We start from the raw sequence: 128,743 nt of genomic DNA, 5'->3' as shown, positions 1-128,743 counted from the left end.
CGCTTTAACTTCATCTTTTTATATATAAACACAAATCTTTGCCATAATAGTATGCTTTAGCAATTTAAGCAGCAGATAAAAATACGACTCCACTTTGCTACTAATTAAGCTACTCGTTAAAGGTAATTTAGAAGGTAGTGAGCATTGGGGTGAGTGGAAGGCAAAACTCAAGCGGATGCTCTCAGGTTATAGGCGCACTGCTGCCTCCCTCTGGCTAAACTGTTGTAAACGAGGAAATAAACTGTGAGCCAGCACCTTGGGATCCAAAATTCTCACTTATGAGACAGGTCAGGCCTTTGTGTAAGAGTGCCATCCAGTATGGATTAAGAGCACATGTTAATAGTGGTATAAATTGTTTTGGCACACACACTATTCACAAAAGGTTAAGGGATTTCAACTTTCTCGTTGAATCTCAAATGCAGTGTAATCTTTACAAGTGAAATGACTTGACCTTTTCTAAACTTTGGAATGTGGTAAGTGGTAAATGTTTTTGCACAACTTGGGTCAATAGGGAGGTGACTAGCAAAAGTCACCACAGGTCTGTGATAAAGGAATGGAAAGATTTCTACTTCTATGCCTTTCTGTGACATTTCCAATCTCTCTGTATCCCTATTGCTTGCGACCGATTGATGACAATCTGTGACATCTTAAGCCCAGCAGCTTCCCTCTTGGAACATCCCGAAAAAAAAATAAAGTTTAAAGGACCGAGAGAATGTGAAGACCAAAGCCAGCATGGAGCAGATACCATATATACACCAAGAAGCTCATCAATGACGCTGGGTCCTGTTTTTGTACGGGGGTGGGGGGATAGCATCATCATCTGTCGATACTGCATTTCCTGATTCTCACAAGCGGCATATGGTAAGAGGTGGTCACATCCTTAATTGCCCAGCAGACTGTCACGTTATTTTCTTCCATAACTTGAGAACCCACACAAGGAGAACATGCACTTCCTGTCCCCAGCCTGCTAGTTCAAACCTTGCCGCTAAGCGACCGTGCACAAACCACTGTAACAGTATCCCCACTTGTGAGAGGATACTAAATAATTTAAACAAACTACTTCTGTCGATTTTCACGGTGAAAGAAGAAAGAAATAACTTGAAACGAAAATATGTGATTCTCCCTGGCCACATTTTACTTTAGTGTACACCATGCGTGTGTTTTATCTTCTATCCAGCAAGTTAGTGGTGCCTTTCCAGACAATCCAGACAAACGATGAAAGGACACAAACCTGACTTCGAAAAATATGACCTCAATTTATCCCAGATGCGCCTTCCCTATCAAACCATAATCCTCGGTCCGTGTGGATTATTCATGTAATCTTCTGTGCAAACACCGCACAGATGAAAAGCTATTCATCTAGACTGTATTGAAAAAAAAGTATGTATTAAATGACCTCAATGGGACATTGTTTATGCCTGGGCTTAAACTAGACTGTATTCAACCCCATGGCTGTTGGGAGTCAAAACGGACGATCGATAAATTACATCACACAAACACAAAACATCATAGTCGTTTCAAGTGAGCCACCACATGTGTTCATTTACCTGTGAAGACACCAAAACTAGGTTGTGATTCACTTTTAACACCGGATGATCGCTCTGTTGTTTCCTCAATTACATATTCTGTTTTAACCAAGGACAGGCAAGCATCACAAGCTCAGCAGGGGAGCGTCTCTTTGTTTTAACTTTTGTAAAATCTAGTCACAGGAGAAGGGGTTTGTGCAACCACGCAGCCTTGCTTGCTAGTTGTCATTCGTCAGATGCATTTACCGTGATGGCTTGCCTGCCTGCCTGCTGGATATTGACCAGATGTGTTTTGATCTTGATTTAATGCGTTTGAGCAAAAATATTGGGACAACAGGGGGTTACGGTACCTGAGATAGGAGTCTCCCCTTTGCAGTTTTGACTATTTTTGAACACCATCTCTGCAACGTTGTTGGATGTCATTTTATGTGGCCCATTAAAGATCTTCTCGCTTGTGCTTCAATGGGATCCTCGAGTTAAATGTCAAGGAAATTTTCCCTTCGGCAGACCATGTCCACTTTTTGTTGGAGGTGATGTACCTTTTAAATTTGACTCCAGGGAAACTGCTTTCCTTCATAAAAGGGGAGAGGAAGAGGTCAATAGTGGTGAGATGTGAGCACTGAGGGAGCCACAGACAAGAAAGAATGTTAAACTTATCAGCATAATGTATTTGTTACCTCCCAATGAATTTCATGTAATCTGATTTAGAGATGAATGAGATCATTTGTACAATCTGCTCGGACTCACCGACATTTGTGAGCAGGTGTTCCCTACAAGAATCTTTGGACAGATCGGAAAATTATGTGTACAGAATAGTGCAGTTCATATGGTTGCACTTGCAGCTTCTTATATTTAAAACAGTATTTAATAGTTACTATGGAACTATCAACATTATATTGATTTCGCGTCATGTGCATGTTCTTGAATACATCAGTCAAATATATATATATATTTTTTGTATATGCATGGACTGGCTTGGAGTGTTGATACGAAACAAATGTTGGATATTATTAAAATTCTCTTGCCATGTTTAATCTAAATGAAAACCCCTGTCTTACACAGAAACAGAGATCGCAGCCACAAGTGACAAAATTACGCATTGTGATCTGTGATATGAATGTAAGATGGAAATGTAGGTCACCTCTCCATCACGATGCCACAGTCAGGTGTAGCACAGAGGATTAGAGGAGAGCACTTTCAATAGGGTGCTCTGTCTCGCGCTTATTTCATTCTCTCTCTTGCCCGGCGGCAGCACTGCATCGAATGAGGGCTCGGGGAATAATGCGGGAGTTTACCTGTCCTCCCAATGCTTGGGTGTTTTGTTTTTGTTTTTTAGGGTACTCTGCTTCCTCCTCAAGTGCAAAACATACATGCGACGTATACTGAAATTTTGCATTTGTAAAATGGGAGCTTAAGATCAGGGGATGCTTTGAGAATAATTTCTGTCTATGTGAAGCCCTTTGAGACTGCTTGTGATTTAGGGCTATACAAATAAACTTGACTTGACTTGACTTACGAGAATAAATGGTTGATTTTTAACCTCTTAACGTTCCAGTGTCACGTATGCGGGACTGTTGCTATGTATAGAACAAGCCGGAAAGGAGCATCATCAACTGGTCATTTGCCTGGTCGTATGATACACTATTAAAAAAAAAAATTCCTGGATATTTGAATAATGTCCAACATTACCAGTCCAAAAGAGCACTGACTAACTAACTAACTGACTGACCGACTGAGTAACTAACTGACCAAGGGAAGGTATTAATTCTAATCTAGCTCGTAACACCTAAATTATTCAGATCACTGCCTTATTCATGCAAAGATCAAAACTCTGTGTGCCCCAACAGTAGATCATGTAAAAAAAAAAAAATAATAACCATGGTTGATGGTGAAACAAATAATCAATAATTTCTCAAATAATTTTGCCACTGAAAGAAAAAGAGGATAATACATCTTGTCATTTGCCATCGTGTACCCTGTGAAAGCGAGGATAAATTCATATTGCGATCAAGGACACTGGACAAAAAGGAAACTGAGATGTTGCGCTTGTTCTCAGACAGTAACTTATTTATCACTTTGTAGCTCCTCTGGTCTGTTGATGTTTATAAAGCAATTGTGTTCTGATACCTCTTATGAAAAACAACTCCCCATAGCAACCTGGATATGATTTATTTATTACTATTGTGGCTGTCACTGAACAATGTTGTTTTCCACACACATTAGGCACAGCTGTGCAATCATATGGCAGTCAATATAAAAATGATTTTGTGAATGTTCAGTTTTAATTATTTATTTGAAATACTGCTAAATTAACATTTGATCATCATCAAAACAGAACTAATTACTTTCAATAAATTCTTCTATGGACAATTTTGAGTCTACACTGTGTATTATGCTACCCCACACAGAGAACGGATTAAAATTCCAGTCACACAAGAACTGCTTTTGTTAGCCTTCATGAATTTAAAGCCTTTCCTCCCATCTCTATTTGTGTCTTGCTAAAGCCAGACATCATTTTAATAAAGTACAACCGCCAGCTTGGCAACAAATATTTTTCTAAGTCACTGGGAGCAGAATGGAGCAAAAGGGACATCAGATAAAAAGGACATCAATGCAGATGTCTTCCTCTTCCTCCACCAGTTCTTCCATCAGTTCCAAAAGGTCTTCCTGCCCTACCTTACATGGTACAAATGTTGAGAACGGAAATTGAACTCAACTCATTCCACCTAATTATCTGAAGCTCTTGCCAGAATTAAACTCATGAATACGAGCTATTATTTATGTGCCTATAAAATGTCTTTGATAGTCCATTAGACAGCTCTTGCGTGCGTTGCCAAACATCTGCCGTAGTTGAGATCTTAAGTCAGGTCCAGACGTCCTCACGCGTTTCAGAGGGAAAGTCCATACCAGATTTTGAGGAAAAACTACACCCCATCACTGCCCCATAGCTCGTGAGGTGCCCCACAGCTCCCTTACTATATTCCTGTTTAGCAGCAAATGTGAGCTCTTGAGTCTGCAAAGTCTAATCATAGACATTTGCCACCATCCACTTAACTCCACAGGGACATATGTAATAGTAGCAATGTCAACTTAAAATAATAAATTGTCTCTCTGGATGTGTGTGTAGTGTTTTAAATCCACTCGCTATGCCCTTCCATCAATCTCTTACAGCACAAACACTGACATCTAACTTTTCTGTATAAATGAGTGGTCTCCAAACCCTATACAATACAGCTTTCCATATAAATTATAGATCAAGACCTTTGGAGAAGTTACGGTATCTTGTAGCATTGTAGAAATTGCCATATGGAATGACAATCCTTCCAATCTTCCGATAGTCTGTCTGGTCTGGTCATTCAAAGGTGACAGTGCGGCATTCAAGGCCGAGGTGTCAGGGAGGACCAAAGCTACAGCCAGGTGGGAGGGAGCCAGTGGGAGTTCATTGTGGGACACCACAAATATTTTTCATGGTGGCATTAAAAATCAATATTTTCTCAATGTTTGTCACATCATGTCTTTATTATTTATTCCTAATTCCAGTCCCAGGTTATTTTATTTTTTAAATTTTGTGGTATGAAATTAAAAGTAGTACATACGAGTTTAGCACATCTGTAGAGGGCCTTAACCAACTTGATGTTGTCAAATGACAGCATACAATGCATCTGGATGAGAAAGTAGAAAGGTAAGGTAGGAAGTAAACACTGGGAGTCTTTTATCTCGAAACAACCAAGATGGATTTTTTTAGCCGTTTGTGCCAGTCGGAGATCTTAAGTGAAGCTTAAATAACCTCTATAAGGCAATTAACTTGTGGCTGCTGACATATGCATCTCCATTTACCATCTGCTCATCCGTGGAGCAAGATCACTGAATGTTGGAAGTCGAGGTCACTTGCACATTAGTGGCACTGCACTGCCACCTGCAGACATAAATAAATACTGCAATGAGTAGCTTTTAAAATGAGCTCTTGTAAAGAATCATGATACGACTTCTTTGTATTTTAGATTTAAAAAAAAAAAACTGACCCTGGAGGATGCAGATGTCTATAAATACATTGCCTCTAATAAGCACCTCACATCTCTAACTGATGAACCCTCATTCTGTAGATTTTTTTTATTTCTGTTCCCAGATCTAACACCGGACTTTAAAAAGATGCTGAAGAAACGGTAGGTTGTCTTTTACAAGTGCTCACACTTCCAGAATCTGTCAGCATTGAGTGCTCTTTTGTCCTCCTCTGCATCATTTTTTTCCTCTTTACACATCCATAAATATCCACAGGATGAGATCTAAAGACCTCACTGTGCAATAGTGTTGTAACAGCAGTAGAGGAAGAGGCCTCTCACTGAATTGTCATTTCACATGTGGACTGTGCTCAGATACATTACGCTTGCTTGCATGCTCTTATGAACAATGTATATTTGCGAATAGTCCATTCTTTATATTCCTGGGGATAAAAGATGGGCTTGACTGAAATTGATGGGCTAGCTAGATGAATATTTCTTTAAATATGTTCTATGTGCTAGTCTAAAAGATGTAGTCTGATTAATATTGTGTTTGTGGAATATGATTGAGCAGAAAAATCCACTTATTTGTATGGATGTCAGGAGTCTACCATTTTGCTTTATACAGCTACTTTCCAGATTGGGTCATGTTTGCAAGCCGAGCTCACTGTGATGTCTTGTCACACGCCTTGGGAACTTGTTGGGCTTCTGGCGGTTGTACTAACAAGCAGAGGAAGTTGATTCTGTGACTACAAAAGCATTAACTGGCTTTCTCGGATGCCATTTGAAAGAATATGCTAGACCACCACGTCAAGTGAAGACTTTGATGATCTACACAGCGGTCATCATGACATGTCTGCACCACGAGAAATGCCTATCAGGGGTCATGCCAACCCTAGAGGTAGGAGGAGGCGGTGCATCTGTCCAAAGAAGTTGGGAATGAATTTGCTTTCCATCATGTGCACTTTAATTGGCCAATTAACGTATGGTAAAATGGGCGCCGTGGCTCAGTGGTTCAGTGGCGTGGTCTCCTCTCGACTCTAAGGTTGTGGGATCGATGTGGTGACCATGTCAAAGTCTCCTTGAGCAAGACACTGAACCCCAATTTGCTCCCAGTGTGGACCCCCAATTTGGACCTGGCACCTTGCATGGCAGAAGCCTACCATTGCTGTGTGAATGGGTGAATATGAGGCCTTGTAGAGCGCTCTGGGCACCATGTGGTGTAGATGAAGCGCTATACCATTTAGCACTAAATGCATGCACAACTGTTGCACAACTGCATCGCTTCACCCAAACACATTCATCCGTTCTTTTGATTTCTGTGAATTAGTACGATGGGTCTTTGGCACTGGTAATATAATAAAAAGACACTAGAGGTGAGTCTTCTACTTTTTTTAAAGAAGCTTTTCCACATGGCCTATGTGCATGCAGCTAAAAAATATAATACAAAATAACAATCGTGAGTTAGCTTTTCAAGGGCCGTAATCTATAATTTAGGGAGAAAGGTTGGTCGCATACTCCAAATCAAGTATTGATTCGTTCACAGTCGTCACGGCTCTCTGAGGAAAACCATAACTACAATGTAGCCCTAAACAAAAAGGACTTTGACACCCGTGTTCCACTCAATTGGTTATCTTATTTTTGTGTAAAAAAAAACAAAAAAACAACAACCAACAAATTAGGTTATTTGGAGCATTTGTCTTGGTCTCATGATGTCAAAACGAGAACAGCGTGACGAAGAAAAGTGTGTAAATTGAACCTATTCTAATTCTGATTCATGAATTATTGTGTTCAGCCTCTTATTAGAGAACAAAAAATTGCATCAGAAAGTTTCCTGACCTTTTGCGAGGAGTGTATTCCAGTGCTTTTATGAATCAAAAGATGTGGAGGGTCTTGGGTATGCAAAGTAATGGAAACTAAAAAGTGTTTTGGCACTGACAGCGTGTGACTGTTTGTGTTAGGTCACAGCGGCCTGACAGCCAAGGTGTGTGACATTGTATGCGCAAATGGTGCTCGAGTGTGTTTTGGTTACCAGCTTGCTTTGAGTCCGAGGAGAGCTGAAACTGATCTCCAGACGTCATCGTGCTGGCTCGCACAAATGCTGTATCAATAGATGCACGTGTCAGGTTGCCAAGCGGGAATCAATTACGCACTGACGGGCTGTGAAGTGATGTCATCGCTTTCTTCACTGCTCACGTACGGCACAATGAAGTGCAAGTGGGGTGCAAGCCTGAACAGTCCAAAGGGAAGCAATAGGTGCAGCATTTCTGATTAGTTTGCGTTGCTTGAGTGCACCGAGTTCAAGCCACTACATTTCACTTCATCTATTTCCATATTTTTTAACACAAAAACATTGCAGAAAAATCTAAAAGGCTCATGTGACATGTTCTTATGTTGCATGTCATTTCTTACGTGCCTGCACATGCAGTAGGCCCTACTTGAATGTGGAGAGTGCAGTGAAAACATCTTAATAGTACATGACAAAGTTAACTATTGTCTAAAGCAGGGGTCTTGAGCATGGTGCCCGCAGGCACAATGTCGCCCCCAATAACCACATAAGTAGCTTATGGGCAAGTAAACCAGTGATGGGAAATAAAAGTGTAAAAGCGATTATTAGAAAATGTCAATAGGGGCAGATTTGTAAAACTATTGTGTTGTGCAAGAATTTGGGCTGACCCTGATCATTTTCATGATTTTCCTTTATAAATCATTGGTTGTTCGGATCAGCAATTTCAGTTAAATATATCATATAGCGGACAAACACAGTGATATGTGAAGGGAAGTTTATAGGAATTACAGAAAGCTTGCAATCATTATATATATATTTTTTGTTTTTCGATTTTCGGGTGACGTTTGTTAAAAACGTTTAGTATTCAGACGCCTCATTTTAGGAGGATGGAGCTCTTTGATGGCACAAACTTGGCAGTGAATGAATAAAACACATTTGCAGAAAAAAGTTTGTGTGGAATGAAAGTGAGGGACAAACAGGCAAATGAAAGAGGGGGAAACGAGTATGTGGGAGCTTCATAGCAGCCTGGGTGGTCTTCTGCAACTTCCTACCTTAATCGGACGACAAAATGTTCCTAAAACAGAGTTGTGTGTGCAGTTCCTTCCACCCTATGTAAACTAAAAGCAGCTGAGGGCCTATTGACATACTAAACAGTTAGCTGACATTTGGATTCAGGCAGTTGACCGCAGGCAGTAGGACACACTAAGAGACACATTGTTCTTTTGAAGTTGCATTGCAATTGCATTTATTTCTCCAATAGATATTCACATTCATTGCAGTTTCACTACAGCAAAGGAACTATATTTTGTCTATACAGTCTTGAAAGTAATAATAAATCACAAGTGAAAATCAACCACAATAAGGGAAAATATACAGTATCATAGCATAGAAATGCAGGGACAAGGTTTTTCCATTAAATAGACTTAAATTATACATGGCCATCTGAAGTGGGGTGAAAACATGCTTCTTTGCACTGATTTCAGGAGGAAAAAACACTAATGGGTTTGAAACACTTTCAAAACATTAAATGCCTCAAACTAAACCTCACACTTATGCATGCTTTATTGTGCTTCAACAATCATCAGTAAAACATTCTTTTTTTTTTTTTTCTTTTCATTGCTACAAGGGTTATGTCATAATAGCAGCACGTAATAGGTTCTGTTTAACATTTGGACGAGATTGATTGCATTGTTTGTACATCGAGCTGGCAGAATTTTGACTGAAAGTGAATTTGGATCTGTGTAAATGACACAAGAAAGAAGAGTATGAAGATTTATTTTTCTTTTTTAAATTGCCCAATTTCATTGAACAGTTATAAGAAAATACCCTGTAGGGTGCATTTTAAAATAAACAAAATTGTCAGTAGCCATTACTACTTCATTTAAACATTGAATATGCGTTAATTGCCAAATTGTATTACATTTTGGTCAAAAAAATCATTACAAATATCTCATTTAAATATCCAATGTTGCTTTCTTTTTCCATAAAAAGTATTCAAAAAATGCATTTGGCCAGGGTCATTATTTTTTACATGTTTTACCCTCATGGGGATGTTGGTAGTCTGGCAGTCTTACAATGAAAAATAAAAAAGCTAACACACACACACACATATGTTCTGAAGTTTCCATAATAAAGAAACCAAGAGAGAAAGGGCAGAGTACGAATGAAAACATGGACCTATTGATCAGCTACTGGTTCTCGATCATTATGAGAATAATTATTTATATATTATATTATCACCGTCCCAAAATGCCTCCTATAGCTCTTACGGTTTCTTTTTGTCGTCTTGCACGAAATTGAGAACAGGGCTATTGGCAGGCTGAGGTAAAGTGGCCTTCTGATGGACAGGGAGAAGCTCACCTTGGTCAGCTGTTTGACAGAAATGACAACTCGCAGCTTTATAATTCAGATCACGGAACAGCAACTTCAGCATACACGACTTTCTAGAGTGTGGGTTGCTGAACAAAAATAACTGGAGCAACTGTTCATCTTGTCTTACACATTGAAGCCAAGAGGACAGAAGAGCAAATATCCTCATGCCTTTTTTTGGCAAAGAGTTGCTTATATAAATTGCCCACAGATGAGTAAGACCTCCCGACTCAATCTTTTTTTTCCCGACATGGTTTGACCTAAAGCTTATGATAGAACAAGGAGACCAATGCATAGGGTGAGGAAGATGCTGTGTGGACAGATTAAAAATACATGGTCACACTGATGGAACTGACTGACAAAGCGATTATACAGACAACGATGCTGACGGGCCAAAAGTAGATTGAGGAACTATCTGGCGAAACAACAGCCAAAAATTTAGTCTTGACTTGTTTCTACTCCTGTTGATGTCAGTAAAGTGAAATAAGCGAAGTCATCGTTACGCTCTGCCTGCAGATTCGTTACGGTGGGATGGAAACAACGACAGTGCGTGTAAAGATTCCTTGCCCATATGAGGGTGGATGAAGTTCTGAGGGGGGGGGGGGGGGGGCTGGCGTTTTTGCAGCAATTATCACCACTGGAGCACTGTTGCATTGAGTGAACACATGAATCTACATTAACCCATTCTGTGAGTCCCAGCATGTCTGGCCTTAAGACGGTCCTACTGTGCATACAATAGACGTTCACAATAATACGCACAAGCTAATAATAAATGCACACACAAAAACATGCATATAATGTACAGTATGTATGCACATGTGTGTGTGTGCATGTGTTTACAGCTTCAAGTTGTAATATTCTGCTACAGACCACACTTCATTCTATCCATAAAGCAATGATGGTGTGAAACATAAAAGGTGGGATAGTGACAAGATAAACTAGATGTCACAAGGAGTACATCCCACTGCCAAAGCTGAACTGTTAAAAACAAAAAGAAAGAGGAAAATGCTGCTTGACTATAAAGTCCTGTATTCATGTCATCATCAGAATTTCAAAAGATGATTTCATCTTCCTTGGCCTTAGTTTTTGTGCAAATAGGCAGTGCCATTGTTTTTTTGTTTTTTTTTTGCTGGTCCTACCTATATAAGAGCAAAACTTTTTCCTCGCATGACAAGACAAGTGGCTTTGGTTTGAGAAAAGGCTTCTGAGAGCGCAGATACAGTATATCATCATACATATTTCATTCAGAAAACACTTTCATTTCAGTCAACGCGAAACAATTGCAGGCCATTTCAACTAACTTTCCTCTCATAATGGGAAGGCGTCAACATTAGCAGCTCAGTATTGCCTATATATCATACCGCATTAAGAAAAGCTGCAGTGAATCTTTGATCAAATTGCCGTAAAATTCATTCATTACTCCTTAATGATAAAGACAACCATTCACAAATGAATGACTAACCAGCTTTACCTGTGAGGAGCTTTAACTCCACATAATGAGGATTGAGTTAAAATACCTACAAAGACTGGGTGTGTTGCTGAGGTTGTTGAAGAGCAGAGCAAATAACAAGCATTAGGATTATTTGTGAGTGGAATGGAGGGGATCGCAGATAAGACACCGGCCCGACTAAAAGGGAATTAAACACAAGAATAGTCTCTTCAAAAGTTGTATGTGTCCCCAGTAGTATTTTGATTAATCTTGCATTTGTTTGTCAAGGTCACAGCTCACCGGTTTTCTGGGTTTGGTCACGTGACTTTCACAATGTGAGCCCAAGGGCAGTTCGGACGACAATTTTAGTTGACATCAGAGGGCGTCATAATATCCAAATGGCGGTCCCCTGAGATGGATGAAAATGGATGGATTAGTCTGTTTCATTTTCAGTCTACAAATGCAATATGAATCAAATTACTTAAGCTAGGTGCAGGGCACATGCAACATATCCTTGCTAATAACCGGTCACTTCCCTTAAAAAAAAAACAGCACCCTCAACACAGGGGAAAACAGAATAAGATAAGTGTGGAGTCAAATATGGGCAAGTATGTAAGAAACCCTTTTTTAGTGGGCAGCTAAAGCTACACCACAGAAGGTAAATCAAAGCCAACTGCACTTCTTGGTTTTCGGCTAAGGCATCCAGTTAGCTTTGATTCAACTTTTGTGGATGATTTTGACTCGGTTGAATAAAAATCTACACATAACATAACATAACATAACATAACATAACATAACATAACATAACATAACATAACATAACATAACATAACATAACATAACATAACATAACATAACAACATAACATTATACATAACGTTAGACAGTGAAAAATTCTAAATTGTCACAAATATTGAATTGCATTTCTGGACCAAGTTAATCTTTGAATGTGGAGATGATGTACTATTGCTAAAGGATAGGTGAGGTATAGGACCTGAAGAAAATACATAAATCCAGACTCCTTTACCACCAACACATTCCTTAAAAGTCCCTAATGACCTGCTCCCCTTAAACCAAAAAAAAATAGAACTAATACTTTGTCAGGTAGGTTTGCAGTACCGTGCACGTATCGACGTTCATCAGGTATCAGGATGCATTCCTTTCAGGGATCAGAAGAGGCGGGAAGAGCTGCTGTTGGGAGAGTCTGAAGATAATACTACCACAGTATCATTGTAAAGAAGAAATGTGAATCTACCATACAAGACTGTGGCGGTCTAGTTGCCATGGCAACAATGGAGATGAAGGACTGAGTGATCCAGTAGTGAGATGTGTCCACAATCACTCGGGGAGCAGCTATCACCTTGTTGTCACAGAGACAGAGTGGGCGCTCATATTCTTTTCCGCGCGACCTCTGCATCCTGGCATTCCACGGCTGACAGAGCAATCAGCATTTGGGCAGCGTAGTAGGTCGCCATGATGATAGCACGCGAGTGGGGCACAGGGAAACAGAACTTGTTGACGGCAATCGTGAGGTCGGACACCATGAACAGCACGGCGCCCAGGCAGGCGGACAGCTTGGTCCAGGTCCACAGGTCATTGGCTAACTGCAGGCCCGCCATGGCCCTCCAGCCCATGAAGCCAATCAGGGCGATGTAGACGGCCACCAGGTAGGTAAACGGGCCCGACAGGTAAGGGTAGAGAAGCATGTAGCTCACACTGGACACAGCAGTGATCACAAAGCCTGCGCGCACATTGATGGGCTTCATTCCAAAGGCAGATGAGTAGAGGATGTGAGTGATGGCAAACATCAGTAGACCTGTGGAGTCATTAAAACAGCGGACTAAATGTAAACCTACAAAAGCAACCATCACAGTATAGGACTGTCCATGATGCATTTATAATATAGGACATCACACACACAAAAAATAAAAAACATAAATTGCAGCAGTGTGCCGAAATAACCAAAGCATTGAAAGGAGTCACATGACTCCTTCATGTGACAGCCCCCAAGTTAGCTCTTAGATGTTTTTAAACGGTCCAAAACTTTTGAATAGATGATATGAGGTGATATTTTTTTCCGCTATGGTACAATTTATATTGTGGCAAACATGTTGGTTATGTTCACTCTCACAACGGTGCAAACACCCCTTTCTACTTGTGCCTGCGAAAATAGGGCTCTTAAGTACATCTCCGGTGACAAGGCAAACGTAGGTTAAATGACATTCAACTAACACAACACTTTCTGACCATTTCTGGTGGATTTTACCACTTTCAATGAGTCAAATTAATTTCCATCAGTGTAATTCAGCACGTGACATTTCAGTCTCACCGTGGACGAAGTAGCCTTGCTCCTGCCAGATGAGGAAAGCGTCACCCAGAGCAGAAAAGATGAGGCCGGCGAGGATCTTGCGGGCACTGGAGTGAGCCCCCAAGAAGCTGAAGCCATGTGCCAGCAGAAAGACCCAGAGGCAGAAGATGGGCAGGCATTTGATAAGTGCGCTAAACCAAGATGGACTTGAGGTTGGTAGCCAGAGGACAAAGTAAACACAGGTTGACTTGAAGAAAGGCACCAGCTTGGGGCCTTCACTCTTGACCTGAAAGCAGATTAAATATGTAGATCATCATTAGAGTCTTAATGTGATGCTCTTGTATCTCTGATTTTTACGATCTTCTTTGTTTCTATTATTTATTAATGCCCGTAAAGATAAAACAGGAAACAACGTCTAGACAAGCAGTCGTTCAGGGTACTTCCTGTTATGGGCAAGAGTGGTTTGTATTAGGACACAAAAAGCTTTTCCTCCTTTGTGGTCTCCAGTTAGATGCACATGACTGAAACAAGAAATCCATGTTTAAACATCTATGGCCATGGAATCGACAGATTCCCTCGAACATTTTCTCTTCCTCATTTTTGACATCTTGTTTTTCTCATCCCTCTTCTTTCCAGTACTTTGACACTTGAGGCTCGTGTCCTTAGATACTGCCGACCATGCAAACAATCCTGCTTGTTTCTGTAAAAACATATGAGAGTCAAGGACGTTGTTACCCCCCCTCCCCAAAAAAACAAAACTGTTTTCTAAGAACTCGAGAACCGACATCCATCCGTGATTCTGAGAATTGAAGATCCAAAGGCAGAAAGCGATGGGTGGTCCTTACAGTTGAAAGTTGGTGATTTCAGCGTGAGAGTTGAGAAAGATGAGCTGCGTGAGGGAAAAAAGTTAGGAAAGGAAGGAAATGGTTGATACAAGGGGATGTGGCAAAACCACTCACTTGCTGTCCCTCTGCCAAACCATTGAGTGTAAGCATTGTGTGGCAAAGCAAAAGCGGCACTTTGACTGCACAGTTCACAAAAGAACAAGTGGGGCAGAAAGAGGAAGCAAGAAGTGAATATACATGACGAATGGATACACTGAAGGAGCAATTGGATTTAGCAATGGTCAAGTGATGTGGAGGAGAGTTGAGGAACAATAACCCCTTTCACGTTGCCTATTTAATCCGGCTTTTTCACTAGGATTTCTAGACTTCCTGTCCTGGGTACAAGGTACCATGCAACATGGGGGGGCACCCAAACCTGCACACACCAGGACTAGATCAAGACTTGTGCGTGGGATCACTCAGTGACTGTGTGCATGTGGGTGTGACTGGTTGATCGCCTCGATGTGTGCCCTGCGACTGGCTGGCGACCAGTTCAGGGTGTAATCTGCCTTTTGCTCATAGTCAGCAAATGTGGGATGAATAATGAATCACTGAATGCAGCATAAAATACTGATGTAATTTTGGAGGTAAATTAAAATGTTCATAACACAATTCTCGAGCCATTTTTTTTTTTACCAATTAAATATATATTTAGCCACTACTCTTTAACTAAAAAAAATTGTCATCCGATTGAATAATTAACATATTATATATAATTAGTCATTTAAATAAGAACATTCTTCAGCCAAAAAGATCTAATTCAGCTAAAATAAGAAAAGCAAATAGTAGAGCTTTACGTGAATACAATGCATTTTTGTTGAATCCGTTAATAAACAGTAGTTTTGTAAAATGTATCACATTGTATATGTCTCATTACAAGCAAGGTGGTGTTGCCAGCTCATCGTAACCATAAAACCCAGGTAAAGCTCTGAATGGCATCCCATGAGTAGACACCCATTATTCACACTGACTCATGTTACTCAAGGGTCAGAAACATGATAGAGAGAAACATAAACCACCTGTAAATGGCTGAATGAATAAAGACGTGTAACATAAGGATAGCTTTGACAGACATGAGTCATATTATGAAGTCATTCCCGTTTAACATCACACAACATTGCGTCTTGACATATAATTAAACGACAAAAATGCTATCGTACAAATAAAAGCATTTGGAATGCTGTTTTGTAAGAGCTAGGCTAAGAACAATGGGACAAAGACAATATTGAAAGCCAGAGATGAAGATGATTGGAGGATTTGAATGGGATAACACATCAGAGTAAGGCTAACCTGTGATGTGGCTCAAAACTTTGGACAATTCAAAAGAATTTTTCACTCCGTTTATTTCATTTGTGTCATGAAACTGCAGTCATTTACTCCCAGAGATATCTTCTCTTCATTTTGTAGCATTCCTTGGCTACACTGCCTCCAGAAAGTGTATGTAATTATAACTTTTTTTTAATTGCCCAATCTGATTTCCTTTGGGTGCATTAAAATCACAAATTAATGTAATGTGACCACATTAGCGAGGGGGCTGTTTCTTGAACCAAACAAATTTCTAAATCATTCTCATGCAACAAGCTGGTTCTCAATGCCGTCAGCAGTTTTCTGTCCTCTGATTGGTTGGTCACAGCAAAACTAGCGAAGCATGTCAGTGATGAGCTGCACAAATTGATATTTCATCACAAACAAATTTTTGATGACTATAATGTAGTTCATTTAAGCATGATAAAGGATAAGTGGTTCAGGAAATGGATGGATGGATGGATGGATGGATGGATGGATGGATGGATGGATGGATGGATGGATGGATGGATGGATGGATGGATGGATGGATGGATGGATGAATGAATGAATGAATGAATGAACGAATGAACGAATGAACGAATGAACGAATATTTTTGTCACGTTATTAGACACGTTTGAATTATAAACTGCTCTGAGGTAGAATGTGACGGTGTGCTTTGTATAGCAATGATGGTTTCTATAATTGCAAACCGATAGTGGTGGTATTAAGAGGTGGATTAAATTGGACAAATCCCCACTGAAGGACAAGCAACAGAATACATGGCCCACCAGTTCTGCAACCACTTTCGCATATACTGTTTTACATTTATAAAGAATAGTGCTTTTGTAAATAAAGAACGTAGTGGGAACTGATTGCCAGTACCTTTCTGTTGCCTTGACATAAAACTTTGTCCTTAGGTGAACTTGAGCCGGGGCATCTATTTCAGACAGCGTATGCCTCTATTTTCCATCTCATTGTAATCCAGGGGGCCATGGCCGGGGCTAAACTAATTTAACAAATTCACACTGCTTGGGCAACATCACTGTGGGAATAAGTATGCCTGGCTTGCATTCCTTCACACAGGCTGCCTTCACAGTAATCACAGGCTTCACATGACGGTTTATGGCTTTACAAGGAAGGGACCAAGTTACAACACACAACCCATCCTTGGTGGCCGCTGCAAAGGAACTATACCCTTTCATAGTTGCTCAGCTGTTAGGTAAGAGGATGTTGGAGCAAGTTGAATGATACAGATTGCTGACACAACTGTTTTATTAAAATATCCATCTTCCATCGTTGACACTTTGAGCAATATGTAGGTTACGCTACACATTGTACAGCTGCTGCATTACATCTGAAAGTATGTATGGCGCATGCGTCAATAGAAACGCAAGAATGAAAACATTAAGTCACACACACAAACAAAGGGTCGTCACGTGATATGTGTGAATTGAAGCCTTGCTGTTGAAACTTGTGTTCGAAACACCACCGATAGGTGTCTTCGTATACACTTGGGAAACGACTAGACTAACAACATAAGTAATGTGCTGGAAAAACATGATTGTAACGGCAAACAGTAATTATGTTGTCCCTGAAAGCGACCATGCCTCAGTCCATGCGTGACATATCGTGGTAATTGCGCAAAAATATACGTCTGTTTTACTGGTGACTCCACATACAAAAGCAGCGGTTTGTTACTGGAACATAACCAAAGCAGCAATCACAATTCGGACCGATCGTTATGTCAAAGCTACTTTAACGTTGATACTCACCACACTTACTGGGGAAACCATGTCAAGGACGTTAGTAGAGCTGTTGTGTAGGAGAATTTGGGTTACGTCCTTTTGTTTATGTTGTTGAGCGAGAGAAATGCCGATTGTTTTTGTCCTCTCTCCGGTGGGCGGGCAAACGTCATGTAGGCGGTGAGCGGCTTGTGTCTCTTGACCAATAGGAACAGACATTGGATTGTTAGTAGGCGGGACGAGTGAGTGACGCCCAGATAGGAGGGCCAGTCTTATGTTTACATCTGGGAGCAGATGGCCTATTATTTATGTTTGACGGAGAACGTTACATCGAGATCAAGTTGGTCCGTTTAATGTTAGTAAAAATGGAAACCTCAGTTTTCTTGTTAAAAAGGGGGCAGTCAAGCTACACACTTGTCAGTACGGTTTTCCATTTATCTGCTGAGCCACGTAAAAAAAACTTGAATGTCACATGTATCATTATTTGTTGCATGCTACTTACCTTTATTGGAGTCTGCTCATCGTATATTTTAACAATCTCGATTGAAAGAGTTTTTCTCAATAAAACATATTTTCATTATTATTTCAAAAGGACGTTGCATGAAAATTGTTAGAGCTAAGGCATACGGTAGTTTGTTGTCAAAGTCTTAACCTGGGCTAAGACTCAAAACAGTTCATAAACAGGAAGCAAGCTCGTCAACGTAATACACATAATATCAAATAAAATACCTTTAAAATGCTTTCAACTACAGTACGGTAAGGGTGTTTTAATGCAAATATAATAATTCCATTGAGAGGAGACATCTTTGATCTAGCAACAACATCCATTCATCCTATTCATTTTCTAGAGCATATAAAACAGTATGTCACGAAATAATTTCACATACTGCATGAGAGGTGTTTTATAACATGACTGGAATTTACAAAAATGTTGTTACAACTACCCAAATGAGAGAAAATTTGCGACATGAGGAAGACTCTTGCCCTCATATTTTAATTCAACAACAATATACAATCCCTTTAAAAATATTCCAGGAGTGACAAGCATGAAATCATTGAAAAGTTCCATATGACCACAAAACGTAGGATAACGTCTTGAAATGTGGAGTTCGGTGATTTTGCAGGGTATAATTTGTGAATAATTTCGGGATTTATTTAATTTACTCTGTGCCGAGAACGAATGTGTGAAGTAAAAGAAACCCAGTTCTGGAGAATTCCAAGTACCACTTACAGTATGACGTTCGCTTAATGATAGCGCCCTCACGTGGTGGAGCCATATCGGAGCAATGGGAAAGAAAGTGCAAAGTGGCGGTGAATGCAAAAATAAAACTTTGCTGTAATTCACACCCTGCTATGTGTAGAATTAATAATAATAATAAAAACTTTTCTTTTATTAGCGTCTGGATCATGATGGCTCTTTCTAACACGGAAGTGCGTAACACTGAACCATCTCATTTCCGCACTGCCTCAGAGTCCATTGACACATCGGTGTTTCCCGTCGCGAGCATCGACCAAACACCAGTAGCTTATTGCGTTGAACTATTTATTTTTTACTTCTCAATAATTAAATTTGACTGAAGTGCTTCTAGGAGTCGAACGTACGTCGCGTTCACATCCAAGGCTTCTTGTTTCGCCCTGACATAGGGTTAGCTAACTGCTACTCAATGTTAGCCTAGGCAAGGACGTAAATTAGTTTTGCACCTCACTGTTTGCCCCACAACTATCCAAAAAATTGATTCATTTTGCTAATAAGTTTCTCATAAGACATACTGGTGTTTGAGCGCAACGCCAAATCCAGTGTTACAGTTGTGCGAGCTGTCGAAGAACGGTAAAATCTGTCACACTGCTGGAGTTTTTGCTCCTTGAAAAAGACAGCTGACACTATATGTTCCCAAAATGATGGACTTTGACAACGTTCTGTCAATCGCCACCCAAAACAAGGGCGTCGGCATGACGCAGGTAAGTGAAATGAGCAAACACCTTACCTTTTATTTCGAGAAAAAAAGGGGATTCGAGTCCGAGCGCATGGGCACACAAATGCCAGCTCATCGTGGGTGTCACCGAGTTTCTCAATGAAGCATCATTTTAAACTTGCTGCTGTCTTCCACCCCTAGTACGTTTATTGTTGCTCTGAATGCACCAATTAGAATTACATTCGCGGTTGTCTCAGTAGCAAAAGTGAAATTGTATAAATTAAGTTCACGTTAAGTACACGTACACATTTTTTTCACGTGCTCGTAGTTCACCACGTTATCACTCACTGTCATACAAGTATGACACTGCAACCAGTCTATGCTTGCTTTAAAAACAATAAGACGCTCTTTAAACTACAGATAGAATGATATGGGTTTTTTTCCGTGGTCAATGCTATTGATACGAATTATTCTTAATCAAGGGGGCCGATAATCGATATAAGAAGCTGATGTTAATTTTACAGTAAATGGGAAAATATTGGCATCCGATTTCAATAACTATAACCCTTACCTTTATTGAAATGTCTTTAAGCAGATTTAATGGACAACAGATTTGCATTTTTTTTTTTTTTTTTTAAATCCAGTTAAATACAAAAACAATTTAGGGTGCTTCCAGGGTCATCATCGTGTTTTTAAAAGTTGAATAAAAACAAGAACAAGATAATAACCCTGAAAGGTTTTCCATACAATAAAACCATTTGTTTTCAATAAACACTGTAAATTAAAATGTCAAGCTTGCACTTTGTATACAGATTTGGGGAACTAGAGTTGTTCACGTAATATTGTGGGGGATTTTGTGTCTATTACGTGTACAAAACCATTGTGCAGCCATAATTTTAGTTTGGACTGACCTTTATAGGGACAAATAAAATGTGGCACCATTAGTCATGTAGTAGTTCACATTGCTAACTTTCATTTGACTCCAGCCATCTCAGGGATGAAAGCTTGTTTTTCGGGTCATACGTTGACTAAAGACGATTCTCATCTTTTTTTTGTCATCCTCTTTTCAATAGAAAAGGTATAGTTTACAAGCTGGTCCCCCTAAAAAGGACCCAAAGTCAAAAGGGGTAAATCCTGCTGCTGTGCAGGCACTCCTGAGCCAGCGACAACGTGAGGCCAGAGTGAAAGGTAAGAAAGGGAAATTGTTTTGCATAGGTCAAGTGTTTACACAATGATATTTTTACTCAGCCTCTATTTTTCAGAGATTGAATTGAAGAAACTGAAGGAGGATCTTCTCGCAAAAAGGGTTGAGCTGAAGTCGGATCGTAAAGCAAGAGCCATGGCTTCTAGGACAAAAGATAATTTCAGGGGTTACAACGGCGTTCCAGTGGTGGATGTTCCAAAGAAGACAAGGTCAAAGCAGGAAATGGAAGGGGACCAAAAAGAGAGTGAAGGAAAATTTAGAAATTATTGTGTTGACCCAGAGGATGATGAAGATAATTATGAGTATGAGCAGACAGATTCTGAGCCCGATCAAGATCCAGAAGCTCTAAGACCCGGCAAAGATTCAGGTTTAGGCAGAAGCAGTAGAACCTCTCCTAAAAAATCTAGTGGTGCTCCCAAGTCTGCTCCACCGCGCATGAACTTTGCAGACTTGCTGAAATTGGCAGAGAAGAAGCAGCATGAGCCGGTGGAGGTAAAGGGAAAGGTGGTAGTGAAGGAAGAAAGGCTGCGCACAGCTGAAGAGTTAAAGGAGCTAGAGATGGAGCGCAGAGCCAAGAGCCGCGGCAAAGACTCGAAGACAAACAGAGAACACAAGCCTCAGTCTAGTACTCTACGCAAAAATGTGCCTGATAAAGAGCCAAAAAATTGTAAACCACAAAAGAGTTTATCGCAAAAACCAGATCAGTCCAATGGGATAACAAAAAAATCTGTCGTGACACCTTCAAAGGTCAGCGCTGGTGAAAGAGACAGACCCAAGATTCAAAATCCTTCAAAAGCTACTTCCTGTCAGGTTTCAGCCAAACAGGGGGGGCCTAAGCCCTCATCTAGTCATGCATTCGTAATTTCAAGTGACCTTCGAATAAAAAAGAATAGCACTTTATCTGTTCAAGGACGACCTTCGGGCATGCCTCCGTCCAAGCCTCATGCTCTGTCTGGCAGAGATCTCAAGCCTTCAAATAGTAACCCAACAAAAAACAGACCTACACAAGGTAGCTCACTAAGGCAGGAGCGCCCAGTTTTAGGAAAGGGAGAACCACCAAGTTTTGCAAGCAAACCTGCAGAGAAATCAAGTGGCCATTCGATGGTCAGACCCTCCTCCAGTGGGCGCCCAAAAGAAGGGAACCAACTTCAGTCAAGGCCAGGAGGCACATTGCAGCCAAAGGCTTTTGCTAGTGGCTTACAAGGTCACCCCGCAGGTAGGGGAGGCCGGCCACCGGGTTTCGGACAGGGTCGAAACTCTGTCGGAGGGCCAGGGATCGGGGCGGGTCGAGCACCTAGCGGAGGACCCCTTGTCAACAGGCAACCCTCAGGCAACTCTGGATCGGGACCCGGGAGACCCAAGTGTACTGTAGTGTCTGAGACCATCTCATCCAAAAATTTTAGCGGAGCCAGACCTGGAGTTCCTCCTCGGCCAGGGATACCACAAAGACCTGGCGTGGCCCCAAGACCAGGAGGTCCACCCAGACCTCTGAACAGACCACCAGGTACAATATAATACGATACAATACAATTACTCCCATGGTTTAATGTTTTATATCATAGTAATGTTAAGTGAAGTTGTTAACAATGTGAAGATGGGCATATTTCAAATATGGAAGGGGGGGTTATATTGGGTGTTTAGTTTTAATCGATTGATCGTTCTGTCTCTACATGTAAGAAAAGGTGAGCTTTGAATTACGGAAGTAAGTAAAATTAACTCGTGTAATAATTGTATAGTCAATTGGATGCGGTTACTTTGTTGTCCACGACTTTGCATTTCTAGTTAGAGCAAGTGAGTACTGCTTTGTTATACCATCCATACTATTTCCTTTATGTAATATGTAGCGACAACACTACCACCCATCACCATTGCATACAAAAGAAAATATGAGGAGGAAGACGAATCTGATTCCGAAATGGATGACTTCATCGATGACGGCGGTGATGAGCAGGCAGAGGTTTCCAAACACATTAAGGAAATCTTTGGTTATGACCGAAACAAGTAAGCGTACCTGCGTCTGTCTTTTACAATCACGTCAATGATTGTGTGATTTATTTATTTATTTATTTATTTTACTATCCCATATACAGATACAAAAACGAAAGTGATTATGCGCTCAAATTTATGGAGAGCAGCTGGCGAGATCTGCAGAAAGAAGAAGCCAGGAGGTAACGTAATTGTACATTTCTTACCAGGTATTTTGCGCCCCTTTACTAACTGTCTTTTTTTTTTTTCTTGCCTATCGTAGTCTGAAATTGGCTGTTCAAGAGGATATGGAGGAGGAAAAAAAAGAGCAAGAGGAGATGAAAAGGATGAATGCCAAGAGGAAAAGAATGAACTGAAATACAAAAGATTGTTGTAATGGAAAAGAAAGACTCCATTTGCCTGGACAGCAATAGGGCAACGTCTGTGATGTCATTTCATGGAAAGCACGGTGGCACGCACATGAATTTTATTGGACCCTTGTTTGTTATTTTCACTTTCTCCCATTGTTTTCACAATCATTGAAAGAAGTGATACATGACATTGACAACAGAGGGACCTCGGAGGACACAGATTTTGCGTGAACTCAATCAAGAAATAACTTTTAAAAATCAAATATGCACAATTCATCCCTACGCTAAATGCAAGTGACATTTTCCCTTCTTTCTCCCCATTATTTATTTCCTTCCGTTAAAAGCGAGAGTCCCATTTTCAAAAGCAAATTCAGTTTAAAAAGTAAGAAGAAGAGTGTTTTTGTTGGAAGCAGGCATACAGTGCCAGTGAGATATATTTTTGGATAGCTGTACCATATTTCACACGAATTTGGATTGTAAATACATAAAGAAATGTGTAATTTTCTTTCTTTGTAAAATATTTTGAAACAGCTCTGCCTCAAAGTGTTGTCTTCTCAGAATTTGCTGTGCAATGACAGTGGACTAGTGATAAGCATGTCAGAGTCCAGAAAAGTTTTGAATATCTGAATTTGCATGCTCTCATTGCTCTCTGTTTGCTTTAGATTTTCTCAGTGAACTTTGACTTCCTACATCCAAAATTCTTCCACAAATGTTTGTACACATTATTGATGGACTAGTTACTTTTTTCAATTTTTGTTTAAATTTCACATAGCAGAAAGACAGCCGTTTCTTCTGACATTCCAAAAATATACATACTGGGTTAATTTAAACACTCCAATATTGTCCATATCTGTGAATTTTAGTCTGAGTGGTAGTTTGAATATATGTTGTGTTATTGACTGCGTGGTTATCACTTTTATTCCTCTCGAGCCACCGTAGCCGATTCCAAAGGGGCGGAGCTTGATATTACCTAGCTACTCGGGAAAGTTTGCGGAAGTTTTGCGCATTCAAGAAGAAGGACCCGAGGTTGATCGCTCCTAACTTTAGCGTTTCATAGATGGACCTCCGGTCGGAGAAAATACAGCGGGTCATCTCCAAGGTGAGTTAAAGACAATCCAAAATATGGAACGTTGATATTCAAACATACAACGAGCATGGATGTAAATTGCCGGCCGTCAAACAGCGTGATGGCACAAGCTGGCCGCTGTCAAGTGTCAACAACTGGCTCGACCAGTTCCGTGACTCCTAAATTAACACGGAAGTATTGAATTATTTTGACACTGAATGTATTTGACTATGTATTCTTCATTAGATCCGCAAGAGAATTAATACATGATTCGCCCAACATTCACTTTAATTCTGAAGTCCGTAAAGTTTGTTGGCAAATACCAACTTGGCCAGAGCACTAGGTTACTAATAATTTCCACATGCTAGTTGAGCTTTTTAGTGAATGATTATATTTGACAGAGAGAAAAGTAGCTACACTGCAATCATCGTAACATACAATATTTATTCATATAGAGAGTTGTACAGAACATATAATATACAAAATGACAGAGAGATTCAAACTCATTTCCCCGATGGATCAAAGACGTCATTGTCACAGCGTTCGTGACGTCACACATGTCTGCTACAGGGAAGTTTGAAAAGACAGCATTGATGTGAAACAGAAGATGAAAAGATACATATATTTGAACTTTAATTGTGCTTTGGCTTGTATAGCACTTGTATAGCACTCCCACTTTGGTCTTGCTCGGCAGGGGTGTCAAACTCCAGTCCTAGGGGGGGACGGCATTCCTACATGTTTTCAAAGTTTCCTGCGTTTAACACCTGATTCAATTCATCAGGATCATTATCAGGGTCCTGCAGAACGAGAGGATCAACTGATCCTTTGAATCGGGTGTGTTTAACGGGGAAAACGTCAAGTACATGCAGGAATGCGGCTCCAAGTACTGGAGTTTGACACCAGTGTGCTGGAGGAATCCTGCAACAGCACTAGAATAAACAAGATTTAATCTGATAAACCAGTGAGAGATAATTTAACATAACATGAATCATATAAATTGAACTGAATGAAGGAGCTGTCCGTCCATCTGAACGTCCGTCTAATTTTAGTACAAGTTCCACGATGTTGCTCTTGAGGAGCTGGACAACATTGAGAACGCCTTCCCTGGGATGATCCCTTCTGTCGGCAGATATAGTGAGTTTTTGTGCATGTTCGCAATTATGTCTCACACAGATAGACACGCGGTGATCACAATATCTTGCTAACTTCTGTTATAAATTGTAGCGTTCAATGATGGCTCCCAGAAAGAGCTCCTCAAATTGAACGGCAACCTTCCAGTCAAGTATGAAGGTAAGATTTACATCTGGGAGCATCTTTTCAAGTGTCTTGTGATGAAGCACAGCAATTTATATCTTTTACTCTCAAAGGACGCTCCTACAACTTCCCCATCCAGCTGTGGCTGATAGACTCCTTCCCGGTCACGCCTCCCATTTGCCTCCTCAGGCCCACGCCGGACATGATAATCAGGGAGGGCAAACACGTAGATGCCCGAGGACGCATCCATTTACCTATTTTGCACAACTGGGATCACGTATGTTGTTGTTCTTGTCTGTAAATGTTGAATGTCACCTGCTTTCATGAGTTGTCCTCCAATTGCAGCCCAAGTCATCAGTGGTGGCTCTTCTGGAGGAGATGATTTGCAAGTTTCAAGAAGAGCCTCCGCTGTCCTCTTCCGTCCCAGGAGAGAAAAATCCCCAGGAGCTCTTGGCGTTTGTTAATAATCTCCGGATCAATGATAGTACGTCATTTGAAGTGCTCCAATTGTGCTAACCCCCCTCCCATTCACCAACCTTTACCTTTTTTAAATTTCAGGTACCGTCAGACACCATGATCAGCCAAGTACGTCATTTGAACTTCTCCACTTGTGCTAACCCCCCTCCCATTCACCAACTTTTACCGTTTTAAATTTCAGGTACCGTCAGACACCACGATCAGCCGGTCCACAAAGTCTCTGTTGTCGGAGGAGGGGATTTAGGAATGGCTGCAGTGATGAGCATTTTGGCCAAGGTTTGTATCTTTCAGCGATGGAAGGCATTATTGTTTGAGTTATTGCATTGGCTCTCTGAACGCACCCACAAACGCGGGTAGCACTTTGTTGAGTTGTATCCAAAAGGAACAGGCCAATATGTCCCTTGATGTGCTGTTTGTAAATGAATGAATAAATAATAAAACCTTTACGTTATTTCCGGGGACTTTCCTTAGGGAACAGTGCCATGTATTTATGATTCTCAATGGCACAATGGCTATTTTCAGTCCGCAATTGGCTCAGAGCCAATGATTTATGGTGAGATATGGTCATGATATCAAACCGACATCTAGGATTTTTGCGTAGTTCACAGCTTGTTGTGTATTTGAAATTATTCTAAGCCTTGCGTAGAAAATGAATCCCTTTTTTCTGTCCTTAGTGTATAGTAGACAAGGTCGTCTTCATTGACGTTGCCGAGAGTGCCACCAAGGGGGGCAGCACAGACCTGGAGATATTCAAGTTGCCAAAGGTCGAGGTGTCCAAAGGTACACTATGTAGTTCACAAAATGTACACACACTAAACCGTTATTTAATTATGGCCATTGAGCATATATAGTCAAGGGTCCTACAATCCTTGAACTTAAATAATACTCTTGACAGTTTTTTCTTGTTACCTCATCTACAAATGACCTGACCCTTCTCTGTTTCGAAAATCAATTTGACCCTTGAGCAAAAACTAGTCCTTCATTAAACCGTTTGGTTAGATTCCATTTACACTAAGTAATTGTGCTGGTGAGGAATTCCCCACATTCTTCAGCCGCTCGGTGCTTTCCCTCGATGACACAGTAACTGTTTTTGACATTTTGACTCTGCTCTTGTCAGATTTGTCTGCCTCCAGGGGTTCCAGGGTCATTGTGGTGACCGCCAACGCATGGAGTGGCGAGCAGTCGTATGTAAGCGTGGTCCAGACCAATGTCAACTTGTTCAGAGGGATCATTCCAACATTGGCGCAGCTCAACCCCAGCGCTGTCATGATCATCGCTTCTCAGCCAGGTACTGACAAAAGTATTGGGACAATAGGAAATTATCACACCAAGCGCTGTTGAGCTTGAAAGTTCAGTACAGGCGAGTTTGTGTGCTTGAAGTTTGTAATTGTTGCACTAGAGTGCCAGTTTTAGTTTAGCGCAACAGTCCTCGATGAGAGTGAGGTCAGGTTCTTCCACAGCAAATATGTATTGCCCAAGTTTTTGCACTAGTCTCAAACATACACATAAACTAAGGCTTTAATTGACTAAGTGAAGAGCTGTCTAAAAACTTTGTACGTGTCTCCAGTGGACGTGATGACCCACATTGCATGGAGGCAGAGCGGGCTGCCACCAACGCAAGTCATCGGGGCGGGCTGTAATCTGGACTCTGAGCGTCTTAGTTACATTCTGAATATTTCCTTAAATGTTCACAAACAGGCCTGGGTCATTGGAGAGCATTCGGACAACAAAGGTGATTGTGAAACGCTCAGCGAGCTGTTTCCCAGCTATGCTGCTCGTTTGGTACTGCTTCCCATTGACACTAACTTGTCAGCACTTTGTCACACAGTCCCTGTGATGAGTAACAATGAGCCGGGCTCCAAAAAGTTGCTGGAAATCACAGGATTGGACGCCACCAAACCACTGCTCGGCAGGTAAGGTCATCAGTTATGAATTCAATTTCAGCGCGGGATTTAATCGCTTCTGAATATAGTTTGAAAGCTGACATGATGTGTCCCTGCAGAGCCTTTGATATCATGAAGAATCAAGGTCAGCGCTCATGGTCTGTTGGTTTATCTGTTGCTGACATCACAAACAGCATCCTGACGGATAGGAAAAAAGTCCACTCCATCACCACTCTTGCCCAGGTGACACATGAAGCATTAAGGGTATCAATACATTCATATAAGGTTAGCTTAGCGAGTGGCAATGCAAGATGGCCACCGGTGGCTTGACTTCTCCTGATGGCGAGTAAGATGCATGCATTGTTATGGTTATTATTCATTCATACCTACGTCCATCCTGTATAATCTTATGATTAAGTTGAACACAATTGCACATAGTATTTTTTTTTTTTTTTGTCAAATCTGATAACTTCATGCAACACACCCGATGATCTCTGCCAGCAAACTGCTATTGTGAAATGCCCCCTCCCCCCCCCCCCTTTTCTGGATGTGGCCCTCAATTCCTATGCATTAAATGCAAATACAAATAGTGTTTTATAATTAGGCACGCAATTTGTGTTCTTTGGAAGTCAGTGTTCAAAGGGCTATGTGCACTGTTTGTCTAGGGCTGGAGCGGAATAGGGGCAGAGGTATTTCTCAGCTTGCCGTGCCTCTTGGGGTCAAGCGGGTCCATGCGTCTGGCTGGTGTCTCACTGGGGAAGGAGGAAGATTCTAAACTGAAGGAAAGCATCAAATCACTCACTAATCTCATTGGTCAGTTGAGGATATGAAGGGTGGTGATGTAATGTTACCGCACTCATAACTTGATGGTTAACGAGCATGTTTGAATGCATGGACAGCCTGTCTTTAACCGTCCTGTTTGTTGTAGTGACATGGAATGGGAAAGAAATCACATATTTGTACAAATTCTATATTTATACTAAACATGGAGATATCAGAAATGTTACATTTTACATTAAGCTATTGCCTTGAGTACAAAGATAGGATTTTTCTGTTTGAGGTAATTTTGAAGGGTTTGTAAGTTTGATGTGCGTTTTTTTTTTTTTTCCTTCCAACCATACAAGCAAGTCAGTGGGTAAAGTGCTACCAGGGTATTTGATTTTTTAAATTGAACAGAATTTGCTCTTTGCACAGCTGGAATAGAAGTACATTGTTGGAGTGTAAAAAACTAAATAATCATCCAGGTGTCTGAATGAGAAGAAGGAAAACATGCATAATTAGTTTTTAGAAATCTAATTGCTATCCAACTAAAAGCACTTTGTACACACCCAAATTCTCTGTGAATGTTAATAGTTGTCGCTGTTTGATTGGTGACCACCAGTCCATGTAGTGGTTTGCTAAATGTCAGCTGAGCCCAGCTTCAGCTTCCTGCAACACTCAACAAGAAGAGCCATAAAGAAAATTAATGAATGAAACGTTTTCATTTATCAGAAGATGAAAATAAAATACAGTTGTAGTACACAGTACAGTGCTTTTCATCGGACAGTGACAAATATTGGCCAAATGCAGACAAAAAGCTTTCATTTGATCTGCTGCCAACTCTCCACCACAACAGATATAACAGAACTATTTAGGCCCATATTTTTATCTTGGATTCTGGAATCATCAGCCTAGGAGTGAATACATATAAAAAACAGTTCTGCACCACCAAGGAAGGGCTTTTCTTTTTTCGCTGTTTGTGTCATTTAAAAAAAAAATGGATAAAGTGGTCGATTAAAAGGATAGCACTCATGAGGTCTGGTATGCATTAACTTATCAGGCAATACAACATTTACAGAAACAATGTACAGTATATATAATGTGGGAATTAGCAATAATCCTGATAAATAGAAAGCTCTGCTTCAGTCTCCTAGGATGGCTTAAATTCCATTTCTCCGGAAAATTTACACTGAGCCATTACAACTTTAAAGTGACCTAACCTCAGACTGATCTTAAATATGTCTTCATATTCTCACAAGGGCCTTTGGAATGCCTTCATATAGAAAACTAACTACATGCCCATACGATATGTTCTCTCTTCAAAAGCATCACCCCTGGACAAGAATGCATGATCTAACTGACTACCACTGGAGGGAGATGTTGTTCACAAGTGATCATTTTCTACTTCTCAAGTATGCATGACATGTTTTTCATCTTAGTTTTATACAATGTGGGATTACGAAAGAGAAAGCTAAAACTCGACAATAAAATGGCAACAACAAATGGTAACCTGTGGTGCCTAAGAAATGAATCAACTTATTGCACCACAACCTCTCTTCAATTAATTTACACTCAAATTAAGTTGTTTCTCTTTGACCTAAAGATACGCAATACATTTTGACATTTAAAGGAAAAGCTGTGAGCCAGCTCACTGTTCAATGAAGGCTTTAAGGGAAGCGAAGGACCAAATGTGAGCTTTGAGACCCTCTTTGAACTCCATTTAAGACACTGTGGGAAAATATTTACCATAACTGTACATGAAGTAATGGTAGCTTCATTTCTTTGTGCTTGTTGATAAGGTATGAAATGACCATAACGCCAATGCACAAGCAAGGCAAACAGCAGTTTTAAGTGCAAAATGATAATTAGAAAAGAAGTTCTGGTGTAAAAATTTGGGCATAGTGATAAAACAACACAAAACAACCTTAATGCCACAATGGCAAGCCGTTCCAGCATTTATCAATACCCTACCAGTGTGCTCAATTGTCCATATACTCCATCTTCAAGACAATTCTTACGGGGAACATATTTTCCACTACTGTATGACATCACTGTGAATGAATGGAGTATACAGGTATGTGTCTGCGTTGTTCTACTTGTGTGCAGAGATGTTATTCAGAGATGAGGGGAAAAAAATACCACTGGAAAGTCAAGTTGTTCAACTTGTGTGCCAGTCATTCTACTAAGATGCACTGAGTTGTCTTATTAGGATAAAGCGTGTTGTAGTAGTAAATAGAAACTTCAGCACACTCGTATAATACTGTACGTATCAAATGTTCAAAAGGTTTGCCATGACGACACACTGACTGGCTACTGGCCTTTTTTTTAACTCTAATGCTTCATTCTGGTGTGTGAAGTGTACTTTAAAAGGTGACAGACTTTGGAGGCTGCTGTCCTGCAGGAGGCATCCTGCAAAAGTCTGCGCTGGATTGCACCTCAGGCACTCCCAACGCAGACTGTCCTGAGAACCTGGGGTGGCCCGGGGGAGACCTGGTGTACAAGAGTGGCGCCGGGAAGGCAGAATGGTCCCTGGGGCCCCGAGTGAAAGGCTTAGAGTAAGTAGGGGGCGAGGTGGTTGTGTGACACGGCTGGGGAGAGAGTCTGTCTGCAAAGTTGGGCGGAGGAGATGGGATGATAATGGAGCCCTCCACCCAGCGGTCATCTCCTTCATATTCTGACTCCTGAGGCAAACTGGGAAGAGTGCAGTGCAAGGACAGCAGAGGAGACGGTGATGACGGGATGAAGATGGGAGGTGTAGGCAGCGGATATAGAGCGGGGTCGTAGTCTCTGTGGACAGGAACCTCCTCGGGGGTGGAGCCCAACAACCTCTCTGGGCAGCGATCGTCATCATCAGCTTCGGAAAGGTTGTCGTACTGGGAGGTGTTGGAAGGGCGCCTGTCGGCCGAAGTTGCTGGAACGTACAGGGACACCGGAAATTTAGTGGGCTTGGGGGGAGGGTGCCTAGGAGAGGAAGAGGATGTGAAGCCGCAGGGAGAAGACAGCAGCGACTTGGTTGGCGCCTCTGGAGAATGCTTTAATGTTGCCACCGATGGGGGCGGGGAAAGGTTCTGGGCCGGTGGACTAACTGTTTGCTCTTCTTCTGTGGAGTAAAACAATGGTGGAGGTGGCAGCTCTGGCAAGTCCAACATCTCTGTATGCATGCTAGGATCCTCCAGAGAAGTGGCTTCATAGGGTGGGGGCCATTCCATAGGCTCCTCCCGAGTGTCTGGGGCTGCACAAAGTTTCCTTCCTTGAGCTTTTTCAGGGACCCTTCCCTTCACATCTTTGCCGTCATTTACCTCGGCGCAGGGTTTTGCTGGTTTGGGAGGTAACGGAGGTGCTCTGGAAGGCATACACCTCGGTGTCACTTTTGGAAGCAATGCAGCTGAATCAGGCGCTAGCAGGGAGGGTGTGCTTGACCTGCTGTGGCTTTTGGAGGCTTGGGGGTTGGTGTGCTCTGGGGTGATGCTCTCCTTATTAGACTGGCTGATGGGCTGCAGATCACTTTTGACTTCAAGAGGACAGCTTGGCTGCAGAGGGAGCAGGTGAATTGGCCTCTCTTGACCAAGGGGCTTCTTTGGTAGCTCCTCTGACTTTGCTGAAAAGCAATGTGTCAGAAAAGGTAAAAAAAAGGTTGGTTTTCTACATCAGCAATATAATTTCCAATACGTATGAAAATCAAGCATCATAAAATGATATTCGGGCCAAATTTGACATTTGCCCCCCTGTTGTGATCAATCATTTTGTGGTTCATATGGGGAAAGACTGTACCCGGAGGAGGTTGGTCCAACTTTTTACTGCGTAGCTCCGACATAGCAGCCTGTAGTTGTTCCACCACTATGTCGTCTGGAAGTAAGAACGAAGCAGCCAGCTGCTCCTGAAGAAACTCCCTCAGGTCCTCCAACTGAAACTTCAGCAAACGCTCTGATTGGACACAAAGAATAGGGTTAGTAGCTGCACAGGTACAGTATAAAAAGTCAAGGCACAGGAGCCATCTCCGATTTTCCATGACCTCTGATTTCAAAATCAATATGCAATATACAAATGAGTGTATTATGCAATAATATGAGGTGACAAGAGTACAATTAGTGTTTTTCAAAGCCAAAATGGTCTTAAGAGGGAAAACAAAACTACAATATGGCATGCGTCACAAATTTGGTTGAGACCCCTGCTCGAGAGTGACAATTGTCTTATTAAGGTTGGCTTATTAAAGTATCTACTGTGTCAGAGTGATGCTGAAACTGCAGAAGCAACCAATCAAAAGTTAGGCTTCCATTCTTCTCCTCAGCAACCACTTGCATTATGTAAGCCATCTGGTAGGCAGCCAAGCAGAAGGCTGCATGCGGCGGTATAGCAACAGCAGCCATGTTGACTTCAAAAAGCTGCGTGTCCGACACGTACGGAGGAGACAAGACATGGAAGAACAGCCAATGGGCCTCATACTCACTCTTGTGTAACTTGAGGGTTGTATAAGCCATGGCCGTCAGCATCTTCTCCCCCTCCAGAATATAGATGTCCCATAAACGCAGGGTGAGTGTGAAGGGGCTCTGTCATTTAACAAGACGGCACAGAGAAAATGTGATAAGGAATGACCTATTAATTACCAATTCATTAATCAATAAAAAATGGTCAATAAAAATGTAATGATATTTTTTCTTATATTAGTTTACTCTGTAAACAAATAGAGTGCAACTCTGCCTCTGGCTGACAGACGTCATGGCTAGCAATATGCTTTTGGTGGCACATGAAACTCATTTTGAGAAAATAACACATACAGTTCATGTGTTTTTGGCGATCATGTACATCACAAGGTGAAAAGGAAAACGGACGGAATGGGAAGCAAAGCAAACACTCACTCTGTCAATAAAGCACTGGAGGAACCACTTAGTGGTGTAAACCCCACATGACATCTGTTCCATGTCCTGTGAAGAAGGAAAAGGCTGGTTAAGATTTTTAAACTACAAATGAATCTAGCGTTATCTTGGGAAAAAAAGTCTTCCAACATGGAGAGAAAGAGCAAAAGAGGAGCTTGAACTGCTGAATTGCTGTCACTCACCAGGTGCTTCCTCAGTTTAGGCAGCATTTTGGAGAGTATCCGCTCATGGTGGGCTTGGAAACGCTGCAGTTTGGGAAATCCCGGGATGAAGAAACCTAGCATGGTGGAAAAACACACATCAGCAGACCATAGATGGTGGATGAATATTTCAAATTAAACATTGGGTCTTCCACCAATTGCACCGAGGGATCGGATTATACTACTATTACTCAACTCGATCTGATGTAGATTTTACTCAAAAGCATATATAGCAACATAGATGGTGTATTTTCAATCATTTTCCAGCTCTGATGAATTTGTGTTGTCTCACCATGCATGGCATGTTTGCTGTTGGTGAGGAGCTGGGACAAAGCCCAGAAGGCGTCCTCCTCATTCAGGTACATGAGCAGGATAGCAGCAATCTGACTCATCCCCTGACAGTAGCTCACCTCCTGGGACCAGGGCAGAAGAGACAGTTCAACTCGACTGGCAAATAAGAGGAATAATTCATAATTTAGCAGAGCACGCACAGGACTAGGTTGAAGAGTGTACTGAATGTCTGATGTGGAGTTGTGCAGGGTCTTTTGTAAAAAAGAATGTTACACTTAGACCTCACAGACCTCCTAAATGCACTGTGGCAATATTATAAACATTTACATCAAGGTTGTGCAAATATTTACAGCAGACCCAGAATTTTCATGTCTTCATCTTGAATTTCTATACACCTTGAACCCACAGTGAGTAACATGTGCATAGTGCCCTTTTCCATATTTGGGCCGAGGAAATCGCCCATTCATCGTAGCCTTGAAAGGATAAAAGTCAATGCGATTACACTGAGGTTACACAACATTCTTCACATTCTTCTCTGCTGTCACATAGGCGAAAGGACAAACCCCCTCTGCCCCACCGCCAACAGTACCCTTCCTCCCGTTTTCATTCTTGTGCTCTCCCACTGACCCACTTTCAATTGAGGAGTTTGTGAGTGGAGGGATATAGGGAAAAGGGAATTAGCACATGGCCATTTCCTATGGCTCAAACACCTCTTCCACACAGGAACCACTAACACATCCCTACCAGAAACAAACAGAGCTGGATGGTGCTTTGTGAGCACTGACATGTTCTGTGTATTTGCAAAAGGAAAAATATGTCAATGTGTAACCCACTCCAACTGAGAGCAATTTGTGTCTTGCATACAAGATACTGTATTCTGATATTGGTGAGTCACTAATTTCATTCGGTTGTCTTTAATAGTATTTCTTTTTCCTATGCTCACAATATTGCACTGTAGTTGAGTTAATGTGTTGAGAAGACTTAATTAAGAATATTAGCAATATGGCATTTAGATGGAAAATATACAGTGAAATCTTATGGCCTTTTCAAATAAAATACATGCATGAAATATCAACATATTGCATGAAAAGCTCACTGGCATGACAAAAATATATAGCTTTGCAGTGGTATGTTTTGGGGGGGGCAGCACTTGTGTTATTTCAAGTAACATTTATTGTCTTTATTTATATCATCGCTTGTGAACGCAGGGGCTAATCCACATATCTTACCGTGTTGTAGACAGAGTAGGCTGCTAGTACATGAAAGAGTGCCTGCTGCCTGAAAAGGGAATACAGAAACCAACCGTTACTATGAAAATATGACTGGTTTACAATTAGAGAAGCTTAAATACCACCCTGGCTTTGTGGAGTCCATTAAATCAAGATGAAATGACCATATCCCCAAATTAACTCTACCAGCAGGGCACATTAACACATTAAAATAGCTGGAAGAAACACTTGAGGCTGACAATCTTTGAAGGACAGAATATTAAATTGGATAGAAATCCATAAACATAAGAGACCAAGAACCATGATGAAATGCTTTAAAGAATACTCTCGTTTTATGATTCATGATAAATTTGTAAAAAAGTAAATTTACCTACATTAGAGCCAGCATCTCGGTAACATTCAACTACGAGCCCCGCCCCCCAGAAATACAGGTGATAAATAACTATAATTTGACATTGTTAGAAATATCAACGTGATGACTGTTTTTGACCTTTTTTGGAAAACACATTTTTCTTAATTGAAACTTTCTCAAAATAAATGAATAAAAACATTACTATTTGTTATCATTAAAAAATATTAGTTTAGCTTTTACATATTAGAGAACTAGCCACTACAAGGACCATTAAGACATTTGGTATGTTTTGGAATATAGAGTATAATATGTATTCTGTTAAAGCTGTAGCATGTAAGGGCGAACTTCCTCTTCGAGTCTGTTTTGTCACTTCCCCATTCAAGTGAAATGGGCCTAGAGGGGATGTACTACATTGATCAATCAATCAGTCAGAGAATCAGCAATCAATTAGTCAGTCAATGGAGCTCTCAATTGCTTACAGGTCGTTGCCACACTAAATCAGTTTGTTGAATTTTAGAAAGATATAAAGGCTGTCCTTTAGAGTAAGCACGTGTGTATGAGTATTTGTGCATGCATGTTTGCAATTGTGGAGTTAAATGCATTGCGGACAGCAGAGGACGTCTGGCCACCAGACCCCCACAGAATATACACGTCTTACAGACACTCACTGAGACAGGAAAGGAGCTTTAAATAGAGGATGTTGTCGATGTGCATGCGCATGTGTGAGCATGTGTGTGAGGGTGTGTTTTGGGCAGCTGTTGACTTGTAGGGAAAGCGTGGGCAACAAAGCAGGATGGAGTTGTGTTTTGGTCTCATTCTGTCTCAACTGTGGGGAAGAACACTGTGACACGCACAACTCACTACGAAATGTAAATTGGAAATTATGAAATCTCAAGTGGATGTTTTCCTCCACACACAAATCTATGTTATGTCAAATGAATAGGTCATTGTGGTTGTGATTCTTCTGTATGAGCACTTAATGTCAGTGCACATTTTTGAATAAATGCCACTTCCTGTGGGGCTTCGTGCACTGACAGGAAGGCTAATAAAATAGAGAGAGGAGGAAACTAGCCCTTTAGTCTGTGTGCCCATGTGTGTGTGTGTGCGTGTGTTGGGAAGCTCCCAACACACACAAACCAAAGGTCACGCCCAACCGGACACCAGCATGAACAAACCTGAACTTGTCATGTGAAAAGAAACGAAAACTCTGAATGGTCCTATACATAACAAGAGACAACAACCAAAGATATTTGGAATAAAAACTTTTCGCTCTGTCACTTTCTTTGCAAGGACAGTGAAATGTTCATGTATTAATATACTGCACAACTGCAGTCAAATTTGTATAGTCAACTCTCTGTATGTAATTTAATACAATGATCAAACAATATATTTGGACCGTTCAAAGACAAGATGTTCCTCAGAGTCTCGCTCAAGAAGAACTCACTTGACTCCAAAGCGGTCCATGAACATGATGTGGTTCCGGAAGGTTCTGTTAACATCCAAGTCAATCTGTTTGATCTCTGTGGAGAAGCTGCGAGCCTGCTGCTTCATTTTCTGAAAAAAAGGAAAAAAAAATGTTACGGGATTGGCTGCTGGGAGCTAATGGATGGAAGATTTAGTATCCATACCTCATATTTTCCCTCATTGTCTTTTTTAACCTTCTCTATGTCCAAAAGTAAAGCCCAGGCCTGGCCTCTTAGCTGGAGGGGGATGCCTTTATAAACACGCTTCACCAACTGGCAAAATAAATAAAGTGAGATTGGTTGATTAATTATCATTAACACAAATGTAGTTTGTTATTAAGATTAAGAAAGTGAGAGAGAACTCACTTTGTCACTGTTCTTATACTTGCTCCAGTTCTTCACCATCTTTAGCCACTTCCCCACACGCTCAAGCTCTTGTTGCTTTTGCTAGAGAAGCAAAATATGGATAAATACCAGGACAGTGGTCAATGGAGGGGCAAATGCAATCAAAAAAGTTAAGATTAGCTCAATTCCGAATAAATAAATACCTTTTCTTCAAGCACACTGGGCGTCGGTAGCTCTTTCTCACTAAAACAAAGATTTAGACATAGAGGACATTACAAAATAAACCACGTGTGGCATGAATGAAGAAGAAATGGCGACAGAAAACCACGGATATGGTCTAAGGGGAAAAAAAAACATCAGCCCTTACAGCTGGTTAACTTACTGCAGGAAGCCGAAGCGGTCCGTCACCTTATAGATGCTGTAGTCAGCATCCTCCCAAGGGTCAATCCTGACACCCTCTTGCCTGCCCTGAAACAAAAACATGCCATAAACAAGAAGACAAATAGGAGTTAGGGTGACAAGGAAACCACCTAGTGTCGTCTCAAATCCCCATTTCACTTTGGCTTAATGTTCGCGACGTAATTAGACGCAGCAGTTTTGCGTTTCTGTTTTTCTCACCTTCTCATATTTGGAAATGATGTCAGCGCGTTCTTCTGCTATCAGTGTGTCTATGTCCTTCTTCATGGCTGAAACAAACAAAAAAACGTTTTAGAGGATTTACTATCAGAGGTTAGTAATGTACCACAAAAAAAGTCATTCTATTTTACATCATGACATCCTTGATAACACAAATTCTTACTGTTTTGTAGAATGAAAGACAAAAGGAGTCTGAATTTATTTATTAATTTATTTAGTTCCTTTAATCCACTTTGCGTTTATTATAGACAACATTTATATGTCTTTAGAACTAAGCAACACTTCCTCTTACAGTGTGGGAGTATGAAGGAGACTTTCACTGATGCTGACCAAAATATGTCATCAGCCATGATCTTTGTGTATTACATTGCGTAGGAACAGGCGTCAATACACCTGTCAAGCACACAAATACCTTTTTACTTGTGTCTATGAAGCATGCTCCTGCAACAAAAAGGTCCATGTAAAACTTGGAAGTGTAAAAAAAAAAAAGCATTGGAAACTAGAATAATAAGTAAAATTGCCTAAAAATATAAAAATATAAAACAAAAGACAGATAAGATAAAGGGTGCAAAAAAAAAAAAGAAGCAATTTTAGGAATAAAAAATAACATTAGTGCAGTGAGTGAAAGGTGAGTAGTTTAACAAGATCACTCAAATGTATTTTACTGTATTTTACTTTCAACAACTCTCCCTTTCGTGTCAGTCTCTGATCAGGCTGTATTTTTTGTTGTTGTTTTGGTTAACATGTCTGACTCACAGTTAAGTTTTGGGCTCAATAATTGACTCTGGTTAACATGTCTGACTCACATTTAAGTTTTGGGCTCAATAATTGACTCTGGATTTACATACGACCATACTACAGTGATAGTTGTAAGAAAAAGCCGACATCAGAAGTTGTTTTCATTCAGTTCTAAACAACGAAACCCTGCCTGTACAGTAATTGTGTCTTTGGTCTGTTGCGCTTCATCATATAGTTTCAAGCTGTTTACTTCCTGTGTTGAGTCTTCTGACTACAGATAGTATTGTGTAGGGGTCAGGAAGAAAAGGAAACCAGTGACTGCCACTCCTTCAACAACAGGTTGAACAAGAACTGTGTGAAACAAAAGCTTTAGCTGAATAAAGTCTCAAATTCTCACTTTAAAAAGTCCTATATTGCCTGTACAGCTGAGACAGACCTAAAATTGTGTCCTTCCAGATGTTGAAATGTCAAGGTAAGTTACGAAAGACTTGAGACAAATTTTTGTTCTAAGAACATTGAGTCAGAAAGAAGGAAAACACACCAGAAGGTCGCTAAGTAGAAGATCAAGCATTGCTCCTACGACACTTATTGGCAGTGCATTGCTACCAAATTCATTTTTATTTAGCACGCAAGTACAAACAATCTGCAAATTTCACAAAAAGTACAACAATTCTTCTGAATACAATTATTACTATTATTAAGTGTGTAAATCAAAAGAAAGCGGCCAGAACGAGAATTTGTGAGGAAGTGGTTCGGTGGTCTTAAAAAAGAGATGAAAATAAAGTAGCTTGAGTATCCAAGCAACAACTGTTGACTAAATGGAGATAACCTGGTTGCTTAAAGGATACAAGCCTTTGAGACAGAGGCCTGAGTGACATCATGTCCTGTTTTGACACGAGGCTCCAAATCGAACTTGTTCTCATACATAGCTGTAACCACAAACAGTTTGCAAAGTATTCGGAATCCGGACTTCTTTGTAGTGTGGTTTAAAGAGATCGTGCGCTCAGATGTCCTTTACATTAAAAAAAAAAAAGGTGTTTGGGCTGGCATTTGTCAAAAAAATCAATCTAAACAACAGACGGAAAATAATGACGATTATTTGATTAAATTTTGTTGCTGGGAATGTTGTGAGAGTATCTGAATGTACCTCAACCTCACAGATATCTTTGTTGAGTCTCAATTAAATCAAATGAACTATTTTTGTTGAGTCGTAGAAACAGAGCTATGAATGCATGGGAACTCTAACATGCTATTTTTTGCTCTTGAAGCTAAAGTGAGAGAAAGAGGGAGAGACAGACAGAAGGAGAGACATAGAGAGACAGGCAGAGAGACAGCGAGAGAATAGAGACCTTAATCTGTACCCAGTCAATGTGCACCATCCGAGTTTGTAAACACAAACATGTCTATTGACTAATCCAAAATGTAAGTAATCTTTGCAGCTCCCTCCGTTGCCTTCATCCCCAAATCATCTATTTTTGTGTCTATAATCAAACTTCATCTGAGTCGGGATTTACAACCGAGGATTACACGAGAGAAAATGAAAATCTTAGATTAAGAGTCTGGCATTGGTAAAGTAACTGGGAGACCTTTTTGCCGCGGGATGATTAGTCAATCCTCAGTGGTCATCCAAACACCCATTAACTACACATGCAAACTTGCTTTGAGGGCGTTAGCTCCAGTACAGAAAGGATTTGTAACTCTACTACCACAGGGCTACCCATTTGAAGGTTGGCTGTGAGGGTATTTCCAAAGCGACACTGCACGCTTTACAACTAAAGCTCTCGATTAGTCATAAAAAAAAGACACATTTGCTTTGTAGGACAAAAGGAGCCATCTGGTCTCATCGAGCCCAAAGGCTTTTCTCTTGATAGTGTTGTTCTCTCTGCTGTGAACCAAAACTATTCAGTGCTAATTTTGTCTGAAGCAAGACTACGTGGTTTCATTGACACTTCCGATAAGCAGAATGCGTCAAAGGAATGTCTGCTGTCATTGGCTGTTTTGCAGCGTTGACAGTAAATTGCAGAGAATGTGGGCAGTCCATCAATCAATTTTAAAAAAAAAAAGTGTTTAACCTGTTCAGGGTTTATGCAAGAGGTAAAAACCTTTCCTGGCAGACTTCAGGTGAAATGAATGACTTCAATATTGCGTTGGAATGTCATGCAAGAAAATCCCTTACCTATAGCATTACATTATCTTCACTCTTCACATTTTTTTATTAGCATTCCTCTTTTTAAAATATTTAAACAGTTTTTACAAGGCTCTGATTTCAAAACTAGTTATTCATCTTATATTGTATAGTCATATACTATAAGGCACTGACAGTCATAATGGCTCTCCAAAGGAAACTATGACTACGATGCGGCCCGCGACAAAAAATATTTTGACACCCCTGATTTAGATGCTGTTCTGGCTTTGTGTTATTCCACTGCATAGATGATGGGCAGGAAGCTGGTCTCAAGGTCTTAAATACAATAGGTATACAATAGGCATGTTGTTTGTGTGAGCAAATTGTTTTTCAGGCACCACAAGCAGCCTATATTTAGTGAACGGTTCTGGCTATGCTTTCTCCTTGACGACACTGATGCTTTGATCCAAATGAATTATTAATCGAACAGAAAGAGTAGAATGGATAGCAGACCAAACACAATCGTAAAATACAAAAAGTATGGAGGTATTCCTACTGTGTTCTCTCTGATAGATTGATAGGGCTGTCACTGTAATTGGATAAAATTTGGCATTGAAGTGTATTGCAAAACAAGTTTCCTTAGTTACGGTTAATTCACAAATTATTAGTATTTGGTATTGCCTAGTGATGAAAACAACAACCAAACATTTAAGCAATATCAAGGATTAATAATGTACTCACCAAGGTTTTTAAAGTCATTCAGTTACTGTTTCTGTCATTGTTTTCCAAAGTAAAAGTTTGTTTGTCTTATTTTGGTTCCAAACAGAAGATAGTCACTCCGCTTTCATGGAAGATGACAGAAATCAGAGAATGATCACTATTGAGAGGCCTAAATCAGAAGAATTTTATGTTACAAAAGGACTTTAAATGACGTCTCGATTTTTTTGAAATAGTTGTTGATACATTTGACAATCGATTACTCGATTAATTTTGACACCTCTATAGCTTGAACTCAACAGTTGTCGTTTTTTTGTCGCTTGAGCCTCTTTTTCCTCCATCTCTTTTTATGGCAAAAAAACGTTTCTGTTTCCAAATTGAAAATAGTAGCCGCACAGACATTCTGTGACTGTGACCCATGGGTGAACCATACAGAGGGTGACAGTGGAAAAAGAAAAAGGCTCAGAATAGCTTGTGGTCCCTAAAGGAGCAAGAGCCAGCACTGTGACAGGGCGCTTATCATTCTCCCAAAGCTGATAACACACTCACCAACACCACCCAAAACCTACCCGACGTTTTCCACATGTTAAGGTTTATATGGTCAGGCTCGGGGTGGGCTCTTCCACTTCACTTTCATAGTATGTGTTGGGCCAGAACACCCTGTGGTCCTGTCCTTGCTTCCCCATCATTACCTTGAGGAGGGGGTGGGATGTCTAAATATAACAATGACCACTAAGTTTTAGATACTGGAATGGCTGGCCAGCCAGTTGTTTCCCAGACTAGGAGAATATTTTAGACGGGTGGTATGAGAAGAGCAGGAATGTCAAGGGAGCGTTATTCTTAAAAAATAAAACCACAGGATCATACTCAAAAAGTCAGAGTCTTAGGAATGCAGCATCGTACTGGCAATGATGAAAAAGGGAAGCAGTGAAGTGAGCTAAAAGCTATCATCTACAATTTTAATGACTGTCTGGTATATAATGATAAAACAGAACATCTTAAATATATCCGAATAAAGCGGTCGAGCTCTCGAAAGCAATCCCAAACCATAGACAAGCACAAACATTGAGAAATTGTTCACTGTTGGACTATCACTACAATCTTGCAACTGTACCACACACTGGATTGTCTTACAATGCCAAACAGACTAAATAATTCACGTAGCTAGGGAACCGTACTTTAGTCAGATCAGCTGGTTTCAAGTCAAAAGCTTGATGTACGTATATTAGGGTTTTCATGTTCAGTGAGGTTTGCAAGCACAGAAAGAGGATTAGAGCACGGGAATATACACGGGGAGGAGGTTAACGCTATCTCAACATGATCCTCCTAAACATGTATTCCCGAGTAGAAACAAATGTAAGAGTGGAAAAAAATCACGGCGGGAATTTCCCAAATAGCTCGATATAGCATTTATGCAAACATAAGCAGTTATTTTGGATATCATGCCACCCACCCGTTTGGTCTTCTCAGTAAAGAAAGGTTGACTTTTAATCAAGTGCGAGCTATCAACATTATGAAATCCTAGGGAAATTTGTATCCAATTTAAGTGGCAGCATGCCCAGAGCACAGCTTGTTCATCCCAATGTGGCACAAGTAGTGCTAAAAATAGGCCTACACTTTCTTGTTCATTCAATTTAGGTTCTACAATGTTACAACAGTTTCAGGAGAGCTGCAAATCCATTGTTCTGATGACTCAATCAATTTAATCATCTGTGTTTTATCTATGGGCCAAATGTGTAATTGTTTAAGGATTTCTGTTTTGCCAATTACTTTTGATTTTGACCGTATGATGTGGATTATGTTGAAGTTTGAGTTTGAGTTTGAGTTTGAGTTTATTCACGCGATATCCAAGACATACAACATGGAACAACAAACAGTATTTAACAGTTATTATCTCTTTTCAGATCAATAATAATGTGGTTGGCTGAACACTGGCAATTTTAATTGCGTTATATTAAATGGAAAAAAAACGTATTGATGTTGAACATCAACACCCAAAATGTGCTGATCGTCAGCAGTCTTACGTGATGAGAATTTACAAGGGGGGGCTTTATGTGCAGAGCAGGAACGACTTACAGGAATCAAACATGATCTCAAAATAGCATCAAAGAGAATGTGATGACATGTCATGTGATCCTGTGATTAGTTTGTCATCGTATGAATCTTGATTCAGTCAGGAATTGATTCAAGTTACTCTTAGCACACAACTTAATCTGCACCTTTGAAACTCCAACAAGATAACTTCCAGGCCTAACGGTGGAACATGAGAACTTTTTACCTTCACCTTATCCAAACTCAAGCCTCCTACACTTACTATTCAACTAGACATCTATGTGTAACGTGACAAATCAACCACTCTACAGGTCATATGGTTGGATTGTAACCAAAACTCAGAAGTGGAACTGCCTCCTGTGGAGACTTTAGATCAAGGATTGTCTTAAAGTGTAAATTGCTGTAAAGTGCTGCAGAGCACTTTGCCACTCAAACACCACGCCTGTTTCACTTCATTATTTGGTGACTCCTTTTATTTTATTTCAGATTTCCAGAGATCAACTTCTTACACTTGTATAGCAATTTAGATGGGAAAGTTAAAAGGCCACTTTTGCCTTACAGGTTATGATGACAAATACTGACCAGCGTTGCATAACTATTCCTCTTTTTTGCTTTCTGTCACTCTTGCGAGCTTTAAAACACTGTGTCTCTGTGTAATTTTACAGTGCAGGGTATACCTACAAATAGCAACATGCACATCTGCTGCATCACACTGAAGACCAAAAACACACAAAATAAACAATGACATCTGGCATGGGATGGAGGATGAGTGCTGTCCTGCGTGAGATTTCCCATTCAAATGGTCTGTGGCCTTCCCCCTCCCCCTACATGAACCAGTTAGACGCCCAAATAATGTTCTGAAGAGGTCTGGCCATGGATGAGGATGACGTAGCACAGCAAAACAGTCAATGGCCTACTCGTAAGCATTTGGGTGGTCAGTGCACATAATAAAAGTGGAAAAGGTCATCACACATTTGTGTACCCACAGCTCCTGGGTGCAAGATCAATAGGCACTTTAATGATGCCCAAGATTGATTGATTGATTGATATTTATTTATTTATTTATTTATTTATTTATTTATTTATTTATTTATTTATTTATTTATTTATTTATTTATTTATTTATTTATTTATTTATTTATTTATTCATTTATCCATCCATCCATCCATCCATCCATCCATCCATCCATCCATCCATCCATCCATCCATCCATCCATCCATCCGTCCATCCTTGACGTCACTGGAAATAGATACTGCAGGTAATACAGTGGTTTGCTATCACAATGATGTTTGAGTGCAATCAAACCTTGGGAACGTCTGACTTGACACTGCCTCAAACAACACGGGGAAAATGAATGGACCTCTAATCTTAGCGTTTGATTTTGAGTTTAAAACGGATGCTGAATTTATTAAACAGCACATCCCTCTGGGAGTGTTTATTCGTTAGGGACGCAAACGCCTTTACTTGTTTATTTTTCAAGTTGTAAAACAAACGAAAAGGAATATGACGCGACAACTGATCGGGACATCCAAACAGCATCTTCAAAAGAAGTTATTCAAATCAATAGTTAGAACTATAAAGTTGACTTCCGGCGCCTCTGCTTACCTTTAGAGTCAGTTCTCTTCTGTGCTGAGTGGAAACAAAATCCACGATTCTCATTCTCTCTTTCGCCGTTCAATCGAGCCGCTCATGCCAGTAATGCTTACAAAAGAAAAAACCTGCAGTCTCCAAATCGGAGCGATAAATCCCCGACCCTGCTCAAGTCATCTGCACGTTCCACGAGCTGGCAGGCTGCAGCTGTTTACGCACGCGGTGGCGCTTTGCTGACAGTTGCGACGCACGCGTGCGCGCTCGTCCAGGGCGGAGGCGCGCTCGCCTCACGCGCATACATGATGATGTCAAATCATTTCCGTCTCAACAAAAATAATCTTCATCGTGCTAATTTACACCAACAAACTGTATTTACATTAATTATTCTTAGCTCGACTAAGCAGATAACGTATTCTGTTACATGTTACATTAACGTGGAAATGTCACGCTCCTAAATATGCATGTCAAATCATTTAGCGCCCTCTATTGCTAAAAAAACAGTTTTACGGGGTTGGTCAAGTTTAAATCGTTCCGTGAGCATTGAGGAAGGTCCTAACTGAATTTACTCGTGTATCAAACAATGTTTCCAATGACGAATTGAAATGCCATTGGTCTGTTCCATCTGCCGAACGAAAATGGTTTTGCCACGTCCTCATTTATAAGAGGGTGTGTGAACTTGTGCAACTGCGTTGAAAAAGCATCCTCACTCAAAAGGCCCAACTTTATTCAACATATATTTACAGTATTATTGTCATGCCTTGTAGCTGTTGTGAAACCGCTATAGAGTACCTGTATTTTTATGTTTTCAACGATTGGTTTATAAGCGTCAATCTATGTCGCCCCCTAGCGAGGATTTGTGTTCATAAGACAGGCACGTCTCAATAAATTAAAACACTGTATCGTTTGAATTTGAATTTCACTTGATCAGTTCAAGAAGCGAAAGCCATATTGTATATATTCAGTATACAATAAATGTATTTTATTTATCGTACTAGGGATTGAAAGTTCACTTTTGAATTTAACGACTAAAATAAACTTCACTACTGAGACGCACTTGTCTTTTGTCAACTGCCTGACTCTGATTGATTGATTGATTGATGCACTTTTTAAAAGTTCTTGTCACTTATGAATCGTTGCAAAAATCCATGGTATTTTGAACTATATTTGGAGCTGCAGAGGCAAAATTGGAAAAAAGCGGCACACTACCAAACAAATGTGTCACCAAAGCTATGAAGTACAATAAATCCCTGCCTCTTTATCTTTTATCTTTTTGAAAAATATTGGTCGATATAAAAAAAAGTTTTGAAGAATAGCAAGAGTGAGATCATGTTAAGTGTGAATGGGTTGAAAAGTTGACTGTACGCTTATTAGCTTCAAACATCAGAGTTGTGAATAAATCAAGACAAAAAAATGTATTTATTCTGTTAGAAATGCGGCTGGATAGTGCTTTATTGACAAGATCGTGAAGCAGAGTCGAGCACAGAAAACGGACAGAAAAAATCCTGACGTCACCTTTTCGTGTCCTTACAATACCGGGATGGTCCTCTTAGTGGCGCTGTTTCACTCGGGACGCAAGTGACGTAGCAAAAGAAGTAGGCGTTGTATACAGGCTCTCATTCGTGTACCTTACTTATGTCAACGTTAGCGATATAGAAGCTCAGCCGCCGAACGGTGTCCCATTGTGTGCAGACGCCAAAGTCTTGCACACAAAATCTCGGATTCGTAGGAGGGCTTGGTGAGTAAAAGCGCTCCGTTTCATCGTCATTTAACGCAATCTTGCCTTGCCCACTTTGCAGTTTGGAAAGCGCTCATAAAATTTGCCTGCGAAGGATTTGATGACAAACGCTTTCGGATGTGGTGGAATATGGTCCATTTGAATATGAGACTTAAGTTGTTGGTGCAATGTGGCCATTTGGCGGAGGGGAAATATTCCAAATTTAGTACGAGTCAGACAAAACGCATTTCCGCTGTTAGAGTAAGAAATCCTACTCATTAGCATCCACTCATCATACTTCCATATGTTGCTAAATTTAGACGGCAGGCCTTTTTGTTAATCATTTTCAAACACTCCTCGGTCATTGTCCAGGTGCTGGGCAGCTATCACGAGGGTAAGATGTCCTCCCAACACGTATGTAGGCAATGGTGCAAATAGAGGTCATTCATTGTCAAAGACAAACATAGGGCACTCGATCGTTCGGTAATAATTAATTGCATTAGGGCTTTGCAACACGGTGGCCCGTGATGCGACTAAACGAGTCATAAACTAGGCATTAATCTATAGTTTCACCTGTTCCTTCACGTCAACAAAAAGGCGCTGTAGTGTTGCGGTTCGGACTTGTGTATCAACGATCCACTTGAGAGGTTTATCTTCAAGAAGGCTGCATTGTTGCACGGAAAGCCTAGCATATAGTTTATTGACATCGGGGTGCAAACTATTGACCCAGTTTCGGATGTACCACGTGGTCAAGTCTTGCCTCCCATAGCGTGCAATTACCGAATGGCAACCACGTATGTTGTGCGTCTTTGCTGATAAAATTACGTGTTTCTGGAGGAGCTTGGCTCTGACGGCATCTTTTAATCGTGATTAATGATGACGGAATGATAAGATCTGTAATGCAAACGCACACGATGATAGTGGGGGTGGTTGCCATGGGTACATTTTTTAGAAATATTGCCGACTTAGCTAGATTTATGCATCTGCAAAGTGTATGCAGTGTATCGATACACGCTTCTGTAGGCATGCACGGGAGTGTTTGCTCGTGATTTTCCCGGTTTTCCCTCTGTATCCAAGCGAGCGGCTCTCCAGTGCGACCTTTCCCCCAGTTTCCGCAGTGAAGGCTGGATCATGTGATCAGGTGGGGGAGGAACGGTCTGCGGAGACGCTGCTTTCAGATTGAAAATGTCCACGCGACCGTGTCCTTCAGCATGGACTTTCCCCCTGTCATTTTCATCCTGAGCTTTTCCCTGTCGGGATAATCTCTTGTATTGCACGTCCCAATTTAAAAGATTATTCAAATGCAGGTTTTTCTTGCACCAGACAGCCGTAAAGCATGGGAGCGCTTAGGCTAACGCATTTATAAACAGAGCAGTATTTACCATACAGCATAAAATTGTATACCGTTTTTTTCCGTGTATAATGCGCCCCCATGCATAATACGCACCCTAAAAATGGCATGCTGATGCTGGAAAAAAAGCCTGTACCCATGTATAATACGCACCCAATTTTTATGAATTTAAAATCTTTTATTTATTATTATTATTATTTTTTTTAAGTCCCAATGATCGTCACACACGCAGGGAGGCAATGGGTCCCATTTTTATAGTCTTTGGTATGGTCTTAACTAGGCTGGATGTAATTTTTTTTGTTGGCGTTGATTTCTCCGACTGCCCGTAAACGCACCACCGCGCTCCGTGCGCGCATGTGAAAAAGGCGTGCGGACGTGAAAAAGGCGGCTCTGTATGGGAGAGACGTTGAAGAGGAATAAAAACACCATTGGAAAACAAAAATTGCCCCTCGTCGTGACTCGAAGCCGCAACAAATGTTTCGGATTTGTGTAGGGTACATTGTGACAGACAGCAAACGAGCAGGTGATCGAGCAAGCGTCTGATACGAGAGCATGATCTGACAGAATAAACACAGTGATACTGGTTGAATGCACTTTGACTGTCTTGACAACGCAGACCATTGCCTATTTCCTTGGTTTGTAAGGCCAAGATATCCAGTTTAACTTGACTGTGTTAAATAGAGATCACCCTGCAATCCGCATTCATTTAGCGTTTAACCAATAAATCCCAATTGAACTTGAATTACTTTTGCCGGAAAACAGACCATAGACCAAACGATAAAAATCAAATTTGAGCATAACAGTAAATTGAGTACACTTCTATATCGTTTTATCTACGCCATGTTATCCAAAGTGCTTTACAAAGCCACCTAGTAATTTTTTTGTCAGCAAATAATAATTTCAGTTTGGCATCTTTTCCATGATGCCACCGACTGCAATGTCATTGTCCAATTGTAGAAAATAAATCTCCAAAGATTAAGGGTGTTATTTATTTGTGCTTGTCGTGATAACTTCAATCATACTGTGGCAGTTAAAAAGTGCAGGAGTTCCTGGTAATTCCTGGAAAACAATTTTAAGAAAAGAGTGAGAACCCTGACAGTGGGAATTTGATTGGCGTGCATGGTCTGGAGCTGCTGACATAAACCTCGAGGCCATATAGACGATACTCTACTCTGGAAGAGCTTTAATGTAGGAGATGACACATTTGTCTAACCGGTTTTTATAGCGGGAACAGTGTGGTGGATAATGATACCCTTTCTTGAGCAGCTTGCAGGAACCTGTTGACAATGAACACTTTTCTCTCAAGTCTCAACATTGCATTTGGTGATCACAAAGAGCCTCTGTTTAAACTAGTTGTCTAAAATCTCTTCAGCTCCTCAGTAAAAAACAAAACAAAACTTCTCCTATTGGATTGACGGCACATGGCACTGTATTAAAAAAAAAAAAAAAAAAGAAAACTCCCCAATCACACCAGCATTGTCCAGTTCACTTTAAGAGCGCCAAGCGTAAAGCTCCCTATTGCCTGACGAAGGGTTGTTGTTTTTTTCTCCATCATTATAACTTTAATTCCAAGCTGATGTTACTTTTTAGACACATGTTTACCAGAACTCTAGAATATTGTTGCTCTCACATAGACCAAAACACTTGGACCATCGGTTTTACAATGGACAGAGGTCTGACGTGAGTCCCGTGACTATCTTTGCTCACCTTGATGGCACAAGGACAACATACCAAACATGACCCTACATTCATACACAGCAACGGCGAGGCTACATTCAAAGGCTTAACGTAATCATACACTTATAAAGCGGCAACAACGATAAAGGTTCGAGACCGAACAACCTTCATTGTGCATTGCATCCTTTTTATCACACTTTAAAGCCTTCCATATCAGTGCTTATCTATTAAAAGTTGAAAATAAATTGCGGCAGGTATGCCTCTGCATCTCTGTTTACTTCATGATAATGAGGGCATTCTTTCACTTTGTGTTTCCTTCAGTAACTTTCCACAGAAGCAGCCACCATGGCAGAAGCTCACCAGGCAGTGGCCTTTCAGTTCACTGTCACCCCAGATGGCATCGATCTGCAGCTGTGCCATGAGGCTCTGCGCCAAATCTACCTCTCTGGTCTTCACTCGTGGAAGAAAAGATTCATTCGTTTCAAGGTGAGCGCCACTCTGTTTGCGTCACTGAGGCAAAGTTCGACCTTTGAACCAGTCTGGCCCTTCCCAAATGCACTTACTAAAATCCTGAATCCTATGACTAACTTATACAATATTGATCTTATTTTGTTTTGGAAATACTAAATTGCTTCATTGAAGAAACGTTTGACCACATTGTTCTTTACGATTGTGTCGATTGTTGTATATTAACATGCTCCCAATCCCTTTCGAAGGCTACTCACTCACAAATGCCTTGGGTGTCAATTCTCTGTTGCAGTGTTTGTCCTTCAACTCTTTACTCACCACTATATCAAGTTACTCAAACATAATAAACTGATAACATTGTCTTCGTATTCACCAACCCCACTATAATACTACAAATCATTGTATTTGTGTCCTGGCTCCCCTTGACCTTGTTATTCCTGTCTAAACCTCCACAGAATGGAGTAATGACTGGTGTGTACCCAGGCAGCCCAGGTGGCTTCATGGTTGTGGTCGTGTCTTACATGTCCTACAATAAATACAAACAACTGGATCCATCGCTTGGCTTGATTGCCAAACTGGGACAACACATGCCTATTAGGTAAGCTCCTTAATGACAACAACTATGTGCCAAATAAATTGGACAGTAGAAATTTCATACGTACCATATGTTTGAATCACTTTTCAGACCAGGGCTTCTCCTTTTTCTGTTTTTCCTGCACAGTAAATATATGTCGACAGACAGCCAGAAGATTGTTGGTGGGGTCTTGGTGGGCACAGGTCTATGGGTGACCATCATCATGATCATGAGGAATGTCCTCAAGTGCCTGTTGTCGTGGCATGGCTGGATGTATGCGCGCCACGGCTCGGTATCCTGGTCGACTCGATTGTGGATGGTGAGCAATGTTCTTGTATTAGCTGTCTCCACATGCCTAACGATAGACATTTTGAAAGACAATTTTTTCATGCTTGACGTTTTTACTTCCGATGACTCAAAATGACCACATTTTTAACCGGATTTGCCCTTATTGCCCTGGAGCATTTAGTTTTTATTATCCTTTTAAGGATTTCTTTGCAGCGTTAGTTAAACCTCAAAGTCAAAGTCTGCTTTATTGTCAATTTCTTCACATGCCAAGACACAAAGAAATCGAAATTATGTTCCCACTATGGCCTGATTTGTAAGCAGTTTAACGTTGATTTTTAACACTATTTTTGTTGACTGTTCTTTTTGATACCACTGCATTTAACTGAGCAATACTGCTTTTCTTTTCCAGTTGTTAGTTAAGGTGTTCTCTGGAAGGAAACCCATGCTCTATAGTTTCCAGAGCTCCTTGCCGCGGCTGCCTGTTCCACCTGTAAATGATACCTGCAGAAGGGTACGTTTTAAAAAAAGGAAAAGGGTCATTGTTTTCTTCTCCAATCTTTTTTGTCCGATCCTTTGAAACTAACAGGAGATCAAAGTTCATTCCTTTTGTTCCCGCTATTATAGGCTTAGCTATGTCGTATCCTTATTGGCTAGTATGTTGTCATCTGCCCTTTTTGCATCCTTGCAATAAAAAACATTGCAGCTCTACTTTTTTTACTCACTTATGGTGTACACTTTGTTAACCGTTACCTTTTCCTTATGTGTTGTTTTAATGCTTAGTACCTCGAGTCAGTCCGCCCACTAATGGATGATGAACAATTTGAACGGATGACGGGACTGGCTAAAGACTTTGAGATGAAACTGGGTCCTAGATTGCAGTGGTACCTAAAACTGAAGTCATGGTGGGCCTCCAATTATGTGAGTTGTAAAGAATTCTTTTACCCTTTCAAATTGCTATCGATTGAACGTTCTTCATAGTATTACCTGATGTTTGTCTCTGTCATTCTTCTCCTGCATCATCACAGGTCAGTGACTGGTGGGAAGAGTATATTTACCTTAGAGGTCGGGGGCCCATCATGGTGAACAGCAACTACTATGCTATGGTAGGAAAAACTCAGTTATTTGTTTGTGAAGCAGTAGAAGTCTGATAAGAGAGTTTCATTCTGCCAAACAACTTCTTCTCCCTCCAGGACTTCCTTTATGTGTTCCCCACCTCAGTTCAGGCTGCCAGAGCAGGTAATGCCATTCATGCCCTCATGATCTACAGGAGGAGGCTCGACCGAGCTCAGATCAAGCCAGTGAGTCTAACATTCTTACTTAATGCTTGACTATCTAAATGATTCCTTAGTCAAATAAATTCAGCGGTAGTTTGTGTTTTCATGTTCGCAATGCTCAACACTTGTCCTTCTGTTTCTTCAGAGTGCTGTTGAAAGTGTGAATTGTAATGATTTTCCTGATGGCCAGATGTATTGCAGCTTTACCTTCACTATTTTCTTTTTCTTATACACCCCCCCACCAACCCGCATGATGTACATTTCTAGACGCCTAAAGAAATTTTGGCACTTTTTTATTTTTATTTCTTATAAATAGTATATTGTGTGAGCTCACACTGGCCTCAGCAGCAAAGCTTCAGCGTATGACTCTGTACAACTCCCCGCGCATGTGCTTACTCACGTTCTGTGTTTTACTGTCTTGTCCTTTCGCTGTGTCGGATGCTGCGTTAGATATACTTGCTGGCAAACAAGGTTCCTCTGTGTTCGGCTCAGTGGGAGCGGATGTTTAACACTACCCGCATCCCCGGTTTGGAGACAGGTAAGATGAGGGCACCTGTGCCATGCCCTCTGAACCGTACCCCTTCCCTGTGACCCAAACCATCACAATGGCAGCAGCCATTGGAAACCTTTGCCTACTCTAGTCTCTTTCTCGACAGCCAAGCCCTGAAACAATCCCATCTCTGATTGGCTTTCATAGATGTGACTTGTAAGATGACTACAAGTAATAGGTGATGTATATTTCTGAAACGTATTCACATTGGCGATAAGAGGGCTTTGCGGTTGGAATTGAAAGGGTGGTCATTGGTTTCTGGTCCCTATATAAATCCTCTCCCCTGGCAGCCTGCTGAGGTTCCTCCTGCTGCCTCTCAAACCAATCCTCATCATTTCCTCTCCATTTCATCCATGCTTCTGTCCCCGTAGGTGTTTGTGTCTGCTGCTCTGTCTGGATGATGGTGATTTAGGATGTCATCTCGATTTGTTTGACTCTCCCCTCTTGCGTTTCAGCTCATGCTCCTAAACACTATCCCCATGTGTTCCTCCCAATACGAGCGTATGTTCAACACCAGTCGTGTCCCAGGTGTAGACACAGGTAGAGTCTGCAGTGTTGCCTCCTCCACGCCATTCTGACTGTACTTCTCCTTGGGCGATTTTGTCTGTCTGTGGAAAAATTCTGACCCAGTAGAGTTTGTAATACTCATGTGTTCTGCTCTTTGCACACGTGGTGAATAATTTGCATGTGGCTGAACCAGGTTCTTTGTATAACATGGTGATTTGAGACCCGCAAGACATGACCTGGCATGATAAATGTGATGAATGATAAGTGCCATGCTTAAGTACTAATTGCCACCTTGTTGGTTATATCGTGTGCATTTCATCTGATAAAACCAGTTAAGTGGTGTATTTTGGTTATTGCTGAATGGCATGCCACACTTGACCATGAGTCCCAGAGGAGCTCTACTGTCTTGGATTGAGACGTGTTAAATGCCAAAGTCATTTTAGTTCAGTTTTGTTTCAGGAAGTAGACTGTGGCATTGAAACCCAGACTGAGGCTAAAAATGACCCATTCACCACAGTCACCAGGCAAAACTGTTAATGTGATGCAGCACTGAGCCGCCTTTGACTGCAACCTCAGTTTCCTGTTCTTAGCTGACAGGGCTGCTCAGTATTTTTTTTTTTCTTCCGCTGTTGCTAATTTTTTGCAGGTATTGCATTGTGTTTAGAGATGTGCTTCTGTATACCTCCGTTTTTGACACATCAGTACTGTAATGCGCATAGCCCCCCTTTCCGATTGCTTTGAATAACAACGATAGGTATGGTTTTCTCAATATGGTTCTACTAATAGACACTTTTCTGTGACAAAATGGGGTACTATTTGTTATGGGGTGACACGAAGGTAGCTGGTAGCTCTTTATCTTTATCACCAGTGTGTCATTGTAATGGTTGAAGACAGCCAAAAAAACAGGAAACCTTCAGCAACTTTACCAAGTGCCCAAATACCTTCTCAGTACAGGCTGATTGATGAGGCATTTGCATTAATAATAAAAAAAAAAAACTTGAAACACAGCGCTTGACATCAATTTAAGAGGACGCACGCCAGATTTGATCTTTGTCCTAATCGTACAAACTCATATACATAATAGCCATACATCAACAATACCCAGAAACGCAGCCGGCTTCTCTCGGCCAGTGCCCATCTGAGATGGACTGATTGATGCATAGTGGAAAAGTGTGCTGTGATCTGTCAAATCCACATTTCAGATTATTTTTGGAAATTTTAGACATATCCTCCGGGCCAAAGATTATTAGCGTAACTTCAAATGCCTGAATCCGGGATGTGTAAATGCGTGTTTGTGAAGGCACTATTAATGCTGATGTTAGATTTGGAGCAATATATGATGGCATCCAAGCAATGTGTATCTCAGGTACCTTTTACACAATGTACCAATTTCATTGGCATTTGTGAACCTCAAATGAATGCAAGGAACTGTTTAATTGACTTCCGTGTTTGATTTTGAATTGACGGGAAGATTTAACGGTCAAGTAGTCATAGTAGATTTGGTCTATATAGAAGAGCTGATAGGAGTCGATGAATTGTTAAACCCATTAACTGTTAAAATGAAATGTTCCTAGTGGTTGGCAGACCAAGCATTTTTATTGATGGAAGTGGGAGAGCAGAGCAGAGCAGACAAATCTGCATGTGTCGTTCTTGGTGTTTTGGGGTTTCTTCTTAGTATCTACCCTCCCTTGTTTGGTGGCTGTTTGAACACTACAAGCATCACAAAAACCATCAATTTTTGTTTCCTTTGAACGCACCAAAACCGGTATGTCTTGATGCTACACGATACTGTTCAAACAAACTTTGCATCAAACTTCCATGTTACATCCTCCTCCTCCCCGCATGTACTCCATTTCAACCTCCACTTTTCACTCAGGTAGTCCCTTCTCGTTTCCTTTTAGATGATCTCAATGACTTTGTTTTCCACCGTCGTTTGATCCCATGAGAGCTACATGTATATTTTAAATTGTTGCAGTAAATGTTGCATCCAAAATGAACAGCATTTTATTCCCCTAAGATCATATTTACTGTTAAGTGCATTCAGAAAGTCTTCTGGTCCACTTTAATTTTTACACTTTAATGATTGCGTATGTGTGAAATTGGTGTCCTGAGTATCCCATAAAAGATGTTTTCAGAAAGCAACATGAGCTTCTTAAATTTGTCTTATTGTATTCGATCTGACTGGAATACCTTAAATGAAGTTGAACTAACTTTAACTTTTCAACAAACAGAATACCGTGTTTAGCGTAGGGGAGGGCGGGGGGCGCATACAACCTATTATTGTCAAGAAAATTTGGGCGTTGAGTTCAAATTGCATAAACATCTCTAAGGTGATACAAATGGCCAGAAAACTTTGTGATTGCACTGCAGATCAAATTAGTGAGGCCCGATAGATGACACAGGTAAAGAGCTAAAACAACACTGCTGTTCCTCTCTGACTCCGCCCTTCTGCAACTTACAATTTGTACTTCTCCTCTAGATGTCCTTCAGCACACGAATGAGAGCAAACACATAGCCGTGTACCACAAAGGGCGCTTCTACAAGGTGTGGATGTTTTATGATGGAAGGCTTCTCTTGCCACGGGAGATCGAACAGCAGATGGAAAGGATCCTGGCTGACCGGTCGGAGCCCGCGCCAGGAGAGGAGAGGCTCGCTGCACTTACTGCAGGGGACAGGTACTGATAGTGTTGGGTTTATTTTTTATCTGGAATACACCTGAATACTTAATTAGGGCCTCTGGACCTATGCAGAAGAAATGCCATGAGGAGGGTACAATCTTCTAGCTTTTTCCCCCAATTCTGTTGAAAAAATTCTGGTTTATTAAGAAATGGAGAGTGCTCCAGTATAAATGGTATGAAAAAGGGGTGCCCCCTTATTTATGTATGTATTTATTTATTTGTTTATTTCATGTTTGTCACGCTTCAATGTTTTCCCATCATCAGGCATATAGGACTGACAGAAGTGTGACAAAAAGATAACTATTGTTATAACTGCCAACTGAAGTAAAGCATTAAATTTTCTACACTTTCTACAAAGAGTAACAAATCGAATGCATTTTTACTTATGTGTTCATTTTGTATTTTTCCAGTCTTATTGTAGCTGGGTGGAAAAAAATGTGCAAGTAAAATAATAAATAAACCCTCTTAGTATGCTGCATTGCGCTGCTATTTTCTTTCCGTCCATTCTCTCTTTGCAGGACACCATGGGCAAAGTGCCGCGACACCTACTTCAGCCGTGGCAAGAACAAGCAGTCTCTGGACGCCATTGAGAAGGCAGCCTTCTTTGTGACACTGGATGAAACAGAGCAGCGATTCGAAGAAAGCAACCCAGTGAAGTCTCTGGATAGTTATGCAAAGTCTCTGCTGCACGGAAAGTGTTACGACAGGTAGTACCAAAGATGCATGAAACAAAATAAAGGATGCAGCACAGCTCTGTTGAATACACAAAACATGTTTTTCTTTCCATTTAGGTGGTTTGATAAATCCTTTAACTTGATCGTTTTTAAGAATGGAACCATGGGGCTGAATGCTGAACACTCCTGGGCTGATGCTCCCATCATTGGTCATCTGTGGGAGGTCGGTCATGATAGTCATGTCGGGTTTTTGTGTTTTTAAAACACGATTGAAGTCCTAGTAATGCTCAACATTAAACAGCATTTGTTTTGCAGCATGTGCTTTCCATGGACCCATTTAAGCTTGGATATACCGAAGATGGGCACTGCTGTGGGGAGCCCCATCCCAACCTGCCTGCCCCGCAGAGACTGCAATGGGACATCAATGATGAGGTAAGATAAACTACAGTTCCCTATTTGCATGACCACATGACTCCCCCCCCCCCCCCCCCCCCTTGCCGGTTGCTATAACTACTCGCACAAGTCGTTTGTATGCAAAGCGCAAAAGCAGCATCCATTTTATGCGAATCAAAGTGTAGATATGTTAAAGCAAGCATGTCGTCTTTGCATTACTTTTAGTGCCAAGGAATCATCGACGGCTCGCTGACAGTTGCCAGGATTCTGGCAGACGACGTGGACAGCCACATTTTCCCCTTCAATGATTTTGGCAAGGGTCTCATCAAGAAGTGCCGTACCAGTCCTGATGCCTTCATCCAGATTGCCCTGCAGTTGGCTCATTACAGGGTTTGTACTTTCAACGCCTTGGCCAGAATAGTTTGATACACATTGTCAATTCATGAGCTTTGGGGATGTTTCTAAACATTGCCTGCTGTATTTCACCTCTGATGTTTTTTTTTCTCTTCAAAGACATCACTGTTCAACAGATCTAGTCGGTTAATCCTTTGTTTTTGAAATGTAAACGAGGTCCACTCTGAAACCCAAACAAAATCTGATGGGTTTAATAGTCATGATAAAACCAATGCCATGTTATTTGTCACCATTTTGCCCATTAGTTGAGTTTGTAAAGTCACAGTATTTTCGTTCTTTTGTTGGAATTAACGTAACACTGAGGAATGGTCATTTTCATTTTTTGGTTATACACGCTTCAATGACAACTGTCAGAGATCCTTGAAATTCCAGCAGAGGGCAGTCACAACTTCCGTACCACAATCAGGCTGCTGCAGTGCTTTAAGTAGTAGTCTGTCTGTCTGTTTAAAAAAAGTAACCACTTGAATTTTCTATCACCAAACAGGACAAGGGCAAGTTCTGCCTGACCTATGAAGCCTCCATGACCCGTTTGTTCCGTGAGGGTCGAACGGAAACGGTCCGCTCCTGCACCTCGGAAACGTGCACTTTCGTCCATTCTATGATCAGAGACGAGACTGTAAGAAATGTCTTTCTCTCCAGTTTCTTCCCCTGTTTTGGATTATGTTGTGCTTATGTAGACCGACACACCTTTTCTCTCAGAGAGAACAACGTCTGAAGTTGCTCAAACTTGCTGCAGAGAAGCACCAAAACATGTACCGCCTGGCTATGACTGGCATGGGCATTGATCGCCACCTCTTCTGTCTTTACGTGGTTTCCAAATACCTGGGGGAAGACTCGCCCTTCCTCAAGGAGGTATGAGCCTGTGGAAAAGCTGTCCTGCAAGATCAAAACCTGCGATGGGGAGGGGGTCGTAATAACAGTTTTAACACAGATTTTTTATTTTATATTATAATATGATAACTTTCAGGTCTTTGTTTTGTAGGTGCTGTCTGAGCCGTGGAGGCTGTCCACCAGTCAGACGCCGCTGCAGCAGGTGGAGCTGTTTGACCTGGTCAGACACCCTGAATATGTGTCATCTGGAGGCGGCTTTGGACCGGTACCTCCTCACTCAACTAAATCTACCAAAAAAAAAAAACAGATTGCTGCAGAGTACAGTGGCATAGTCCGCAGATTTGGATGAACCTTGTCTTTTTTTTTTTTTTTTCTTCCCTCGTCTAGGTGGCTGATGATGGTTATGGTGTGTCTTACATCATCGTTGGAGAAAACCTGATCAACTTCCACATCTCCAGCAAACACTCCAGCCCAGAAACTGTACGCTCACTTGTATTTCATTCAATTCATTCTTTTTGTTTGAATATCATGTTTTTTCTCGACAGGACTCTCACCGTTTTGGCGCCAACATCAGACAGGCCATGTTGGACATACTCGACCTCTTCCAGCTCGAGAACAAAGTTTCTAAGTGACGCCCTTTCTCCGCTCGATCTATCGATTGTCTATTCTTCCTGAAGCTGTACAGAATCAAATATAGGGTTGGGTTATTTTACGTGATGTTGCAGTAAAAGAAAGACTGTTTGATTGGGCTGCATTTACAAACCTTGCTTTCGTTTTATGCGTGAGGTGTTTGTGGACTGTACGCATCTGACAAATTGTGGATTCTAGTGGCGTTTGCTACAGGTTGTGCGCAGAACATTTCTATTTACTGGACGCTACGCACCAGTGCCTTTAGTGATAAACCACTTGTGTAAAAAGGGCAGAAAGGGAGGAGAGATCGGATCTGACGTCACGCTGATCTTTCCGCCAACCAAAGTACAGAGCAATATCCACTTTTTAAAGTTTTAATTTGCAATGCGGTGAGAGATCTTTTGCTGCTTTGTCTCATTGTTTGAGTTCTTTTCGGTCTTCTTTCATTTCATTAGTTGCAGTTGTACCGTTGCACTCGACTCCCAACTTGTCAAACTTGATTTAGTAACATTTGCAAGCATTTGAAAACCAGGTTTGGGCCAGAAAGTGAGCTTGCTTGTAGAAGGTTGTTTCCATCATTGGGCCCCACGATGCCTTTCTGAATCGAGCACATTCTTTTAACATGTTGCGTGTGATTGTATGATGTAGCGACAAAGGTTTGCCTTTGTTTTCATCCTCAGGTTTTGCTAGTTTGGCATATAAGTAAGTGCTTTTATTTCCAGCATGTACATGTGCAACAGTAGTTGAGATGCAGTAGAATGCAGCAGCTGTGATCAAGGATGTCGGTCCCTCACGCATTCAATGTAATATAGGGGTGGAATTGCTCTTAAACAAATTAGTTGTAGTACACTCCATGAATGAAATGGTTTTCTCAACACATATCAATGTTCATTTATCATCCATGTAACAGAAAATGGGGTTTGGACATCTCTCCTGTCCACCTGTGTATATGGAGTGGTTGTCTTCCTTAGCGTGCGTTTCTAATGTTAGTATATTTTATTTATTTTTAGTTTATTTATAGTTTTAGCAATGCACAGGAAACCGATGTAGCTGTGCATATTTTTCCTGGTTTAAGTACTTTTCTGATCTATTTTTGATGCCCTTTGCCATGTTATTGTATGATTTATCTGTCAACTTTCATGTTTACACTGCTGCATGGTTTTTGAAGATGATGCTGTATATGTTTGCTTCTAATTTAAGGTAAGTAAAAAACAAAAATCGACAAGCAGCTGGTGCATACCAAAAGTTTTAACAATAAAGTGATTGTCGGAAAGTTGTTTGAAAACTTGTATGCTAGACTCGTGTCAAATCAATGAAGTCGAGGAATAAAAAGTAAGCTGTCACTTCTGGTTTTACCTTAATCATGTATCTTATGCTGTTTGTATACTGAACATGAGCAGTTCTGGTTGACAGCTTCTAATGTGAAGATGAAGGTTTTCACTTATTTAGCCATATTAAACAAAAGTGACTATTTTGCCTGTAATTTGATTATTACTTTTCATGCATATATATATATATAATACTTTTAAGAACACATTTTTGCCATCTGGGCAAGTTCAGCCAGTCACTCACTTTGATGGGAGATGAATAAAGGTGTCGCAAGGTGACAAGTCCAAGAAGGGCACGGGCAGGAAGTGGTAACTTGTAACAGTTGTCTCTGGAGCTCCTATCTACCACGTGGGCAGTAGGCTTTTCACTCACTCTCACTCACAGCCACCCTTATGTCACACTGGCCTGGGCTTCCGAAAGCAGGCTAACATTTCAAGATTGCGTTACTGAGGTCCGCTTTCTCTCTTACTCTGAGGAACTCTCTGTTTGGCTGATTAAGAAAATACAAAAAGGCTTTAGCTAAATTTATGTTTGTCATTATGGACACATGAAGCAATATTTATGCTGTCCCTCAATGACCCCAGGAATATTTGATGAGTGTTGCTACTGAATAAAAACATTGATTACAATAAAAAAATGAGAAGTTAGACAAATCCATGCAACCTTAATAAAAAAAAAAATCTTTATGAACAAGAACTCCAGATGTATACTTAATTGGCAAGATGGAAAACTCATTCGCTCAAGAGCAGACACTGAAACTTAAAGCCTTGACTTGCACTTTCTAAAAGTAGACTTTGAGAGAGATCTGCAACCTGCACATGTCACCATCTTAATTCATGCACAGCTTTTGCGTCCCCAAACGAAGAGCTGATGTGACCTTGTCTGTCCCTTTTTTTTTTTTTTAATAGAACAATTCAATTCTGCTCTGTGCAGCAGTTTTTCCTCAGTTACTATCAGCCTTCATTTGTGATCCTGCTGGACCATTTGTTTTTCTGGCATGGTTGGATAATGGTGGATAATTGTGTTGAATGTTACATGAAAAGAAAAATAATTGAAATGTTAGTTTACTGTTGTTTGTTTGGTAGAATCTATGTCGACGTGCGTTTGTGAGATTATATGCAACAACTTCATTTATTGTACGGATAGGGAGGTTGAGCACATATGTATATATCCTGCAAAGGGATTGAGGCACCCAGGCACATCCGATCTTCACCAGCTGACTGTATGGAGCTGCTTTCCGGCATCTTATCTAGATTTAAAAAAGCTCCTTCTGAATGTGAGCGATTAAATCCAGGGTGTAAATGGAGAGCGTGAGCTTGTTTGTTGGCACAGAAGGACCACGCATGACTCCAGCCAGCTGCACCTGTCTTAATGTAGCAAAGACGTGAGCCCTCCATGGCCCCAAGTGGGGCCGGAGCCAAAACCAGAGGGTCAGGACGAGGGGCTCAGTGGAGAATGGATTGAATGTGACTACCATAAGCAAATCCTTCCCACTTCAAGATCCCTTAACTATAAATAGCCTTTATTAGGATTACAAGAATGTAGCGATAACGTAATAAGTTTTCAGCATATGTGATATGGGTGACATGAGGAGAGAAAAGAGCTGAAGAGTGTTTCTAATATTGAAAAACATGAGCAGCAATCAGGTGGATACAGGTTATATTCACAGACACATCATTAAGTACACAACGGCAAAAACCCTAGTAGTTTAAAATTGCACTGCGTCTTAGTACGTATCTAAATGAAGTCAGCAACATTAGATAAAATAAAAGAACAGAATCGGCTGTCGTTATGATAAAGTTCTTACAGCAATACATACTATAACATAAATATATGTATACGTATATATATTTTTTATAAATGTGATAGAAATAAAGCTGGCCTAACACTTGGAATTCAACTATTTTATACAAAATGGTTCATAAGTATTTCAAATAGGTGTTATTGAAAAGTCGACTCAGTAATAAGAGGTTCAATAAAAACATGGAATTTCAGGATCACAGCCATGTTGTGCAAAGCTCCATATTGACAGACTCCAAAGTATGTGGGTGTTTGCCATAATTCTAAGACAAAATGTAATTACTCACTTTGCCAATGGATATTTGGTTTTCTTTCCTTGAGTTGTTTTTCCACAAGAACTTGCAACAATGGGAACATCGGCTGTATTTACAATTATGTGATATTAATCCAGCAGTTTTTTTCTATAGTGCAGGGTTGAGCTGAAGCTGGAGCCTGGTTTCAAATGCATGAAAAGGCATTCAGCAGAAATGATTGTAGTTGTGAAATAGTGAAAGGCATATTTCTTCAAAAACCCTTAAAGTACTGTTGATAGGCCATACAGTTTATTTCTAGTGCATGCTAGTGAGATATAATGGCAAAATTAGACATGACTGTTCCATAGGCATCAACTGTCAGACTCGAGATAGTAAGAAAATGTAAACTTTATTTGCAAATTAGTCATTCTAGATTCTCTGATTTACAGAAGAGAAAAAAAACATTAATAATGGCACAGTCATCGTAATATGTACATTGCTGATATCACAATAATCCAGGCATTTGTGTTGTCCGGATTAGATTAAGGCACAAAGAGTCTGCTCAGTCTTTCGAGCAAATAACAAAGCACTACCTGCAGTTCATACTTCAACATACCACAGCATTTCTGCAACGCATTAGGAGTCGAAACTGTAAAGCTCCTCAAGTGAATAGCTCGCGTGGGAAACATCACAGTTTGTCCATTGTACATTCATTTTTTTAGGAGAGATTAAGACATTGACGTGTTGAACTAAGACATTGGGTGATTGGATAGATTTCAGGAGACCTGAGGGTTGATGCAGGAAACGGATCCGTTTCAGAAAATGTAAGCGCTAAAGCATTCCATCCATCTGTATCTCCACATCATTTCAATAAAAGCCAAACAAATACTATTGAATAAGAAGTGTAAAGCGCCGTCTCATTGTGCAAAGTGATTACGTATAGGTTTGAATACGATTGCACATGAATAAAAATATACAAGTCACTCCAGAACATACATTATCGGCAGAGTATTTAGTCCAGATAAAAAAAAAACTGACTATCCTGAAGAAATGAATGTGATGTCAAGAGTAGGTCAATAACACAGTGTGGTAAAACTACATGGAAATGCAATTAGTAATAAGGGCCAGTGAATTGCCGCTATTATTGTTTCAGTTGCAATGGATAACAGACAAATCAATGAGGATGCTACATGTCTCCATGATTGATGTACACGCAGCCCTATTAATACTTAGCCGACCCAATTTACATCCACAGCGAGGCAATATAGAAGCATAACGCTAGACAGTACAACAGAAATGACAATGGCCAGATGGCAGAAGACACAATTACTGGAAGCAAGAAAATTCCAGTGCTTCTTGATGAAACATATTTTGATACAAACATTCCTTCCTTTTTTTTTTTTTTTTAATTCCCCCACAGTACACATCGTATGTTTCACCTGTACAATATAGTTGAGATAGCCTGACAGCGATTGGCAATGATGAATGATGAAAATTCTCACTTTTGATTCCGTGCCACTGGAAACATATATATTCTAATTTACTGGGATGGTGAATTTTGAGTTATCAAGTAACCATTAATCGTCAAATTTCACTCCGCGTAGTAAATCAAAATGACTTATTTTCACCTTCCGAGTTGAACTACTGAAATAATAATGTGATTTATTCGATGCACTATCAAAAAATCATCAAAGTAGGCATCTCTCAGTATGATACAGCTCAGTTCTACACCACCACAACTGCAATAAAATAAAGATGTTTTTTCTTTTATATTCCAGACCTTTAGATCGCTCTTATTTAATTGTGGACAAGTACAGCAGATCGATTATTTGATTGATAGTTTGATTATTTTGTGCATCTTTATGCTCTCCCACTACTGTGATGTTGTTAAGGGTCTCAACACAAACTCGAGAAACTTAAAAATACACTACCATTCAAAAGTTTGGGGTCACAAGATTGTTTGGGTGACCCCAAACTTATGAACGGTAGTGTAAATATTATTATAATAAAATATTATGAATTAAATATTATAAATTATATCCTATATCTGCATAAGATTATATATAATCTATGAATATAAGTATACATATATATTATAAGATTTTTTACACAGAAGATTATATATATAATCTATAAATAATTATCTAAATAAATATATACACTACCGTTCAAAAGTTTGGGGTCATCCAAACAATTTTGTGACCCCAAACTTTTGAACGGTAGTGTATAAAAATACGAAAGATGGCCATTAAAAGCCCTCGCTGCAGCATATTAGAAACAGGTTCAAAGGAATTGAAAATATTACAATTATCAGTGACTTGGCCTCATGTTCATGTGGCCTACAGTACTACAGGACATTCATAGGTCAACAGAGTGGTACACTGATCTAATACCATTACTGTGTATTAATAGTAGGTCGCAAGGGGTTATACGTACTTTGTCCGTTGAGTCCGAAAAACAGTGACAATTTGAGGGTGAGGTACATTCATTCAAACATTAGCCCTGTGGCTCAAGAAATTCAAGTAAAAGCCTTCTTTCAAAATGTGTGAGCAAGCATTGTGTCTGCACAAATCTTCCTGTAAGCTATCGTTCCCTCAATTAAGCCCATTCATTTCATTTCACTTCATTTGGTCTTCTTGAGAGATATTTCAAGCAACAAGGGTCTTGCTTTGCTCCTCGTCAATAGAGACAGCAGCAGCTAATAAATGTATAGACTGTAGAAAAAAAAACGTATGTAAACGCACAGATTTCTCCAGAACTCACATACAAAGAAGCAGACCAAAAAAAATCAAATTGAAATCAGCTAAGAGGTAAAACTGATTAACAGTCTTTAAAAAAAAAAAGGAAGAAAATACACCTAAAGGAAAACAAAATTAGAAATCATGTTGAACTGTAAAGTGCAAGTATAAAGATATATTTTTACAAGTTGTCTCAATTCATGGCATTGAGGCAGGGTGAATGGTCTCTTGTGGAAAGAGTGCAAGTTTAAAACAGCACGTGTTTCAAAAATGATAGCAGACAGTAACAGGATGAGTCACCTGTCACTCATCTTCGCCGTAAGAAGACACCCACCGCCTCTAAAGGCACAGGGTAATCCTCCAGGAGCGTCCCTCCATCAAACACCTGAGCATTTTGACTGTCCTCCCATTGGAAGCCCCCGTCAGGTAAGTAAATGTCCCTCTTCACTGCTCCCCTCTCCACCACCGGTGCCACCAGAACCTACAACGTCCACAAAAAGGATCAGATGTGTGGATAAATGCACTGCGGGATGAAATCATAATAGAAGGTTACCTCGTCTCCAATGAGGAACTGGTCATCGATGGTGAAGGTCACTGGATCCTCTGGACTGAGCCACCACAGGGGCCGATAGATGGGGCTTCCCGTCTCCTGCCACTCTTCGGCATACTTTTCAATGAGTGGTACCACATCCCTCTGGTGCTTTGTTATGTATACCCGTGTTAAGTTTAGCACCTGAGGAACAGACGAAGAAGAATATAATTGTACTGGACCCCTCCCAAAAACTATGTGTGTGTGTGTGTGTGTATATATATGTATATATATACATAAAATTGCATTTATTTTAATTACTATCCTTTGTAAGTTTTTCTCGTGACCATGTGTGAATTTGTCACTTTGAGCAGTAGACATTCACACAGGCCTTCAATGTTGACTTTGTGGTTTTGACAAGGTTCAAGTTGTTCTTCCTGCTCCATCTGGGAAATTTACTTGAGCATTCCATTAAGGGTCACATCGTCTCCAGTATCCAATGACAAAAACAATAGTTGATGTGCCATTAATAAGCAGATTTAAAAAAAATGGAGAACATTTGTCGGAATTTGCTGGGTTTCATTTGAGCGTTCTCAATGATAAGCCAGGTGTTTTTTGTCGGTATGATATTTGACAACAGTTTGACCTTCTTGGCTTGAATGTTCACTAAGAAGTAGTCTGTTCTTCTCGAAGCTATCGCCTCACCTCAACTTTATAAATTGGAAAGTAAAAAGGGAAAACTCTAACTAACTTCCAAAAAGGGGTCTATTTTTATCTCTGACATTGCAACACAAGTCATAACCAATATCATTTGATGTCTCCGGGAGATAAATAAAAAAGTTGATTGTCACGCTTGTCACGTACTCATGATTAACTAGCACAAAAAAAGCCATGTACTTTTCTGAGTGCTGTGCTTGAAATTCATTATTATTCCTGATCCGATGGCTGTGTGGGAGAGTTATGAATCCAGAGCAGGCATTATAATTCAGAACAGATGGACCTCCAAACCACAGGTGATGTTGGGAGGGGGGCCTGTCGATCACTCCTAATGCGTACGTGCGCCATGCCAGGAAGAAGACGTGTTGCGGTGTGGGTTCTCGCTCTTGACAAACATTGAATGTTGTCTGTTCAGGACACTTGAACTCAGCTCTACATTGTGAGAAGTCACCGGATTCTCTGAGACTTTAGGACATGTTTTGATGCCATGCGATGAACAGCAGGAGGTATCAAATAGATAAAGTAATCCTCCTTTCGGGGGCAAAGCCTGGAGCATCTTCTCATGGGAACCAACAGGCACAGCAAAAGAGAGCCCGTTTGCTCACTTAACACCTTGTGTAGTCTCTTACATTCCCATCAGTCTGCCATTGTGTGAGATCAGCCGAGGAAATATTCCACTCCATATTTCCATTTAAGAACATCCCACAGATAGGAAGAATATTCTCACAGGGGAGTCTCTCTCTGAATGATTCCAACTCCTCTTTTAATGTCAGTGTTTGTTTTGCGCATAATAATGCTGCCCGCCACAGTTTTGCCATAGCGGGAGTATACGTTATGTGGAAGCTGCTCTACTTTCCAGGTTGAACAGCTTTTCTTTATACCACATATGAACTGAGAAAGACTGAATCAACAGCGTCTTTGCTCATTGAAGTCAAGTCCTGCAATAACCCTCAAGTTAATCAACAAATAATTCCACAAAATCAACAGGATTCTTCACAATGAAATATTGAATATTATGCATATCACAACTACTGCGTGAATCTAAGATTAGAACTTTAAGGTTTGTCAGGCCTTGAGCCTGAGGTAAAAATCCTGTCCAGTCTGACACTGAATTAACAGGCGAAAAAAAAAAAAGAGGCTTTACCCAGTCCTCTCCGCAGACCCATGGGGGTGTATGGAAACTGATTACCGGGAGGAAGGACACAATCTCCAGCCAACGAATGTACAACTCCTCATCTGTGACCATATCTCCAGATAGTGATCCACCTGTTTGGACAAACAGATGCAGGGGATTTGTATCATGTACAGTGACTGTAAAACTGAAATGACAGATTGAATTTGGGAGGAAAAAAAACAGCAAAATAAACAGACTATAATATTATATGGAGTACATGCATAGTTTGGCATATGTGTAGTATGTTGTAGCTGAATGCCATCATGGACTAAGTAGTAGATGCTAAGTAGTGCAAAAGTGGAACAAGTTTTCTTGGGATTTATATCACTATGAAGTGCTTCTTGTTGATTTTTGAAGTTTCCTTCTGCTGTTGTCCAGGATATGTTGTGGTATCCTTGAGAGGAAAGTAGGTCATTTTAAAGTAATGTTAACATTTCCATGTGTTGTAATGCTGCGTCAACATGCCGCAATGTGCTACACTGATACATTTGAATGAGCTTTGTCAACATCGAATGAAAATAAAACACTGCATACTGTAAATGCACTCGATTTACCATTTTGATCTTATTAGATTTTAGTACATCTAGTGCACTATGACTTATGTGAAGTTTGCATGTTTCTTGCTTTTTTGGAATGGGTTTTCGCATGTGTATTTTAGTTTAACTGAAGAAAATGTGTCGACAATAAACGACTGCTTGTTTATATGTTCTCTGAGATTGATTACGACAAATACATGCTTTAAGCCACCTCTTGAGGAAAGGTTAACTCAAATTGGCTCCAGCTCACTCTTTACCCTGACATGGCCAAGGATGGACTTTACCTGCGCTCACCTTGTCCATTTTCTCTGGAAAATCTGACATTTCTTTCAATTTGAATTCACAACTGACCTATAAGATGCAGTATTACCTACTGCATCGGGAATGAGGAAGTTGTATCCCAGCACAGTGTGGTGCAGCAGACAAGGAATGATCCCCTTCAGACCCATTGGGCTCCAGTCAGATTGAAGAGGAGTCATCCTGAGAAACACTGGTTTGTGGCTAGACCTGAGGAACAAACAAGGTTACAATAAGAAGAACTCGCATTTAGAAATGGGTCGTAAACAAATTGAACATAGTGCACCTTGTCCCCGCTGACATGATAGTGGAGTCTCCAATTCTGGCGGCCACATCAGCCAGTATGCTGATGTATGTGTCCCCACCTAGAGCCTCCGGTGACCGCAGGGCCTGCTCCTCAAAGAGATTCTTCTCACCCCCTTCCAGCAGGATATACTCCATTCCCAAATGGGCCTGTATGGCTCCAACTCTGTCCAGGAACCAGCTCACGGCTCCGGGGTTTGTGACATTCAGCTTTACGCAGAATTTCCCTCCCCACTGAGTCATCAAAGGGACCTTTAGAATGGAAACGCATAGACAACATTATCATCTACGAGCCTCAAAGGAGATGAGAATAGCCGCACACATGTTCCCACTCACCAACTGTCCATGTGGTGCGGAGGGAAGACTAAGCCAGAAGGCCTCAGTACCATCCATAAGAGATGTATGGAACTGCGTGGTGTCCACGCTCAGGAAAGGGGACAGAGTGACGGAAATGTTAAGAAGCTTCACAAGTGGGAGGTCGGTGCTGCGTCTTTTAGACGCCCCCCTCTTCCTGCTATTGAGGTAGTCCTGGTCCTATGGAGGGATAAGCACACTTTAGACATACAGCTACATTCGTACAAAAACATCTATTCCTTGCGCAGGTTTTGCAACAAATTGTTGGACAATTTCATACTTTCAACAGACCATTTTGAGTTGGGCCTGTTTAAGTGCCCTGGCTCAAAGTTCATAAAGGCATGTTTTGGTTGACGAACTTCCTTCCCATTAAAAACCTTTGGGAGACCCAAATGTCAAACATTGGTAAAGGTTGAACTCTCTTTTGAATGAAAGAGTGAAAAAAGTCCAACAGACTTGGGAGCCAAGAAGAAAGTCTCCCTGGAAGCAACCAAGACGTAGCTGTAATTTATATCCCATTCATCAATAAAGACGAGGTGTCACAATATTTCTATCCAGAAGAGTCAGTCTGACCTGATTTCACATTATTTTAATAGTCATTTTACAAACCAACAGCCAACACCTTCAGATGTCCCCAATCGATGTTTGGCTTCGTATTTGCATGTCTCCCAATTTGTATCCCAAGACTGCAGTTGTGTCAAATGACTTTAGCCAGAACCATTTAAAACCTACAATAATCCTTTGGAATGTTCATGTAATGTCAGATAATAATTCTAGATTACCTAATGGTGTGATTTAACAACACAAAAGGTTAAGACCAGGTTGTGTGAAACAGCAATGTTAAGAAAATAGACGTATTATGCAGTTCATTTTCGCAAGTCACTTTTTCTGGCACACTTTACTTTAATAATTTGCATGTGCAAATGAATTTCTATGCAAACACTAAACCAGTTGAACTGCACATTTCAGTCAATAAATTTAGAAATGACGCAAAATGGTTACATGACCAACATTTCCTTATGCCAACAATAGTATAATGTGTTTTTTTTCTCTCCATAAAACTGCTATGTAAAAGAAACGACCTGTGATTGATCATTTCAGAACACCAATAAAACTGGAGGTAACTAAAAGAATCATTGTTGCCCGTCTCGGTGCTGTCGAATTATTGCAATAATCAACACTGCATGCTTGGCTCAGACTTTATGATAGGAACATAACTGGTGTTTTATATCTTCAATGTACCAAACAAGCATTTTGTTGTGTTGGGTACAGGAAATTTCTTAACAAGGTAATGGATTATTCCCCTTCTATACTTGGCCTCCTCTGACACCTTCTGCACTAGCAATGGGCTCACATTCTAAGGTGGCATGTGTGTGTTTGGTTAGATGCTTAAGCTTGCACTGCTTTTATGAACGCTGCTTTCAAATAACATAAATCCATTTGAGTCTGTGGAAGAACTGCGTAGAGGCAGGTTCGGCCCGATGCCCACTTAATAGTGAAGAAAATATGCTCAAGCTGTATTGATGCTTGCGGTTCATTTATTTCTGAATGAAATGTATTGTGTTAGTCCAGCTGTTTACCTTGTGCCATTGTGGTCTGATTTCTTTGAAAACGTACGTGAATCTCTTGTTTTTCTTGTTCCAAGGTCCCTGCACAGCACTGAGCTCGGGTGTCAGGATCTCACTATTACATGAACTTCTTTCCCCATCCATTGTTCCTGTTACATTCCCTGCGAGCAATCTGGTTATCTCGTCTGTTTTTTTTTTAATCTGGTATTGATTTTGATACAAGTGAGAGAGATCCTGCTGATATTGTTTTTATGGGGGAGTATCAAAAAAACCTTCACAGAAAGATATTGGATGCAATTGTTCAATCTGATAAAGATTTAATCTAAGAAGAATTTTGATTGACACCGTCCGCTAAATCTGAATCCAACATGAATTCAATATCAGTTGTTTTCAGCACTGTGAAACTTCACTACATTGTGATGAGAGGTGCTTACAATATACTCATGTATTGTAGGTACTGTAGGAACTTCAAAATCACATTGCGTTAGAGCAGTAAGACATGCCACGAACTATGTCCTGACCGGATAAATTCTATCCTGAGTTGTCCGAATAGACATTTTGTTTTTGATGATCCAAAGCCAAAATGCATATAAAACCAGTTTGATTTGGATTAAATGAAAATTAATAGCTATTTAGAAGAACAAAGAAGAAATGGGAAGCCTTTCTTTACTTTCCTAGGTGGGATGCAATTTAGCCTAACCGAATAAAGCTTGGAGTCAGAAATTGAAGATCATGTACCATTTCAGAAAGGAGGTTGGTGGAATGTTCATTAAGGCTGATGATTCCATCCCCTAGCTGGTGTCTTCTAAGACGGTTAGAGAAGGTCCTCAGCTCCCTCTCCACCTTCAACCCTGAATCCACGTTGCTGAGGAGCTTCCAGGATGGGAGCCTGTGGGACACATTGACACACAAGCAGTTTGTACAGTGAGAATTTTTGAACCATGAGTATATGAAGAGTATGCAGGGGAACACCGCTTGTATTTATACATATGCAAAGATCTGTATGGACTTACTATATATAATTATATTTATTCTATTAGTATATTTCAAACAATGTATCTTTCATTAATATAATACATAGTCAACGTAGTTGACATGTTTTCTTCATTGCCCCAATTAAATTAATTTCAGCATTGTTTCTTCCAAAGTAGATTAACATGTTTGATCTAACTTGTTAAAATTTTTGAAGAACTTACGGCAAAAAAAAAATGTTCTTGTTTACTACCAGAACACAATTGTCATCTCCGTTCTCAATCAGGTAGTCAAAATGATGCCAAACTGGCGATCTTACTGACTTTAATAGTTGACTAGCATTAGTCACAATTTTGTGACTTGTCAGATGCCTCTCACTGAAAAATTGGTCAAATCACACAGGCGTTGTTCTTCCTTCAGTATTGACAACGTGTCCATTTTCTATCAAGAATTATTTTTAACCCAAGTACATTGAAGGTAGAGCAGCCTGACAAAATGGATTGGCTTCGAATTCTGATTGTCCACTCTATCGATCTATTATCTTTTCTCTTTGAGAAGTACTCATCTTCCTCCAAAGCACTTACCACAGCGCCTTAAGGTCGGGTATCTCCCGAGTGAGCTGGGAGAGCTGCTGCATTGCTTCTTGGTGTACAGCCTTCACATTGTTGGCCACGCAAACAGTGTACTGCAAGGGCAGAAGTGTCATACTGGGCAGTGATTGCAAGCAGAATTGTTGTCTGCTCTCCAAGCCCAACTGCAGAGGGATGTCTGGAGACACCAGCACTGCAACACCTGCATGGCGAAAAACGGGAGAAAGACTCATACTCTCGCATATTTCATTGATATTTTAATTCAGAAAACAAAATGAAAACACATATTAAGAAATAAAGTGGAATTATGACCATTCACACCTATGGGCAATTTAGAGCCGCACTGTAAGGCCCGAGCTGAGACTTCCACTTAGGGTCATGCATGGGGGCATTTCAATAGGATTAGAGTGCGCACTTTGACTAGACAATTCTAAAACCTTCATTTTTTTGTTTTCTAAAACGCTATTCGGAAGTTGAGAGAGAAACCAGCCCTCATGGATATAGCAAAATACAGTGTATAACAAATGAAAATTGATTCATCAAGATCTGTGATGTCCACAGATGTCTTGAAAAGTGCCCTCTGAATGAAACAGGAATAAGACAATGGCATACTTTCAGTTCCAGCATGTGTTCTTGTACACTGCATGCAGCTTTCCGGGGAGTATGTCAAATACAAATTAAATGAGATAAAAAAAGAATTGTGTCTGCAGATGTACGTGCCCTGCAAGGAATGTCTCTTTGGTCTCCAGTTACCCCCTCTACCCTTGCCGCTTCCCAACCGTTGACTGACTCATGGCTTTTTATCACCGTCGGCTCTTTTTTCTTACCTTCCCCACTGCCGTGTGTTGTGGTTCTCTCTGTTCTCAGACAGATTCAAGCCGTTACCTAAACTGTGATTTCCATAATCTTGCCACAAGTAGCCAAAGCGGGATTTGGAGTTGAGTTGTTAAACAGATTAAGATGTAAGAGTGTTTTCTGGCGCCGGCAAACCGTCTGAGAACTCAGGCTGGGAGCTTGGCTGCCCTCTTTAGTTTCAATAGGTGCACTGTTCCCAGGCAGGCAGGAACCAGAAGCAGGCAACACACAGTTTCTAATCGGATTCATAGTTTCACAGATCACAAGGCATGCAAAAGTCGAGTGAGGAGCTTCGACCTCAGTTGGGCACCTCTCATATGTTTGCAACGGATAATGTCAAAGAGATAACCGTATCACTGAAGCTTCCTTCCCTTCCCACACAGGGTATCGGGTCACCCTCTAATTCCTTCTCACATCTACCTTAATGCAGACTGCTGTGCAGAATTTTTTTTTTTTAATTCAAAAGGTTTCCTGAGGCAAAGCCGGAAGGGTTCGACCAGGTTATAGCTGAGAAAAGTGGGACAGTGGAGAAAATGTTACAGCTTTATGGAAGGATGGAGGCGGAATGCAGGCAGTGGAAAAAGAGGCGACCGGCGTACACCAGACACCCAGTAGCCTTGTGCAACGATGTGCAGCTACACCAGTGTTTTTTACCCGAGTGCACGCGAGGTGGAAAGTGTTTGCAAGCGCGGCTTCTTGAGTCATATTTAATTTTTATGGGAAATGACATTGTGGGGCCTCACGGAAACTTGACAAGCTAATCAATAGAGGCTGTATGATTTCTTCCTATTTTGACCACAAGACTCCAATACAATGTTACTACCTCAAAGAATAGTATGGTGAGCACCTATTAAGTCGTCAATCAAAAAGAGCTACAACCTGCGATTTATATCAGTCTGGTTGTGTGGAACCCAAACACACACAGCCCTGAATGAACAGGATCCCTCGATCACAGCCAAGAGTGGGACGCTGGTGGTTATTTCAAGAAAGGGAAGCAGGTTTGGATCCTTGGGTTGCAGCCAAGGTGGTGTGCCCCAAAAGTTGGAGGGGAAGCAAATGGGGCGGGGGCTATTCTTAGAACAATTCCTTAAACACGCCAAGCTTCCCTTGAATATTTTCCACCATCCCTCAGAAGAAAATCACACGCCTGACAGACTGTTTGCGTGCCTTCAAATCTGCAGGTAATAGTGGCAAATTCCTCAAATCTGGCAAAACATCCAACCACCCAAATCATCTTTTCACACACAATTAAGAGTGACCAACATTCTATTTCATGGGGCGCTCATTTCCTTAAGGGCTTTAGAATCATAAAAGAATCTCTTCTTCTTCCATGCTCGACCCCATGCAGCTTGCGAGGGGTCAACACAAATTCAAGGTGGCGCGTGGACCCTACAACAGCACTGCCGACTGACTGCTTTGGACCAGATGGCGCTTTACCTTGTCACAGCTCAATGCATAGTGTATAATGCGCAACACCTGTGCCTGCTAACAAACCCGACTGGGATTATAAAATGCACTTTGAAATATGAAAGCACACGTGTGTGCTCAGCATGGATTCCCTTACAATGGAAACTTCGTCTCTTTGCCCAACCTCAACAAATTGATGGCCACATAACTTGGATAACTTTCCAAGTCTTACGTTTCCAAACCCACTTATGGAAGAAGAAGTGACAAACTTAATGACCTTACACTCGGCTCTGTTCCGATCATTAATCTGTTTTAGCGTTCAAAATGTGAGGATTTTGGTTTCCTAAAGTGTGATCACTCAAGTTGCATAAAGCAAATGTCTTCAGTGATATGAAAACCCTTCGCAGTAATATTTTTTCATTTAGTTTGATCTCAGCTGAGGATTCATCATGAAGTTAATGTAATATTTTGCTTCCTGGATTTTGGAATAGATGCCAGGAATTATTTTAGAAAAGAAGCAAAATTCAGAGCCCGGTATTGCATGTATGTTTATACATAAACCAAAATGTATTTGTTCGCTTGTTTTGCTTATTGCCCATGATGGAAAGATTTCGGTGGGATCATGGAAAATTGTCTTCCAGCAGCCCTCGCATATATAGGAGATGACAGCTAGCAATGAAGCACTGGCTGGCTAAATGAGTCATTCTTCAAGTGTTTAGCATCTCTTCAGTGGGCAGCTGCTCAGTGACCTTCTGAATGACACAAAGCATTTGCTTAGTTAGTTAGCCTCCTTGTCAAATGGCATTATATTAGTCTTTATAGTGTCGATAAAATATGTCCTTGGGCTTAGTAGCGAGACAGGAAAACGATACGATGAAATGTCAAAAGTGGAGTATTCCAGAAGTCATAACATTTCAGTTTACATTGTAACCATGCAGCCTTGAATAAGAACAGTGACCACACAGGGCAGAACTGGGTAGTTTGTGTGTAGAAGTGGTACTACTGGAAAGGGGGTTTATTTGTCACCGGATACCACCAATGTCAATGACAACGGGCATCAACATACCTTTGCACTGGCTACCACACATCCTTACAATTCAATTCAAAATGCTGCATCAGGACAAACCTTTGTGAAATATAGACTTAATCCTGTAGAACTTGGTGGCACTTCTGCCGCCTCATGGCATGCTTATTTTTGAATGGATAAAGACAGGTGGATCTATAAGTTGTACAGTTGGTGACACTATCAAATGTCACACTCGTAGTCGACTGCATAGCATCTTTATCGTGTCTCTGCTCCGTCCATCCACTTAGCCTTCACTTTACAGAATTGTGCCCCTTCATTTGCTTTACTGTCTTTATTTTCATCTGTTGCTCACTTCTTTTTTACTTAGTCTGCCTTGCTATAGTTAACTGATCCTCAAGTTACTTTTAGGTTGTCAGGCACACTTTCGTCTTCCTGCACTGCATTGCATTGAAAATATCTTTCACATTGACAGTCTTGCCAATAGAGACAAGCCTCACAGCAACACGGCTTCTCACATGATCAACGGATGGTATCAAACTTAAAACTGAGTCCATATTTGTTTTTCTCACTTAACAACATTTTAACTTGGGGATTTGTGCCCAGATGCCACTGGTAAAACTGAGTAGAGCACTGAGCATAAGTGTAGGAAATGGATGGACGCTTAATGAGTGCATTTTTAATGGGCAGGTAATGAGGCAGAGGATGTAATATTACTGACTATATGGTAGAAAGGCTCTTATGAATGTTCCATCAATATTTTAGTTCCGCTCAATTGATGAGCTGAGGCCCATTTGAGGTCAAATATTGGAGACCAGTGTTCAAAATAAAGCTGGCCAAGCAGCATTTCCATGTTATGTGGCACACGATTGGAATAAGCTTCCCAATATTCCATCTTTGTCATTACAGTTAAAATTGAGTCTTTGTTTGTTTTATATTAAATTTCATTTTAATTTAACATTAATTACATTTGGCACTTAGGTTTTCTTGCACTTTGACCCTGTGGTTGATTATTGCCATAGCTTCCAAATTAAAAAAAAAAATGTTTTGAAATCTGAGTTCAAAGTCTCAGGTTGCTTCAAAGAACACTCCATAGAATACTCACACATTTAAATGAGTCATGATTGGGCAAAATTATTGCTCATTGCATTTGTTCGGGCCTCCGGTCAGACAATTTAAAATATTTTATATTGATGTTCTATATATGCCTATCATATCATACATTCAACGTTACGGTGACTTTGGTAAAGATTAAGAACTCCAAATTATTTTGTCAAGAGCATTTCTAAAAACAATTTCTATAAAGTTCTTATGAACTTATGAATATTGGTCCCGTTGCTTTCCTAGATCTGTGAGTGGTTACTTAGTGACATTCAAACAACTGTTAATGGGATGTTGTCTGGTGTTTTTATACCCTCTGCAAAGCTAAACTGAGAAACAAAGGCTTACAGGGTCGCCCTCTTTAAAGTTGGAGAGGGGAGGTAAGGCATGTGACTCTTTGTGCACTGCTCCACCGTATTACATAACACCCCAAAAGTATATGTGCATGCATGCATTCATGTATACTTAATATAAGCCAGAAAAATGTTCGTGTCTCTATTGTTTTTTGCGACGTGTTTACTAACTATTGGACTTGTCAAAATTCCTACTGTGCATCAAAGAATTTACAGAGAATTTATGAATGACCAAATACGATAGAAGCACAACGGAAATAGAAACAGTGAAGTGCTTTTTTGTTTTTTTAACATGGCTGCAATGTCTCCCATCTTTGAAGAAGTTTTGGTATGGAACACAATATCAGACCAGCCTGTTGAAGCAATACCATTAATTACTTTGTAAAGCAACTACCGTAAATTTCGGACTATAAGTATAAAGTGCTGAAAAAAAGGCGCCATCCATTGAACAACTTTGACTTGATTTTTGTCACATTAGGCTACAGTTGGCTACACAAAAAACCCTTCAGTCATTCAACCCCTCTGAGCCTTCAACACCTACTTTACCAGTGCAAATTGCATTTAATCAAATACTGGGAATGGTAGACACGCATCCAGCAGTGGTTGACAACTATGAGCAGCAGTTTGAGTGTGACACTTTACATCCATTGTTTTTTTTAACCACCATTACAAGTCTCACATGCGCCACACATTCTTCATCAGTGGCCCATTGTGAAATGTAACACCTCTAAAGTAAAAGGGCTCCCATCCAACCTATTCTTTTAATAAACAAAAAGCAATTCCCCCCATTCCTCTAAGAATTGATCTAAGATGGAGACGCTTGCTTGCTTCTCTTTGCTTCTCTTAATCTCTAAATTATTAAACCAATATGCCAAAAGACAGTATTGGCTTTCAATCTATTTATGGGCCACCTCCCTATCCAGTGGGTTATATTTTGGGGGTGCTTTTTCCGGGAGATACTCCCAAGAATTTTCTACACTTGCACGCAAACTACCAAGTTAATAATGAAGGGTTGGGGTGGGGGCGGTGGTGGAGTAAACGTGAAATCCTCAGGGGGATTCCCTCATACCCTAGGATTGACACCACAGTTTTTGTGGCCCCTGAGGTGGGGTCACATTTCTAAACAGCACCATGATGTACAAAACGCTGCATCACTGTAAATGTTTGAGTCCAAGTGCGCCCGCAACATGTTGATTGACTGTAATGACTTACAATACGAGCTCTTACCTGATGAGCCGAGGAAGTATCGCTCCAGAGCTGAGCCGAAACCTGAGGGATTCTCCTTGAGATCGCTGACAACAAAGGGCTGCACAGTGGCATTTTGATCATTAATAGGCCACGTCTGACCGTTCACACTGGCGCCGCCATACCAGGATACGTTCGTCATGGAGAAGCAGTCCTGAGAGGCCAAAAGCATTGTCAGGTATGAAAATACAACAACAAAAAATGATGCTCAAGGAACTTGTGGGTTGAAGACACAAACAAATATTTTTGTGCTTAAGTTGAGAATTGAAAAAGATACCTACGGTAAATTTCAGTAGGATATGCAAACTCTGGGTTCAGCTACGTAATGGAATAAATGCAGTCCCATTTCTTAAAAATGCATGTCTTATTCATAAAGTTACAAATATTATTATAGTATATGTAGGTGGATTTATATTGACATACATATTTATCTGTATATTTACAGTCATATACAAAAGTTTGGGCACCCCGATCAAACGAATTAAATAATATTGAATTGCTACTTTTGTTTAGGTAATGATTGCACACTTTCTGTAAATCATATAAACTTCATATCACTTCTCAAATGTCACTGTTTTTGTCTGCTACATGATATATTTAACTGAAATTGCTGATTCGAACAACCAATGATTTATAAACGAACATTTTGAAAATGATCAGGGGTGCCCAAACTTTTGTCGTATATGCCGCCATATGTATCTCTCTCATTCTGTTTCTCTCTTCTCTCTCTTACACGTATATATATATATATACATATATATATACATACATACATACATACATACATACATACATACATACATACATACATACATACATACATACATACATACATACAGTATACTGTACATACAATATTTGCAAACTTTTTTATTGTAATGTAATACAACTGACTGTACTGAGTCATGTCATGCAACCAAAGCTGTTTTTTGTCAAATGAATAATAATCAAAACGAATAATTTTTATCTTTGTAATGCTTGTTTTTATCCCCCTGAGACAAACACACAGTTAAGTCTGAGCCCTTTTTAAGACTTTTAGGAGGGCCGCCAAGTGGTCAGCTGAGTGGCACCCGGCAGGATTTTGGAAATTGTGTGTTCGGAATGATTTTCTGAGCCCGTGCAGTCAGGCCACATGACAGAGAGTTAAGGTGGGGACAGATTAACCTCGCCAAGCATCCCAATAGTGAAATGTGTTTGAGAATTAAGCCAGGGGAAAGTCCAGTATGTGCCCTTCTTGTCAAAAACATGTTTTGATACGGCATGCTTGAAGTGTTCTTAACTCCACATACGTATTCAACTAAGGGACTTGTAAAATAATAAGAATGGATTGTGCTTGACGAGACTTCATGTTTTATAATTTAGTAATATGTAATAATGTGTGTGCATTTAAAACAGAAGACAAAAAAAATGCTTTTACAAAGATGATAATGCTCAATTGTGACTGATTACCAGTGGTATATTATTTGTGTAATAATACAGTATTGTAAATAATACTTCATGTAGAATTGACTGTGGTGTGTGAATGCACCACATCAGATCAGAGTGCTTTCTAGAATTTTGCTTACCATAACGATAGTTCAATAGTAGTTTATGAACTACTATATTGCAAGATATTTCGATTTTTTCTTATTGATTAGTGGTTATTTGTTAAGATTAGCTTAACAGTTTTTCCCAAACTTGTTTCATCTTTAGAGTTACTCTGCAATTCCCACATGTGCAGGTAGACTATTATTTTGATATTTAAAATGTATGATTTGTTTCAATGAAAAAAATATTTTCTTTTCACGCATGCATGCACATTAAATACGATGCGCAAAAATAATGTTATTCCAAATGAGCACAAATTAGAGTGAAAGGAAGCTTACCTTGAGCTGCACATGGCACTGCACCGGAGTCCAGGTCATGCTGTAGCACTCGGTCCCGGTGTCCTCGTTCACATCCAGAGAGATTTTGATCTCAGCTACTGCGTCCCATGTGTAGCAGAACTCGGTCTTGTTGAGCCAGCACAAGTTCCTCACAAATGGGACCTCCAGGTCAGGGTTCCCCACGTTCTCGACATCTATCTCCACGTAGGTCTTGTCCTCGGTTAGCGTCTGGATGACCAAGGAGTGGGTTCTTCTCTCCCAGATCAGTCCGCTCAAAGTCCCCTTAAGGATCCAGTTCTTGTTGGGCTGGTCCACCACTTGCCAGTAAATGATCCCAATCGTCATTACAAAGAAGACGGCCACCCCGAGACACGCTATCGCTCCTTTCCACGTCTCGTTCATCTCCTTCAAGCCTGTGTCCCATGTTACCTCCGGAATGGGGCTAGGGTTCCTATTTCGAGCGTGAGGCATGTTGTTTTTGAGATCAGCAAAAAATCAAACACCAAGAAATACTGTAGGAAGCTCTGTGTGCCAAACGACTCTGTTGCTGCTTCATCATGCCATCACGGTGTCAGTGTATATATATTTTTTCCTTTAGTTTATCTGCACACGCCCTACACCGTGTGGCACTTTGTCAATTGGACCAGCAATAGAGACATGCCATGTGAAGAAATCGGTGTGGGTAGCAAAACAACAGGAATGGATGGTTGACTTACCACATAGCGCCGCTGTTTTTTTTTAAAAAAACTGGATTTTTCAATGTGCATTGGCCGCAGTAAAGTGGTGAGCTGCCCCAAGCTGAGTTTGGCAGCAGTGCCCACGAATAGCCCAAAGACGCGCTCTCGTTTACCCCGCACTGTCTGACGTAACGCTGCGCTCTTTCTTCACATGAAAGCTGAAGAGAGGGATTTGGTGGGGGGATCGGGAGGGTTTGCCAAAGCAGTGGAGCTTCCAGTGTGGACGCAGCGGCCAAGGTCGACTCGGAAAGAGAGAGACCCCCCATGCGTAGCCCTGCACTATCTGTGCGCTCTGCGTGCGTAAAGGGTCTGCAGTGCAAGCAGTGCATCTAGACAGGGGCGCGTTCGGGTGCGTGGTCGCAGGCGTCAAGCGGTAATTGACACCTCTGGACACTTTCCATACCTTCGCCACATTTGATCTTGTGGCATTTTTTTTGTATTTTCTTGGAGAGCAGAGAAGGAAGTGAGCCCGACAAATCGAAATCTGTGCTGAAATTGTTCACATTGGTGGCATAGTCAAGTAATACGTAAGCATATTTTATGTACAAAAAAATACATGCAAAGTATCTATCTATCTATCTATCTATCTATCTATCTATCTATCTATCTATCTATCTATCTATCTATCTATCTATCTATCTATCTATCTATCTATCTATCTATCTATCTATCTATCTATCTATCTATCTATCTATCTATCTATCTATCTATCTATCTATCTATCTATCTATCTATCTATCTATCTATCTATCTATCTATCTATCTATCTATCTATCTATCTATCTATCTATCTATCTATCTATCTATCTATCTATCTATCTATCTATCTATCCATCCATCCATCCATCCATCCATCCATCCATCTATCTATCCATCTATCCATCTATCTATCTATCTATCTATCTATCTATCTATCTATCTATCTATCTATCTATCTATCTATCTATCTATCTATCTATCTATCTATCTATCTATCTATCTATCTATCTATCTATCTATCTATCTATCTATCTATCTATCTATCTATCTATCTATCTATCTATCTATCTATCTATCTATCTATCTATCTATCTATCTATCTATCTATCTATCTATCTATCTATCTATCTATCTATCTATCTATCTATCTATCTATCTATCTATCTATCTATCTATCTATCTATCTATCTATCTATCTATCTATCTATCTATCTATCTATCTATCTATCTATCTATCTATCTCCTTCCCTCCATCCGTCCGCCTGCAAATAGTTTAAGTTTGATATGATCGTGCTATTTAGGCCACAAATATCACATTTACCATTTCCAAAGCAATTCAAAGATGAACATCTTGTAAATGAAAAAATAGAATTGAAATAAGTTTGTGTTCACGATCAATGTTTATCATAGACACGAGATTTGTTGCGTGGCTCTGGTTTTGTGTTTGTTGGATGGACACTTGTCAGCAACAATGTTGTTTATGTGTTCCTTAAAGCAGGCGGCGGCGGTGTGATTGGTCCAAGGTGGCAATCGTTGGTATTTGGACTGTCAACGTCCATTGTGTCTGGAGTCACAGTGTCAACATGGTGCCACTAAACCACACTTTGACACATGCAGCACAATAGTATATGGGTGCCTTAAATCAGTGCATGTTTAGTGCCTGTGCAGTACACAAGCTTACGTGCTTCGTCAGCATTGTGCAAACAAAATGACACAACTGACACAACGTACTATTCGTCACTAAACAGGTAATTCATAATTATAATGCCAATGACAATAATAAAAAGAACAACAGGGCTTTCGCAATGTTGTTATGTTTGTGGGTGAAGGTCTTCTACGGTGGCACACCAGATGTCCTAAGAGGTGCTAGCTGACATACCTTGAAGATCAGTTGCTCTTGTCTCTGTTTATGTATGTCAGACCCCCCTTGGCTCCTAATCCATCACATAACTTTGTCAGGGGCAGAAGTACGGAATAATGCATTCAAGCATGCGTGCCTGCTCTAGTTCAATTTGGGTAGTGCAGTGGTCAGGCTCCTGGGTTAGAGGTCAGGCTTATGATTTCAACGGAACATCCAGGGGAGGGGGGGGGGGGGTCAGTTGTCTGAATATACACACCATCTAGCTTCCCCCCTCCCTACCATTTCCATCCCTTGTAGCTATAAATAGGCAGAGAACTGTTGAGTGGCATGCATCCACTCCCTTAGAGAGTGTGAACATGGGACATGAAAAAACAGCAATCAGTCCTGCAGCGGCCATTTCGTTTACCACTTAAGTAGTGTTGATAGTTGAGGGGCAAGGGAAAAATAATGGTTTGTTATGATGTTTGTGTTACTGTGTTTGTGCAAATCATAGTTGTGCCAAAACATACAAACATCACAATACCAACATTATGTTGGTAACACATTTTGTTTGCAACATTCTTTAAGATGATGTAATGTGCTAACATGTACATATTAAATAAATACATTTTATCTTTTCAAGATGATGATGATTCCAATTGATTAAATTATCCCATATTGCTATGAGTGAAATAAATGATGGATGTCCGCGGAGCGCCGATTTGTCTGTCTGCGACATCAGAATTATCTTAGACCACCTGTGCTGCAAAATAAAACTCATTTCAGGGAGTCGAAAATTGAGTCTACTTTTTGCAACCAAATATCCAGATGTGCTAGTGGGCGGGGTTGAAATTGAGGCATGACCAAATTCACAAACTGTACCAGCGATTGGTTTGATGGGGAGTGAGTCGCATTGATGCGCATTTCTAAGGCGGGGCAAACCTGAGCTATGTTAAAGGAACGACGAACGTGACGTAGGGAAAACAATCCAAATCTTCTTTTGAAATAAATGCTTACAATGCCGTCTCTGTATTTGTAGTTATTTAAAACTAATACCCGGCCCCCTCAAATAAATGTTGTGCCCCCTCAAACTAAATCCCCGAAAATATATTTAATATATTATTATCTAATGCCTCTCTCCTCTGCTCCACTTCTTAATGTTTTGCTTGCCCCCTCAAATATAAAATATATCAACTTGGTTCTCATGTCATGTGTCTCGTCTCTGCTTCATCTCCCCTATGGTAAAAGGTGCTGGAGCACAATGCCCCCTCAAGATTTGTGGCTCCCCCCTGATACACACCTGTCTCCCACCTGGCCAGCGTTGTGCACGAACGATACGTTGCAAGTCACCAGATTTGATTCGTTTGAGCAAAGCAAATAAAATCAAAATATTACCACTTTTCAAGGGAGGGCACACTATGCACTGCAACCTCTCCGTCTACACGTCGGGAACTTTATTTTACAACTTCCCTTTATTTTCTCTACTGGATATTCAATACCAACAATAAGTCCCCAGTTGCCTTTAAGATGGGAAATTTCCAAGCGCCCACTCTTGGTGGGTCGACACTGTTGTGGACCAGTCCGTTTCTATCTAGCCACTTTCTCCTTCTATGTCCAGTCACATAAACAGCTGCTTTCCAAACCTAAACCTTCATTGCAGTGCTCTCTCTCTCTCTGAATGATTACAAGCGGAATGATGATGACTCTCTCAACTACCACACAGCGTGTGTTTGCAGCATGAGAGGCCTCATGTGCATGTGTTTTTGTGTTACATACCCTGCCCTTTATCAGGCCATTAAACACATTATGACACTCGCAATACTGACCTCTCAGCAAAACATTTAAAATGGAGGCTAATTCTAAAGTTGCTCTCAAACAGTTGCAACAGACTTTTCTGTGTGTGCAACAAAAAGTGAGCTTTAACTATGTGATACTTTAGCTCAATGGAATCTAGTTGTGTTTTTTTACTGTTATATTTTATCACTCTTGGTTGCAATGACAATTTACAGCGACAAATACATGAGTTCTATTCAGACATCGGTCGAAAGTGTCAACCGAGACTGGACATTTTTATTTTGACATTGGACTTTTGCTACTTCAAATAGGATCTATAAAGCTGTTCAGGAGATGAATGCATGGACGTGTAAATATGTAAATTAATAAGTAATGATTAGTTACATTTAAAATTAGATGGATCTTCCCATGTTTGCATGGGTTTTGCCTGCTTTTCTCTAAAAATGTTCATGAAAGGTTAATTATGAGAGGTTCTCTGTCTCGAGGGCGGCTTTGTGGGGCACTGCGGAACGCTGCAGGTCAGTTGGAATAACAAGAACACAGATGTCTGGAATAACAAGAACACAGATGTCTAGCTTTGCCAAAGGGAAGAGGTAAAAGAGAAAGACGTGAGAGAAGAAGACCTGCATGGACGAACAATGCAGGTGACTTCCATGTTGTAAAGATGACCATCGAAGGGGAAGTTGATAAAAAGGGGAGGCCAGGGAGCAGGAAAACAAACAGGATCGATACCATCAGGCTGTAATGAATATGGCAAAAGATAATACACACAAGAGTCCATATTTTTTGACTGACAATAGAAAAACAGCAGCAGAAGCAGCCTGACAAATGACGACCTTCATCAATGGAGGCAATTGAACCAAATGACAACAAGCACGACGCACCCTTTTTTTTTTTTTTTTTTAAACACCAGTTATTTTATATTATTAAATGATCCAATTGGACAGACCTTATCAACAAGTTAATGTTCTGTCCGCCTTTCATATTGCACTGATAAAGACAGAAATTAAAACTGTCTTGGATCACCAGTCCTCTTTGTAAATCCCAGTTGTAAAAACTGCTCCATTACTTTTTGAATAAGCCTACTTACTGATACTTAGCATTACAGGCAGAAACTTGGAGCTAAACTAACAGAGACGATTAGGATGTCAACCCAGATAGCAGCGTGTGTCCGTTTCACTCAACAGGCTTCTCTTGAAGAAGTGGGACAATGGCTCCCTCTGCTGCTGTCTCTTTAGGCGTACATGTACTCACTGAGTGATCAAATAATTAAGTCTATGGTTTCAACAATGTTTATTAAAAATACAATATTACATTGCAAACGTCCAACAGACATGGGACTTTCACAAGAAATCCAGCTTAAAATTTGTCAGAACAGGCTGCATCACATCACTACATAAAGTGACCAAACTAACTTGGCATTCCCATCAATGGGCCAGTGTAGATTGCTGCGCATGCGTAGTGCGTTTGTCCCCGGAAGTTCACACACATGTCCGGAGCTGATACAACCTTGGAAAGCCTGCGGAACAATCTACTTGTCAAACCTATGTAACGCAACAAACCACACCAAGGATGCCAGTAACGAGACTACTGTAAGTGATTGCATTCTATGCTATTTCTCTTAGAATAAGCGCGATCACAGTCATACGACCGAGCCATGGTCTCCCCTAAAGCCTAGGATATGCACGATTCCCGTCCGACTTGACCCATCCACCGTGCTCATGTCGTGTTTTGTTTATCTTTGTTTAACACAAAGCGGTAGATGCATGCTGAAGACTGAGCAATAACAGCGTTTTGCAACACGACTGTCACTTGTGGTAGCCTGGTATGCTAAAAACAAGCAGCAGCAGCGGCTGTGCTGGAGGTCACAGTGACACCCATCTGCTGTAAATTTGGTTACAAAATGAGACTCCCACTATCTTTGCAAACAGTCCCGCATGCGTAATAAATAAATCCAAGGCTAGATGCCCCGTTCAACGTCAAACGAATACCGTTGTTTTCCGTGTATAGTGCGCCCCCATGTATAATACGCACCCTAAAAATGGCATGCTGATGCTGGAAAAAAAGCCTGTACCCATGTATAATTTTTTTATTATTTTATTTTTATGATTTTTTTTTATGAATTTTTTTTTTTTTTTTTAAGTGCCAATGATCGTCACACATGCAGGGAGGCAATGGGTCCCATTTTTATAGTCTTTGGTATGGTCTTAACTAGGCTGGATGTAATTTTTTTTGTTGGCGTTGATTTCTCCGACTGCCCATAAACGCACCACCGCGCTCCGTGCGCGCACGGGAAAAAGGCGTGCGGACGTGAAAAAGGCGGCTCTGTATGGGAGAGACGTTGAAGAGGAATAAAAACACCCTTGGAAACCAAAACTTGGTGATTTCAAGTTTCATTTCGAGGGACATTTGTCACGTCTCGTCCCCAGTTTTGCTATGTGTCTAGGTTGCCGTAGTTTCTGTTCGCGTCGCCCCTCTCTTCCTGTGTCACCTCAATTGATGTAACGTGTTTTGTATTTAAGTCCTGTCTGCCCCTCGCTCACCGTCGGATCATTGCATGTGTTACTGTCATGATGTCTGTTTGCTTTCTGTCTTTTTGTTCCACGACTTTGTCGGTCAGTCCTGTTGTTGGTTTTGTTTTCTAAAAAAAAAAAAACAAAGATTAAAATTTCTTTTGTACCCATGTATAATGCGCACCCCAGATTTTAGGACAATGAATTCGTTAAATTTTGCGCACTATACACGGAAAAAAACGGTAAATAATTCATACATAAATAATCTCGAGTCGAACGAAATAGCACCCTATGATATGATACATTGTTCTTTTTGCAGATATCCTTTCTACCAGCTGGGTAACCCCCAGCTGAGACTCTTCAGACCGAACTGGTTCTTGAAGCTGGTGAGGCCTGGAAAAGAGCAGCCTCCTGATACGGTCCAGTTCCGCATCCCAATGGAGTAAGTCATACAGCGCAAGCGCACTTCTTGCAGAGATCCAATTGGCATTAGGCCAGGCTACATATTTATATGTATTTGGGCTGCATAATATGAAAAAAAAAGAGAGACTATTAGCCCTTGCACTATGCATATGGCAAAGACATCCAATAAGTCTATTTTGGAATTGTATGCTTTTATCTGAATTTAACCAGTCCGCCGCAAACTCGCAAACTTTGCACGCACACAATTGAAAGATGAATGGATTGATTTTTTTCCAGTTAAATTTTTTTTGGACCACTTCACAACATGCATTGTGGAAAGGGACAAGTATGTTCATGACCATGCTTTTCATGAACCAGCCAATAAAAACGTACAATCTAAGGAAGAAACCTCTAACCCCAAATGCTGGAATTCATTTTTGTTTTGGGATGTATTTGGTGTAAATCTGTACGTCTATGTAATGAAATGGTTTAAGATCATCTGAACTTTGCATCATGGCCACAAGGTGGGAGGACAACCTTATAACAGAAGTCATAAGCGTCACTTTGCTGTCCAGAAGGCTTTCAGCGCCTTTTTATCCTCTTTATTGAGCTGTGTTGCAATGATGACTTATGAATAGCTGTCACAGGCAGTATAGTGGAAGATTAAGTCAAAGGTATTTATTTGACTGGACAACTCTATGCCAGATGTCACGCTTTCGTCACCTTTAGGTGCCAATGTTAACATCAACAGTGTAAAGGGAACAAAAAAGTTACTGCCTAAAAGGTCCTTTGGAATAGGTCATACAGATGTTGACCAACTTATTGCCCAAATGAATGGTCCATTTTGAAAACAACAACTCTGCCTTCCAAAAATACCCATTGTACTTTTCATTTATTGTGTATGTTATAATCCTAAATGTGTAACATACACGTAATGCTAAAATATTTAAATAAATTCCCTCATAATAATGGTTACCAACTTCATTTTAAAATCTTATTATAGGAGCCGTTGATTACACTAATGAACATGATTCTAAGTTTTAGTTTACTGTGTGGTGCTACTCGCGGCACTACAAGAGCTTCCTGATGTTTATCCAATTTGTTCAATCTACGTCATTAAGGCATCTCATCAAGATATTCCGTCCTCTTGTGTTTTTCCACATGTTTATGGATTCAATCATCAATTCCACATCTCGCGGTAGATTTTGCAAACCAACTTATTACAGTATCACTATGTCATGAAAGTCAACACAAAATTGTTGCTGTCAAATAGATTCCGATTGCCTCTGTGAGCCGAGGTCATTGAGGTTAGCAGAACTGAGAGGCCCAAAGCCTGCGCTGGGGAGAAAAATAAAAGATTAAGACGGTGGGTCTCTGGTGGGTTTTTGACTGTAATCTGTTCATCCAGGTGCTCAGGCTCCTACTAATGTGACTCTTGTCTCTTGTCTGCCGATTTCCAAGAATGCTTATATAATTGTGTGTGTTTGTGTACGTCTATACACCTGGTGGTACAAATGTGTTTGTGTATGCTCATATTGTAAATAACTAGGATTTTTAGAGAAGTTTAGCAAAATGCTATCATAGGAGGATAAAAGGTGAAATACACAATACACTACTTGGCTCACTTTAAATCAGATGGACCTTATGACTTACGTGACCACTTGTCACTGTATGGGAGTCAGCTTTGTGTGTAAACATGCAGTGCTCGCATAAACAGACATGCATGCTGCTACAGTGAACTCTGAAGTCAAACGCCACTGGTGTACAATTTTAAAATGTGACCATAATTTGACAAAAAAGATGCATTTAAAGTCGAACAATGCGTGTCGTTGTGTTTTGTATTTTAATACAGTGCTTAACGTAATGTTATCTTTGTGAGACTGCTTAAAATACAATTTTAACGTTCTCCTGTTCATTGGCATTACAAGAAATTCTAAGTTTTATGATGGAACTGGCTTCTTCTATAACTTCCAAAATCCATACAACAGGAAGTTGGCCAGCATCCCTGAATGAGTAAACAAGTCGGTGGCTCATTGATATCCACAAAAGGCGTAGATGGACAGATCCACACATCAAATATCAACTCCAACTTATTCATGCGTTATTATGGCTGTTGCTCTAGGTCTATTTAGCGTAGGCAATGTTTGTGCTGATAAGTTGTAATGTAGAACAGCTGTTAATGAGAAGTGGTAATGTTGGCGTTCTCAGGCGTTTAACACAATGTGGCCTTTGTTTCAAAAGCCGCTTTCACACGTTCACAGCAAACTTGAACTTATAAGGATGTTTCCCCAAAGGGCCTGCTTGAGAAAAAAACGAAACGTCTGAACTACTCTCACTACGCTGTCCTCCCTACAGCACTCTCCATAATTATTGGCACGCTTATTAAGATATGTCTATCTAAAGCGTAAGTTGCAAACTCAAGGCCCGAGGGCCAGATCCGGTCCGCCACATCATATTATGTGGCCCGCAAAAGCAAAATAATGTGTGTCAACTCAATGTTTCGTGTTAAGATATGAAACTCTAAATGGTCTTTCTTTTTAATAAGAGTGAGATATTGCAGCAATTTTGGTTATAATCCCAATTTTAAAATAAATGAGTAAATTGTCTAACTTTTCTGTTGTGTGTATGTGATAATATCCACCCATTCATTTCTATTTTTAATGGCCCCACGAGGGAAACCATAACTCTGATGTGGGTACTTTCTGTGCCAGACACCTGGGCTGTCCTACCAAAGAGACGTATTGCTTTGTCTTTGGATTGTTCTTTTACCTTTGTGCTGTCACTATTTTCCCTTTGCTCTTGAAGGAACATTATCAAATTTCTAGGTTTCCTCCCACTAGTCCTTATTCCCAACTTGTTTCTCTCACCTGGCATGAGTAAAGACATACAAACAACACAGGACAACGCTGAACAGAACGTTCAGTCTACTTCTCAATCACATTTCATGCAACTATGCTGACAAATAACTATGAAACCAAACCATGCTGTGGTTTCTCACTGTAATCTGACTTGAGAAAACTGAGCCTTCCTCACAGCAGCCACCATTGTCTGGCAGCTATACAGTACGGTTACCTATTAGATCAAACGATTCTGCTATCCCGGTTGTGATTGCTCTACGTTTGCATGTTCCACTTTACAAATGCGTGAGTGAAAATAGAAACCCTTTGCGTGTAATTAACCTTTATGCATGCCATGGGATCAACTGAGCAGGTTAATTAATGAATTAACAAACAAATGACTACTGACTCGACATGTACAATGTTTTCAGACTTGGCATACTCATGAAATTATTACCGCAGGTGTATACTAGTTGTCTTTGCATTGTGTTGGCTGACTTTGTGGCAAGTATTTTAAAGCCCTTAGAGCGCAGGTGTCAAACTCAAGGCCCTGGGGCCAGATACAGCCCGCCAGATCATTTTATGTGGCCCGCGAAGACAAATTGTGCATCAAATTTGTGTCATTACTGGAATTGCAAATTGTCTTCACTTTTAGATCTTTTCTTTTAGATATTTGACCAGTTTTTAATCGTCTGATTTGAAAACGAGTTATTTGTCAGTTTGTTTTGTAGCTTTTACTGTATATAATATGAGGTGCTCATACATTTATTTGGGTTGACAATCATAATGGCCCGCCGAAAGAAGCTATGACTACAATGCGGCCCGCGAAAAAGACGAGTTTGACACCCCTGCCTTAGAGATTACGTATATACTGTGTTGTATACTGAGTAAATCCTGGGAGCTTGGCTTGCTTCAAATTTGCCAAGATATAGACCATCGCTCTATTGTGACTTCCACTGTCCCCTCTTTGATCTATTTTTGTTATTTTGTCAGAGCAAACCCTAAACAATAAATGTTCTGTAATCCTTCACACGCTGCTCTTAGCTTCTCAATTGCTCAGCTGTCCTTTCACTTGTCGAGTCTCCGGTTTCTCAGTGACTGTCTCACTAGACAGTCTGCTATTATCATCTTGATACTTAGTGTTGAGCAATTTCTGGATACATATTGTCTGGTAAATGGGAGTGCGAAGGTAACGAGTGTTTTAACTCCACCCAAACGTGACAAGAGGGCAGAATGACAATGTGGCGGCTTCATTTGGCCTTTCATTTGTGCAGGGAACAACTCTCCTGTTTCATTCTTAACACTAATCTCCTGTGACGTGATCCACTTGAATGATGTTTGTGATGATGTACAGTAGTTGGATTTCACCCAGATGTGTGTATTTGAGTTGACCACCTCTGAACTGTAAGGCAGACGTGTCAACACAATATGGAACTCAGTAAAGATTAGCAGGTTGGCATGGTCCTTAACCGTTCCAGTTTCATCTGGCCCATTTGGAAAAGTAATTGCCCACCGTTCCTCAATTTGGTCTTGCTGGCTATTGCTATATGAACTGCTCTTGTCATCAAATGCCACCATATATGCCTCTATCTTGTTTTGTAGTTTTCGGGCTATGCCCTTTCACCTACCTTGTACTTTCAAAGGACAGGTGTAATTAGACCGCCCTAAACTACTTGAAACTGATACTCTTAATCTTCTTGGCTTCGTGTGAGTAAGGCCACCTTTTAGAAACACCCAGAAGCTTGAAAGGTCAAGAAGTGGATAAATTTCATCTGGGATTGTCTGTCATATGAATGCAGGTTAATCTGTATGTTTGGCAGAATAATGGACCAAACAAACATAATGCCCCCAACACTGTCAAAAAATGTCACATGGGACAAAACAAATACATCATGTTTATCACCTTTTAGTGTGTATTTAATCAATGAGCTGTCTATTCGTAGATTTATTGATATTAGATGTAAAAAAGACACAAGCGTTTTTTTTCCCCCACAGTATAAAACATGCACCTAGTAGTGATTTCTCAAATGTGATATGAATAGGGTGTGTGTGTGTGTGTGTTAGTGTGTTAGTGTTTGTGTGTGTATGTGGATGTGTGTGCATGGCTGTTTTATAGTTAAGATGTAGATCAGATACGTTCTAGGACTACTGTCACAAAACAGATTTTGAATCCAAACCACAAAATGTAAGTTTCCCCCCTGAAGTCTCCACGCTCTTTTTGAGCCACAACTTCACTCCTGGAAGAATTCTGGAGCCCTCCTCGGCTCCATTGGCATGGGCCACGAGCATTTTGTTTACCTCCGCCTCTTCCAAACGGGTTCCCTTGATCACTCTCAATTTAGGGAAAAAAAACAAACCACATGGAGCCAGATTGTGTGAGTAGGAAGGTTGCTCCACTAGAATGTGTTTCTCAGCTAGGAACTGTTAGATGCTCATAACATCGTGAGCAGACATGTTACGTTGAAGCAGCAATGAGTTGCTACAACTCTCACCTCATGCACTGAAAGAAAGACGCGAATGCCACAGAATCTCGTTGTCGACGTGATACCCCCAAATCCAGTCAGGGTGCTTCCACCGTAGTTCTGACATTTGGTCCCCCTGGTCATACCCAAAGATCCATGACTGGTCTCATCACTCACTCTGCTTATTCCTTGACGACCTCTCGCGGAAGATGTACTCAATTTAAGAATCAAAGAATATGCAAAGAATAGCTTGCGGATAAAAGTTCAGTGGCTGTCGACAGTTCAGAACAGTCGAAGGCGGTAACTCAATAGTTGTAGTTTGAGATCAGTGGTTTTTGTAACGCCAGTCCTGGGACTTTGCTGACACACTGTACGTGCAATATGGCATTTCAATTCTCGACCCACAAATCCTACTTTGTCTTAGTTATTCACAAATATGGAGGAGTGTAACCAGCTTTTCATAAAAATTAGTCAGCTTTGCCAGTATGTACAATATGCCATTATAGCAAAAAAGGCCTTTCCTTGTTCAGTAAGAAACACACATGACCTCATCCTGAGTTTAAAGGAGTCCCTGTGTTCACAGAATCAATTTTTTTTCTGTGCCTCACCTAATATTTTTCCAACAGACATTGTGTTGTATCCTTGAGAAATCCAGGCATACACATTATACCACTCAATCAAAGAAGCGTGTAACGTGATAGAAGACACCATATCCGATGTTAGACCACAGCGTCACTATAAAGCACTTTGTCAGACGCATTTGGGAAGTGCTCTCTACCAAGCTAATCAAATTCGCTAAATTGATTAGCAGTTAAAAGCCTTTCTTCCTCTGGTCAAAGCGGTACGTTTCAAATGCTGCCCAGTGGGCTAGCGGGAGCTTCAATGGTCCAGCAGATTGACTGGGGCCAGGTCTGCTTCCTGTATAGGATTTCACTACGCTCGATCAATACACACAAAGAGCTAATTGGGTGAAGACTGACTCTCACATTTCTATTCATCTGGCTTTTTATACCACAAAGGGATCAAATCGGAATTGTAGCATGTTTGATGAAGCACCTTCTCTTCAGTACTAGATATTAAGGAAATGTAAGTGACTGAGTCACAATTATTTCTGTATAGAAACAATATAAACCACAACGAAAATGGCCTTATATAACTCATGTTTTCTTCTCCCTTCTGGAACCTGCCTGTGGGTTTTTCCCTCCCCTCTACCGGGCTGACGTGTGGGCAGAATGACAAAGTATGATGTCAAAAATTACCTGGAGAAGGTATACAATGTTCCAGTGGGAGAAGTCCGCACCAGGATACAGTTTGGTGAGTGTCATTTCACTTTGTACAAACCTTCTTCTTCTTTTCCTTTCGGCTTTTCCCATCGGGGGTCGCCACAGTGGACCATCCAGATGGATGGCATGAGAAAGTTTAGCAAATTCTTACGTTTGAGAAAACTGAAATATGACGTGGATAGAACTATGGACGTTGACATCTCACATCCCACAATGCAGTGCATCGATGTAAATAAAGCTGCATTCGCAGTTTTAAAAACAAGTCGCGAGTACATGGCTCAAACGTGAATGCCATACTTTGACAACCAGCGTGCAGCAGTAAGAGAGGACAAAAGAAGCGACGAGCACTTAACCACAACAAGAACCAAGGCATCGTAAATGGATTCGCTTCCTTTGTGTCGCAAGCACTCTGCTATATATAATGAGAAGGAAACTCAAAGAGAATTGTGCAGATCACTGCCATCACCAAAGTTGAAAAATCATGATTGATCGAGCGGTCATATCCTGTCCATTTTGTGCTTATATTTCATTATGTAAAGTCACTTGGATAAAATGTTGATGGGTAAACGCAAATTTTGTTCCTACGCTCCATTGTTAGTCATTTGTCTGCTGGAGCTCCTCCACTGCCAATGTAGCTGCGCAAACAACCAGAATTCGCCATAGATCTGACAACCCAGTCAAAGTTAAGACAGAAGGGCCTTGGTGATTGATGTGACCAAGAACCTTGGGTGTTCGCCTGAGGCTCCAGTATACTTACTGCCTTATCATAGCATTTCTGCTGCTGTAATTAAAGTATTTCAGTCTAAAACTGAAGATGCACTGCTTTTGGGCCATTTCTAGCTGCCTTAATTTAGATATTCGTCCCAGGCCAGAGTCTGGGCCACTGGTCTAAGCAATGTTCTGGGAGGGACTGACTAACCTTTCCAAGATTGTGTGTTTGTCCTTTTGGTAGTTATGACCATCTTTTCTGATAATTTCTGGGGCTCAGGTAGAGTTTTTTTGGTCACCCTACTTACAAAGGCTCTTCTACCTCGATTGCTCAGTTTGGCCGGGCGGCCACTTCTAGGAATCGTCTTGGTTGTTCCAACGTTCTGTCATTTAATAATTATAGGGGCCACTGTATTCTTAGAAACATGAGTAAGTACAGCGGAAAATTATTTGTAAACTTGCCCAGTTCTGTGCCTTGCCACAATACTGTCTCTGAGTCCTTCCAGGCAGTCCCTTTAACCCCATGGATTGATTTTTACTATGATATACTTTGCCAGCCTTTTAAGTCATGTTCTGTATTTGAATTGAACACAGATGGATTAACATCATACACATTTCAATCAGGCTTATATTGTGTTTGTATATACGTCTGTACTCTACAGTATGTTTGTACATTAAAGTTGATTGGGAGAATGGAAAGTGTCACAGTCAACATTCATAGTACTTTTTTGTTTGTGCTACAGTTTTGTCGATTACACAATCCCCTACCCCACTGAGCAGCGAAGAATCTCCTGTGTCTTCGAAGGCAGCAAATGTTGCGTTCTCGTCAGAGTCCATTCAAGTTCGCAAATGTTTACCGAACTGTCGCCAGATGTTTGGCGGACGTCCATCTGTATTTTTATCTCGCAAGGGAATTTCTAACATATTTTGAACACAAACATGTTTAAAATGTCTTTGTAATTAAAAATAAAAATCCCCAAAATGTTTGCGACCTTGAACGAACCCTGACAAACTCAGATGTGAACGCAACATTCGCTGCCTTAAAAAACTCGCAATTGTTTGCCGTTTAGTGGGCTTTAGGGCAGTGGTTCCCTACCAGGGCACACAAGTGTGGCATTAGAAATCAATTAGCCTACCATGCATAATTTTGGAATGTGGGAGGAAACCAGAGTACCTGGAGAAAACCCATGAGCGCACAGGGAGAACAAGCAAACTCCACACAGGAGGGCCAGAGCTGGGATTCAAACCCACAACTCCCACATTGTGATCCAGTTGGCTATGTTGCCTGTTACCTAATAATAATAATAATAATAAATTTGCTGGATGCTAGAAACCCGTGTAATGAGCCATGTGACACCCTTTTGAAAATCCCATCGTCTGAATTTGGTATGGTAATACAAAAGACAGAACAACATCTGAATGTGTAAGTAAAAAATGAGTAACAATATAGTTCTGGTACTATTAAAAAATGTGTCGATCCAACTTGTAACTATAGAAACAGGGAATATTATCCTTGTTCTCCCTAGCCTACATTGTGAAAGACTCATCAACACTGTTTATTAGGGTGGTGTCATTAAAGCTTGGCAAAAAGAGAGCCCCTAGTTGGAAACTGGAGGACTGGCAGAGGTGGCTGGAGAAGAAAGGGGTCTTTCGGGGCCTCCGTGATCCTGTAGTGCGTCAGAGAAGGTATCCCTGTCTATGTTGAGAGTTCCACTCCATTGGCAGCATAAAGACAGGAAGAAGCAAAAAAAAAGAGTGAGGGGCGCAAACGACCCTTTCTTCCCTCCATGGGTAGCAGGGGTATTTTGGAAGGGGTTTCCATGGATACCCTACTGGTCTGGGATTTGTAATGTGATATCTGGCTGCCAAACTTCAATCTCTAAGTGGGAGAAAGTGGGAGTGGTTGCGTTTGCTAGTGTTCTATGAAAGCGTTGCCTGTGTTTTAGCATACGTTCGGAAAGGATTACCTGAAGCTGAAATGTTTTTCCAACATGCTTGCGTGTTTTGGGATCCGCTTGGTAGTTATTTTATTGTTTATGGAGGCAGGGGTCAGTGTCTTAACAGAGGTAGTCATATTTCCCTGTGGATTTTCTCAGCAACGAGACCGCAAACACGCATAGAGCCACACACATCTTACCTCTCTCTTCCACTCACACAGGGACCTCCACTTGGCTTGGGGAGGGTGGGTATTAGCGTTTTACAACTTTGCTTACGGCTTTCCCTGAGCAGTGGGTCGCCACTCTCGTGATTACTATTAGCTACCAGACAAACGCACACTCAAATGACCACAATGGAAGTTTTTTTTTTTTTCATGTTATAATATATACAGTAACTGTACCCATGGCAACTTCATGGACATCGACCGCCTTTTGACCTGACCAACAGCAAGTTGTCAAAACAATTTAAGCATTTTGATGATCTGGCCATTGGCCTGTTATATTGGCCCGAATATAAGACGGTGTTTTTTTTGCATTGAAAAATTGAAAAAGTGAAGGTCGTCTTACATTCGGGGTCTAGACATTATACCCATTCACAACGCTAGATGGCACCAAATATCTTTAAAGCGAACGCCGAACTTAACTCCCCAGGCCAAAGCGAACCCCTGTCACAAAGAATAAAATTAAAAATAGCGGTAGCACGAAGAAGAAAAATAAAAAATAGCGGTAAGAAGAAAATAAGAGAATGAGACAACAGAAAATGGAAAAACCAGAAGCCATTCATTTACAAATGTGATTGCACTTTAGTTTACATATTTAAATGTTCAGATATTAAGATGTGATAGACAGTTTTTGCATGATTTGAATGAGGCCAAATAACATGCTTTTTCTCTCGAATATATTGTTATAATCATTTGTTTTGTACTGAAATTATTTTCTGTAAAAAATTTAATTTGGTGTTGAAGAAGTATTTTTTCAAACTTGAGTCTTGAAAAAGAGGGGGTCGTCTTATAATCAGGGTCGTCTTATATTCGGGCCTATACGGTATTAGTAGACGAGTTACTCGTAAACTTCTTTTCTCTTCTACGTACTGTACTAATTTATGAAAGAAATGGCATTTTATTTATGTATATGATGCAAGACTGCTAATCTGACAACTGTGATCCCCACCTTGCCACACACACACACACACACACACACACACACACACACACACACACACACACACACACACACGCATCACTTTCACTCCCCAAGTCCCCTGTCCTCCCTTCACTTGGTGAGATCTGACAAGAACATGATGTCATTATCATCTCCAGCTGGGCAAGTGGTAACCGGCATTTCTTAGTCGACAAGATGAGTCTCTTGTTTTTCTACCTAGACGCAAACTATGCAGACCTTTGTTTGACCAGAGAATGAATCAACACTTGTTATTCCAGTGAAACTGGAAAATAACTTGATAATAATGGCTGTATGGAGTGTCAAAATTTGTTGGACTAACTTTTGGGCATAGTAGCTGAATTTACCATTCACAAGATCAATTACTACATGATTTTTTTTTCTTCATTTATTTTGATTGGTTTATACTTAGACACACAGTGGTCCGCTTTGGCTGTAACTTGTTACTGGTTGTCGCCATGTGTTCCGCTGTTACAAGGAAGTTGAAATTTCTCGGACAAGGAAGTTGAAATTTCTCAGTTTGCCTGAAAGCGTGCTTGGCCTGTAAAGTTGTGATTGCCTGATACAAGATTTGAATTCTACAAGAGACCAAGGATAACTATTTCACTTTTGAGCTCTGCACATGAAATGTTGTCAAAATCATATTGCATTTTATTTGTCAATCAGTTTTGTCCCATCTATAAACAAAACATTCACGACAGTATTCTATAGTTAGCATGTCATCCAAATATATGGAGAACTTTTGACGAATGTTTGCAACCTTGAACGAACCCTGACAAGAACACAACCCTTGATGCCTTTTCCAAACACTGGCAAACGTTTGCCCCTCTGTGGGATATGGGCTTTGCATTAGTTATGGAGTATTTGTTAGTAAATATCAAGATTTTAATGGGGACTTAAATGGTGTGTTTTCTGCAGCATGTATGTATGTACGTATGTCTTGTTTTCTGCATTTAACCAGAATATTAAAATGCAGTACATTTAAAGACAGATAATATCTTTAAATGTATTGTATTTTAAACTTTAAATCATTGGCCCAATGTATTAAAGATATTTTTTAATGTCATGTAATGTAAGAGTCTCACAATTCGTATTTACATTTATTTTACATATTTATTTTCTGTGATGATGACACATTGACGTAATATTGGCTGTTCTTTGTCAGGTTCCAACAAGAAGAGGAATCACCTTAATCAGAGGGTGAAGCAGCCTGACTATAAAGTGGCGTATGTTCAGCTGGTAAGAATAACCCCTTCTTCCCAGTTTGTGTGTTGTTTGGAGAACATTAGCTCGTTGACGGTGTGTGGTGGAGTCCTTTCAACACTGAATTCCCTTTTGCACTGTATATACCTTGTTTGTTAGGGCTGCACAATATCTCGAAAGGATATCGATATTCATATGCATTATGCATATTGCGAAGACATGCAGTAATTATCTTATTGAAATGTATGCTTTTATGTGACTGACCAGTCATTCTGGATGTGCAACACTCTCTTTTCCACATCCAGGCACCTAGCCAGGTCGTCTCGCCCTGTGTTGGCAATTTTCACTGAACTTTTTTTCCTCTGATTGTTGAAGATTTCCAGCATTGGTATACAACAATTAGAATGAATAATAATGTATAGCACTCTCAAAATCGACCGTGGCCAGTAATCAGTTAGCCGAAGGACTAACCGGCACTCCATTTTTGATGGACACAGGATTTCAGAATGGCAAATTTGAGCAACGCATTAATTTTCCCAGCAGTCAGAGTGAACCACTGTGTGCTCGGAGCGTATTTTCAAACGCACCCCTGGTTTCCTCCCACATCCCAAAAACATGCTTGGTAGGCCGATTGAGCACTCAAAATTTCCCGTAGGTGTGAGTGCGAGTGCGGATGGTTGTTCGTCTCTGTGTGCCCTGCGATTGGCTGCCAACCAGTTCAGGGTGTCCCCCACCTACTGCCAATGACGCTTGGGATAGGCTCCAGCACGCCCGCGACCCCCGTGGGGACAAGCGGTACGAATAACGGATGGATGGATAAATAACTGCAAATGTTTGGTATTAATGTTGTAAAATCACCAATATTGTCACATCCAAAAGGACATTTGAAAAACAAGCAAACAATTTAACCGCTAATTTCTTTTCCAAAGTCACAAAGAGCCACAGCAGAAGGATCAAAGAGCCACATGCGGCTCAGGAGCCGCGGGTTGCCGACCCCTGTAGAGGATAAGTGTTTGCCTTCCAAGCCTCAATTACTTTATAATTGCAATCATGCTCACTTGATGATGAACAACATCCATAAATGTCAAATTGCAGCCTCTTTTGTTCTTAAGGTTGCTTGATATCAAAGATATATAGAGCCTATTTCTTTGGCCTGTTTTCATGAAATCATGCTAAGTAACACTCTTTCTCTCTCCCTCTCTCTTTCCCTCTCTATTTCCCTCTCTCTCTCTCTCTCTCTCTCTCTATTTCTCTCTATTTCTCTCTCTCTCTCTCTCTCTCTCTATTTCTCTCTATTTCTCTCTATTTCTCTCTCTCTCTCTATTTCTCTCTATTTCTCTCTATTTCTCTCTATTTCTCTCTCTTTCTCTCTCTTTCTCTCTATTTCTCTCTATTTCTCTCTCTCTTTCTCTCTATTTCTCTCTCTATTTCTCTCTCTATTTCTCTCTCTATTTCTCTCTCTCTCTCTATTTTTCTCTCTCTATTTCTCTCTCTCTCTCTATTTCTCTATTTCTCTCTCTCTCTCTCTTTCCCTCTCCCCCACACACACACGCAACTTGCAGCGGTTGGTACAAAACAAGTTTGTTCCTAATTGACTCCACATGTGTGGGAGAGTGTTCTGTAGGTCGATGCTCACACCGAGGCCCCCCATTCTACCCTCATCCTTTGCTCTATCAGCCAGTATTGCAGCTGTAATGCATTTTCTCTCTCTCTCTCTCTTTTTCTCTCTCTTTCTCTCTCTTTCTCTCTCTTTCTCTCTCTTTCTCTCTCTTTCTCTCTCTTTCTCTCTCTTTCTCTCTCTCTTTCTCTCTCTCTCTCTTTCTCTCTCTCTTTCTCTCTCTCTTTCTCTCTCTCTTTCTCTCCTTTCTCTTTCTCTCCTTTCTCTTTCTCTCTCTCTCTCTCTCTCTCTCTCTCTCTCTCTCTCTCATTCCTTACTTTTGGTTTGTGGTTGAAAGGAGGCCTCTTGTTAGCGGGGTTCCGTGACGGATATTTTCCTCAGTCTAAGGGGGCGACCCAACTATTGAGTAAAGACCCCCTCTGTGTGTGTGCATGTGCACATGCGTGCAGTGGCTATTGGAGTTGCATAAGGTCATGATGGAGTCATGCCAGATCGTGGAGGTCCAGAGACAGGGCAAAATTATCAGAGGCTGTTTACGTGTTGTAGGGTGGAGGTGCTAGTGCTGGGATGGGCAGAAACAGCAATTGAGCAAGGAGCAATCTTGATCAGATTGTTTTTAGGTCTGGCTGCACTTCATCATTTTGATGCTGCAAGAGCCTGCACTTGTGACCAATAGCTTTTGTTTTTTTAGGGCTCTTTTGAAGATATCATGTTTTACAATCAAGATGTGAGTCATTGTCAAGACTGCGTTTATTTTTCAAATCCCTCATACGTACTAGGTGTTCTTGATTCATTAGATGACTTCAAGAGGATAGTCTGCCACATTTGGGTTACATAAATTCACCCTCAAACATAACATGTGCTGCAATTTAATCAAATAAATACAAGATAAATGAAAGGACCCCTTTGGATTTTGGATGTAGACGATATAATCCAACACAATATAATCCAACAAGAATGTGGTCATACATTCTTGGTGCTGGCCAGACATTTCTCAACTCACCACTGAAAGAAAGAATCATACGATTCATATAGAGGTTGTTTAATTTGAATTTATATTCCATTTTTAAAATGTTTTCAATTCCCTACCCTGGAAAAGTACCGTAATTTTCGGACTATAAATCGCGTTTTTTTTTCATAGTTTAAGTGGGTGGGCGACTTATACTCGGGAGCGACTTATGTTTTTTTTCACAAATTTTTACTTGATCATTAACACATCACTTACAAGTATAGTTGACCACTTCACATGTTATTTTTAGTATAGTTGATCACTTCACATGCTTTGATATCTTTATCTTGAACATATTCAAAACATGAAAAATAGAGAGAAAAAATCAAATAAAGTAATTAACACTTTAAAGCGCCATATCCTCTGGACATGTCCTCTGTCACCAGCATGACATAAAGGATGAGAAATTTGATCGATGGATTTAATGATTTGGAGTGACACAAATGGTTTGATAATATTGTTGTATATTGATAGTTATTTAAAATATAGTTTATATATCGCTGTATGGGCCTGTGGAATACCGTATTTTCCGGACTATAAGGCGCACCTAAAAACCTAAAATTTTCTCAAAAGCCGACAGTGCGCCCTATAGTGCGGTGCGCCTTGTATATGGACTAAATTCCTAAATCTAAACTGGCCCGAAGCATTGTGTCATGAAATCAATCATAAGTGGCCCACTGAAGACTATGAATCATGAATCAAAACGACTATGGATCATTATTTTGTGATTATAAATTAATTTGTTGCGTCTGAAGTTGAAATAGAAATGATAAATGGAGAATGATTTGATTTGGATTAAAAATCTGACATGATGCATTAATGGTGGTTTTAAAATGGGTCATTCATTGAAGGTTCCCCATAGAGGATGAGGTCATATACTGTTCAATGGGTATAAAAAGTCTCGTCTGCATAGACACAACCCACAGTCAGGGTTAGTATAAAGCTAGGTGGAGGTATGTTACTGAAAGGTAATCTTGGTATTTCAAGCACTAGTTATAAGAAAATCCTAAAGTTGCACTGTGTTTTGTTGCGTAGTCCCTTTCTTGAACATTTTAACCATTTCAAACATTCTTGCTTCCTCCCCCTAAGGAAAATATCCAAGATTAGCGGATACCTTCAACATGCTTCCCAAAATTGGTGATGAAATTTGTGTATGGAAACAACTCTTAAACATTTTTCTCATGTTGTGTTCAGAAGAGTTCAAGAGGGGAGGAACCACTGTTGGTGTTCTCTGTGTTGGGCGGTGCATGGCACATCCAGGCACCTGTGGGAAGCTTGCAGCCATGTGACATAGAATTTCACACCAGTTCATGTTTGCTTGACAGTTGTTTTGCTCCCAATGAAAGCAAGCAGAGATAAACCGAGATGTGTGCCTGACCAGTTCTCTGTGCTCGCTGGAATCTTCCTCGTAAATCTTACCTTTACCACTCATACAATCAGCACAGATACTGCATGTCCACCTTGAGGCTTTAGTCAGAGTAAAGATTCAGAAACTGCCCAGCAGAAGGGAGAGTAGGCACACAGATGGTCAAATGTGTTGTCACCATGTGGTCCTACATTGTCATCAAGTGGGCAGCTGATTTTTATCCACATTGACACATCGTCATGCAAGTATGTGGTTCAATGCCTTTTTTGGTTTGTGTATCACCGAACTGCCTCGCTCATACGTGTTCACGATTCCCCCAAAAACTTAGGACAAAAAAAATCATTGTATTTCCTTTCCTTAATTTAACCATTTAATTTATTGTATTTTATTTTTTTACCAAAATTAAACATAAAAAAAAGCTCCAGTCAGAATATTTTACGAGTCAAACAAAGATTCTTACTTGACAATCAAGGACCACAAAAAAGAACCTGTGGTTGTGGAATTTAAATATTTATTCCCTGTGTCTTTCTATCATGTCCCGGTTTGAATGAGACAACAGACAAATGGGTGAGTGAAACTGTCTTGTTAAAGAGGGAACGTGGCTTATGTCTCTCTATTTGACTGACAGTAGATGGCAACGTTTTGCTTTATTCTTCCCAAACCTTTCTTCCGTGCGTCCCGCTTTATTGCCTTTTTGCAGCCTCAAAGTAGATCCTTCGCGTTTCGTGTGTGGAGATGAGACAGATTCATTGGCAAATCTCAAAAGAACAATCATTGCTGATTTCATGGTCTGCTGCCTTATAAATGTATTACCTTTCATAAACAGCTTGGTGGGGGAGTGTATCTCCATTAAAACAAAAGAAGGAAAGTATAATTATATTGTGCAGCTTTTTGGTTTGGTGGGGACAGCAAAGATGCCCTTTTCCCCCCACTTTGAATTGGACTACATTTTATTTGTGTGACTAGTGTTGATGTTTTTCAACTGGAAACATCCAATAATTGGAAACATCTATTCAATAACTGTCCAACTCCAAAATATTATTGACAATAGAATCTTCCCTCTGAACTGAAAGTTCTTTTACTTTGAACGAAGGTAGCTCATTTTATTCTCTACATGACACGAACGCACATACTTTTGAACCCCTAACTGGCCCCCTTCAAAAACAAGACGAGGGGTTTTCCATTCAGAAGAGTGGATCTCTTTGCTTTTCTTAACCGTTGCATGGATGTCGACTGTTCTCGGTTGCTTTGTAAACAACTCCCTCAAGAATACAGTGCCCTTCCATTGTTTATGAGTAAGAGTAGACAATGGAAAGGTTCGGACACATAATCTAAGGCTACTGCCTGGGAAGGTGGTGAGAAGGATGTGGGTGTCCAGCCCCGATGCTTTCTGTTGTTGATCTCTGGTCTGAGTGAAGCTGTGGCTCTGTGGAGCAGCCAGCTCGACGGGGAAATGTTGCTTATCTGTAAGGAATTTTATTATTTTCGACTATTTGGATTGCTGTGGCTCCCCCTCTCATTCCCTCCCTCGTCTTCCTTTTCACCTAGTCACGCAAACACAGGCTTTCCTTACACAGCCCTGTCTGTCTGCCTGGCTGTCGCTCTGCTTCCTTCCCTGGCCTGCCTCACCCTTGCTTATCACATCAATTAACATGTTTAACTTGTGGCACTTTGTCCTCGTTGCCCTCTGTGTTTGAGTAAGTAATAATTTCAAAATGCATTTTTCTTTTAAATGTTCATGTGCACTTTGTTGCAAATCATTATGCGTATGGCGTATAAAATTGAAATATTTACGTTGAATTTTTTCACTAGATTTCTTTTCATTTAAATTTTTTAGGTTGTATTTTAATGGTTTCCAAGGTGATCCTGATTATTGCTGGCCTAATAGCCTAATTCTTTTTCATTTATTTTCAGAATTCCTTTTTTGTTAGAACATTTTAAAACAAACTGGAAGTTGGGGGACACCTATGACATTCAACAGTTTTAAGAAGAATTGAATCACATTAACTGAAAGAGAGGAAAAGGGTTGACTAATGTCCATAAATATCAAAAAATGCTATATTGGGTTTGCAAGTTTTTACTTTAACGTTCGTGCCACATCAGCCGATATGGTACTGAAGTTCTTCTTTCTGCCACAACCCCGCCGAGCAGCACCGCTCCATATGAGCTTCTCATTTTGCTCTGTCCCTCTCTCCATCTCTCTTGCCTACTTGAACGACCTCCCACGTTCATTTTCGCACTTGTCTCCGTAAGCAGCTCAGATGTACAGTACACCTTTCCTTGCACGTAAACTTGACTTTTTTTATTTTTATTTAATGTATTAATGTATGGCAGTATATGTGTAAACCGTATATATTGTATATGATTTATGTTTTACGTGACCCCCGTAAGGATAAGCAGCTCAGAAAATGAATGTTTTTATCATTATGGAAATGTGTCACTCTTACATATTTATACAAAATTAAAATTTAACTGAACTTCTTGTTAATCAAATTTTAGTCATTATTCTAGCACTGTGTATCTTTGTGAGGGACGAATGGATCAATACTTTAATTAATGCATTTACATTTTGTAAACGAATGTGTGGAACCAGGCTGAGCCCAGTAAACCGAGATGCCTTCCCTGGCGATGAAATTTTGCTAAAAGCGCTTATTTTTTGTCTCTTCTGATTTGGGAAAATAGTGTACTGTTTACGGTACACGTACGCTTTAGAAGAGTTTAGTGGAAAGCGAGCATGAATGATGCAAAACTGTCTCAAGCACACTTCAAAATGTCAAAAGCAAATTCCATTTTGAATGTTTGATTTGTCACACGTATGTTGTGTCATTGCTGTTATTTATTGTCATAGTAAATGGAACAGGATTGTCAATTTTTTGGTTCTTTTTATTTTGGCAAACATTTTTGATTTATTTTTACCATCCAAACCAAAAAATGTCCAAACAGTTAAATACCAGCAGAATTAGTCTTGATTATTTCCTCGATAAAGGACAAAAGATTTACATTGTCCCCTCGCTCCTTTACAGTTCAGTTATTGCAGTGTCACTCTGTTGTCAGGGTTTTTATTTGTGTCTTAATCCAATCAAATCTCTTAATCCTCCTTTTGTTTTCTCCAAGTGATCCTTCGTTGGTCTCTCGTCCATCTTCTGGCATCTTCCTTATTTGCTACCATATTTTGTCTATTTTTGTCTTAATTAGATACCCATGGAAACATGCACCGATGTGCACTCACCTAACCTTTCTTGATTACCCCTGACCTCCTGACCCAGCTGCCACTTTGATCGGCCAATCAGCTTGCGGCGCCACCCAGGTTGTCAGTTGGGCTGCCACTGGTCTGATAAAGCCCTCTGATAGGCCCCTGCTGATGCATTTCCTGTTTTGCTATGCGTCTTCGTTTTTTATTTTCTCCACCAGCTGGCCATGCATTCCTTAGAGTCAAAGAGGGGGCAGGGGCATTGGCTGGATGTTTACGTTGCATGTGCTTGTGTGTGTGTGTGTGTGTACGTGTGTTTTGGGGTGCGAGGCAGAGGTGATTGAAATGGAGAGGGTGGGGCTGTTGTTTACATGACTAGTTGGGGAAGAAATGGGGTACATTGTGGGGGTTGGGGTGACATAGATGGAAGGGATAATGACAGTGAACAGCTGTTAAAGTGTGTGTATGTGTGCGTCTTGGGGGCTCACAACGTTTAGGTGTGAGGTATAAAAGTGGGCGGTTCAAGACGATCTGATTCACCGCTTGTTGTTCATCGCATCTAACATGGGAATATTTGCTTGTGTTTTTCCTAGTTGTTGTTATCAGACAAGTGTCTACTTCAACACCAGATGGATGTCAGCATCTTTGTGGGTGGTTGGGTGTGTATTTAGATGGTGATGATCTTTTTCCTGAGAACTCTGTTACCAAGGTCCGATGTCTCCAGTAGGAGCAGACATGCCCGGACATGAAAATGCACACGTGCTTCCATTCATATATGTGCACGCACGCACACACACGCACACGCACACGCACACACACACACACGCACACACACACACTTTGTTACCAGGCAGAAGTATTCACTCATGCATATTTGTCTCACTTGGGCACACTGTACAGTTTGAGCATAGTACGGCTATCATGCCAAAGGTTACGACACGGTGATGTAAAGCAACACAAACATCAAACCGTTTTTATTTATTTGCTCTCAACTACTGCACCAAATAGAACAGATACTTTGCAAAATATTTATATTCAAACTCAAATATTCAAGAAATGACACAGACGTGGATTAATACAATTCAATTTTAAGTCCTGCATCGTTGACAGTCCTGCTGGTTTCCAATCATGATTGAGGCGTGCAGGACTTCTCATCTGTCCACATCTCACTCTTCTACTTTTATGTGGTCATATTTTCTTATGATGGTTACAGGAAATATTTTCTTCCTTAATCTCTTAATTTGAATCAGATTTTGTGCAGTGGACAAATTTAACCCCCCACCACCACCACACACATGCACGCACACACGCGAGCACACAACAGCAGTTCCTTATCTTCACATCTGTCCCTCACTCCTCGGTTTTTGGATCATAGCTCTGAGGTCTGGACAGAGGAGCAACAGTGGAGAGAGTCTAAGTGTGGATGGTTTTCTCTATGTCATTGAGAAAGTAAAAGTGAATGTGTGGGCCACCCAGAGTCCTGGCTGCTGAAGCTTTTTACAATCATCTGGCCTTATCCATCCAACTTTAGCATCTTCTCTCCTGCCTCAAACTATTCCTCAGCCATTTCTTATCTGTAATTAAAATATTTTTTACTCACTCTTGCACAAGTCAACACCCTGCGGCATGATGGCAAAGATGCTTCGTTTGTAGCATTGCGCTACAAGTACGTTTGAACGTACTACTTGTATGTTCGAATGTGCAGTATTTGCCAGTCAAAATATTTTCATTCCACATTGGCAGCTTCACCCTTGTGAATTTGAATGGCATGTAGCACCAATTGATACATGTAGCAATATATAATCGTTATACGTATATACGGACCAGGAAAACTAATTTAATATCAGCGGTGAAGTGACTACCACATGAATATGATTATAATTATATCCAATCAATTCTACTATATTAATTATAAGATACTATAATTCATGATTATTTAATTCTAAATACATGCTGTCAAGTGGCGGTTTACAAAATCAGGATGATTGAATACTTTCTGGGCTCTTCGGTTATCGGTAACTAATTCAGTATTTACTTGACAAATGTATATCCACACAGAGTAAAACCATTTAAGAAATCCTGACAAAGTTACCAATATGTGCTTGCGAGGACATAAGAGGTAAATTCGGTCAGATCCTGAACTTTTTTTTTTAGCCAAGAACCAGCCTTAAACGGAATATAATATGGAATAACTACCAAGGGGAAACTGTTGACGCTTATGAACAGGTTGCCTTTTGTGTCGCCTGTTGATGTCAGAGACGGAACGTTTCACAATTGGAAAGCCAAATGAAACAACATGCGGAAAGTCTGTTTCTTTTATCTAGTGCAATCAGGACAATGAGTAAAGAGAGAGATTTGAGATTTGTTGATTCCCTCAGCTTCTTGCCTGCCAAAATGTGTAACCTTGCATGATGACACATCGCTAAGATTTTGTTTAATAAATATTTGAAAGTCTATCTGATTTTGGTTTACTCGCCTCACTTTTATAGTACTTGTGTAATGTGACCTTAAATGAACTAAAGTAAAACGAATTAAAAAACAAACGTTTTTTACCTGTAGTAAGGCCCACGAAAGAAATCTTTCAAATATGCTCCTCCTTAGGCTGTCCTTTTTTGTGTGGCACTATTCTCTCAAAGTGTTGGCCAGTAGTCAAAAATAGGAAAGCATGTCTGTGTACATTTCATTTTCAGTCATCACTTCCCCAAAAAGGGGCATGATGCACACTCAGTCAGCACAAGCGGAACCGCTTTCATACACATTGGCACGGACCCACATATTCACGCACGAAAGTAGACACATGCGCTCATTGAGACTGGAGTCGCCCCCAGCTCTAATCCCCACAACCTCACCACTGTGGTCTCCTTCTTACGCCAGTCTCCTACCGTGTGGTGAATACTGGATCAAACCAAATTTTGAATACCTTCTGTCGCTCTCACTCACGCACGTAAACAAATCGCACACCCGCACTCTCCATCAGTTGTCAAAATGTCTACTCCGGTATGATTCATCCCACCGCACAGCCACCACGGCCACAAGACGCGGCGCCTCAGGAGAATTCTCACGGTCACCCAAGAAGCTGGAACCCTTCAGTTACATCTGATAGAGCTCAACAAGTGCTTAGAAATTTTGAGACACCACAAATGAATGGATGATCTCAGACCCAGACTATGAAAGTGTTCTATTTTTGATGCATTTGCTTTTATTGTCTTATATTTTTTGAGCCTGCGTCACCACCTGATTTCGAGTGGTTTTGCAATTGACAGATTTCAACAAAAACAATTGGAGTTATTTAAAAAAAAAAAAAAAAACATTTGCGAACGTTCTTGTTCAATTAAGAAAGATGTCGGTAATGTCATGGTCGTGCCTTCTCACTCATCGTAGATTAGTTCTATTCAAACAAAAAATGGAAGAGAGACATGTACGGGCACCTTCCTCTTTTTATCAAGGACATTTTAATACATCAAGTCTGAACAACTATGTCTTCCATATTTCATACTTAAATCTAAACCTATGAATAATAGAGGACTCGCCCTGCTCCCATTTTCCTTGTATTGATTTCACATGCATTTCAAGGCTGCTGAACACAGCTCTTGCTCATTTTTTTTTTTTTTTTGCATAAAGGAACAAATATTTTACTTGAATACACACAAACTAGTTAAAAAACTAAAAAAAGTTATTTTTGTTCTTCATGGTCATTTTGTGGGGAATTAGAAGCAAAGGTCTTATAGAACAAAGCTGTTCTTTGTATGTGTCTTTCCATTTCTTTTCACGTCCCATCTTTCTCTGTGTTAGCTTGCCCGATTTGAAGCTTAATTTGATTTATTTTCCTAAATTAACTCTTCAAAATGTCTGCAGTCAGTTAAAGGTAGTGCAAGAAAGTAATTCAGGATTTCTTATCACCATTGCACCTCAGTTCTCTACCAGAGTTCATCCTGTGAGCAAACTGCTCATCACAGTCGCTAAGTAACTTGTTAAAATCAATCACAATTGGTCTAAAATCTGGATGATCCAATTAGAGATAGGAACCACTCTTTTTCACTTCTGCCTGATGTGCATTCACTAGGTGTTTTGAACGGTACTCATGCATTTTGCCTGTGTGCTCTATGACTCTAACTCACTGACACAACATAACCAGCTTTAAATAAGACCACCATAAAGCAGGAAACACACACTGGAAGTTGAGTAACTTCTTTCCAATTGAGACAAACTGTGGCTGTAATGGGTTGTTCGTGTGCTAAAGAGGAGTATGGTTACATGGCTCGGAGTAATGGCCTCGTACCAGCATTCCATGACAGTGGCTTGATTCAATTGAGAGCATGGTGAAGATGATGGCAGAATGAGGAAAAAGCTCTTCTTCCTGTTGAATTGAGGCAAAATCTCAAAGCTTTCTATTGTCTCCAAAAGTCACACAATATACGCCTTCTTTAACTCAGTCACTAAGTCTCTCAGTCACTGACTGACTGACTGACTGACTGACACAGGTTAAGTCGTGTCATAATGTAATGAATATTTTCAGAATGCAACAAGTTTCTTAACTGGCTGGCTGCAGAAATGTCTTGGCTATCACATAAATATTATCCGCCGTATGATTTTGTTCATTCACATAGTTTTTTTAAATTGTCAAAGTACTGATCAATCAATCAATCAACATAAGATGGTTGTGTATTTTTTCAAATGAAGACGATGACAGATAAAAAAACAAAAAACAATGTATGAACGAAACCAAATTTGAAAGTTCTATATTCCGGGAATCTAGTTTATATTATTAGTATTCCTAATATTATGTACTATGTTCCTTAAAGTTACATCTTTCGTTTTTTTAGGGAACATGTACCAGAAAACGATTAGAATTTGGGGCATAAAGGTGCGAAGGTAAAAGTGCAAAGCCCAAATAAATGACTGAAACAGAAACAATCTCTTTAAGGGTAATTTGTAGTTCAATGCCAAGTTCCCGAATGCTCTCACAGGATGAGACCTTATTGTTGCCGTTTGACAAGAAAGGGCGAGTGGGGGTGCTTGTCGCGCGAATGACCGGGGATGCCAAATTACCCCACTCGCCTTGTTCACAGTGTGTTTCGCAGATTTAAAGTCTAAGAAGAGAAAACCTCTCATCCTTGAATGAAAGTATAGTGTCGTTCAAAACCATTCATTGGCCCCAAAATGAACGCGTTTACAAAAACGTCCACGGAACAAATATGCGCTACGCTCAGTTCATGTTTGTCCAAAATATGAATGAGTTCAGGAACTTTTGTTCATTGAACGCATTAACACTACACACGCCGGGGGGTCACGGTTGAGTTGCGCATGCACAGAACGGAAACACCAAATAATCGTTTGTCTTTGATTATATGAATTTTGAGATCGTCTGGATCCAAAATTGTGGTTTTGAGTCAAATTTGATTAATTGAGCAGCCCGACTAGATATACAATAATGATACCAGTGAAAGCTCCCTCTTAAAAGGGTTTGGAAGCCCATTCCAGCCTGCCTCTTGGGAATCAAACCAAACTATGTGGTAATGAAAGGCTTGTTTCTGTCGGTATTTGGGGTAGGGGTGGGGGGCGTGGGGTTGGAAGCAGACAATGTAACATTCACATCAGAGTCGGCCCATTCTTTTATGCCTACTCACTAAACCCAAACTAAATACTCGACATATTTAAACAAAATATTTGATATAGACGTTTACTTTGTGATGTTGGACCGAAATCATTAAACTGGATTGTCAAGGGGAAGCTGTTGCTGGTGTGTTTGCAACTGTAGATCACCTTAGAGCAGGCGGTGGGATTTATGATGATTAATGGTTTTCGCACGATCCAAACAGTGATCGCTGCTTACAATCTGGCGCTGGATGCAGTGGAGTCATTTCAGGACTGCAAGAATTTGGCTCCAGTAGAAAGGTTCTGCCAGGTGTCCATTGGAGAGAATAAGAAGGATAGGCGGTGTTGGATGTGTGCATCTTGCACCCACTGACCTGAGTGTGTGTGCGTGTGTGCGCGCGTGTGCATGTGTGCGTACTGTACTGCACACCAGCCTGACAGACTGGTGGGCCAGTGATGCATTAGCCATGACCACAGATTGGTATGGAATAAATAATGGATACCATCCTTTACTTCTGAATAAATCAAGACCAAAGAAATGGAGAGAGATAACATCCAGGAGTGAGTTGGAGAAATTTAAAGTTCGGGGAGAGGAGTTTTTGTAAAACCGGAAGAAAACACTTTTTTTCTGCATCTTTCAGACCTCTTTAGCTTCATTGTGTTTGATTAGGTCTTTTTCAGTTTTTTTTAATCATTCGTTGTGTTGACTTGGCTTTCAGGCTCAGGGTCAGACATTTGCTTTCCCTGATATCTTCCCGGACAAGACCACCGCGCCAGCAGAGGGTTCCATGGAAGAGATGCAGGAGAAGTTCATGGAGGACGAGAAGCAAAGGCAGAAACCTGACCCAAGAAGAGGAGGGGTCACAGAGTGGTTCGGACTCTGAGGCCGCTCACCTACTGGGAACTGTGTGTGTGGGTGGGTCGAAGGCTCTTTCACTGACTGAAACACACTGAAGCAGCAACTGTTGGGATGCCATTTCTATTTCTGCATACCAAACTCTCAAGCGTGCATATGTCTGCATCTGTTTTGTGTGCGTGTGTGTGTGTGTGTGTGTGAGTGTGTGTGTGCATCTTTTCTACCCCAAAGTTGTATTTGTCACAAATCTCATAGGGAGTGAATAATAAATATGAGAATTGTAACTGTGTGTAACGAGTAATTGTGCAGTTTTTTAGTTACATGTTGACATTTGTTCAATTTTTGCAAGTGTAAAGATAAATAATCCATTGTTCATATTCAAATGTGAACAAGCACTCCCAAAATCTTGAAGACAAATGTCATGACGGATGCACAAGTGTGAAAATGAGGGGAGAAAAAAAAAACACATGATAATGTACAGTATAGTGTGAATCATTAAAACACGCCACTTTCAATTTAATGAGTGAAAATGATACACTGGAATTAAGTATTGGGACGGAGTTGAAGTCTTACCGCACCTTTACCTAAAGCAGAAATATTGAAAATTGACTTTTTAATGTTTGTATCCAAAGAGCTGGATGTTACACAACCAATTAGATCTTTAGTAATCTGCCATTGTTTGAAAATGTGTGAGCAAGACGTTCTGCACTTCCATCCCACTGTTATCAAACACGGAGCTGCACAGCCATTGACTGGCAGCTCTTCCAGGGCGGCTGAATGTCCAAACCAAAAGGTAAGCAGATCTGCTGTGTTCCCAACACAGTTAGTTTCTGAGCATTAGTAAGTAAAACGTCCCTACAAAAAAAAGAATCCACTTTATAGGTGCATTTTTTTGTCCAATAGCAAATCTTTGTGTGTTTTACTTTCATTCCATTCCGTCCATTTTTCTTCCTCTTTTGTATGTTTCTACAATGGTCTTTTTCTGACTAACAGAAGCGGTGTGGGATCCCTTAAAGCTTTGACTTGCAGCCAGTTGGAAAAGACCACCGGGACAACCCACATCCTTTTCTTTTTATGAGTTTGCCTTGGATTAATTGACCAATTTAGGTAAACAACATTTGAGATGTTTCAGCAAAGCAACATCATGGAGTGTTTTATTATTTAGTTATAGCACCTCTTGCCATTAGTTGAGAAAATCTAATTATTACTGTTTGTTGCAATAAGAAGCAATAAACAGTCACTTGCCCAAAAGTGGTGCGCTTGATTTTCCTTGCTCTCCTCGTCTCATCTCCCATGACTGGTGCACTCAACAACCGAGTTGCTGCTCGCCACACGAGCTGGCTCGCACATGTGCCAGCGTGGTCTGGTAGCTGTTTTGACAAAGTAATGATCTGCGATTGAATCGGTCCACTGGAGGACTGAGCTCTCTTACGGTAATAAGGGCCCATAAAGGGGAGGGACCGCTCGCAGGCCCGCTCAGACCCTCCATTATGCCTGCGAGCCAAGGTTACAGTATGTGTCTCGCAGCCGTGACCACAAAATGCTGGCTCATACAAAAGGTCCGGTACCCGACCCTCAGCAAGCCAACTCTTATATCACAGAGAACGTCAATATTGATCCTGTTGGCCCATTCGTTGTGTGTTGCCTGGAACTGCTAACCCCCGTTGTGCTGATTTTCAACAGTGCAATTGACTTATTACTCAGCTATTCTGTCTGCTGTGTTTGTATGCTTGCTTTGTTCCTTTTTCACCCCCATTTTTTTTTTTTTTTACTATTTGCCACGTTTATTTTTCCCCTCCAAGAAACCCAAGTCCTCATCTTGTCATCCCTTCTGTCTGACTTCATGAAGGTAGCTATTTAGTGGACTGGGAACCATATTTGGTAACAACTACAGTTTCTTTCTATGTATAATGCGCCCCCATGTATAATACGCACCCTAAAAATGGCATGTTGATGCTGGAAAAAAGCCTGTACCCATCTATAATACGCGCCCAAATTTTGACTCCTACTTAAGTCCGTAAACGTAAAATTATTTCAGAAAAAAGATCATCTTTGGGAACAAGCGGATGTTATTCTGCCGGTCAGTATCACTGCGCATGCGCGAGCAAACTCAATAGCGAAGAAATGTTTCGGATTTGTGTAGGGTACATTGTGACAGCAAACGAGCAGGTGATCGAGCAAGCGTCTGATACGAGAGCATTGTGTTCGTATGGAGCGTGTTTGAAGTGAACAGCAGAGAAGAAAGCGCATCTGTAATTGCGGCCTCCGTATGATATCCGGATAAAAAAAAATGTACCCATGTATAATTATAGTCAAATAGTTAAATTTTGCGCATTATACATGGAAAAAACGGTATTTACAATAGAGATCACACACCTTAATACAAGACAGAACGAAGATGTAGTTTCTCATAGCAAATCAGCAAATAATTCCAACCATAATAATAAGGGTTTTGAGAAGACAATGAAAGGAAGCATATAGTACTGTAGTACTGAAATTTTAGATATTTTTGTTAAAAGATGGAGAAGTTAATTAAGGTTGCAATTTTGAATTTTCAACTTTTTCAATGTACAAAAACCCTTTGATGACTTAAACAATCCAGGCACTAAATGTACGAAATATGAAGGCAACTTTGAAATGGATTTATTATATCCATGTCTCCTCGTGGAGATCAGAGGAAGTTTGGGAGGGTTAGAATGATCTCCCTTTGCAATGTTAGTAATGAATAATCAGGTTGGCTTGAAGTGTCCTGAGTAATATTAAAGTAATATTTTATGATTGTGTTATATAAGTTTCAGTGGTGTAAAATTGCCTTACCTCTTATGTCTCACAGGTGCTAATCTGTTGATCATTGGATTGACTCAACACGTTTGGATGATGACACCAGGAGAAAACGATGATTTGAAACCTTGTTTTTCAGAGCATTGTCAGACAGTCGATGAGATCACTTTTGCTCCCACTGATGAGTAAGTCAGTGAATAAAAATCCAACTGAAGTTGCAGGAGGTGTTAAACAATTGAGTGAGTCACTGGAAATCGAGACATACTTGAGTCTTAACGGCCTGACGTCTGTTTTTAATTTGAGAGACTGCTTGGTGTTTCATAATTCATTTTTACTCATAATCTTAGGGATTTACCTGTAATATAATAATCAGTACAATTTCTGATATGTTTTTCGAAAGTATCCAATTTCATATTTTGAATATTAAGATGTAGAAATTCAGCCCAAATTGCACAGATGACAATTAATTTTACTAGAAAAGAACAAACAGCACGGGTCGAACACACCTGTGATTGGCTGCTTACCACCTCCTCAACCCTCGTGAGGATAACCAGTTAGGAAAATGGATGGATGGATGGATGGATGGATGGATGGATGGATGGATGGATGGATGGATGGATGGATGGATGGATGGATGGCGTATGATGGATGGATGATCGATGGATAGAAGTTGGATGATGGATATGTAGAGATACAGACAGAGAGAAAAATAATAGAAGAGTCAGAAAGGCATAAAAGTTGGCCCCAAACTTGGTAATAACAACAACCTTATTGTAAATTTTGCCTTTTGAAAACAGCAGGTTGAGCAAAAAGTACTGAAACAATGGGTATGTGCATTCAGAGGGTCAAATGAAGTTCACCTGCTAAGGTTAGTTCTGAAATTTTATGTGAAAGCCCAATATCCTCAACTTTTTGTGAACACTTGATCATTCTTTTGCTCTTCAACTCTAATAAATGTGGGACTAGGACAGAAACTTTCACCCACCAACTGCACCAAAGTTGTCAAAGAAAACACCCTCGGTACACCAGAACACCCACATGGCACAGAGTGGGCTCCCAAATTCCCGCACATGCATAACGACACTCGCACCAGCACAAATATCAAGATGCACTAGTTTTTACACTCAACTGCAGCAACACCGTCTCCAAATATAAAGCCCAGAAAGTCAAGGTTGAGGACAATGACGTGACGGCATTTCCTCTGATAACCATCCAATCAGATTACTATGATGTCATGCCTATACTGCTCATAGCCCCTAGGGGGCATATTTGCATGGTATCTGGAGATTTTTTTATATCGCTGTGCATAATGCATGAATGTAGCTCTTCTGCATTAGACATGCAGCAGATTCTGTCTGAAAATTCATTCTTTACTATTTCAGAGAAAGCAGCAATTTCTAATCTTCTTATTTGATTTTGGATCAATTTCCGTGCTGCTTTTTTTATTTCTGTGATGGACTGTAGCAATCACATTACTCTCAGGGGAAGAATGATACAGGATGACATGAAGACCTGCAACTCTGAATCTTACTTTGATAACGCTGTGGTTTTAAGTGACAGCTGAGTGGAGAACCTGGCGTATATCCCAAATGTACTATGTTCCTTAAAAGTGCCTCCTTGCAAAGCGTGGCTCTTCGATGTTGTGAATTGACCTTGTTATGGATAGACCGAAGAACTCAATGCAACATCAGCAAGAAGCTCCTTAATTATAATGTGAGACAATTTGTAGCAATAAGCACCTTGCCTTTGTGCCATGAGCTCTGCAGAAAAAGGTCAGTGGATACAGACTGTGGCATGGCAGTTGTAGATGCATAACTTGGATTTGACTTTGAGGTGATATACGTAGTATCCTGTATATACTACGTGAAGGACATATGTAGATGAATAATGCATGGAATCATGTGCATCAGCAAGACGTAGCGGTGACCCTTTGGCATGAATTACTTGACAGGTGCTGAGTAAAACTTAAAAGAATGTTTTGAATATGACTTATTCAATTTAAATGTGTTTAACACATGTGGGGCTGAATTATTGAATGTTTGTCTGTATTGTAAGTGTTCACCTATTGCATGTGTGTCTGGAATGTATCCCCACTATCAACGGGGGCTCACCACTGTGGGAGGCCAAGAAAAGTGACAGTAAAACAGACAAAGCTAACTTCAAACTGGAAAGTGTCCAGCAGCTCAGGACTGCCAGGATTAAGTGAGCCTCTGGTTTTACGCCACGAGAGTCCAGAAAGGTCTGCTAAGAAATGGTCTCTATGGAACTATCACACGCGGATTCCTGCAACAGATGGTATGAACCCCACTGATTCCTGATTTAAAGCCCGTCCATTCAGACAGGATAGACATGTCATCTAAATAGACACAACTGAAGCACTTAGCTGAGAACAACCCTCCTGCCAAGAACTTTAAAAAGTGTCCAAAGAGAGGAACTGGTGCTCTTTTACAGGACACCAAAAACAAATAAGTCTGACAACACTTGTAAATGTATTTTTAAGTACCTCCAAGGTTGTGTGCCTTTAAGTCACAATTTACAATATAGTGTTCAGTTTGGAGTTCCAACATCATTAATCCTTCCCAAGAAAAAAAAAATAGAGTTGCTCGGAAACTTCTTGTGAGACTTCAATTCGGTGAGTATCCAAGGCAGAATTCCTCAATAAGCACAGTCCAGTCCAGACCTGAGCCCAGATGCCTTTCTTTATGGACCTACAGCTATTATTGAGTTCTTTGAGGTATGCTTGCAATTTAACTAGCACCACTTTTGGAGGATTTATGGTTGTTTTCTCTGGCCATCACTGTCGTCCAGGGGTCACTAACCTTCGTGAGAGCTACTTCTTGGGTATTGAAGGGTTACCTGTTTACACACCACAGAAATGAAAACGATTCTTCAAATGATCTTTATTGATGTATTATTTATTATCATTTCTGCTATTCATGTCAGTGAAGACCGATCATGTCAATGATTCCTTACTATAATTGTCAACAATCATTTTAAAAGGTACGACAAGCATCAACATCTTTTATTTCCATTAATCTTGTGTTTACATTCTACTAATGATCACTTCTACAGCATTCCGAGGAAATCTCAATGGATTAGTACTCTTGAGCTATTTTTAGAACAGGCTCAAAGGTTACTTACTCATATGCTCCTTGGGGTGACATTTTAGTGACCCCAAAATAGTAATATTTCCATCCATCATTCAATCCATCCATCCATCCATCCATCCATCCATCCATCCATCCATCCATCCATCCATCCATCCATCCATCCATCCATCCATCCATCCATCCATCCATCCATCCATGTCTCCCACATCTCCAAAGCATTTGAAACGTTGTTTCTCAGAGCATTTTCATTCTTTCGACATCATCACTTGGGTGGTACTTGTTCAAATGATTCAACAGGATTGTTGTTCTGCCTGTTATTGAGGACATACTGTACCTTGCACAATGGCTTCATTTAATCCATGTTGCTTTGGAAATACCGCCACACAGGCGATGGTGAGGAACTTTTCTTTTCAAAATAACAATCTTTGGAGAACAATGTGAAGTCATATCATATAATCACTGAGCATCTCGTGCCCTAATCGACGGGATGGGGTTTGTGGAGGACTGACGCATAGATCCAAAACTATTAAAATGCCTTGTCTTCCCGCAGGAATTAGTAGGGTTGCTTTATAAATCCAATCTTTCTCTTTTGCTGTGACTCACCATCGAAATAAGATGTGATTGTGTAGCCCAGGGGTCGGCAACCCGCGGCTCCAGAGCCCTATGTATGTAGTTGTAAATATATTAAAAATACCAAATTTAAGAATGACGCCAAATAGCAAAATTAGCCTGCGACACAGCACAGGTGAGTTCTAAACACGTGTGTGACTGATGGGCCATGAATTCAAAAGGCAAAAAGAGAAAGATTGCTGATGAGAACCGATGGTTTAAGATAGAATGGACTGAACTATTTGCTTTCATTGCCAATGCTGAAGCATTGCCTGCATGTTTGAATTGCAATGAGAAGTTGTCAAATAACGAGGAATTTGGAGCGACATTTTCAGCTAAAGCATGCTAAATTTGCTGCCGATCACCCAGTTGCAACTGAGAGGAAAGGTGCAATTGCAGTGCTGGTGAAGGAATTTAAGGACAGAAAAAACAGTGGATTGCATCTCCAAACTCTACTACTGCTGCAAGTTTTGTTGCAGCCCTGGAGATAATAAAGCGCGGAAAACCATTCGCCGATGGCGAGTACATGAAGGATTCATTCATTAAAATATCAGTGCCTATTTTCGGACTTCAAAAACAAAACCGAGATCATACAGAAAATTAAAGCCATGCCTCTCGGCACAAACAATATCACCGATCGGCAAATCAAGGACATCAATTCATCTCCAGCTTTTTCTCAATTGCTCTGCTATGCAGGTACGCGAAGTCTAATGGGCCGCAAGAAGAAATGATCAAATCGATACCACTATTTTTTTTTTAAAATTATTTTAATAGTAGGCATACAACTTATGTATTGGCAGTCTGTATTGCATTATAAAAGGCTTTTAGATTTCTGCGGCTCCAGACAGGTGTGTATTTTGTATTTTTGGGCCAATATTGATCAGTGCCTGACAAATTTCTGTATTGTACAAAAATAACAATATCAACAAAAACGGGGCTATTTGGAAATGAATGTGCAAAATAATGGATGGAGGCGATAAGTAAGAGAAGAGGCTGAAGTACAAGTGAAAAAAGGGATGACATCACTGAGAAAATGCTGAGCTGGATTTAAGGGCTCCTGACTGAAAGAGGTGCACTCCCACTGAGCACCGTGCCTCTCACTCTCATGAGATGTACAGTGCAGGTCGTGTTCTCATCCGTACATGGTTGGTTAATGGAAGGGAGGTTGAATATTTTAAACAGCCCCTCCACTCTACTTTTACCTCCCTAATCCTCTCTCTTCCTTCCCTTTGTGCAGTTGTGCATTAGTGAAGTGCACACATGACCTTGTTTCTATGACTGCAATTCACAATTGAAACCTGCATGACATCATAGTGATTTTTTGAGAATAGGTTGCATACAGTGGAACATTGAAGGTTGACTATTTTGGGATGCTGGTTGATCTCCAATGTCAGATTTTGTAAATTATCGTGTAATAGTAAATAGAGGTACTTTTGTAGCTACCATTGGAAAAAATGCACAAAATACATATGCAGTTAACATCCTTTAATGTGTAAAAACACCTTAGGCATTCAAATGAGAGCTGGTGAAGCTGACAACAAACCTCACTTTTTAACATTCTTAATTGCTACACAATTGTAAAAAGGAAGGCAACCCCTTTTTTTTTTTTTGGAAAACATTGACACATAAAAACACACTCACATTTGCTGACCTCATTGCAGCTTTTCCTTCACAGAGCTATTCCGATAATTCCTGCAAAATAGTCAAAATATCGGTGCACTGCAGTTCTCCACTTCTGCAATGTCCAACCACATTAATACAAAATCATTTCCAAATGAATACATCTTTGAGTGTCGCCGCTACATGTATTCTGTTACTCCCCAAGCCTGTATATATGGACGAGGCAATAGTAATAGTATTCAGGCCTTCAACTTGCCTGAAGCCAGAGCATTATACACACTACATTGTCACAATTCATCTCCAACTGAGTGTAAAAATTACACACACTCAAGGATATACAAGTACAGCCCCGAACATTATCTTGTACAGAAGCATACTCCCACGCACTCACACTTGCGCTCACTAAGACAACCAGGATAGCCTGCTGAGGATTCTGAAGGCCTCTCTTGGACTAGCGCCATAGACATTCCTCCTTCCCCAGGTTGCCATTGGTTCATCAGAGCTCAGCCAGTGCACTCTGTCACCCCATAAGCGTTTGTGTGTGTGTGCGTGTGTGTGCATGCACGTGCATGCTTGCGTGAGCGTACGTGTTTGCATGTGTGAACCATTCACCGATGAAATGAGGCCCCGCCGTGCCCATACAGTATATATACAGTCCTACTGTACTCACATCTATACACTTGTTGGCTGAGAGCCAGGAGCAACAACTGAGGAAGGACACGCTGGGATGAATGTAGGCTGGCTATTTATTGTTACTTGGAGTACAAAGAAGCAGTACGTTCCGCCATGAAAAACTATTAAAATCGGTTCAGTGTTGGAGCGCAGAAAGTGTGATACTGTTGTTGACTGTGCAATTGTACATGTCAGCGATTGAAAGACATTTGCTCCACCTCAACCAGCTGTAAAACTAAAATATTAAGCTCCTTGAACAGAAGGAATTGGACCTGTTTCCATAACGGGGGCTGATTTCGTTTAACTCGCCTGGGTACTGTTCTTCACTATTGTTGGAGCAGCAGGAAGCATATCTTATGGCTTCTAATTTGGTCAAAAATGGCTTGTTCTGGTTTCTACTTAACTACTCCACTTAGTAATATTTGTTTTGAGCAGATTAAATGTAATTGTTTGCCACTCTAATTTAAGGCAATAAATTCGCATTCAATAAATCAGAAATGTTAAGTTGTGGTAAGCTTGTTGACTTTTTTTTTTTTTTTTTATCCGGGGGGTGGGGCGGGGGCATTTCTCCCATTTAAAAATAATGGAAATGTTAGAAAGCAGTTGCAGGATCACACTGTCATCGTCATTAAATAATGTCATAATCATAATTAAATATATGGCTGTTAGTAACATTGTAGAATACTTCCTTGCCTCCTAATATAAAGCTGCTTAAACAATGTTAAAACATGTATGATGGTGTAACACAAAGTTAAGTACCCTTGCAGATTCACCTCACAGCTTTATTTTTTCCAAGTATATAATGAAGTTAATGAGAAGTAATGAGTTAAGGTACAAAACGGGTTACCGTAACTTTGATAATGCAACTTATTACCAAGAGATTTTCCCCTGGTACATTTTCTTCATTTCTACTGGCGGAGAAGTACAGAGATGATCAGAAAGAGCTGCATTGTGTCTTTGTAGGTCTGGAGAAAGCATATGACAGGGTGCCCAGAGAGGAACTGTGGTATTGTATGAGGAAGTCCCGAGTGGCAGAGAAGTAGTTGAGAGTGGTACAGGACATGTATGAAACCTGCAGGACAGGAGTGAGATGTGCTGTAGGGATGACAGAGGTGGAATTGGGACTGCATCAAGGATCAGCTCTGAACCCCTTCTTGTTTGATATGGTGATGGACAGGCTGATAGATGAGGTCAGACAGGAATCTCCATGGACCATGATGTTTGCAGATGACATTGTGATCTGTAGAGAGAGTAGGGAGCAGGTGAAGGGAAATTTAGAGAGGCGGAGGTATGCTCTGGAAAGGAGAGGAATGAAGATTTGCCAAAAGAAGACAGAATACATCTGTGTGAGTGAGAGGGATCCAAGTCAAATGGTGAGGCTACAGGGAGTAGAAATCCAGAAGGTAGAGGATTTTAAGTACTAAGGGTCAACAGTCCAGAGCAACGGAGAGTGTGGAAAAGAGGTGAAGAAGCATATTCAAGCAGGGTGGAACGGGTGGAGAAAGGTGTCAGGGGGGATGTGTGATAAAAGAGTATCAGCAAAAATGAAGGGAAAGGTGTACAAGACAGTGGTGAGATCAGCGATGCTGTATAGTTTAGAGCTAGTTGCACTGGGAAAAAGACAGAAGGCAGAGCTGGAGGTGGCAGAGATGAAAATGCTGAGGTTCTCTTTGGGAGTGACGCGGTTGAATAGGATCAGGAACGAGTGCATCAGACAGACACCGCATGTTTGGTGTTTTGGAAATAAATCCAGAGAGGCCAGACTGAGATGGTTCGGACATGAACAGAGGAGAGATAGTGAATATATTGGTAGAAGGATGAGGAGGATGGAACCCCTAGACAGGAGGTCAAGAGGAAGACCAAAGAGGAGATTTACGGATGGAGTGAAAGACGACATGAAGTTAGTTGGGGTGAGAGAAGAGGATGCACAGGATAGGGTGGGATGGAAACAGATGGTTCGCTGTGGCGACCCCGGAGGGGAAAAGCCGAAAGGAAAAGAAGATATTTTCTTCATTTCATGTCCTCCATTTATCACCTCTTCTTTTACTTTTGATTTTTCTTCAATAGAGATCTTGTGAATGAAAGTTTAGTTCTTGTGTTATGCTGATATGATTTTGCATTTAAGAACTAAGAATGATTACATGACTGGAAAGCGCTTCGAGGAGACACATTATGCTTAAAAAATGTCATACAGACATGCTGACATGCTGACGGACACATTATTGGAAAAAGACAGATTAGTGAACATTAACTTGCTCACACAAAATAAACAGTCGTGAATAAAAATAAAATAAAAATCCCCGCCTTTAACCAAAAAACACCAAAAAATGAGGTACTGTAGTGAAGTCAAATTTATTTATGTAGCCCTTAATCACAAAAAAAACCCATCTCAAAGGGCTTCACATGGCCACAGATGACAATTATTGTCGACATCCCCTGATCTTAGCCCACCAGGAAGGCAAGGAAAAACTCACTGTCGCTTCTGTCTGCATTACGACAAACATACTGTAGCTCGACAGTCAACCAATGAATGAATGATTAAATAAATAAACAAATCTAGGATAAGCTCCAGCACTCTCCAGTGACCCCGAACAGGATAAGCAGTGTTGAAAATATAGATGGATAGCAAAATAAATCCAGTTATACGTATTATAGCATTAGCATTATATCTACGTCGACTCCCACTTTATGTTCATATCTTCATCAATGCAGTGCTCCTCCAGCACATCGCTGTTACTCTGCCTTTCCAGTTGTTTAATATTTGCTCTTGAAGAAACTTAAAAAGAGCAGAACTATTGCAAGAATAGCAAAAGATAAGGGCGGTCCTGGCTGATGTACAACGTACGTGTGTGCGTGCCTTCAGAGACCAAAAGTATAAGACTAAATGGTTCAAATGGGTTCAATTATCATAACAGAATAACAGAAATCAACTGTGGCTTGGCCACCCATCTGGGTTGCAGAGCTCATAGCCTGGTCTGGAGTATGAAGATGCTCAAGGGAGCCCACACGCACAATTACATACACGCACACATATTTGCACACACACGCACGCACACACGCACGCATCTACATGCACTTTCAAAGTCAGTAAAGCCCTCGCTGGTGGAATTGTACTGGCTGGAGACAATGCCAAGTCAATAACAAGAATTATCCCTGATGCTTAACTTCCTGGAAGTGCTGTCTGGTCTCAGCACTTCATGTACCTGTTTAGTGCTCCAGCTACTGCCTGGCTGAATGGTGGTCTGGATGGGGCTCAGAGGGGTCTATCACTTCTCAGGATTTCCCTACGGCTTTCTCCAACTTCAAAGGAAATCATAGGATTCCAAGGTTGAGTGAATTATTTTTGTTCTCAGCAATGAGATCTTGTGGACGCATAATCAAACATGGGTTACTAATCTCTTTGTATCACCCGCAAGCCTCAAGGTTAATTGTCACACGTCCAATGGAGACAAGGCATAGCTTCAAGGATCCATTGATCATAGTGTTGGTATGTAGAAGATGTCTCCTCAGGGAATTCTTGAGGTCGCTCTATGACCCCTGGGTATCATTGTTATTGTCAAATTGTACCAATGCGGTCACAACAACATTTAGTGAAACATGAATGTGCTCATTGAAAAACCTCACAAATGCCTTATTCCCCCAAAGAACATTGAGTCCTGAACAATCCCTTCCTATATTAACCGTAACCCTGTGGATGGAAGAGTTATATCGCTCTTGTGTGTCATTAGATGGATCATTGGGCAGATGGCCTCAACTGGTAGTATTCATGTTTCCCAACAGGACCAAGCAATTACGAAATGCCTGTTAGCTAGAAGACAACTTCCTGGTTCATGGAGGATGAACTGTATGTGTCCTGCAATGTATTGTTTGATAATGGCCAATGGGAAGATTCTTATTAAATCAACGGAGCCTGAGGTGGCCCAAGACTTTTGCTTTTCAGTGTATACGTAACTTTCTTTTTAGTGCGGTTGCTAAATTAGAATAATGCTTGTCCTTTGCATCCTCATTGAGGCATAAAACGATAGCAACTCTGAACCTCCTTCTAAAGTTCAAATGGTGAAAGCGATTTAGAAGCGTCATGGGCGATTTCTAAGGATTTCTCAGGATGGATGGAGTAATACAACTGGTCTAACTTATCTTTGATTGAAATGGCTTCTGGTTTCCTGCCTTAACATTTCATTTGGCTGCCAACCCTCTGCTGCACACCACTTACGTCAGAGAATCCCACTGTTATCCAACCCAATGACAGAAGTGCTCACTCAGCCAAAAATAGAGCAGTCCTTTCTGGACGGATTTCAACGAGCATGACTAGACGATTGTGACCTGGATCTATTTGACGAGTTTCAATTTCACTGTCCTACGTGTGGCCATTGGGGCTTGATTAGAACGGCCTGGCGTATTTCAACAACCCATAGTCAACTAGCATGACCCTGATTTGACTGCTTGGCTGCCATTAATGCGGCCTGTCGTCAGTAGATAGAGCACGACTTGTATGGCCCGAGTGTACCAGATGGAGCCCCTACTTTTTTGGCCAGGGCTTGTAGGACAAGGCTCAACTAGTGTGGCCTTGGCGAAAGCAGGGGCCTCTGCGTGATTAAGGATGTGTTTGTTTCCCAGGCAGCAAGCAGGCAAGGTGGCGACATTGCTTCTGCACAGCCAAGGACTTAGTGTTTGGGTAGGCAGCGCCAAAACAAACCTCTGTGATTGCCTCCCATATGCCCTTCGACCTTTGTGTTTCAACTGCCAGGCAAAGTGGAGGAAAAGGGGTAAAGGGAGAGGGAAGAGGTGGTTTTGGATATTTGAGGGGGAAAGGATGGGGGTATGAAAACTTGTGGTTTGGGTTTGAGATGAGCTATGGGCTCAAGGGCAGGAGCAGTCAGAATAGAAGGATGTCTCATGACCTTTAGCATGACCTCTGACCCTGAAAAGAGCATTTGGGTGATCTATTCATCTAAAGTAATGTAGAAAGGTCTTGGACCAACACCAGAGTTGTTGTTTTAATTGATTCCTTAACTAATAGAAGGACGGTCACAGTCATTACGAGAATTGTACAAAAAGTTCAAAACATGGAAGAGGTGGTGTCACACATTTTAGGATGGGAATACAGGGATGCATGATGTCGGAGTCTCTGTGGCATCAATGGAAGCATCCATCCCATACAATCGGGTATCAATTATCTAATCATGAGCAATTTTTTCATGGACCAAAGTCCAAGATGGCAAAGATTAAGTAAGAGAAATGGACAGGCATGAAAGGGAGTCTTGTCGTCTGAGAGCTAGTGTGGTTCGGGTTAGGTTGCGGTCGAAGCCTTGAGAGAGCGATGGGAGACATGGTAGTGGCGGGTGGGGGCACAGGGGGCGAGCAAGGCAACGCATACTCGCAGCATTCAAATGGAGCTCCCATTGGGAGGTTTTACGCTTCAAAATGGTTTCCTGTGACGTGGATTGTGTGTTTGATTTGAGCTTTGAAGGGTTTGTGTTATTCTCGAGAGGGGAGAATCTAGCACGCTCTCATTTCCGCACTAAGAACAGCCAGCAGAAAGTTGGCAAGCCGACACAGGGGATTGTAAAGACAGATTTTGCTCTCCCTCCTTATAAGAACCGCACTTTTTTTCTGTCTTTCGCTCGCTTTTGCTGTTTTTTTCCCTCCCATGTTTTTTCTGCTGAACCTGCTCCAGGATTTGCTCTGCATATTGATGGATTGTCAGTAATAATTGGACCTGCCCAGGCCCTAGTACATCTAGGAGTTTCCTGGGCTGCCTGATTTTCCTCTCATCATTAAATGTTTGGGAATCTCTCCAAAAATGCATAATGCCGTTAGAGCACATGTTCATGCTTTCAAACTCTACAGGGTAGCAGAGTTAGCTATGAGAAGTGACGTCTGGCCAAGAGTGAATGAATAAAAGTGTGGTCAGTAATAGTATGCAGACTAGAAATACAGGGGTCATGACAGAGGGAGGGAAGGCGCATACGCTGAGGCAGCGGGAAGCCACCATTAAGCCCATGACAACAAGTCATAAAAACCACCATAGAGCTTACTGTTCTGCCAACTACTGTATTTGACAGAGCCAAGAAAATGACAAAAATCAACAGTGGACGTGTTTGTGTTAGGGGAAAATCTGTGGAACCCCACTCACTTTCCCTACTCAGCACTTTTTCCTTTCTTTCTCCTTCATTTTCCCATTCTCTCTTTTTCCTTTGCTCCCCCTCACATACCCCGGTCTTTGTTTTCTTACTGTAAATACTGTACTATATGTCTTCTGCTCGTGTAAGAGCACAATTATCGGAACAGCATGTCTACTGTGTGGCACTCGGGGAAAAAGCTAATTCCTATAGGCCAATTTTCTCCATGAGTTATGCAAATAGTTTGGATGCAGTGAGTGGGCTTTCCCTATTATGTGGCATTGTAAAAAGGTCGGAGGGGTTCCACTGACGCCCCAATAATTTACTACTTCCCGCCATGTATCACTAACTTCTTTGTTCCGCATGAAACTAAATCTTCTGCCTAGTGAAGGTTACTAACATATGTATGTCCAAAGAGCTGGTTGGTTGGTGTGGTTGGTGTGGTTGGTTTTAGTTAACTCTTGTTTATGTTTTTAAAACGCTGTCGATTAAAGCCAACACTACAATCAAAATAATTTTGAATTTCTTTTCAATTTTTTATTTTTGCACAGCTGAATCAGGCGTTAAAAACATTCCAAGAGAGATTCTTCCATTTCATTAAAACATGATATTTAACAAATAAATTATCGTTTAATTGACTGCAAATCTACCTTATTGCTAATTTTGGAATATAAAATACCCATCTTGAATTTACATCACTGTAATGTGGGCTTTAAATTTTCGTCTTGGAGTTGTGTTTTAATACATACATTTAATCACCTCATTTGAAAATAGTAGCCTTTTTGCAGATAAACAAAAGGCAATAAAGATTGATCCATACGGGACGATCACTGAACAAGTTGGACAATGGTTGTTGTAAATGATGTGGAATGCTAACGTATCAGCATACCAAACACTGTGATTCATTTCAATCTCTCCTTGCGTGTGTATACGAGGTAAATATCTTTGCATCTCAGTTAAAAATTAAACGACTTACTCTATAAGATACCTTGATAACATGCGGCGAGCAGCGGCTGTCTGACAATGACTTGTTGCCTGAGGAAAGACAAAGAAAATGATCTTCCACTGGCTGATCTTCCACCCCGGCCCTCAGCAAATGGGCTCTTGATTGTCCACAGGCGTCATTGTTGGTGCTCCCCTGTACCAATAAAGCACAGCACAGAGAAAAGCACAGGCCCTCCAGGTCTTGTTATTGCACTTTTTGGCAGGTACCCCCAGTCTCAGCATGAACAACAACAATAACAACATT

The 128,743-nt window shown here is 40.6% G+C and overlaps 7 protein-coding genes and 1 long non-coding RNA gene across 13 annotated transcripts; 4 read left to right on the top strand and 4 right to left on the bottom strand.

Moving 5' to 3' along the window:
• Positions 1-9,064: 9,064 nt before the first annotated feature.
• tmem86a (transmembrane protein 86A) lies at positions 9,065-19,616 on the bottom strand. 2 transcript variants are annotated; one of them, XR_009714899.1, is made up of 5 exons: positions 19,539-19,616; positions 17,584-17,750; positions 13,661-13,925; positions 12,451-13,147; positions 9,065-11,740 (listed from the first exon to the last, which is right to left on the bottom strand). XR_009714899.1 is itself a non-coding variant. In XM_061282773.1 (4 exons), exons 1-4 carry the CDS (start codon positions 19,600-19,602, stop codon positions 12,720-12,722), a joined length of 924 nt encoding a protein of 307 aa, XP_061138757.1. In that variant the 5' UTR covers positions 19,603-19,616; the 3' UTR covers positions 9,065-12,719. The 2 variants fall into 2 exon arrangements, 1 of the variants encoding a protein (XP_061138757.1); XM_061282773.1 differs by having other exon boundaries at positions 9,065-13,147.
• Positions 19,008-23,537, top strand: spty2d1 (SPT2 chromatin protein domain containing 1). The gene is made up of 6 exons (XM_061282772.1): positions 19,008-19,512; positions 20,540-20,654; positions 20,729-22,174; positions 22,515-22,671; positions 22,761-22,838; positions 22,919-23,537. Exons 1-6 carry the CDS (start codon positions 19,450-19,452, stop codon positions 23,010-23,012), a joined length of 1,953 nt encoding a protein of 650 aa, XP_061138756.1. The 5' UTR covers positions 19,008-19,449; the 3' UTR covers positions 23,013-23,537.
• Positions 23,538-23,967: 430 nt separating this feature from the next.
• On the top strand, positions 23,968-29,207 carry uevld (UEV and lactate/malate dehyrogenase domains). The gene is made up of 13 exons (XM_061282708.1): positions 23,968-24,105; positions 25,122-25,206; positions 25,297-25,362; positions 25,440-25,603; positions 25,672-25,810; positions 25,885-25,911; positions 25,985-26,079; positions 26,478-26,583; positions 26,921-27,091; positions 27,371-27,535; positions 27,632-27,716; positions 27,806-27,929; positions 28,352-29,207. Exons 1-13 carry the CDS (start codon positions 24,064-24,066, stop codon positions 28,514-28,516), a joined length of 1,434 nt encoding a protein of 477 aa, XP_061138692.1. The 5' UTR covers positions 23,968-24,063; the 3' UTR covers positions 28,517-29,207.
• Positions 29,153-45,345, bottom strand: si:dkeyp-19e1.3 (USP6 N-terminal-like protein). Of its 3 annotated transcripts, none has more exons than XM_061282705.1 (15): positions 45,075-45,345; positions 41,440-41,587; positions 37,818-37,885; positions 37,582-37,667; positions 37,403-37,442; positions 37,221-37,301; positions 37,020-37,127; positions 36,836-36,945; positions 35,040-35,088; positions 33,812-33,932; positions 33,502-33,596; positions 33,302-33,367; positions 32,893-32,992; positions 32,217-32,369; positions 29,153-32,043 (listed from the first exon to the last, which is right to left on the bottom strand). In XM_061282705.1, the coding sequence occupies exons 3-15, from the start codon at positions 37,881-37,883 to the stop codon at positions 30,809-30,811; spliced, it is 2,310 nt and encodes a 769-aa protein (XP_061138689.1). In that variant the 5' UTR covers positions 37,884-37,885; positions 41,440-41,587; positions 45,075-45,345; the 3' UTR covers positions 29,153-30,808. The 3 variants fall into 3 exon arrangements, with proteins under 3 accessions (XP_061138689.1, XP_061138690.1, XP_061138688.1); XM_061282706.1 differs by lacking the exon at positions 41,440-41,587 and having other exon boundaries at positions 29,153-31,787; positions 31,866-32,043; positions 45,075-45,344; XM_061282704.1 differs by lacking the exon at positions 41,440-41,587 and having other exon boundaries at positions 45,075-45,343.
• Positions 45,346-46,632: 1,287 nt separating this feature from the next.
• On the top strand, positions 46,633-60,565 carry cpt1ab (carnitine palmitoyltransferase 1Ab (liver)). 2 transcript variants are annotated; one of them, XM_061282906.1, is made up of 19 exons: positions 46,633-46,794; positions 50,123-50,287; positions 50,725-50,867; positions 50,991-51,162; positions 51,541-51,642; positions 51,912-52,049; positions 52,157-52,234; positions 52,322-52,429; positions 52,856-52,943; positions 55,942-56,137; positions 56,659-56,847; positions 56,932-57,037; positions 57,130-57,246; positions 57,433-57,597; positions 58,106-58,237; positions 58,321-58,473; positions 58,604-58,717; positions 58,840-58,932; positions 58,998-60,565. In XM_061282906.1, exons 2-19 carry the CDS (start codon positions 50,147-50,149, stop codon positions 59,082-59,084), a joined length of 2,322 nt encoding a protein of 773 aa, XP_061138890.1. In that variant the 5' UTR covers positions 46,633-46,794; positions 50,123-50,146; the 3' UTR covers positions 59,085-60,565. The 2 variants fall into 2 exon arrangements, with proteins under 2 accessions (XP_061138890.1, XP_061138891.1); XM_061282907.1 differs by lacking the exon at positions 52,856-52,943 and adding an exon at positions 53,411-53,495 and having other exon boundaries at positions 46,634-46,794.
• Positions 60,566-64,649: 4,084 nt separating this feature from the next.
• On the bottom strand, positions 64,650-81,131 carry si:ch211-236l14.4 (SITS-binding protein). Of its 2 annotated transcripts, XM_061282904.1 has the most exons (11): positions 80,789-81,127; positions 80,073-80,523; positions 78,190-78,361; positions 72,217-72,424; positions 71,399-71,549; positions 69,075-69,272; positions 68,722-68,990; positions 68,509-68,645; positions 67,573-67,694; positions 65,736-65,915; positions 64,650-65,663 (listed from the first exon to the last, which is right to left on the bottom strand). In XM_061282904.1, exons 1-11 carry the CDS (start codon positions 81,073-81,075, stop codon positions 65,490-65,492), a joined length of 2,349 nt encoding a protein of 782 aa, XP_061138888.1. In that variant the 5' UTR covers positions 81,076-81,127; the 3' UTR covers positions 64,650-65,489. The 2 variants fall into 2 exon arrangements, with proteins under 2 accessions (XP_061138888.1, XP_061138889.1); XM_061282905.1 differs by lacking the exon at positions 64,650-65,663 and having other exon boundaries at positions 65,776-65,915; positions 68,513-68,645; positions 80,789-81,131.
• A 4,735-nt stretch (positions 81,132-85,866) lies between these two features.
• Positions 85,867-112,869, top strand: mrpl23 (mitochondrial ribosomal protein L23). The gene is made up of 5 exons (XM_061283733.1): positions 85,867-86,014; positions 87,255-87,377; positions 93,868-93,950; positions 98,909-98,982; positions 112,444-112,869. The coding sequence occupies exons 1-5, from the start codon at positions 85,995-85,997 to the stop codon at positions 112,606-112,608; spliced, it is 465 nt and encodes a 154-aa protein (XP_061139717.1). The 5' UTR covers positions 85,867-85,994; the 3' UTR covers positions 112,609-112,869.
• On the bottom strand, positions 106,461-108,783 carry LOC133157308 (uncharacterized). The gene is made up of 2 exons (XR_009714991.1): positions 108,683-108,783; positions 106,461-107,513 (listed from the first exon to the last, which is right to left on the bottom strand). It is a non-coding gene; the product is annotated as an uncharacterized LOC133157308 (long non-coding RNA).
• Positions 112,870-128,743: the final 15,874 nt, after the last annotated feature.

This window comes from Syngnathus typhle, linkage group LG7 (genome assembly GCF_033458585.1).
Source record: "Syngnathus typhle isolate RoL2023-S1 ecotype Sweden linkage group LG7, RoL_Styp_1.0, whole genome shotgun sequence".
In the NCBI taxonomy this organism is placed as follows: Eukaryota; Metazoa; Chordata; class Actinopteri; order Syngnathiformes; family Syngnathidae; genus Syngnathus; species Syngnathus typhle.
This window is presented reverse-complemented; position numbering and strand designations above follow the sequence as displayed.

Bases quoted from the DNA above. Each gene is read 5' to 3' on its own strand.
- cpt1ab (XM_061282906.1), top strand. From the start codon at position 50,147: ATGGCAGAAGCTCACCAGGCAGTGGCCTTTCAGTTCACTGTCACCCCA. The intron at 56,138-56,658 runs GTACTGATAGTG...CTCTCTTTGCAG, and splicing joins GCACTTACTGCAGGGGACAG to GACACCATGGGCAAAGTGCC. The intron at 57,598-58,105 runs GTTTGTACTTTC...ATCACCAAACAG, and splicing joins TGCAGTTGGCTCATTACAGG to GACAAGGGCAAGTTCTGCCT.
- tmem86a (XM_061282773.1), bottom strand. From the start codon at position 19,602: ATGAGCTGGCATTTGTGTGCCCATGCGCTCGGACTCGAATCCCCTTTT. The intron at 17,751-19,538 runs GTAAGGTGTTTG...CTATTGGTCAAG, and splicing joins TTTTTTTCTCGAAATAAAAG to AGACACAAGCCGCTCACCGC. The intron at 13,148-13,660 runs GTGAGACTGAAA...ATGACTCCACAG, and splicing joins GCAAGGCTACTTCGTCCACG to GTCTACTGATGTTTGCCATC.
- si:dkeyp-19e1.3 (XM_061282705.1), bottom strand. From the start codon at position 37,883: ATGAAGAAGGACATAGACACACTGATAGCAGAAGAACGCGCTGACATC. The intron at 37,443-37,581 runs GTAAGTTAACCA...TCTTTGTTTTAG, and splicing joins GACCGCTTCGGCTTCCTGCA to TGAGAAAGAGCTACCGACGC. The intron at 37,302-37,402 runs GTATTTATTTAT...TTGCTTCTCTAG, and splicing joins CCAGTGTGCTTGAAGAAAAG to CAAAAGCAACAAGAGCTTGA.
- uevld (XM_061282708.1), top strand. From the start codon at position 24,064: ATGGACCTCCGGTCGGAGAAAATACAGCGGGTCATCTCCAAG. The intron at 25,363-25,439 runs GTAAGATTTACA...TTACTCTCAAAG, and splicing joins CCTTCCAGTCAAGTATGAAG to GACGCTCCTACAACTTCCCC. The intron at 25,604-25,671 runs GTATGTTGTTGT...CTCCAATTGCAG, and splicing joins TTTTGCACAACTGGGATCAC to CCCAAGTCATCAGTGGTGGC.
- mrpl23 (XM_061283733.1), top strand. From the start codon at position 85,995: ATGCCAGTAACGAGACTACT. The intron at 87,378-93,867 runs GTAAGTCATACA...ACGTGTGGGCAG, and splicing joins CAGTTCCGCATCCCAATGGA to AATGACAAAGTATGATGTCA. The intron at 98,983-112,443 runs GTAAGAATAACC...CTTGGCTTTCAG, and splicing joins AAGTGGCGTATGTTCAGCTG to GCTCAGGGTCAGACATTTGC.
- si:ch211-236l14.4 (XM_061282904.1), bottom strand. From the start codon at position 81,075: ATGGGGGGTCTCTCTCTTTCCGAGTCGACCTTGGCCGCTGCGTCCACA. The intron at 67,695-68,508 runs GTAATACTGCAT...TTGTCCAAACAG, and splicing joins CCTCATTCCCGATGCAGTAG to GTGGATCACTATCTGGAGAT. The intron at 65,916-67,572 runs GTAAAGCCTCTT...TCTGTTCCTCAG, and splicing joins GGGTCTGCGGAGAGGACTGG to GTGCTAAACTTAACACGGGT.
- spty2d1 (XM_061282772.1), top strand. From the start codon at position 19,450: ATGATGGACTTTGACAACGTTCTGTCAATCGCCACCCAAAACAAGGGC. The intron at 20,655-20,728 runs GTAAGAAAGGGA...TCTATTTTTCAG, and splicing joins ACGTGAGGCCAGAGTGAAAG to AGATTGAATTGAAGAAACTG. The intron at 22,672-22,760 runs GTAAGCGTACCT...TCCCATATACAG, and splicing joins TTTGGTTATGACCGAAACAA to ATACAAAAACGAAAGTGATT.